The 123934-nt window shown below is 29.3% G+C and overlaps 6 protein-coding genes and 1 non-coding gene across 7 annotated transcripts; 5 read left to right on the top strand and 2 right to left on the bottom strand.

Moving 5' to 3' along the window:
- Nucleotides 1-4155: 4155 nt before the first annotated feature.
- On the top strand, nucleotides 4156-6738 carry LOC107166187 (microsomal glutathione S-transferase 1-like). The gene is made up of 3 exons (XM_015514751.2): nucleotides 4156-4742; nucleotides 6283-6365; nucleotides 6448-6738. The coding sequence occupies exons 1-3, from the start codon at nucleotides 4623-4625 to the stop codon at nucleotides 6689-6691; spliced, it is 447 nt and encodes a 148-aa protein (XP_015370237.1). The 5' UTR covers nucleotides 4156-4622; the 3' UTR covers nucleotides 6692-6738.
- Nucleotides 6739-13335: 6597 nt separating this feature from the next.
- Pect (phosphoethanolamine cytidylyltransferase) lies at nucleotides 13336-19343 on the top strand. Its single transcript, XM_015514754.2, has 8 exons — nucleotides 13336-13770; nucleotides 13880-14017; nucleotides 15558-15670; nucleotides 15732-15798; nucleotides 15896-16121; nucleotides 16177-16377; nucleotides 16440-16660; nucleotides 18000-19343. The coding sequence occupies exons 1-8, from the start codon at nucleotides 13721-13723 to the stop codon at nucleotides 18100-18102; spliced, it is 1119 nt and encodes a 372-aa protein (XP_015370240.1). The 5' UTR covers nucleotides 13336-13720; the 3' UTR covers nucleotides 18103-19343.
- Nucleotides 19344-30107: 10764 nt separating this feature from the next.
- On the top strand, nucleotides 30108-53834 carry LOC107166193 (tubulin beta-1 chain-like). Its single transcript, XM_015514760.2, has 6 exons — nucleotides 30108-30290; nucleotides 46093-46201; nucleotides 50638-50882; nucleotides 52319-52878; nucleotides 53063-53387; nucleotides 53554-53834. Exons 1-6 carry the CDS (start codon nucleotides 30234-30236, stop codon nucleotides 53617-53619), a joined length of 1362 nt encoding a protein of 453 aa, XP_015370246.1. The 5' UTR covers nucleotides 30108-30233; the 3' UTR covers nucleotides 53620-53834.
- Nucleotides 53835-53882: 48 nt separating this feature from the next.
- LOC107166198 (uncharacterized) lies at nucleotides 53883-57885 on the bottom strand. The gene is made up of 6 exons (XM_015514766.2): nucleotides 57061-57885; nucleotides 56701-56992; nucleotides 56352-56606; nucleotides 55439-55711; nucleotides 54363-54886; nucleotides 53883-54287 (listed from the first exon to the last, which is right to left on the bottom strand). The coding sequence occupies exons 1-6, from the start codon at nucleotides 57360-57362 to the stop codon at nucleotides 53969-53971; spliced, it is 1965 nt and encodes a 654-aa protein (XP_015370252.2). The 5' UTR covers nucleotides 57363-57885; the 3' UTR covers nucleotides 53883-53968.
- Nucleotides 57886-61998: 4113 nt separating this feature from the next.
- Nucleotides 61999-65332, bottom strand: LOC107166189 (uncharacterized protein C3orf38 homolog). The gene is made up of 3 exons (XM_015514753.2): nucleotides 65094-65332; nucleotides 64219-64502; nucleotides 61999-62745 (listed from the first exon to the last, which is right to left on the bottom strand). Exons 1-3 carry the CDS (start codon nucleotides 65215-65217, stop codon nucleotides 62173-62175), a joined length of 981 nt encoding a protein of 326 aa, XP_015370239.1. The 5' UTR covers nucleotides 65218-65332; the 3' UTR covers nucleotides 61999-62172.
- Nucleotides 65333-109014: 43682 nt separating this feature from the next.
- On the top strand, nucleotides 109015-109395 carry LOC149057250 (protein ZBED8L-like). The gene has a single exon (XM_089223352.1). The coding sequence runs from the start codon at nucleotides 109015-109017 to the stop codon at nucleotides 109393-109395; it is 381 nt and encodes a 126-aa protein (XP_089079478.1).
- Nucleotides 109396-122285: 12890 nt separating this feature from the next.
- Nucleotides 122286-122358, top strand: TRNAT-UGU (transfer RNA threonine (anticodon UGU)). The gene has a single exon. It is a non-coding gene; the product is annotated as a tRNA-Thr (tRNA).
- The last annotated feature ends 1576 nt before the right edge of the window (nucleotides 122359-123934 follow it).

The following is a 123934-nucleotide window of genomic DNA, read 5'->3' as shown; positions in this document are numbered from 1 at the left end:
CACAGCTTCACAGGCATATTGTTATATCAGTTGATGATATAATCGACAAATTTTCTAAAATGAAGAAAAGGAAAACTGAATTTATTTCTTAGGTATTTGAGAATTTCAGTATTTGACTACCTACCAACCTTATTATGTTGGTATAATTGGTATATATTATATACATATATATATAAAATCAATATTTAATAATTAAATCTGGTAATCATATTTTTATTTATTTACATGAAAAAAGAAAAATTAGTTCCCCCATGGTCTTGACTCAAATACGCCCTTGCAGTAAAATAAAAGTTTTGGGGGATCTATCCCTCTCATCCCCCTTAATTACACCCCTGATGTATGCAATATAAATATATTATAACATAAATAACAATATCAATATGAACTATTTATGAGAATTCTTGTTATACATTTTCAATTCTTTACTATGATTATTGATTACATTATTAACTCTTTAAATTTTGAAAAATCCTTTCCTATAGGGCACGGTGAAATTATAGCATTAATCTAGACGAAAACTCTAATAAGTAATAGGTTCAGCTCTGCGTTGATTATGATTATTATGAATCAGGAAGACCATTTCGTAGTTTTGTTTATACCTATATAATAATTAATAATATAGATAATATTGTAGTATAGATATTCATTGATTATATATGTGTATTTAATATGTATGCATAGTAAGCTTACTTTTTTTTTAAATTAATTTTTATACTGGTATGAAATGAAAAAAATTATCAAAATAAATTTTTGGAACAGAACCTGTAGCTATAAAATGTTTGCATTTTTATCCGCTTTTAACCCTTTTAGTAGTTGAATGTTGAATTTTGAGATAAAGTTTATTGACAATGTTAATTTGTGTTATAGAATGCGTATACTTAATTTTTTTTTTAAATGGAACATAAAAAGCGTTTAAATTTTTACCCCTTTTAATACCCTTAAGGGTTAAATTTTCAAAAATACCTTAACGGATACCTTACCTTACCTAACGGATGCCTAAGTCATAATAGCTATCTGTATTCTGTATACCAAATTTCAGCCCGATCCGTCCTATGGTTTGAACTCTGAGTCGATGACATATAATATCATTAAGTTAGCAGTAAGTTGTATAATATTTATATCGTGATTATTGTATATTGTTTTATCCAACAAAATTCACTGGTAACAGCAACGCCATCTTGGGGTATCCTTATGTTTCCAAGAACCACATTGCACAGTCTACGCACACCACTTACAATAGATTTTCGTCGCTAGATGACACTGTCGTATACGAATCTAGTTTTTTATTTTCAGATAACCGACTTAAAAGTTCTGAACTAGCCGATGCCCGATACTGATGGTGCGATACCGTTATAGTCAATTAGTCAATAGTCATTACCTACTTCATTAGTTATTAACGAAATAAATATTAGTTTTAATAATTATTTATATTTTTAAATTATATTACATTATTCTTAAACCAATCATATTTTATTCAATAATGAATATATACATCATTAATATTAATACCTATTGGCTATTATCAATTTTAAATTATATATTTTATAGTTATTCATAAATAAAAATATTGTTTTATAAAATAAAAATAAAATCAAACTTTTCTTCCGTTTATTAGTTATGTGGTCAGACTTTTTTCTTGGATTTTTTTCCTACTCTCTTTGAATATACCTATAGGTACTTTTGAAAAGGAGCAGTTCATTAAAATTTTGCGTGAATGTATGATCCCACGATAAAAAACAAACATACTTATGTAGTTAAGGTAGTTAAAGTAGTTAAAGTAGAAAAAGGTTTTTGAAGCTTAACTTATTTTAAAAATAAATATAGAAACAAATTTAACGCTTATGATGATTTAAGAATGTATTTTACCAAGTTAGAACCCAATATTGATCAACTGTGTAAATAGAAACAAGCTCACCCTTTTCACCAATTTCTTTAAAAGTAGGGGCTTTTTGTTTTTAAAATTTTAAATACATTAGTTTTTAACGCAATATAAATGTATGTGAACAATATCTCTTTGCTTTTATTTAAATATGGCATGTAATTAAGTAAAAAAGGTAAAAACTTTAATAAAAAATAGAAGCTTTTAAGAACTTTTTATATGTTTTAATCAATGAACTAAATTTAGTTCAATGATTTTAATTCAACAACTGAGAAGAGGGATCTAAAAATTGTATTGGTAGAACGGGGTACAGTGTTTATAAAAGTTTGAGAACTCATGAACAAATTAACCCAACTTAACACAAATGTACTATATGTACATACCAATCAAATAATGTGCCAGTGAACAGTATTTTCTTAATTACATCGTATGATAATTATTATGTAATGATTTAATATTCATATTTCCTGCACCATGTGACATTAAGGCGGTTCAAAGTCTTATAATTGGAAATAAATACCTATTTCTACTTGTTGATTTTAATCAATGTTGTATCGAATTGTATACCATAAGCATAACTTATAATCATACATTTATAAATGTATGATTAATGTTATAAATTACACTAACACGAGGCGAGAAAAATCAATACGAATAATAGCTTTTAGCTATGTACCTAAACCTAATACCGGTCACTGTAAGTCTGTAACGGTCTTTAAATAAATCCCAATTATCAATTTTTTATATTTTCTGAATGATAGTCATATCTCAATAATAATAAAATAAAATAATATGATAGGTAATAATGTACCTATTATAATGTTCCTAGCTTTCGAGGTACTACTATTATTATTTATTTTATAATAAGTACCTATTATAACATATATTGTTTATTTGTATATATTTAAATTAATTTAACTTAGTGTTAAATATTAATGCCTGTCACGCTCACAAAAATATATTAAATATTGTGTTAGTAACAAATAACAATGTCTGTACATTTAATAATGCTGTGTTTGTAAATTTGTTACATTTTAAATTTAAAATATCAATACATATCCAAAAATTGGTTACATATTACATTTAGTCATAGAAAAGAGATTAATTAGTACAAAATAGTCTGTTGCATTCTAAGCATACCAACATAATAATTTTTACACTAGATATTTTTTTTAACCAGATTTTTTTCCGCAATAAATTCATCTGAACCTAACTACTATAATATTTTATATTGCCTATAGTAAATGCCCATAGCCGACTTTTGGGGATTCGTTAAAATGTAAATTTTTTATATATTAATATCACCACACACACACAGACAAAATTATGAAGATGTGTTGATCGAATGTTTTTTTAGGGTGTCAGAATCAACTATCATAGAACACAAATTCGGCTAATTTTTAAGTTGATAATTTGAGGTGGCTGAAAGCAGTGGCTAACTTAACCTAACATACGGAAAGAATAAAATCAAACCATTTTACACGATCAAAAATTACACTAGATACCGGAAAAACATTCACACCTCGTGGCTTGTAGAATGCTAGAATAGTCTAATTTCCGTGATTTTTTTTTAACTAGAAATAGTAAAACTTTATTCAAACTGTAATACCGTATTAATACATTTCAAAATCATATTCACAACAATTTGTTAATATTTAGAGTAGGCATTTTGCATTTATAACAACTTCTGAAAAAAAAAGAGTTTTTTAAATTAGAACGACGGAGTGAATGTGATCTGTATATAAAGTCATCATCTCTCAAAGAAAATATGATAAAAATCTGACTTATTTCACGATACGATTTTTTCATATGAAGCAATCTACTAAAGAGTAAAAACAAGACACTCCGACTGCCTGATAATTTTTTTTTACTGTGAATTTTATCTTGATTCGATGACTATGCAATAAAAATTAACCATAAATAAATTTATTATTCATGACTATATTTAGTTGTATGAATATTGAATACGAATGATCATAGTAGATTTGTAACTATTATTTTTCAATTCTATGTCATGAAATATTTCTGGATTGTTATTTGTTATTATTACTGATATACAGCCACTTTATCGATTTATGGATTTATCTATGATTTTAAAATATCGAACATCGAAGTCAAGTCTCCGAAACCTCGTAAATAACAAATAACAATACAACGGCGACTGACGTCGCACAGCGGTACGTATGAGTATCGACTATCGACGTCGAGTGTCGAGTGACATGTGGAATTGTGGAAGAGGGGATATTCACCGGTAGTTTAGTTGGTTTAGTCGCACACATAAAAAAAGAAAAGACATTACATAAAATCGTACTCAAAATTCGAACGCGCATTGGTCGAGGTAGTTCGTGTTTTCACGGAGAGGTCATGGAACAAGTATAAAAATAATATACTATTATCAAATATTTTTGTTTGCGCCGCCATCAAAATATTCTCAGCTAAACAGTAAACATTACAAACGACTCAAACGAGTAACCAACTAATTAACTATCTTAATAAATTACGTCATCATGACCAGTAAGTAAATTATTGTAAAAACGACTTACGATTAACACAAACCACAGTCAGACCAGCCGTCAAGCACTCAGTTACTTCTTCGTCATTCATATTTCAATTATTTCATCATCCGTACTCCATCAGTCCATCATCATTCTCCTTCAGTCGGCTAGAATCGTTCACGTCTCTCGCGTCCCATACGATTTATAAGTTATTACTTAGCTTTCCGTTCCCCGTAACAGTAAACACGATGGTTTCATTTGAAGTCGATGAAGTTTTGTTCAGAACGTACGTGTTTTACACGGCCGTATTAGTACTGAAAGTACTCGCAATGGCCCCGCTGACGGCCAAACAACGGTTTGCGAAAATGGTAATTGAAATTATATTATTTAAATAATAAACCATACTAGGTACACCGTACATAGCACAATATAGATGATTGGTATTTAATGTTAAATCAAAACGACACGAGTAGAATATTTCTACAAATTCACAATCTGTGTGCCGTTGTAGGTACTAGGTACTAACTTGCGATAGAGATGGACATACACAGCTCATCAGTTGTTTTGATTTTATATGATTTTACTTAATATTATCGGTTGATAGTATAGTAGTATAGTATCTAGTATAGTAGTGTGTGTCATTATGCTATATTTTTCTTGGACGTTTTAAAGATATTATTATACCAGTTGGTTGCTACACTAAACATTAACACTATACCTACATTATGTATAATTAACCGTGAATTGTATTAAGATTTAAGAGAAATAAATGCTTAGTGCGTATATCATTGTATGGGAAAACAATTAATAGACAAGTATATGTAATTCTTACTTTTCTTGTTACATAATATTGAAATTTATTGTTTCTAATTTATCAGTATAAATTACTTGATCTTTGTATGTAAATACATTAAGTATTACATATTGAGGAGTATTTTAATGTTTTTTACAAAACATAATGAAATGCTTTTGATAGAGAAACTTTTGTTGATATATAGTAATATATCGTTTAACTGTAATAGTTAGTACTAAAGTTCTAAAATAAGAAAAAAAAATAGGAGTATTTGAATTTATATATTATTTACTATTTGTTAAAAAATTTTTAATTTATCTCCTCGTTATAAATAACAAAATTTTTTGTTACTAACTAGTCTGTAAAATATTGAGTAAAATAATTATGAAGTCTAAAAAATAATTATTTTTCTTTAAAGAATGTATAGTAAATAATGCTGAATACATCAGTTACTGTATTATATAAAATCTAATTTAGGAACTTCGTAAAAGTACATTATTAGTTATTATATCTCATGCCCAGTCTATAATAACATTAGGATTCAAACTTAATTTAAATAGGTATAGTCGTTAGTTGATGAGAGTTATAATATTTAAATGTATAATGGACTGCGGAGTTAAAATGACACTACTATAGTGGCGATATAGTAAACATATCATACTTATCTCCTTCAAGTATTATGTAACTACTGCCTACCAATTACATTCTTGATGACGTGTTTCAAAATACTATTTAAGTTTGACCATTGTTTTTAAATAATTTTAGGTACTATGATAACATTAAAACAGACTTAGATCCATATATAATTGTATTTTATAATTTGTCCATTTAAACGTACAAAAGATAATGTATGATTTTCATGATCAAATGAATGTGGATAATATATTATAATCCATTCATTAACAATCATCAGTTTACAAAGTACCATTCACAATAATATTCTAACTTATATAATAGTTTAATACATAACTGTGTAGCTATGTTTAGTTCAAACACAAACTGTTGATATAGGTTTACTGTGTAGTCTGATAAAAATATTTAAAATCGGTGTTCCTTATAAAATAGTTAGAATTAACTCAACTAACTATGAATACTTCTAATTATTTTATTTGTAGGTATTTGCTAACCCTGAAGATACAAAATTGAATTCAAAGTCAAAAGTGAAGTATGATGATGCTGATGTTGAAAGAGTCAGAAGGTATATTATTAGAAATTGTATATACATATTAGTATGTTACTTATATATAGTTATTAAACATTTAAAATCATTTTTTTTTCAGAGCTCATCTCAATGATTTAGAAAATATTCCACTATTTATAATTATATGTTTTGGATATTTATTAACCAACCCAAATATATATATTGCTACCAATTTGATAAGATTGTATGTAGCAAGTAGAATAATTCATACAATAGTTTACACTGTGGTCGTTTTACCACAACCGGCTAGAGGTTTATCATGGTTTGCTGGATTCGCAACAACCATATATATGGCTGTTCAAGTTATTTTAAGTTTTGTTTAATATCATTGTGGAAAAATATATAAAAGCTCAATATTTTATTATTAATATTCTAGTGTTTTGGTTTATATAATATCCCACATCCCTACAACTATCAAGCATACAAATTACAATTCATTTAGTAAATCTACTATTTTTACTGTGGTATTTAATTTAGTTATAGTAATACCTTGATAATGTATTTAATTGTAGATTTTTAATAAAAATCAAACTAATGTTATACTTTTAGTCTGTATTTCGTTGCTCAGTTGTGTGTGATTAATTATCTTATAAGTGCTTTTATAATATTAGTTATTACTTATAATCAATCTAAAAAATGATAAAAAAGTTGATTTTAATAAATTTTGGCTAATGCCACCTACCTGCTCGATAGAATTTCAAACGGTATGTTCAAAAAAATTCTAAAAAAACAAACTGCTTAATTGCATCCATATAAAATAGACTTGGTTCAAAATATACGTCCCGTAGATATGAATGTGTAGTCTGATTTAATTTTTGGTTTCAAAATAATACTTTAATTATTATTAGTCTCATTCTTCGGATTGATGAATCAAAATTATCCAACAGTGGTATTACGATCAAACAAAATCATTGATACTGGAAGAAACAAACTTACATTGGTAATACAAAACTAATTTTCAGGCAGTACTTTTATGATGGAATTGGATAATAGTAATTGGTAGATAATATTTAATGTAGTAGGTAATATAAACACAGAAATGTGGTGTTTAAATATTTAACATTTTTATTAATAATTCAGTCCATAAATTATGTATAAAAATTAAAAATGTAGTTGTCCTACAAAAAGTGAAGAGTTTTGCATCAAAAATCTTCATTTATCGGTAAGGTGCTGTTTTTTTCATACAAAATAATAAGGTAAGATTCCTTACAAGTTTTTCAATCTTTATCACAAAAAAAATATCCACCGGAAATTCAAATTAAATTTTTATGAGCATTTGAAATTTAAATTTTTACAACATTGGATTTTCACTGGATTTCACATTTAGCGATTTTCTTATTTTGGTATAACTCTAAAACAAATGACCAAAGATATTTGAAATTTTCACTGAATGTTTATATAGGCATTTTCAAATTATTTTGATTTGTTTTGAGCTGTTTACTGACATTTTAATTTTTCAACTTTTTTAGTTTTTTTTTTTTCTATAAATATCTATAAAAATGTATTTGATGGGTAGAAAAGTTTGAAAATTTAATACAAGGCTTCTAACACATTGTAACAATAGCAGTTGAAAAATATTAAAAATACATATAGGCACGATTTTTTTTTTATAAGCATTTAAAGTTCAAATTTTGACTAAATACGTAAAAATTACGGCAATGTTCAAATTATCTTATAGATAGAAATTCATATAAGTTTTTCTTTTTAAATCTAAGATTTTAAAATTTAATACAAGGCTTCTAACATATTTTTACAATAGCAGTTGAAAAATAAAATAAATACAGTCACAATTTTTTTTACAAGCATTCAAATTTTAATTTTGACAACATACGTAAAAATAACGAAAATTCGCAAATTATTTTAAGCTAGAAATTCATAAAAAAATTTCTTTTTAAATCTAAGATTTGAAAATTTTTAATAATCTATAATATATCCTAGACAGATAAACCGTCTCCGCTCACAATCGTTTTTCGTATACAATGATATAATATCATTGGATTTAAATTGAATTCCATCCATAACAGTAACCCACTTGTAACCTACTGTACAGCAGAGCGACATCCACGACTTACTCGCTTTTTAAAATTATACAGGTCATTAGGTCAAGTTCATCTAAAAAAGAACTTAATGATAACGTATGATAATATGTCATTAATATCCAAATTATGTGTTGATGAACATTCGACTAACAAAGTTGTATAAGAATCTGTGTGTAAATCAATTGAAGACGCAACTTATCGGTCTTGTACTGCAGTATGGCACATATTCAACTAAAAAGTAAAAATGATTTAAACAAAGTAAATCAGTGTTATGAAAAGTATTGGGCAGCAATATTTTCATTTGCACTTTGTGCTGTACTATTTACTGAATATTAAGCAGCCATGTTTGAATCATTTATAAGATAAATGTAGATGTAATTATTAACTTCCTGTGTATTTTATTTTAAAAATATTGTTAGTTTGTTATTATTCCTACCATGAACTTCATTAAAGTAAAAATAAATAAATACTTTATGTTTTGTTTTATTTTTTATATGTATAGGTCTATAATAAAATGCTTTATATTGCCCGTTTTAATATTATCAAGCTTAAACTAGGTTTATAGGTATTTATTGTTTATCATTATTGTTCTACTGTTCTGCTGTTTATTGTAGAAAATATAGTGCTGTCTTTATTTATTTCCGTATAAATATGAAGAAATGATTTCTCTTGAATTGTGTACCTACAACCTAACACTTAATGAAGCCTTAATGAGTTAATCATGTGATTTTTTGAAAGATTTTATAAGTTTAATTTTGATTTTCATTCAACTTATGATTTGTTTGATATACCTCTGTAACTTTAAATATACATTTTCGACGGGAAATTCTGAGCTTATAGTTATATCCATAAAATTGAAGATCCTAATAATCTGGAATAAAACACGCACTAACTCTATAATTTAAATCAAAATAAAATACTTCGTTATTAAATGTGTGTTATTTAAACATATTATATAGTATTTTGATTCAAAACTGGTCACTGGACCACTGTAGAACGATCGAATTTCAAACAAAAAGATACCAGTTATTTAAGTGCGACCGTACAAAATTAAATTACCGAAATAGTTGTGTGGAAAATTAACAGATAGGTACCTTACAAAAAAAATGTTCACCGAGATAAACAATGAGGATTGTATTACCTACGATTTTCTGTAATGAAACCAGATGTTTATGCCGTTTCCAAAATATTACTTACAACTTTCCCTGTGAGCTAGATATATAAATTTAAATAACAAACTACAAGAAGATTTTTTATAGTTTATTTCAGCTAATAATTACTGCTTTATTAAAAAGTTTAGACATTAGGCTATTAGGCTTGGTTAAAAGTAATTTAGTTGGACAAGGATATGACAGTTCAGGGGACATGAGTGTAACACAGTTCAGTCTAAAACACCTACAGTAAAATTATCCAAATGCAATGTTTATACATTGTACACTGCGCGGCTCATGGATAAAATTAAGAGGAAGTTATCGAACTTATTTGTTTTCTCTCTCTGACCCACTTGTAACACAGCATATTATCGCTTAGAAGAACCAAACCGCAGTGTTAATAGTAGAGTGAATTCAACTATTATCAAACTTAAATCTATGAACATTATAGCTAGCTGTGTCCCTCTATGTTGGCTGTTTTATAATATTTTAATTTGTACATAAGTTATTAGGTAGACTTTATAAATAACTTTAAAAAAATAAAAATAAAAATATTTTGAAAATTATAAAATGATCATTAACATTACTTGGTGAAAATTTGAAGTACCTATGATCTAATAAGATTATGTGGTAGTTTTTGAATAACTATTACACTGGAAAAAAAGGTTTTGCGTAAAATTTAAATTTTTATTCATGCCTTTATGTATCAGTTTTTAAATTAAAATAATATCTTAATGTTTTGTAATTAGGTACATGTTTTATTTTACTCTAATTTAAACTTTTCTGTACAAAATGAAGGTATAATACGATTATAATACGTGTCACTTGACACTGGTGCTTTTTATTTTTCCATTATTTCGCATCATTTGAGAGCTCATCGCCCCCTAACCAAAATACTCACTGGGGGGGGGGGGGGTACCCCTCACATTAAGAATTACTGTTTTAAGTATCAACTAGATTTGTTTTTTTTTTGTTTGTCATCAATTCGTCACATTCTGGAGCAGAATAAAAGATTTTAAAAGCGTCAGTGAAAACAAGCAATAAATTAAGGAAAAATCTTACTACTACTAAATACTTTGAATCGTTTTGAGTTATTTATAGACATTTGAAAATTTAAAATTGTTTGGTTTTTTATTCGATAAATGTCAATAAGATTGTATTCTTTCATCTTTGGATAAAAAAGGAAATTGAATAAAAGGTTCATTATACGTAATTCAGTTGATAATTATTAAAGATTTACGTTAGATAAATTTTCTTATATAGCATCTCAAAATTTATAATTACATTTAAATAAAATAGAATATTGGTCCAAAAATTGGAAAATTTAAAATCAATGATGAAAAATCAGCACCTCCCTCGTATCTCCCACCCGTAACCTTTTTTTTAAGACTGGTTATCTACATTCACCTATGTTCTTCTTTATCTAATAATATTATTATTATTATTTTTTTTTATATATATGTATTGAAATCAAATACCTCGGCGAATTAATATTATTATAAATAGTCTATATTTTATACTTCATAGAAATAATACAAAAATAACAAATCCTTTATGCTAGTTGTACATAAATACTTCGTACCTAAACCTAGTTCGTTTTAAATGCAGCCACGCAAGTTTATAAAGATCACTATTGCAATATGTTTTGTGTATGTTTTGAGTTTGTTTATGCATTGTGTAGTGCCGTAGTGGTACAAAAATAAACCCCGTAAAGTATTATTTTATCGTGGATCGACGACGCTCGACGATTATCAGATTATTTTATCTAGATTAAAGACTATTGTCATATCTATCCTATCTTATCCTATCCTACTATTTTTCCGTAGTCCTATTGAACTAAAATGTTAAAACATTTTATCCCCCCCCCCCACAAACATAGTCAAATTACGCCACTGAATACTTATTGTATTTTATTGTAAACAGATTGAATATATTTAATAATTTAAATAAAAAAAAATAAAAATATATATTAAAGATCCATAGGTATGTGAATTTTTTTGCTTGTATTAGTTTAAATTTTGATAACATTTTTTAAAATCTCAAAAAATTTTATATTATTTTGTAGTTATAAAATAACAAAATGTTCAATTTTAAAGCCATAATGACGCTCATTTATAATTCATTCTTATACCAACAAAACTCTCTATTCTTTTCTTTCGTCTTCTCTCCCAACTATTTGGGGTCGGGCCACCCTGCAGGTCCTTAATTTCCACTTACGGGATCCTTAGCATCCTCCTCACAAATACCAGTTATCTCATATCGCACTCTATGACTTCAAATCATCTCTTTTTCGGTCTTCTTCCTCTTTTTCCATCCACACTCATTCTTTGTCACTGAAACTGTCTCAGTTTTTCTCTTTTTAAAACATGTCCATCTCGACCTATACTCGGGAAATTTGTCAACTATTAGAGCCATTCCTATATTACTCTTATATACTTATTTCTTATTCTGTCCTCTCTCGTCATTCCACTCATCCACCTTAACATTCTCACCTCCGCAACACCCATTTTCCTCTCCATTGTTTTATCTATGGCCCAACATTCCGATCCATATACAATATACATTATCGCCAGCCTTACTAATTACTACTGTCACTTAAACTAACAAAATTACAAAACTACAAAAAACATAGAAACGCAGTTATTTTTTAAAAGCATTTTAAGTTTAAATTTAGACGAAATTACATATTAAAACCGTATAACAATAACGGCTTTAGTTATTTTGCTATATTTCAAAAATATTATTCATCCGTAAATTAAAATTTATAGAATATGTAGATAGTATATTATTATATTTTGTACACACAATGACATTTTCAAAGTTTTTGTTTAGAAAAAAATTAATTTAGCCTATTGTGTAGTATAGCCAACGTAGGCGCAACTAGAGGCTGGGGGTGCTAAAATTATGTAGATGAAACAGCCCCGTGGGGGCTAGCCCCCACACCCCAAGTACCTACTTCAATTTTATAATTACTATAACCAATCTTAAATGCATTATAAAAACATATTAAGCACACTATAATATTTACCTCATAAATACATTAGGTATATTACCTATATTATTATTTAGGTGATTCAAATAATGACCTAGTATAAACAGATAAATAATATATTTTTTTTAATAACTGATGTCAAAATAATTATACAATTTACATTTTTAGCAGTCACTTACATGAGGCACAATCATCTCAAATGTTAGGTAATAATACTATTTTTCTTTTATTAGTGGAATTGGAATATATTTCAAATATTTCTGAAGAAGTAATTTTATTAACAACATCTCTTTCAATATTTAAACAACCTTACGTAAAACAAAAAAAAACTTTTTCATATCATTTTTCCATTTTTGGTGTTTTTGATTTGAGGGTGCTTCAGCACAATTTAAATTCAAGTTTAACACGTCATCCATTACAGTGACTTTCCAGACATTTTTATTAATAATGTACTGCAGAGTGTTGCCATACTTGCCCTTTTTTAAATTTTTTTAGTGGATTGACTAGGGTATAAAACTATAAAAGAAGAAACACTTAAACGCTCTTGTGAGAGCTAAGCCCTCCACACCGATTCTCGCCAATGCAGCTGTATTATACGTTTTATTGTGCGAATTGTAGGTACAGATTTTTTGTATGAAAGTTTTAAATAAAGGGGGAAAAAAAATCTTTATTTTTATCTATGATGATAAAAAAGTACCGGGCGGTGGCGGTGTGATTACGAAATACGGCGTTTTGTTTGAGTTATCATTTTGGACTTTGGCTGTTATGTGTTTATGATAAACGTTACAAAAACCGTACAAATCGCAACGAAATGAGAACATTTCTGATAGCAACGGTATAATAATTTACGTAGAGTTTCGCATCGATTTCTCTCGCGCCACCTAATACGACTCACGAGTTACTTGTCTTACCAGCAGTAAGTTTAGTATTTGCCGCGGCGGAACGGTGAACGAATGAAATGCCGTCCTGCGCCGCGTACTGAAATCCGGTATTACCGTTGCGAGTTTGCGACAGTCTGTCGTCAGTCGTGGTTACTCGTTAGCATTCCGACGCGCAAATAAAACGTCGACGCGGCCACAGGCGTCGCACTCAGTCGCAGTCGATCCGCGGTGCACACGTCTCATTAGCCGTCAGCGAGTCCGTCTCCCGGTCCCCGTACCCGAGAAGAGAATGAGCGAACAAGTAGAAAATAAGCCCGTGAGGGTCTGGTGCGACGGGTGGTGAGTACTACATTTTAGACTTTTCCAGTGTTTCGTTTTGATTTTCCAGAATCCGACTATAATAAATGTCGATAATGATTTTGTTTTCGGTTGCTCTGCCGTCACACAGTTTTGACATGGTGCACTTTGGTCATGCTAACTCGCTGCGACAAGCCAAAGCGTTGGGACATTATCTGGTTGTAGGCATACACACCGATGAAGAAATCACCAAGCACAAAGGTCCACCTGTTTTCACAGAACAAGAGAGGTACCTATCTAGCTAATCAGTCATGTGTCTATTATATTATGTCACTGTTTAATTTGTAAAAGTAATGATTGCCAAGTAGGTCGTGTCAATTTCAAAATGTTATTGCCTACGACTTCTGTTTGTTGAGTTGTTAATTTCATTATAATCTAATAAATTATTTTTATTAAATATGTGAATATGTGATGAATATTAGTAACTAATCTAAACAGTGCATTAAGCCTAAATAACATAGTTTTTATGATGTTTTATGGGATTATTTTTATTGGCACTTGGCAGGTACTAGTTATTTTTTAATGTTACTTATTGAATGACTCATATTAATAACTTAACTAATATATTTTATAATAATTTAGTCAACATTTATTGAGTAGTTTTACTGTAGACCCAGCTTATCTTTTATACCTATCAAATTTAAATTATCTTTACTCCTTTAAATGCAAAACAACATATATCAAACATTAAGGCATACAAAAAAATAAATCACAGACTTAAATCACAAATCAAATAGTAATATTTATGTTATACCTTAAGTGGTAAAAAAGAGAACACTACCTATCTAAAATTGAATAGATAATTTTTAAAAATATGATTTTTGCTTGAATTTAATTAAAAATGCAAAACTAATACCTGTTGGTACCTATTGTATATTTATGTGTTTTTGTGGTAAGAGTTAAGCATACATTTTTGTTTTATTAACAATAACAAAAAACATTTTGAGTATTGCTTATTGTCTTATGTAATATACATCATAAATATATTTATGAAATGCATGTATTTTAATGTTATATTGTCAAAAGAATAAATAAATAATTTTAAATAACTTTTAGTCTTAGATATTCACTAATGACTAAAATCTAACCGATGTCATTTATCAATATTTAAAAATAATATTGTAATTTTTATATCTATTTTATAGTATAATTACTATACCCAATATTTTGATAAACTAATCGTAACTTAATTTGTTGATATTGTTATAATGATATAGGTAGCTATTGTTATTCAACTTATTAACATTGAATAAACAATTAGTCACTGGAAATAATTGTATAATGCCAAAAATAATATGTACTATGAGGTTACAGAATTGTTATTAAAATATGAGTCTCTGAATGGTTTAATATATTAAATAAATTCATCCAATACATGATTATCATTAAATATACTTTTAATTGATCATTTTGTCAGAAATGTACGAAATCATTTAAAATTTGGACTAAAGCCTAGTTTAATCTACAATTAATATTAAAAACTTCTTATTTATGATTAAGATAATCAATCATATAGGTACTTGGCTTACAACAAAAATAAATCTCTATTTTTATTATTCTCTGGTGTCTGGTATAAAAACATTGAAACTTATTAAAATATCATGATTCTTAAAATTATAAGTTTAAATTGCAATATTACCTCCATAGCCAATATTTAAAATAAGAATAAAAACTTTTACTCTTTACAAATATTTATAAATATTATCTTTCTATTAATGATTAATAATCTTTCAAAATAAATTATTAATGTATGGTTAAATTATGTTCAGATGTAAAATGGTGAGAGCGATTAAATGGGTTGATGAAGTAGTAGAAGGTGCTCCCTACGTTACAAATCTTGAAACTTTGGACCAACATAATTGTGACTTTTGTGTTCATGGAGGTAAAAATTTTATTTTATTTTGAAATTATAACTCTTAAATTATTTTGTATGTGTTTTATAGATGATATAACAGTTACAGCAGATGGAGTTGATACTTATCATCTTGTTAAAAAAGCGAACAGATATAAGTATGCCAAATAAATAATATATGTTTAGATAAGTGATTAACACAAAATATGTTTTTTAAAGACTTTAAATAAAAAATAAATGGTAAAATGTTTCTAGGGAAGTAAAACGAACTGAAGGAATTTCAACTACAGATGTAGTTAGCCGTATGTTGTTAATGACAAGACAACATTTTTACAAGGGTGATAAAGAATATGAAGTGGAAAAAGAGCATTCCTCAGTGATGGGTCAAGACAAAGCTGCCAGAAGTCCGTGGACCGGATGTTCACAATTTTTACCTACTACCAATAAAATAATTCAATTCAGTGAAGGCATTGAACCTAAGGTAAAAAAAATTTCCATTACAATAAATACTAATTTATCACTGTTATACATTTCAGCCCACTGATAGAGTAGTATATGTTGCTGGTGCTTTCGATATATTTCATGTTGGTCACTTAGATTTCTTAGAAAAAGCCCATCAGCATGGTAATTTTCTTATCGTGGGCTTACACACTGATCCAGTGGTTAACCAATACAAAGGCTTGAATTATCCAATTATGAATTTACACGAACGAGTCTTAAGTGTTCTTGCCTGCAAAGTAATATTTATCCTTAACTATTTATTAAAACTAGTCTTGTTTTTTAACTTTTAATTTTTCAGTATGTATCTGAAGTTGTTATTGGTGCGCCGTACAGTGTAACGGCTGATTTAATGAAACATTTTCATGTTGATGTTGTATGCCATGGCAAAACACCAGTAAAAATGGACATAAATGGTGAAGACCCATATGCGCTTCCAAAATCTATGAATAAATTTGTGATTGTTGATTCAGAAAATAACATGACAACCGAAAAAATTGTCGAGCGTATTATAATTCATAGGTAAAAAAAAAATAATTACAAATAATACTACGATATTTTACAATATTTTTGAGGCCATACAAGTTTTATATGGTGAAATTAAATTTCTCTGATAATTTCAATAGTGATTAAAAATTTAGTTTTGATTGAGTAGTTAATTATTGTCTCTATATACATAAGGAATTTGGAAAAACGTGGAAACACACAATTACAAAATGTGTTGGTTTACTACTCCTCATTTAAGATTTAACTACATATAAAATAATAACTAATTAATTACACATTTGAGAGTTGATGTATTGCAATACTCAGGAAAATATTCTACCTAAAAATTTTAATTAGACATTCAAAAAACTAAATGATGCTGTTATTTAATGATTAAAAAATAAAAATAAAAATTTTAAAACTTTCCAAGGAAGTTATATTAGAAAGAGCCTTTTATGGTATATTTAACATTATTTAGAAAAAAATATTGCCGACAGAAAACACTATATTAAAAATATGCAAAATAGATTTAATCTTTAACCTATAACCAATTTTTGCATTTTTATATTTATATATTTATGTTGCGAGTTATTGAACCATGTTGCTGCATAAAAACCATATTTTGTTATATATTGTAGATGATGGGTTGAAGACTTCTTATGTTTTTTAGGTCATTACAAATATATTTTAAATGTGATAAATTACTATACTAAATTGTGCAAACAACTATGTTTTAGAAATTTTAGTACACTTCTACTATTTTTTTATGAAAGTTACATTTTTTCCTTAGATATTCAATACAAATATAATATTCTAATATTTGTATTTATCCAATTATTTCATATTCATTTAAAAAATCAAAATAAATAATTAATTGAAATATGATAATTTCTTATACTCGATATTTTCTACTTTAAATTACACTTGATATTATATGGAATCATAATTATTATTTTAAAATTGAAACTAAATTAGCAAGCTTGATCCAATAATATTTATGAAACCAAACTAACTGTGTCCTTGCTCCTGCAAAAAAAAAAACCAGTAAATAATCATGCAATTGAACATTAAAAAAATGTATAATTTATGATGAATTTGATGATTTATTTAGATTGTTTGTTGCCTCAAAATTAAATTTTATAAATATTTATTTTCATTGTGTTAAATTGGGTGTTTATAATTATTAATAATTATTTTACTCGTAGTTTACAGTTAGTGTATATTTTTAATAAAAATAAATATTATAATTGTACTTGTACAATACATCTGTGTGAAATTATGTTTGTTTTCAAGTGATGTGTTCTAATTCATAAGGTTCCAATATTATACATGCATTGATTTTTGTTAATGATTAAACATTGTTTTACTGTTGTAGACTTGAGTTTGAAGCCAGGAATTTCAAAAAAGAAGCTAAGGAATTGGCAATTATCAAACAAATGGAAGACCAATTAGAAAAAATTAAAGTGGGATCATGCTAGTATTTGTTTCAGCTTAGTTATTTATGGATTGTAAAATGTGCTGATAATCACATAATTGATTATTCATCTAAATAATTTTAATATCATGTTACCAATCAATAGATTGATCATTTTCTTCTTTGTGTATCTTTATTTGTTGTTTGATTTTTATTTATTTATTATTATTATTAATGTTAGTGAATTATACAATACTACATATTACAATACCATTAAACTAATTAATGTTTTTATTTTGTAAAGTATTAAGTACGTAAGAACTATTAATTATTATCCATATGAACCTACCTAGTATTTTTACTATATCCACTGGATAAATTTAATTTATTCTTTGCTACATCAATTATTTGATATTATATGGACGGTGATGGACAAAGTTTGGTTAATTTTTTATATTTTTATTAATTTTGTAAATATTTGTTATAAAATGTAGTGCCAAAAATAATAAACAAAAACATTTTGTCAAAAATCACATTACTTGTAGAAACATATCTGTTATTTTAGTTACAATTAAAAATAATTATTATTTGTGTCTTAACTATAAAAAACTACTTAAAAAAATACTTCACAACTAATTACATTTTTAATTACTAGAATGTCTGTAATGGATGATAGTTGCATTTTATTTATGCCCGAAATGTATATAGAGCATAAATATGTTTGTAATTAAATGAACCTATTGTAGTTAACATAAACATTCTTAAGACGTAATTAATAGTTTTCAAATCTTTGTTGTCTATTCTTTTTAACATCGAATTTGATTTCATTTAGAACCATAAATGTTAAGTTTTTATTATTTTCAGTTATTTTAAAGAAGTGTTTATTTATACACTAGAAAAAATTGTTTAGAATTATTTCTGTGTCTCATATTTGTCTTTAAAATGTAATTACATTTCTATTATATAGCTGATTATTTATAGACTTGTTAAAATATTGTACTTAGATTCCATGATTTAATTTTTATATTTTTAAATTGATTAAACCCTACCTTTTTCATACATGATACATGAATCTATTTATTTAATTTTAATATTGATATAATTCAAGTATAAAGCTTCATCAAAGATATACAATTCGAAAATTTATTTTTAAAATTAATCATAATATGTTATGTACAAACAAAATCAGTGTAATAACTAATCTATGTCATTGTTAATTGTTAAACGTCAGCCAGTGGCCTTAGCTACCGAGGCTTATTCTAATAAAAAAAAATAAAAAATTCAACTATAAAATGTTTAGTAAAACTGTCTACAGTTTTTTTTTTAATTTCATGTCATTTCATTTATTTGATAACTATTGTATTTAAAACAATGACAACTGACAATTTATCAACTATTATTTATTTTGAATTACATAATATTTATGTATATTTTAATAATATACAACTTATCAAAAATTACAATGTACTTGGTATATTTTAATTTGTGGTGTCTATCATTATTGACTTATCTTATATTTTTAATTGAAAAATTTGATTGTATAATGTAACTGATCGGGTGCTGATCCAGGTAATTATTTTAAGAAGTAGTCGTAAATATAGGTAATAAAAACAATCTACTTAGTATTTGCATGTATATATTATTTTTTGTTGTGCACTTTCCAACTGCATAAATTCAAGTTTTATATCCTATGTAAAATTAAATTAACAAATAGAGATAATTTTTTTCAAATTATTATGAATTATTTTCCAAACTTGAAATTTTAGTTGATATAATATGCATTACAAAAAATAATGATTAATAATAATGTTTGATTTTTATAAAATATATGTATGGACGTTTCATATAGGTACCTTACCATTGAAAGTCGTCTCTTTTAATATATTAACTTTTTTTTTTATATATATATCGTGGTTTGTGGATAAGTCGATTATAAATTATAATTGAGTAGATGCATAGGCGTACATAGGGGGGTGCTTGGGGGTGCTTAGCACTCCCAGGTTTAAAATTAGCACCGCATAAACTATTTAAAATATTTATTACATAGTCATATCTTTTAAAATATTATTATATAAATCTGTTTATGTATATCAGGATATTTTGAAAATATCAACAGTTAGTTTATCAGCAGAAATGATGGTTTTAATGAATAGTCTACCAGCCAGCTTTATATATGAAGGCATGAAAAATCAATGTTATAAAAGTTCGTTTCCAAATGTCTGTAAGCTATTGGGAATAACAATTCCAATTTCTTCGTCAACGTGTGAACGCTCCTTCTCAGCTATGCGTAGATTGAAAAACTGGTTACGCACCAAAATGGGCCAAGAAAGATAGAAAGATTTACCAAGCTATCTACGCTTAGCATTGAGAGAGATCTTACCAGTAAAATAGAGGGGGAAATTATAATGCAAACATTTGCAATATCAAACAGAAAATTAAATTTTGTCTAACATTAATAATTAATGATTACATGTTATTATAACTTTTAATATAATTACAAAATATTTATTTTTATTTTTAATAAAATTTATAATTATTGCAATGCAATTATTATAGTATTAGGGTGGTGTAGTGGGGGGGCTTCGCTCCCCACGGGTCTGTGTACTATAAATTATTTCAGCACCCCCTAAATTCACACCCTATGTGCGCCGATGAGTAGATGACCTATAGGCTATATAATATTTATATCTCCAAGACTGACAATCTGTATTTACAATTCGATAAATGTTTCATAGTTTCATTATTAGACCATCCGCTATAATGGTTCGTAAATATTAATGAGTTGTATTCCTGTTTGTTTTTCGATATTTTGTATGGTTATGGGTGATGCCTGCTTTTAAACCTTATTATTAGTTTTTAAATTTTTTTTTATTATAAATTAAGTATTTTTATCTAATCATTATGATATATGAAATTATAGACATCTAAATCTGGTATCAATTAATATACAGTGGCTAGTCAGTTAAGTAGGACCAGTATGGCGTAGGTACCTACCATAGGTATCTATACCGAATTACCGGAAGTGAGGTGCCAGATAAAATGTTACGCAAAATAATTAGTAATTATGTAGGTAAATTGCATCATTTAGCAAAATAATTGCATATGTATATACAGAGGCAGCTAAACTTTTTTTATTAAAAACTACCTACTACCTAGGTGCTGAGAATAATATATTTATCCTTTGACGATCGATTTACGTAAAAAAAAAATTATTTTTACTTTTAAGATTTACATTATTATTAGTCATAAATGTTAATCATAAACATACTTATATAAATAATACAATTTAAGTGTAAATTTAGGTACCTAAAAATTATGTTTCACATTAAATTTCAAAATGAATTAACATACGGTTGACGTGAATAAAATAAAATAAACATGTCATTGCACATCGTTGACCAGTAAATTATCATCTTGGGAATAGTCACTAATTACTAAACGAAGGCGCTGCTTTAATTAATCATCATTAGAAATAAGTGTAGCTCACACTTCACCAGCTCGGAATAATCAGTTTTTAAAACTCACGCGACCATGTAAAAAAACGTAATTTCACACAAACCGGTTAATCCAAAATATGTATCTATCAGTACCTACCTAACTGTATTTTACTATAACTAAATGCATAACTATAAGCTTTAACTATAGGGAGATCGACGTTGAAATCGTCCGAGATCGACTCTTTGGCCGCCACACGTGTGCATGTAGTTGTTCAGTCGTAGGTAGGTAATTGGTTAGTTGTTAGGTGTACACGGAAACAACAGACATGCACTCATCAAGCGCTGTATCAAAGGTTAGGTTAGGCACACACAAAACCAGTGTTTGTTATATTATAAATAAATTCTATCGTGCGTACACTTGCACAATCAACCATGTCATTATAACCTCGTTCTGCCATGGTCCACGGATATGTGTGCTATTATATTGATATCGAACACGAAGTTACTCGTCGCGTTGCGTTTATTTAGTATTGATTACCCATCGTCAATGTTATAGATATAATATTTAGACGACGGTGTAATCGTAACGTATGGTCAGCCCCTATTTTTCATTGAACGCTGACACAAAATGTTTAGTCCGAAATCGGCGAAATCGGAAGTGTGCACAGTGCACTATAGGTACGTATTCGTTAAGTGTGTGTACCTACTAAATAACAATAAATTAGACTACAGGCTAGATATTAGGTATATGTATATATAGTAGTATAATAATAGTATACTTAAAGCTATATACCAATTTACCAGCGAATCGCAAACTCTTGTTTGAAGTGACCCGGTTATCAATATTTTTCACCTTTGTAAAATAAAATTTAAACCAAAATATTTTACATTTATTACTGTACAAAAAAAAAAAAAAAAGGCAATATATTAAACACATTAATTGTATGTCCACATACAATTTAAATAATAAAATTGAAGCGTTAATTTGTAACAAGAATGTAATGATTATAAATAAACAGGTATACAAAATAGAAATTCAATGATAATTTAACAAATAAGTGCAACTACGTTGAGTGTAGACAGTGATGTATTCATAAAAAATAGTAAATTTTTTAAATTATTCGTTGCAACTTGCAAACTAGCTGCAGTTATAGCGGAACAGTAAAAACTTGTTTGAGGTTCAGATATGGCCCGCGGGTCGTAGTTTGTGGACTACTGAGTTTGTTTGTGTGCTTACGCTCAAATTATTGACGTAAAATTATTATGATTACAAATATCTACTAGTTACACGTACCTACCGATTATCAATTATATAATATAGTGCGTACCTCTATATCTGACACTATATAATACGATTAAAACCCTATAACCTATTATAGGCAATAGGTAGTACCTAAATAAATAACATTAATTAAAATAACTAGCAAGTGGAAGTATAAACAGTGGCGTGCCCAGGAAATTTCAATGGGGAGGGATATACGTTATACATTTTTTAGCAAAAGTAGGTACATTTAAATTAATCATGGTTATCCAAACACAAAAATTGCTTAACATCTGTACATTCATGCATATTGAGTATCATTCTATAATTAGAATTAATTTAAATAGCCATACACTATAGGTACACTATTATTGTTTATAAAATGACAACATTAAACTAAAAACATTTATAACCTTTATTAAAATAATTAATATACAAAAGAAAATTAATTCTTAAAAACAACTTAATTATTCGTTATTCCAAACGAAAATTTATATTTATACTTTTAGTCTACGTGATAAGCATGATCCATCATTCTATCTTATATCTTACCATAAACATAATTAATTATTAATTATTACTTATTGCTCATGAACATGAATACATAATCACTGATCTATAATCAGTATAATCCGTATAGGTACATAGTGAATGTTTATATTAGCCAATGGGAAATAATTTATAAGCAATAACTTATTACTGATAGTTTTAAAAGTGATATCCATTTCCATATATAAATGTTTATATATGTCTATGGTAATATCTAATAAGTTGAAGTTAACAAAAAAAAGCCAATGGGGGGATATAACCCCTAACCCCCCCCCCCTTGGGCACGCCACTGTTTATAAATATGTCCACTGTCCAGCTAGGAATTTAAGTAAAGGTATGCATGTATGACGTGCGATGTAGGAATAAGTACAAATACCTAGGAATGTGATAATATATGTATAATAACATTAATAACACGCGCTTAGTTTAGTGGGGCAGTGGGGCGGGTGTCTGCGTATTTGAGAGCAATGATAAATTAGGCATATCTGTTGCATTCGAAAACGATTCTTAGAAGATCCGTTAACTGTAGTTAGCACGAAATATTTATTTTACTTTCATTTTTTGCCGCCGTTTGTTAACATAACTCTATAGGTATTAGGTACCTATACTTTATTTACTTCAAACTATGGAGAAATCTATCCCGAAAATCTTATCAAAAAAAGAGACTATTTGGATTGGCGCCAGCTAAGCACTAAAGGTAGCTTTTATAATAATACTAACTCAATTACTCAAATAGATTAGTATTGTAAATTCAGTATTTATTTTTCGAATAGGTACTAGGTACTAGAAATTTGGTGTTTAAAAATAGTGCCTGGATTTTTGAATTCATAATATTAATAAAGAATTTACAATAAAAATGGATCCAAATTAAATTTATTTGTGAGAATCGTGAAACATAAATCATAATCCTCCAAAGCGGCAAGATGTGTTTAGGTATAAATGCTCCCGAGGATATAACATGCCACTAATAAGATGGTTAGATGGTAAGCTGATAAGGGGTCGTTACTTACTTGTTATCGATCAAAATCTTTGTTTTTTTTAATATAATATTATTATAATTTTTTAATATAACTAACCTACAGATTTTCTCATTTTAAAATCATAATATCTATGAATATAAAATATAATATTCCTATATATCATAAAATTGTTTTTAATTGGTAGTTTAAAACATTAACACCATAGATATTAATTGTTTAAGTTTAATTTACGTAAGTAAAGTTTTTAATCTTTATCAGTTAAATAGTTTATTACTAACTAGATAACATATTTATTACTTATTTTCAAAAGATTTTGACGTACACCACAACCGATAAAATACATTATTTGTTTCCAGAAATGTGTGTTTAATTTTTTCGTTATTAATTTTCGTGATAAAATTCCATTCAAACTTTTTATAATCTGATATCGTCAGACCGACCTTTCATTTTTTCATGAAAACATGCTTTTATTTTATGATTATTTTTTTAAGTGTTAAATATTACTGTCGTATAATATGCCACAGACCAAAATTGGTCAGCTAAAAAAATTGCGGCCCTTGAAAATATAATCCCTTTTTATGATTCTTCCAATGGCAACAGTATACAAAAGTAGGATTTATACGATAGTTTTCGATCTGGGTAATGGGCTTACTGATATTATAATATATAAAATTATTTATTGTTTTGTTTTACAATCGTTATTTTTCTTCCACTGCAGTCGACGCAATTAAAATTAAAAAGGTGTTCGTGATTTCTGGAACGCTAATTAAATAACATTTCGCAGTGCGTGTTTATTGTTTGAGGACGTATTGCAGCGGTCTTAAATAGTAATAATTCCTATCGCGTGCGTTTAAAATAACGGAAGACGGAAGAAACGGTTCCGGGCTCCGGCGGAAGGATCATATGATTACGATTTGTATTCCTGACAATAGATCAATGGTGCATATCGCGCCGAAAACGGACTTTCAAACGACGACTTGTCGTCGCAATAATAAATGGTTTGACGCATCGTCAGGACCCGAGATCCGACGAAAAGTAGCACGCGTGAAAAATTTGATCTATTCGATTTTGACACGTCTGTAAATTGCTTGTGCGCTACACACGTATACGTATCTATTTAACATACCGCCTAAGTAAAATAAATTATTATAATACGTTGTATAACTATATAAGTATAGAAAGTAGAGACATAGATACTCGTATTTCTTATTACGTGTCATATATATTATATATATATATATATATATCCGATATACAGAATGATGCGTTTGACTGGTTGCATCAATGTATTTAGTTTGATGCATTAAATAAAACTATAGTTACATTTAAAAAAATAAAAATAAATGTTAATTTTATAATAATCACTAGGTTTTCTTTTCAGATTTGTGTTGATGATTTCTAAGTCCCAAATCCTTAAAGATAATGTGATGTAATAAGGTTCCTCATAATATATTTCTTCCGAGATATATGTGGTACATCGTACATTAAACATTTATATTATATTATATATATTATATAGGTATTATTAGGTATACTTATGTTTATTTCTAAATTAGAAATTCTAATTTAAACCCAATATTTATATAAATAATGACAATAATTGGTAATAGTTTTAATTTCTTTTCGCAATGGACATAATTTAAGCTTACGATATAGATATAATACGTTTTATTATTATTGATTTTAAATACACTATGGTACATATATACTATTATAATCAATTGTGACAGGTTCAAAGTATAAAAATACTGTTTGCTGCAGTGCACTTGCAACCCCGGGTCACCGCAATTTTTTTATCCACATCCTGTATTCACGCGTATCCGCCTGCAGACCATTATTGCTCCGACATCGTTGGGTCTTCTTTCCAATAATATCGTGTCATCGGCTGGAGCAATGTGCTCGTATAAACAGTATAACGTATAACGTGAAGGTGTATCGCATGTGTGGTAACCGAATAACGCTGACGTGTCGTCTGTATGTACATACTAAATAATAAAAGTAAAACGATATAACAGTATAACACGTGCATGATCAAATAATATATATATATATATATAGTATTATAATATAGTAACTATATAATTTATCTGATTAAGAGCGATGTTATACGAACTACGAACCTGCAGTGCCATCATGTGCCATGTGCCATCAATGCAATTTTTGACAAGCATACATTGTCTTTCGGGTAGTTATATAATAGTGGTTCATGTGAAATTCGCTATAGACGATTTTTTGTCACGTTTGACGATGTCATATCTGCAGTTGCAGTTGTGCTGACATCATTCGTCATTACTGTGATTGAAATTTGTCTGCAGTCGTGAGTTGTCACCCACCGGTGCAACACTCATAGACTGTTTTCTATAATCACGCCACCATAACCTCATAACGATGTCAACAACACAATACGAGATAGTTATAATTTACAAATGTCACAATGATCAAATTAAATATACCAATAGGGCTTTGAAATTACCTAATATAACACAAATTGAAATAATATTCTAATTATAAAAATACCACTTCAATAAGAAAAATGGAATTTCGTGTACGCAATACGTACTGCGTATAATATTATGTCTGTAAATAGTGGTAGGTTATATACGTAATGCGTTAATGCGTAGGTATATAACAATTTTGATTAAATCCCAATGTAAATCACAACATAATTCTAAACAAGCAAAATGAAAAATAATAATAGGTATTAAATTCACAGGCCATCGTACAAAAATGGTTCAAATTTGAAATTATTTTAGATTCAATACTAATACATAATAAATTTACAATGAAAAAAATTTGTCTAATTCAGAGGTCGATTCGAAATCTCTCGTGGCCAGGTATTCTCGAATGACTTGACTAAATTTTAAATTACTAAATTTCCTATATATAGTGCACTTAAATAATAATACACAGCTGTTGCAGCAGCAGCAGTGCAACGTAAACGTAACTCTATACGGGTAAGATAATTATTATTATTTTAAAAACGACACCGTTGGCCGACGCGTGACATGTACCGTATTTCTAGTGGAGTAGAAAAAAGTATCAACGGGTAGTCATTGTTTAATTATTATCTTCTGCAGCGTACTAAACAGACATCTGTCTGACAGACAGATAACTTCAGACATATATAACTTTAGATAGCTATGCTTAACAATAATAATAATAATAAAAACGTATTCCAATTATACAAATCGTTGAAATCAGAAAACTAGAAAGTTGATGTTTCCCTTACTGTTACCGGCGCGGTCGACTGGATAAGTAGTGCGACCATTATATTTTATACATTATATTTTTATGCTCGGATATGCGTTCACCCGCATTTATATTATACGTGTAGATTTTGGTATGGTACCTACTACCTAGTACCTACCTATCTATCCAATCGTTTTTTATTCCTGAAACAGGATATAATTTGGTCGAATGACCCTGCTATGATGACGGTTTCCTCGTTTTGTTGACAATTTCTGTTTTCATATTAAATCTCTCCCTCTCATTCTCTCTCTCTCTCTCACTATATCACTATATATATAATATGCGCATTAATCATCCGGTCACAATATATAACAACGTTCTGTATCACTGCGTAACAAATATTTTTTCTCAGCCACAGCCTTCGGGACACCACGACCGCACGTCTAAACTCGGGGCCAAATCTCCAAACGCACACTATTATACACAATATTGTATAATATATATAGTAGATACCCATTATAGTGGGTGACTAGTGCTATCATTTTTTTTTTTTTTTATTATGATACATGTCCGTAGAACCACGTCGTATAGATCATCTTCACCATGAACCAACGAAACTTCGAGTTGGATGTTTTCTTGCACGATGTTCGTGTTATTACTTATCATATAGCACGCGGATGGTGCAGGAGGTATAACTCCATTGTGCGGCTGTAGAATATACCGCGCGTGAGGTCGTACCTAACCTAACCAACCGCGCGGTAATCGAAAAAGAATTTTTTTTTATAATTTTTTAACGACTCTCGAACTATAGGTAGTCATTCCTCATTAAAAGCTTTATAAGCAAATTATACACATCAAAAGCTGCATGCAGACGTTGTTAGTGTTTCAATTGCAGACGTAGCTGATAACTGATTGTACTTTAGAAAAGTTTTACTCACGCACTGTGGTTCACTCTTCACTCGGCGGTACCTATATAATATTTCTTACAGTCGATGACGCACGTTTCACGTTCCAGCGAACAATGAAATCCAAACCTGAGGCGGTTTGGTTATTTGTTTTCGTAAGTCCATTCACACGGTGAATCGGAACGCCTTGTCGTCTTTGCATGCACGTTGCAGCTGCTGCAGTTTACATATATATGTATTGTTATATTGTTATGTACCTATATTATAATATCATCATAGCCGACGAAATCCGCCAAGAAGGTTGTGGTCGATAACGTGTCGTTCATACATAAATATTCCCATAATAATTCGACGATAAAAACCCTCGTTCATGACTGACTGAGTATAATACAACTAATCTAACTACTGATTGGGGGGGGGAGGTGGCTTTGATGTCGAATAATATAGGTCTATGCCATTCATTTGTTTACTCTCTTTCAGCCCTAGAAAAAAATGGATTGTAAGAAAATGTTTTATGCGCGTGATATACCCATAACAAGTGCCATTAATGACATTAATAGTATATAGTATATAAGTATATAGGTACAAAAAAATAATTTTCCTATAGAATAATATAACAGTCATTCGTTGTTAGAAGTCTTGAAAAAAATTTGTTTTATCATCACATTTTATCAATTAAAATTTATTTTAACTTTGAAGCTATTTAAGATTTAACCAACAATAAATCTTTTAAAGATAATAAACGCAATATTATAGTAAATATCACAATGTCAACTTCAACATGTACAATTATATTCTAGTATAGATTTAAGACAATTAACTAACGAAAGATTAATCATTTTTACATTTGATTGCTTATCGGTAAACGAAGAAAAATTTTTCTCATTAATATATGAAATTCGCATTTTTAGAAGCAAAAATCATAATCAAATTAATTATAATACATTCAATTTAATTGTAGGGACTTTCTTTGTGTATTCTGCCTTTCCGAATCGTTAAAACAAAGTGATAAACACAAGACACGTCTTACATTTTGGTCGTTGTAGGAGCAATTAAGTATTATAGTTTGACCTTTGTGTCGATGGATTAATATACTTAACTATTCACTGCGCTTGATAATAAGTAATTATTACATTTACATGTGTTATCAGTTTATCACGAATAAATAAACCTATGCGCCGATTTCATCTGAAAACGTCTGACTGTCTGATGAAGCTAGCATATCAATATATAACATGTATATTATTATGACAATAATTGCATAGCCTTAAATCGCTGCCACAGCATACACATATATTGCGTGGATATACTATACCTATATATGTAAATCAAGCGGACGAGAAGCCACGTGCACGGTGCATCACTGCAGCACTGCAGTAGACATAATATAATATGTATTTATTAGTACCTATATATAATCTATATATAATATATACATACAATGATATGGGTAAGGAGAGATGGGTTCCTTCGTTCCTTGACGTATATTCTCTATTATACAACGAGCGATTTCTATTATCATCATAATATATATGTACACTATATCACGATATATATATAGCCATATAGGTATATATATATATATATATATATATATGTTTCATGGGTGTTTATTATTATTATATATATTATTTAGATAGTATTTACATACAAAAAATGTATAATGTTACTATAGACTATAGGCCGCGCGCGCACTCGGTGGTAGGGGAAACCATCTAAGCGCCCGGACGATGGAGTAGCGTTACGCGGTCCGAGGGCTCCATTCTTCGGTGCACTCCTCGTCTCGTCGGAAGTCCAAAAGAAGTTAGCAAACACATAGCAGTCTTCACTCTTTACAAATAAGTTTGAAAACTTGAACAGCACTTATTATCAACATGAGGGAAATCGTACACTTGCAAGCCGGACAATGCGGAAACCAGATCGGCGCCAAGGTAAGTCCTAAATTTATCTTCGTCGTCCCTGTAAACGTGTATAATACGCGGAATGTTACATTTAAGTGTATACACTCATTATTTCAGAAAGTTTTATCTTTTTTGAAATTATTTTTTTTTATCTACACAATTTAATGTCACTGAAAAACGTTTTTGGAAAAAAAGAGAAAATATTCAAATATACTTATGCTTATCTTAACATTGAATATTCATTCAAAATTCGATTTTAAATATTATGTTTCGGGACATTAAATTAAAAATGTATATTGTTATTCACAACACAGAATAAAACTTGAACACTTATTATACTAATGAAAATTTAATTTTTTTTTTCAAAAATTATGTTTTATATGGCATCAAATTATGTAAAAATAATATTTTCTAAAAATTGTATATGTTTTTAGATATGGTAGGTAATTTTGTAGATTCTTTTTCTATATAATTGTTCGGTTTTGAAGAACTGAAATTTGAAAAGCATCGTCGTCTTATTTTAGTGAAAAATTTGTTATTTTCTGATTTGACGGTTCAGTGTTTTCTTTGGAAATAGGTGTTGCCTATTTCCTTGTAACACAATTTTTTGATCGTTCGGACAAAATATACAATTTTTTATATCCCGATATTCCACCACGTCTAAAGAATACATAACATATTGTATGCCATAAACTCAATTTTATTTTTTACGCAATAGTCGACGAATTTTTTACCAAGACTAGTTTATGTTTTTGAATCGACAAATATTTTCAAATAGATAGTTTTTCAAATCAATAGTCCCCCCTTTAATATCCACAACGTTTCCTCGCAATAATAAAATATCCGGTTTCAGCGATGATTTACCGGTTTTGCGTGTCGAAATTATTGAAAGAAACGGCTCCTGTGACGCGTTGGGTTAATGTTGTTCATCTCACAATAATAATTATTAACTATACCTAGGTATATAAACTTATAATTAGGAGTTTAGGGTTGTAAATTTAATTTGATATAAAACCTTAAAAATGCAATAAAAAAAGGAAATATGACATAAAAAGTTAGCAAAACATCAAAAACATTAAACACGTTTCAAAATTAAATTCGTTGTTGTAAATAATTCAACTGTTTTTTTTTTAAATATTCATTATTCAATAAGCTAAATTAAATTAACAATGATTCCTATAATACAATATAATTAAATAATATATAATATGATCATTCGTCACCCGGACCAATTCGCTTCGGAATTTCACCTCTTGTTCAGTTTTATGTTTTATTCTTTCCTTGACTTAAATGCTGATTTATTTTTACACTTTTATATCATATGTTCGTATTTTAAATGTTTTTGAAACTTTTTTATAGAAAGTTTTTATAATTGTTGGTGGGGCTTTAAGCTTCCAAGCTCTACTTCCCCTATTAGTACGTTTGATTTTATACAAATATAACCTCATTATATACTGTATAGTAGTATGCAAATAATGTCAATACATTTAGTGACTCAAAAATCACTTAGAGCATAGTCATCAGTCATCACCAACAAAGTCTCAAGTGACTCAAACGCTCTGATATACTTTTGATTTGAGTATTTTTATTTCTTTGTCAAATGTTTATTTAGACAGTATTTATAACTGTTGGAGAGGGGACTTAAGCCTCTAAAGCTCCACTTCCCCTATTTACTCATATGATTTAATACAAATATAACCTTATCATATTTTGTTTATACTGCATATACCTACTAAAGTGTACAAATAATGGTCATATATTTGTGACTCATAAATCGCCTAGCTACTCGTAGATAAAATAATAATATAATAATCGCCAGTCGCCACAGCGATAAGGCGGTGACGGCGGCGGCCTAATTCGTTTTTAAACGATTCAGTTATAAGCTCATTTTTATTATAATTTTATGCGTATAATATTACGGTTTTATAGGTATTTTGATTTTACAAACTCGGTCTGCCGGAATCTATCGCCGTTAGTCACTATATATACATATTGAACACGATAAGACGACATTCCTGCTGCAGAACATACATATTAAATTATATACTTAGATCGTTTACTTTTCCAGTGTTTCCACTCCTTGCTTTTGATAAACAAATTCATATTATTTATAATTTATTATCACCTATTCTATGATCGTTCGAAACGGTCGGTGTACACAAAACCACAACCTTTGTGTGCCCTGCACGACAAACAAAACACCGTCTTGTCACATTGTGTTGATAGGTAGTATATATATATATATATATATATAATTATATGCATGTACTTAGTATAATATATACATAAATGTAAAACAGATAACGACGGCGCCACGACGATCGGTCGGCTAATATTTATATTATAACGTCCGCACACGCATCACTATATAATATTTGTATAAAATATTATCATTACAATTAGAGCTTGAACTTTATAGGTAGTATCTACCTAGTACAGTATTGGGCATAAGTACCAACGAGGCTACGACCAACGCCCAAAAACGTTGGAAAAACGCTTGGAAGTAATTTAAGAACGTCTACATAATAGAATATGATATGCAAATATATGCAATGAAAACCTTTTGATATTTTCATCAGGTGAAGTCATGAAATTAATTTATAGCTTACCTATAAATATATTGAATACTATATGAGTACCCAATAACCAAAACAATGCAACAAAGTTCGATCCCCAATAATCATGTAATAATTTATAACAGAATCTATGTAGGTATCTGGTATAACAAACGGCATCAAAGTCGTGATCTGAAGTGGTTAGGTTTTGTGTGAAAATTCGATCGCAATTGTATCTGCAGCGTAATTGGTATATATTACCTATTATTATATTGTTATACATATTGTTCACGGCGTGGTTTGCATTCATCGGCGTCGTCGTGTTCGGGGAGAGTCGAGTTATTTTGTTTTTGTAAATTATTATATATTATCGTAATACATTTCCGACAGATCATCGTGGCGTAGCGCACGCGTATGTACACCTACAGTCGTAATTTTTTAACGACAACCGCAGCATAAATCTATAATGTATATGTATATATATAACTACCGCACGTCCGCACGGGCTCAAAGATTCTATGTACCTACATATTATTATGCATACGCATCTTAACACAACGACAAGAAGACGCTACAGCGTATACGTATATATTGCATGTATAATGTATATACAATAAATTGTAATAATATATAGGGCACCGGGAAAAGTAATAAAAGTTCACTGGGGATAATTGTACCTTTTCGGACACGCGCGATCTGGATTTCCGGAATTCGAACGGAAACCGGTCTGGCATCGTCTATATAATAATATTAATATAGGTAATATATTATAATATCGTTGTTATTATTATTATCATACGGTTACTGTTAATTTATATTACAATCGCGTTTCGCAGTGCAGCATTAGCGTCATCATAGCAATCGTATTTGCGGCTACAGCGAGCGTCCGCCTGTTGTGATCGCAACAAGAACATAATATTATAAATATATATTATGTAGGTATTTGATATTCTCCCTCGACTTGTCGACCTAAACCGAAATATAATTTAAAGAATATCGTATACACATGATTATTCCTCCGACCCCGTTTTTCGGAATTATTTAAAATAATTTATATTAAATATATTCCTCGCGACGACAAACGGCGACGGCCAGACCGAATAAAAAAAATAAATAAATAAATAAAAAAAAATTGCATTTTTGCGTTTTATACCGTTACGCGACGCATACAATATATAATATATTATTACTATTATTTTGTTTACGGCGGCGGCGATTCACACACGCACACTGTATAATATATAATAATATTATCGTCATTGTATGCACGACAGAATAAGAAGAAGCAGCAGCAGTAGCAACAGCAGTGCAAGACGAGAAGACCCTGACAAATCGGTAGAATATTATTTTAACAATACCATGCTCCCATCGTATAAAATATATTATACTTCATTTTATATTATATCGAGCACAATAGTCTCCGATCGGAGCAGACTCGGTACACGCATTATAATACTACACGTATAAACATAGACATAATATTATACAGCCATACAGGTACCTATATATTTCGTGTACGCATCGCCGTCCAGAATAAGATAAGTTCAACGTTCTGCGCACGTATTTCACGATGATATTAATATATTATGACGTACGTCGTCGCGCGTCGTCGTCGTCATCGTCTTTCGTTATTATAACAATCACACACACATTATATTATAGGTACTATATATTATATATTATATTTATTTATATATTATAAGTAGTAAATAGTAAGTACGGCGATGAGTGTGCGCGAGTATTGTATATGCCTAGGAATTTTATCATTATTGTTATACACGTCGCCCCGGTGCGGTCCAATATATTATACGCGAACATAGGTACTCGTTAAAAGCCGAAAAGAACAAATTCGTTTTTTTTCAATTTAAAAAAATCGAATACGACCGTCAGTGTATTTACAGGTAGGTATATTATAGAGCTGCACGCCGTCCGCGGTTTTATGTGATAATATACGTTGCACCACGCTCTTTGTGTAGGTATACTTCGTCTATATGTGTACATAATGCACACAATGTTATTATGCAGTGTATTGCTCGCAGTCTAATCGTTTTCTATATAATACGAAATTATAGTTATTATATTATGAGGCGTGATTTACCGACCATGCTCACCCCCTTTTTCCTTTAATAATGATGCATTTATTCAAAATCTGACTCAGAATTTATAAATAATATATTTAAAGATCATTTTTTCAATTATTTAGATTTTTACACCAGCAGTGTCCCGTGGCAATATACGAATTTTTTTCAGGACTCACCTTTTCAAAAGAAATTTATGTAAATGTTGATATATTTAAATCGAAATCTAAACGAGTTGTTATTGAATTATTTAACTTTATGTAATATGTAAGTACCTAATATAGCTACTAAGTACTAAGGATATAATAGGTTCATGATAGTAAAAGTAATAAATAGAAAAAAATTGGCAATTCATTATCACGATAATTTGAAAAAAAAATTATGGTAGTTTTAATATTATTAATCGGTATTTTATGATTTGTAAAATTTGTTCAAATATGATGAATATACTTGGTGATTCAATATTAAATCTATTTTGTTTTTTAGACCTTAACTATCGGAAATAACTAATTTGAATTTGAATTTAAATCATCAAGGTCATCAAAAAAATCATTTGCTTGACAGTTTACATAAAACAGGTTGCATGAAAAAAAAGATGTTTGTTAGTTTGTATAGGTACCCACGGGACACTCATCACGATTATTGCACGCAGGAAACATTCGTCTTTTGTTGCGGTGATGAACGATAATCGATTATAATCTTCTAGGCCGGTGTATTATAATTATTTTCCCATTAAATATGATATTGTCATCATATTATGACAAGTTATCATTGATAACCATTCTATCATAAATTATTACCCACATATTACGCTCTCGAAAACGATTCAAAACCGATATAATAACATTGTCACAATAGCAACGTGCTTGCCGATTAATCCATAGCATCATAATATTATACGTTTTTAGGTACCTACATACTACATACAATATACTTAACCAGCGATTACACCGTGATTTTTGGTAGAATGCATATTGCACATCATGTCATATACTCGAGTGTCATTTCAGTGAACATTTTTTTTTCATCATCATTATATAATATTATAGCCGACTAATATTTTGTTGCCACGAAATACAACGACTATAACATTATAGTAGTGCCCGTGACTGAGCGACTTCAACGTTTTTCGTGTATTTTTTACTATGATGTATACATACAATAACTAGGTAATATAGTTGTAAATTTATAATAATGCATTGAAATTTAAAAAAAAAAGGATATTATACGAATATTTTATGCCATATTTCATGTTTAAACGGTTTGGCAAAGCTTTCTTTAAAAAAATATACTAAATTTATAAGTTCAGATTAATTAAAAATTGACATTTTGCGACGTTGGAAATTTTACGCATTACCACAAACAATTATAGATAATATATCAAACTAAAAAAAATGTAATTAAAACTTTTTATACGGAAAAAAATCCAATTTATAAATTATAATTAACAGCAGTAAAATAAGTACAATATTAGATAATGATATAAAAATATATACAACTTGGCTAAAATAATTAAAGATAATAATAATAATACATATGAAAATATAAATTTTAATTAATTATAGGTATGCCGTTATCTATTCTATAATCATAAAAACATATACTTATATTGAATTTTATTATACATATAATATATAGTATATACTGCACAGTATTTTAAAATGTATAGACGTTTATTAAGCAAAGGAAATTTGCTATTAAGTCGAAAAATTACGTGTAGGTAGGTGCAGCCTAAAAAATTTACAAACAGTGTCATAGCTAGGCATTGTGGGCTAGATCCGGCCGTTTCTCCAGAAAAAAAACCGTGATCATGGTCAACGACACTGTTTGCAATTGATATAGAAAAATTCAAAATTCATGTTTAAAAGTTTTATTTTATTACAGTCAGGATTTTTTCTAAGAAAACTTTACACGTTTTCGGGTTCACAATACGTTTGCTACCGACTTAAAGACCTATATTAGAAGTAGGTAAAAAGTGTACTACTACAATTTCAAGCTTGTTCACTCAGAGCCTCGGACGAGTACAACGACCGTAATTATTGTATATTATATATATATCTGCTTTATCGGGAATCACAACAGTGTGTATACCTATATATTATTTTTGTAATTTATATTATTAACGTGCATTTGCTGCACGCAGTATACTTGGATCGGAAAGATCTAATCTAAAAATCTGATCAGAAAACGTTCCGGACCGAAGGGCGAAGATTCGTTACAAGCTGCAGTTTTATATTATATATTAACGCAGTGTATCTATATACATACGCACCGGCACCATAAATATTTTAAGTTGTTATATAGATAGACGATTCAACTGCGGCTACAGAGACTATATTAGTTCCGTAATATTTACTTTAAAAAAGTTTATTATTTTATGTATTTAGCCATAATATGTATAGGAACCTATTTTATAATCATATATATATATTTTAATTTAACTGGTAGAATTTGTTTGTATGTTTTGCTATTAAAATCTTATTTAATCCACATTTTGCTGATAACCAGGCCCGTGGAGCACGGATTTCGAGTCTCGAGAAATGTTGTGTTCAATCCGGCGTGCAGGAGTTATTTCTGGCATTCTATTGTACGCGTTTGTAGCGATGTATATACCACGAAGATTAAGGATATCTTCACTTTTCGTATAAATGTTAGTCGTATATAGACATCAACGAAAAATGTATCACAGGGACGTAGCTTATTTCAACCTATGGCAGATTTTCATCGTAGCTCGTGCAACACCACTATCGTATAAATAACACCTCACCGTGCGGGACGGTAACTGCGTGTTGGCGAAAGACTATTATTGAGACCCTAGTAGAGTTTAGAGAAAAAAAACACCGACCGCGTGCGTCGAATAGATAAATCGTCCCACAGTTTCCAAGTGCGACGACGTATAAGTATATACATTTTAATAATATTATACACACACAAATCCATCGTCGGACCAGGTCGGTCTGGAGTACGTCAAAAGAACAAAAATAAACATTGCGTGCACACACTCACATAATACACGAAAAGTCTTTCCTGACAGCGTTCCAGACGAGTCCCCTGGAATGTTTATTTTTGGTCGTTCCTCTGGAACGCGAGTGCACAGAACCTATACGAGATAGATATAATTATATGTGACTCGTCGTCACCGCCGCTGCCAATTATTTTATTTTTATATCTAAAAAAGGACCAAGAGACACTTCCGCCGCCACACACGGCACGCACGTAGACCTCTTCCTAATAATAATTGTTACATTACACGTGTTTGAACAATTTAAATACGGCCGCGGCGTCAGGGACTCTTCCTTCGGCGCCAGATACAACGTTTAAACTGTTTCAAGTACCTATAATATATTATAGTTTACCTAAAACAATTTCATGTTTTACCGACCTGGTGTAGAGATCGGTTTCATACGGGTCTTAAAAAATTCGATGCTTTAGTAGTTTCAAATGTTTCAATATATCTATTATATTTTATAGAGACCCAACAGTCAACACTACTAGTATAGCCGTATAGGTATATTATAGTGTAGGCGAAAATATCGTACATATGTTAATTTTAAATCGAAATCGATAGATACAGTATATAATAAATAAGAAAAAACCGATTAATCACATCAACAATAGATTTTCCCTTAGATATTTGACAAACTCTGGTATGTTCTATTCTATAATTGAATTATATATATATTATATATGTAAGGCATGCTTATCAGTTCTCAATAACATAAATAAGTATAAGCTGTAATGAAATAGGTAAGCATAGTATCTTATTTTAAATCGAACCATTAATATTTTGCAATCGTAAACGCAAACGTCTTCTTACCTCAGTAGAACCATATATATAATATATTATATATATAATACATACTAATATACTATTATTATTTACAATTATTTGTATAGGATTTTTGTAAAACATTTGAAGATTTCAACACTAGATCATAATAAATTATACTAACAATTTTATTTGGCCATTGTTTAATTGTTGATCTACATGATCTTATTTAACTTAAGTTGAAACAGTAACTCATCATCATAAATTCGATATCAGCATGTCTATAGTTTATATTCATTGGTGGGATACAACTATACAAGTCAGGGCACGCTAATTATAAATTATAATATTAAGGGTAGTGTAGTACTAGTGTCTGCAGGGAATAGGTAATATTTTTCTAATATTATACTAAGGCAGATTGTAGTTTCAACGATAAAAATAATATTTATTCATTTATTTGTTGTGCCATAAATTAGGTACTAATATACATTTGAAAGACATTATAGTGATATATTGGCAATTATTTACGGCAGTCGTGGCAATAATTAGAGTAATTTTTTTTTCTTAAACAAGAAATTAACGCGGAATATAATATGTATTACATATAGCACACTATCAGACCTATATACCCAGGTACCCTCTGTGGTTCTGCCACTGATTTATGATTATTATACAGCCGTCACTGATTAGTGATTATTATACATTGCGTACCGGCACGAAATTTTTTTTATTGCCTCCCACGCGTGCGTTCGTCACTACGTCGTTTATCGCGATGTAATGTTCGGAAGAAAAAATAATGTAGGTAAACCGTACGGTTTACAGTAACCACTTGTTGGCGCTTATTATACGCGTACGTTTTCCATCTCGCCGCGTCCAAAACCCGATCTTATCCTCGGATGTAAATAACAATATAATGTATGTATAATTGTACACGTATATAGAGAATACTGCTGTCGAGTGAATACAGTATATATACGTAACATAATATAATACCCGGTAAATTGTGGAGACGTATATGTATTATGTACAACGAGCGCGTTTACTTAAATGCGTTAGGATTTTTTTTTTTATTACCGATTCTGCTGCGATTTTTGCAGTTTGCGAGCAATTTGAATTTTTAATTTTTCGCGCGTCGCTGATGCTGCGTCGACAGTCCGGTTACTTTCAAATATAAAATAATATATATATATATATATGTAGGTACATTCGCTGTTATTAAAAAATAATAATAATAATAATAAGTCGACGAGTGTGTTTTTTGTATAAGAAAAAAAATGTATAATTGTACACGCTTCGGTTCTATAATCCGTTAGTCGTTACAATAAAGCGGTGCAGACCGGCAAACCGTTTCATATAATATATTATTTATACAATAAACCATAATAATTGCGTATGAACTTCTAACTCTAGTTTATATTATATACGCGCATCGGATAATATTATCAAAATTTACACAGGATATACACACACGTACACCGCACACGTGGAGGATAACACAAATAAAATTCCTGTGTGGGACTACTACAGTAGTCTTTATATACCATATACATAATATGTGCACGCGTTATCGAGTTATTGATTCGTCATTTCCTCAGTGAGATAATGGCGTGACAACAGTCGAGTGACCAGCACGCGTTATCGTCGCTGTCAGCCTGTCGCAGTATTTGGGATTACGAATTCTCGTTGACTATTATGGTGAAATAATTTAAAAAAAAACAGATATTTTTATATTTATGGGTAGGTATATATTTTAAATTTCTATATGAATTAACAATTTGTTAGCACTCTCTGACCGATGGAACATAATTATAGGAGGTAACTATATATATTATATATAAATACATAAATAAATAAATGTATATGTTATATGCATTTATCACGATATATATTATGATTTATTAGGTATATAAAAACCACGATGGAAAAAAAAACGTCTGTGTTCGTACGTTTGGCAGTGAAAAACAAACTTATAGAAATACCAATTAATATACTATATACTCTTATCGTGTCGCGATACTTATCGCACAAGCACACAATATATTCACTGTTGGCACAACCACTTATTCTCATATAGTTTTATACATCTGTATCTAAGTATAATATAGTATGTACTATGTATTATGTACCTGCGTCGTTTTGCACGTGTGATTATCGTAGATTTTCGAAAAAAATCGTTCACCAAGTGCGCATTAATCTATCGCTTATAACATTGTAAATCTTATTCGTTTTTGGAGACGCATAATATTATGTGTCACCACACGTATCAATGTATCATTATTGTGAACAACTAATCGGAATGCATAGGAACTATAATAGAGAGAACGGAATACACAAAAAAAGTATACCTTTTTAGTTTTTAAGTATGGCTACGTAAGTAGCCGATGACTAACATGATAATAATACAATGGTATATACGACGATGCGTACAAAATATTACAACACTTTTCACTTACACGTTCTTATTCACAGCCAATCCCTTAAAACGATTTGATTTTCAATTTCTTGGACATTATACGCTACATATAGCTAAAGTATTACAAAAATTAATGGCGACGCGTGTAAAGTATATGTAAACATTTCTTGGTTTTTTTTTTCAGTTTTTATGCGTTCTACCAAATGTACTTCCCACCAATCTATTTAAGTGTGTGTGGACTAAAATCTATAGCAGTTTGTCAAAATTAAATAAATTCAAACGGTCTCGGGTCTGGTATTCGAAACTTAGGGCGTCTCGTCAGTTCCATATAAATCCACACTTAAACGGCACCTATATACTAAAGTATCTTGCTCTAAAATAATAATAATAACAAAAACCAATATTAAACATAATAAATGCCTTTCTTTGAGTGGTCGTAAATAATAAATACCTACTTGTCCGTGCCCTAGCTAGCTGTGGTATGTATAAAATATATAAACAAAAATATATTATGTCGGGTAAAATGTTTCATTATTATTTTTATGTACAAAAAATAGTTTAATATAAAATAGATACTGTAGTGAATATATATTATTAATATATACATTCGAGGTTGGTTTCATATGAGAATTAAGAAGTCATAAATTAATATATCCACTAGGCCTTAAAATTGAAATATGAATAAATGTAAAAATGTGCCACCGTTGAATAATTTTGTAAGTTAAATTTCGAAACTATATTATGTCTTTTATAATAGTTATTTTTATCATAATAGATTATTGCTATTTCCCTGTCTAAAATTGTAGGTATACGAGTATGTATAGATACGTTAGATTATATTCTATCGTCTAACACCATTCACCGTGTTATTAAATATACTTATTATATCTTACAGATTAAATGAGTATAAGTGTTCATAGAAATGCTCATAAATATTTATTGCTATCTGAAACTGTCATCAGATGTTTAAATCACGCATTTCTAAATTTTAGTGATTTTCCATACATATATACAGCTAACAACTACAAAAATATTATTGTTAAATTTTAAATATGTATGGTCATCGATTTAAATTGTAAACAATTTAAACCGGATTCGAATATCCGCAAAACGGTTAGGAATGAATATAGAAAGGAAAATACGATTTAAAAAATACATTAAAAAAGAGCAAAAATATTTAATATAGCCATTATAACCTTTCGTTTACCGTCACATATATTATATTCTATATATAGTTACAGTTTAGGTGTCTCCACGAGTATCATCTATACACGTTTATACATTTAATGTTAATATCGGACTCGTTTAGCACACGCAGGTCATCATTGTGTGTATGTAAACGAATAAATGCAGTCCTGTCAAAACGGCGACGGCGGCGGCATCGCGGCAGTCGGGTTTAGGTAGATTGTTAAAATAAAAATCATATAATTATACTAGCCGCCAAAACGTTTACGTTTTTTTTCCTGCAAATAATATTAATAATAAAAACCATACTCTACGCGTGCCTTGTACGATCACCCCAGTCCGTATAATTGTGTTTTTGCATGTGAAGTAGAATATTTCCACAAATTGAATAACAACTATAAAAATGTGCGCACAAATTATACCATGAAACTGCACGCGTCAAAAACACTGTACGAAACACCTATGTCATTGTATACATTTACTTAATGTATATTGTATATATAGTAGCCTGTACATCGGACGGGCATATGCATTACAATTTAGTATTTACAATAATATATTATATAGAGTGATCCGTTAAATTGGTCACACTATAATTTCTCGCATGTCAGAAAACGAAGATGAAGCGGAAAATTGTCGAAACTCACTTAATTCGTTGTTCTGTTATAAATAATATTTAAGTACATATCGTGTGCTTACAGTTGTACACGAAACGTTGCACTGTTATACAAGTTATACTAAAAATCCAATGGCACATGGCACACGGTAAACCGAAAACTTTTAACACAAATGAAAAGTCAAAACTTCAAAAGGACGACGATAAGTGCAACTTATGCAAGCCGCAATCGTAAAATGCGAGTAGGTAAAAAGGCAATGAGCTGTCGGCGTTAATTTAGAGTTCGCAAGACAATATTGTAAATCGTATTATAGTTATATAATACGTTTCATCAATATTATGACATTATTGTTATATTAACATTTAACAAAATGTATGATCATTCTGTGATTCTTTCAATTCTTTGTATCGACAATGTTTCTTGTCAAATTGATAAAACTTAAAATTATCTTAACGACTTAACGTGGCACATTGTTTATCTAACAAAAAATATTTCTAGCAACAAGATACTCATTGTTGGCATTTAACAATATTGTATTGTTGATATTACCACCGATATTTTTTTCAGTTACTAGCTTTTTATTTATATTCGTCATAACATTTTATAATAGAATTATTATATATATATGTATATATTATGATAATCTGACCTACCATCAACTACACAATAAGGTGATAGGTGATATAAATACAATATTTTAAGTCAAATTGCTTGTCGATGAGTTGTTTATTATACAATATTTTTTTTATTGTATAAACTATACATTTTTTGCAACTCTTATAGATCGTGATGAAATAAACCCAAATTCTCGTATATTAAAGGGTTAAGCTCGTGTAAATTACAAATAAATAAATACCTGTTTGGCGCAGTACGCGCGTGTGTAATTTATTAATGAACTTATACGCCGCGCGCCGTCGGAATTAAAATAATAATAATAGTTAAGACTCGCGCAGTCAACGCTGCGTATCGGAGACGCCACCGACCACCGTACGTTATTATATATTATCACGGTCTGATGTTTACGACTGCACTCGGGTTTAGATTTAATGATTTACGCCCAAAAATTGCTGGTATCTATATCCGATTATAGGAGCGATTGTAAATCTACCAGTAGGTACAATATTGTTTTACGAGGAAATAAAACAAGTTTTTGACCTAAAACTAAAAATAAACGTAACCAAATAATTATTAGGTATCTATTCAAAATAATGTTTCATTTTAAATTTTAAATTTAGTTAGATACATTTTCCTTATCACTTTAATGTCAAAATGAATAACACAATCATAATGTCATTGACTTACCATTGCGTTTACTCCCGAAAATTATTCGATTTTTGTTTATTATCGTTTAAGTTATCATGATGATAATGTATTTAATATTTTTTTGAAAATTTAGCTTAAAATTTCGTAAACAATATTATTTATCTACTCCAATGACCACTGCGTATAATCGAGGACGTTTCTTTGTGTATAAAAACAAAATTGTTTTTTTTTTTTTTTTAAAACGATAACGGCGGTGAGCGTACTGTGATGAATCACCCTTTATGCACATAATATATACCTGTGTATACCTACTACCTATGTGTATAGTGTATTGTGTACTTGAAATGATTTTCGACGGAAATACTCACTCGTTACTTGCGTAGTCCCGTGGCATATTATTATGTTTAATGATTTCTCTGCTGTTATTCGAAAACGAAAAAAAAAACAAAATGTATATATATATATTAGTAATAACAACAATAATAATAAAATAGGTGTATGTAGGTAGTAGGTACCTATGGTTTTTATGCGTTTCTCGCATTAGTCGTTGCAGCGGCATCGAATCCATTCCGCCGAAATCACTCGAAATTACGTCGTGCCGCGACGGTTAGTTTAGGTATTATGTTTATAGCTGGTATATAGTGGTTTAGTGCGGTATTCGCATCATCCGGTAACGGGCGTTATTAAAAAGTCGTTTAACGGACGCTTAAAGTCATTTCCGAAGGGGGTGGTCGTCGTTCATGGGAATCGGAACCGGTTACCGCGGTCGTCGGTAAACGGTATACTATACGAACTTTCCTCTATAATAATAATACAATATTATACGGTAAGAGCGATTTTTAGCCCTCGAAACTTCGTCATTATAGCGTTTAATCATTCATTATATATTATTATAGCTGCTAGCGAATAAAAATCCTAATTATTTATAAAATGTTTTTTTATGCTGTGAATTATTATTTTGTTTTCACCGTGAAGTGTTCGACCTCCCTCCGAAGTCTATATCAATTGTTGTCAGACTTTAGAAATTTCGCATTGCCAATACCATTACGCATTGTCGTACAATCGACGTGTTCATTGTATACAATGACACACGCGTTAAACGTTTGTCTTTGGTTTTATAAACAAATGAATAATGATATATATATCAATGTGCATGTGCGTTGGTGCGTATCATAATATGGTATATAGCGCGAATATTAAATAACGATTAATGCAGAATAACCTTCTTAATATAATGTGTTTAGCTTATTTATATGGTTTATGATTTTTTTTTTAGGGTAGGTATATACTAAAAATATAATTTTAAAAACCATTAGCACAAAATTACAGTCTTAATGTGTTAATTCGAATTCGTTTCTGTACATAATGTATTATGTTTCGTATATGAGTCGTGAGAACACATTTTGTTTTATATAGGTAGTGAAATGTTATGGAAAAATATATTATTTTAAAATCAAATTGGCTCTCTAGAGTCTAGACATTAATTTATTTTCCTAAAATAATTATAATTTTCTAGTCAATCTGCAGTCCTGGTTCTATCTGTATGAAAATTCTACCTACAACAATATATACATATAATTAATTATTATATTAGTGATTCCAGTCCTGCTATGTATATAAGCGGCTATAAAGAGAGATTTCATGCTGGACGTGTTATTTTGAGGAAAATACACGTTTTTACTTTTTGCGGTTTTCAATAGCACCCATATTACACTTACTATCATTTTAAATATAATAGCTACACGAATACACGATTTTCAATTTTTTTTTTTTATATAGTGTTAATGAAAACATATTATTAGGTATTTTTATAGAATTTAGGATTTGATGATTTTTTCGTCAAGACGACGGGTTTACCGTTTACCGATGTATAATATTATAATGTAATATATTTTATCGCACGAGTGTCAAGACGTGGTACTAATGGCCATGTATGTGTTTTTTTCTTACAGTTCTGGCAAGTCATATCCGAAGAGCACGGAATCGACTACACGGGATTCTACAAGGGCACGTCCGATCTACAGCTGGAACGCATTAACGTTTACTACAACGAAGGGTCTGGTAAGGCGCTCTACGATATTACATCTTAACCTATATAGACGTACATTATAAAAATATAAAGACATCGTGGAATATAATATACATTTGGTGTGTAAAGCCTCATGTGTGCAATATCGCATTTAATGTAATATTATACGAGTATAGGACGTACATATTTATTATTATTGCCCGGTCGTTCGGGGTTATTCAACGACGAGGCCAATCGACGATAATTGTTATATCGTCGTGCATCGTTATACACTGCACATGATAATTTACGACGGCTACATCAATGTGTGTAGAGACTATATTATGCTATGCAGTATTATAGTATGTATTAAACGTGCATCATAGTTAATATGATATTGTATAATATTATTTTTACGACGGTGGTCAATAATTATTACTACCGCGTTTATATAGGCGGAGAACGATGATGCGGGAGGATCGTGACATCTTGTACCGACCAAGTTTAGTACTCGTGATGTATAATAATATATTAATATATAAATATTATATTATAACGCAGCGCGGGTGCACCATAATTCATAAGTGGTTTGGGAAAATTAATGTTTAAGACTTCTTCTAGGATGTCTCTATTAAACGCCTTGTATTATATTCACATGTGCTGTACCGTTCGTGTTTTGGCGACCGCCCATGATATTATGTTCTGGCGGTGAATATATTATACGTTGTTATATAATGTTAATATTTAGGTAGGTATCCATATTATAATCTAACAAGCTCAGAAATCGATTAAAATTATCGATCGGCCCGTCGAAGACGAAGGCCCAGAAATAACACGTGCTACATCATGTTTTATAGCGACTTGCATCACATGAACTGTATACCTATAGTAAATTCATAACAATCACAAAATATAGTAAGCTTGGAACCGATTATTCGGTTATTTGGATAACATAAATCTAAAAATGAACAGTTAATCGGGATGAGATTTAAAAAAAATATATTTAGATGCATAGACGTATTTATAGGTACATAATAATACATTAGATCTTTTTGTTTAAATAGCCGCGTTTTGCAAATCATTAAATTGTTTGATTAAACACTATCCAGGAGACACCACTACGATGATCAGATGATGATAATATTCGTTAGATAGGTAGTTAATTCGTAATTTTTCAAAAACCCTTTTCTTTCGTTTCAATTTCGTTATTTAAGTAATAGGTACAGCCTATGAAAATTCGTTATCTATCAAATGAACCCTGCATCAGTTTTACGTGAAATTACAAGAATATATTGAGGATATAGTTTGATTACCATCCAGATACCATAAGTCGCATGATGGCTTTTTTAATTAAAACCAATCTTATAAATAGTATATATAATCTGTTCTTGTTTATGTAATATGTAAATACTGTATCCTTGAAAATTGTCAACCTTAAACTCCTTGTATGCCAATGGCCATAGACACCGAGCCGCCGAGGCTTATTTATATTTAAATAAAAAACTAGTTTGATTATTTCTCTAAAAATCTACCATTAGTATGCTTTCACTATTATTAATATTTGATATTATTATGTAGTGATAATCTAGTCTGTATTTAAATGCACTTAAAATTTAATATAATATATAAACCTGCAAAATATACGCACTGCGTATTATTATAGACTATTGCATACCATAACAAAAGCAAGCACGTATCCAGGATAAATTTCGGGGGGGGTTAAAATATTTTAAGTCCGTCTTCCGACAAGATTGCGATAACATATTATAAATATATAACTAATTTAAAAATTACGGGGGGGTTGAACCCCCCCCCCCACACACACACACACACTGTATACGGGCCTGAACAAAAGTCTTATTTTTATACATACATGCAGATATAGATGAGTCGTAGAGAATAAATTCGATTTATATGCCTATACCTAAATGATATCAATATCAAATTATATCAAATGTTTATACTACGATTATAACGATATTATAGCTGCGGTGCGTATATATAGGCGATAGATATATGGTATATATACATATTAGTGCTTGCTATATAGCTTTTTCCTATGTAAAAAATTTAGTGGGTATGCTGAAAGTATTCGGAAAATGTGAGTTTTTGTTGAATAAGATAAAAATTGATCACATAATAAACGATTAAAAACATCAAACAGTGCACTAACAAAAATCACATATATATATATATATAAGACTAAACTATATCTATATAACTATAAATATAAAAAAAATCACTTCGGCCATAGTTATATTTGTATACATAAATATTATATATGATATACAAAAATGTACTCTCATAAAATATATTAACTAACCACAAGACAATATTGTATTAAATATATTTTACCGAAATCAATGACTTTACTTAGCTATAAAACCAATGTTATTATAGTATATAGACGTGTGAATGTGTGTGTGACGGTAGACAAAGGGGAAAAAATGGATGCGATGCAGTCTGACTGCGGTTTAGTTATAGACTTATAGTGCTGCTAGTTTCATGTTATTTTTTGATTTATAATTTTTTAAACTCGTATACACGCGTTAAGCCGAGAAGCGAGAACAATGTAAAGAGATAAGTGTACACAGTAAACTGTAAGCATATTATACGAATATATATTTGAACACGTAGCTACGATTATTATTATGTATTTCATACTGTAATATATTTGTATATATATATATATGTATACGCAGAATGGAAACAATTTTTTGAAAGATATTTAGCTTAATATGCGGTTAGTGTAAATTTTCACTGCAACTTGTCTTTTCCTATTTATGTTTTCATCAACCACCGTATTAACACGTTAGCAAAATACCGCATATTTTATGCACTTCTGTCTTGTCAGTAATAATAATAATAAAAATAATAAATAATACTGTTTAAATGCGATTCAACCATGTGTAATTAAGTAATATTTATGACATAAAAAAAATAAAAAATGTATTTTGTAAACGGAAGAATGTATTTATTTAACTATTCATTTTTTTTTTATTGTACGAATTTGTACCTATACTTACCTAAATAAAAACATCTATACAGTCAAATTCCTATACAGTGATTCATTATATTATTTATATTTTATCGAAAATGAATACTAATATTATGTAAGGATTTAAGATACAATTGACACTATTAAAGAGCTTAATTGCTAACAATTTATCAACAATTTTTGTGATCGTGTATTCTAAAACGTACACAAACAATAAAACAATTATAATATGACATTTATAGGTACATAGTAGGTACATACATATCGATGATTAGATGATGAATAATTAATACGTACTACTAATTTATAACAAAATCTATAACTGTAAATAAATGTGTTACTAAGTGTTAGGTATGTTATCGTTATGCATAATATTTGTTTGGCCTGCAGTAATTTGTCAATATTAGAGATTAAATGTTTATAAATTATTACAAGTCGACAAACCATATTAAGTATAATAGATAGATAGCACAAGTAACAATCTAGGACAAATGGACGTAGCCGTTTGGACGTGGCTGTTTGGACGTGGGGACAATTGGACGTCAAAAAAAAATATATATATAAATCATATTTACATTTTTAAATAAATTAAATTAATGAGCTATTTATATTTATACGTACAAATAATTCATAATATCTAAAAAGTTATTGAATGTCAAACATAGTTTTTATATTAATTATATTATCTACCTATCTTATTCTGTTATAATATATGCTGTACACTACTACACAATTTGTATACAACTAACAAGATTATAAGTGTGTATTGTCGTGTATTACAAAGTGCGATATAAATGGTTTTAATAACCAATAAGTTTAAAGTTATATATTATACCTATTTTTATTATAGGTGTACCTATTGCCAAAACGATAAAATTCAATCTACCTATAGGTAATAGGCACGTGATAATCAATAATAATCGATAATGTTCGATATGATACGATGCCATTAGTTATATTACAAACAAATATAATATTAATGGTTTTAAAATTTCTAAATAGGTAAACACCTATAAAATATAAACAAGAACAATTAGTTTTTAATTTTTAGTTTTTTTTTTTTTTTAATTGTATAAATTTTAAATTTTAAATTTAATTTATAATTAATTTTTTTTTTGACGTCCAATTGTCTCCACGTCCAAACAGCCACGTCCAAACGGCTACGTCCATTTGTCCCTATTCGCACAAGTAACTAGTACCTACAATCGACTAATCGAGCACATTACGCCAAAAATATAATTTATTTTACGGAGTGTTTTGCAGTATAATTTGGTTTTGTGAATAAAAATAAAATTCGCTAAGTATCTATATAATATACTCTTTAAACGACTTATGTAACATATAATTTATTACTTAACTGATTAACCAGTATGCCTAATATATACCATTAATTTTTATACTGTTTTATTATTTACTGTAATATATGTTGTTAATCTCTACAAAAACAAAACTTGAGATAATTCATGATTCACATTTTGCTGGACTTTCTAGCCGCCAACCGCTCGGAAGGAGGAAAATATGTGCCGCGAGCCGTCTTACTCGACCTGGAACCCGGTACCATGGAGTCCATCCGTTCCGGACCTTACGGTGCGCTCTTCCGGCCGGACAATTTCGTGTTCGGTCAATCGGGTGCCGGAAACAACTGGGCCAAGGGCCATTACACGGAGGGCGCCGAACTCGTGGACGCTGTGTTGGATGTGGTGCGCAAAGAGAGCGAGAACTGTGACTGTCTGCAGGTATTGTTTCAAACAATTTTTAAAATATTTTTTAATCATCTATATTAATTCTATATCCTATAGGTAATAGGTATAGTAATATTATTATTTATTATTAACTTTATTACCTATAAATATTTTCTTGTCCAAAAACCACCAGAGATGCTCACATAGTATTTCGCGTATGAGCAACCCACGATGACAAACAATTAGAATTTTTATTTTCTAATATATTCGCGCAATTATCACATATTTATGATGATTTTATAACTAATAATCATAAAACGTGAACAATATCATCATATAAATTATTTATATTGTATATTATATAGATAGGTAGGTAGATGTAACACGACGCGACGGGGACCAAAATTTGGAAATCGTCCAAACATACATTATAATATTATTTTATAGGTAGATACATCGTACAGATTGTAAAATTATAGGTACATTTATACATATTAAATATTTACGATATTTAACACTCAATCAAAAATAATATCATGGCCGAGTGTTACTCGCGTACTACGAAACAAGGGACAAAGGGACCGCAACCAACTAGGTATCTGAAAACATATTTGAAAGCCTTGGACCTAACTTGCAGCCAGTCCCCAACATATCATTTTTCCAGGAAACTGGATTGGACAAGTTAATTTAATCAGAATACTTAACCATGTATCTTTTGTTTGTTTACTGTTAGTCAAACGTTAATGTAATATATAAATGTAAATATGTAATATTGCGTCCAATGGCCACAGTTGCCACAGACTGTTTTTGCTTGAAATAAAAAAAAAATGTATATTCATTTAGCACGAGTTACGCGACGGTCTCCCGTGCTCAACCAATTATAATAGTGATACGAGTGTCCCATGTACGATTTCTAGTTAAGAGGATGCTACACTCGCGCATGTGTTGTCTTCGTCTTACATAAAAAAAATTGTATATTGTTTGTATGTCTTAAAACACTCATAACAAAAAGTCTACGAGAAGCCCTCAAAAACAATGTCATCACCTTTAATTTTTATAAGAAGTAAATTCACTCTTAATTTTAAACTAACGGAGCTAAACCTAAAATTTGCTGTTACGCTGCACTAGACAACACATGCGGGTGTAGCGTCCTCAATAAAATACTATAAGCATTATAACGAATATAACGTACCTGCCTATACATTTTATATCATAATTAAATATTATTTAATAGAAGATACCTAAGTATTTCTATCAAAACATCAAAAATTACTAATTCTTATGACCGGGTCTCTAAAATAGCAGGGTTTCTGTACTTCACTCTTATCAAGCGTTCACGGAACGCTGAAAACATTTTTTAATTTTCTCAAAATGTGTGGGGAGGATTGAAGTCTCTCCAGTATCCTTTTCCGATCGACATTGCAAATAATCTATTTAACGATGAACACAATATTAATAACAACGAATACGATTAATGATCGATTGTGCAGGGATTCCAATTGGCCCACTCGCTGGGCGGCGGCACTGGTTCCGGTCTGGGCACGCTTCTGATATCGAAGATCCGCGAGGAGTACCCCGATCGGATAATGAACACGTACTCGGTGATGCCATCGCCGAAGGTGTCGGACACGGTGGTGGAACCGTACAACGCGACGCTGTCCGTGCATCAGCTGGTGGAGAACACCGACGAGTCGTACCTGATCGACAACGAGGCGCTGTACGACATATGCTTCCGGACGCTAAAGCTGACCAACCCGACGTACGGCGACCTCAACCACCTGGTGTCGCTGACCATGTCCGGAGTGACCACGTGCCTCCGGTTCCCCGGTCAGCTGAACGCCGACCTCCGCAAGCTGGCGGTCAACATGGTCCCGTTCCCCCGGCTCCACTTCTTCATGCCGGGATTCGCACCGCTCACGGCCCGCGGCAGCCAATCGTACCGGGCCATGAGCGTGCCCGAGCTCACTCAGCAAATGTTCGACGCCAAGAACATGATGGTCGCTTGCGACCCGCGACACGGCCGATACCTCACCGTCGCCGCCATATTCAGGTATACCTACCGACGATAATATGCGTTATACACTGCAGGTGCTCGTGGGCGTAAAGAGCAAAAATGTTTATTTTTCCCGGGGGAGGGGCTCAAGTCCCCATAATATTGATTGAAAAATATAAACGTTGGCTCCAAGCGACAATGATCTTTTCTTGGATTAATATTTTATGCATTCAACTCGTAGGGGCCGCATGTCCATGAAAGAGGTGGACGAGCAGATGTTGAACGTGCAGAACAAGAACTCCAGCTACTTTGTCGATTGGATCCCAAACAACGTGAAGACGGCCGTTTGCGATATTCCGCCGTGCGGTCTCAAGATGAGCTCCACGTTCATCGGAAACACCACGGCCATCCAAGAGCTGTTCAAGCGCATATCCGAACAGTTTTCGGCCATGTTCAGAAGGAAGGCGTTCTTGCATTGGTACACCGGCGAAGGTATGGACGAAATGGAATTCACCGAAGCTGAATCAAACATGAACGATTTGATATCCGAATATCAACAGTATCAGGTACAGTCCTAATTGTATTTTTGACTAAATATATTATCTTGAACCACTTGTTGTCACTATTGCACCTATCAAGGTGTATTAATAAATACATATAATTAAAAAAAAAAAAAAAAATACACCTGTCACTTTTTTAAAATAATATACCTATTGTTATCTTGTATTACAGGAGGCATCCGTGGACGAGGAGTACATAGAAGAAGAAGAGACAGAAGAGACAGATATGTGTGATTAAAATTATTTCTGTAAGTTTCATTGTTCTAATGTAATCTTAATTTATGTATTTTTTTTTTATAGAAACATATTATGTATAATTTTTCTCAATTAAATTATTTAAACATTATGTATTTGATTTTAATAATTAAGTTTTGTATTTTAATAGTTTATGATTTTTATATAAATATTATATATTATACATTTTAATCAATAAACTATAATCAGTGTTTTAAATGCAAGTTATAATTAAATATAATAATAATAACATCGTACAAAACAATATTTACAAAATATTTCATGTATTTTATTAAACCTAATAAAAAAGGTAAAAAAAACATTCATTTCACTTAATTTTTAATTAACAAGACTTATAGTTTGGTTTCGTGTCGAGTGGTGAGAGCATTACGATCAGGAAGCCGCAAGGGCCGTGGTGATAATTTTGGCTGCGAGGTGTCTGACTCATCATCACCAGAGTCTACATCTCCATCACTTGAATTTGTAGATGCAACAAAGTGATCGGTGCGTATAGTTTTTCTGGGTCTTACTTTTCTGTAAAATTTAAACTCCCTGGGTAGTGTGTATGAACGAGGCAGTGATATCTGGGAGTCTAAATCTGATGGCGATTTGTACGATTTGTACATCAATGTGAACACTTGATCGTTTGATTGAGCATTGTTATCTTGAGCACTGAAAAGTTGATGTCAGTTAATACTCTGAAATTTACCTAACACTCGAGTGCAATTTATAGGAGATTAAACTTACCTATAAGGTGGAGCAATCCAATGTTGTTGCTGTAGGTATCCCTGAGGAGATAACAGTACTTCTCCATTCTCTGCTGGTTCCTTTAACTTGCCTTGCCTGATTTCCTCTTCAATAGCTCGGAGTTCAGCTAGTTGGTTTTGTCTTTTTTCCTGTAATTTCTGCCGGATATCCACGTGAGAACTGGCACTCTCATTTTCACTGGAACCCTGTTGACTATGGTTGGACGGCGGCGGCTTGCACCAAAATGCAACACTATCTCTGCCACTTGTACCAGATGGTGGTGGCACAAACGTGGTAGGTTTCTTTTTTTTGCGCTTTTGCATGGCTGCCACATATGGGTTGGTGAAACGACAGTTGAAAACGCCAGGAATACCATTGTGTACACTTGCTGGCAATGCGCTATAATACCTCTGATTTCTTTGCAAGGTTGGAGGTGGTTCGCTAGCAATGGCTTGATTGTGGTAACCACCTGGTGGTATGTTCTCATACACACTGCTAAAGCTGTGTCTCCTAATAAGGTCAGTCTGTTGAATTGATAAAAAATAATAATGCTATTAATAGAGATAAGCATGGAGTATAAGTGAAATATATTATATTATATTATTATATCAACAATACTTTCAAATATCAGTAAACTAGTAAGGTAAATTAATTATAAATTCAGTAAAAATTGTAAATAATTAATTTATTATAAATTTTAATTAAAAAGACAATAATTTCAACATTTACAGTGTGATACTTATAGATAATAACAAATAAATCTATTTTTAATTTTTCCAACACACTAAGATTTTATAACACTTAAATTTCTACTCTTTAAATCTAGTCTCAGTTGTAGTAAATGTTACCTCTTGATGAATATAAAAATTTAATGTTGTACCCAACATTGATAAAAAAATATTATAGACCCAATATTATAAACATAAACAAAAGTAGATAAATGAAACGTCAATACTGAATACATGAATATCTAACAATAGGCATATAAATTCAATTTCCTATTTATTTTTTAGTATTGGTTAAGTATGCAACATCTCTAAATATAACAAAAATACTGTAATTAAATGTAGTATTACCTTTCCATTAGGCACATTTAGTTGATCTTTATACTTTGCTTCTAATGCTAGCTTTGCTGTCGAGTTGTTACTATTTGTAGCATTGCTCAGTCTGCCTCCAGATTCATACTTCAATCTTCTCACATGGAAAAACTGATAATAAACTGCCATGAACACAAGACCACAACAGAACAGCCCAAGAACGATAAATGGTTTGACTGCATCGCCACTGCCAATGCTCCAAACAAACATGAGAAGAGCGTTTTCTAACGCCATCACCACATAAAACATAAACTAGAAAAATATTTATTTAAATTAATAAGCAATTTACATAATTATTTTTTTACAGTTAATGAAATAATATTTCAAAGTATGTAGATGTAAAAATTATAAACCAATTAAAAATGGATGTGTTTTAGAAAGCAAAATTTAAATTTAATTAAAATAAAAAAAAATATCAATATATAGTTTATACAAATATGTTTTACTACAGTAGATAGACGCTAGTTACTGATCAATAACTTAATTTAAAATTATAACAATTGGTTCATAGTGTGGCCAAATAAAGCAAACAGATATTATCAAAAATATCAAAGTTATAGACAGAAAAGGATATTAAGATAAAAAGTCATAATACTATTTAAAACACAGAAACAGTAAATATAATTTAGAAAATGCAACAAAAATAAAATGTACATTGTTAAAAAAAACCAAATAATTAATCTGACAAATTCAAACAATAAAACCTAACTAGGAAAACAATGGTTTTCCATTTAAAAATGTGTACCAAGCACAATATTTAACAAACTTGATAACAAGTAGGTAGATAGACTAATATTAATATAAAAACTTTCAACATATAATAAAAATTTAAGAATACTATGAATTTCAATAGATTTTTCACTAAATGTTAAACAATTCTTTAGGTACTCACCATTTTTTCTCTATGATTGTTCTCCAGTAGGTTAACATATTCAAATGTGAACACAAAAGCTAGAAGAGCAAACAAAAAAGCTTTACGTTTAGGAGACATCCGTTCACCGTGAAACACATTCTTGGGCGAATGTAACCACAGTAGCATAGACAACCAATGTAAACCGAGTACCAACAGCACCCAATATTTGTACATAGCTGCGTAGGCGGTCAATGAAATGACTCTGGCTCCGACGGTGCCCAAACGCCACAGGAACTGCACAATAGTACAATAACAGCCATCATTACAAATATTGTAAACATAATATATTATATTATACTGTTAGATTAATCTAGCGAGAGACGCATACCTGAAATATGACCCCGAGCCACGTGAGAACTAGCCTGTGTACGTTCTGCATGCGCACATTCTTGCCGAATGACGCCAGAGCCCAGCACACGCTGACGGTGGACAGAGTGACGGCCACCTTGTTGAGGTCGCGCAGGTGTTTGCGGTCGCCGCCGTCCGTCCACAGCAGGTAGGACTGCAACAGCAGCAGTGGCATTGACTCACAGAATGCGTGTAACAGGCGCAGCATGCACAGGTCGCGCACCTCGAACTTGACATACCGCAGGTCGACGGGCAGGAACAGCTTGAAATACCTGAAACGAGACACGGCGGACGTTAGGTTAAACCGTTGGTGGTGAGTACAAAAATGATGGGTGCGAACCTCCACAGGACGCCCAGCTGGACGAAGTGCAACGCCTGCACGGCCGACCGCTTCAGCCGGTCGGCCAGCGTGGACTTGTCGCTGACGGCTCGCGCGGCCAAGTACCAGCGCAGCGACATGGTCTGCTCGATGGTGGCCGACGCCCCGACGAACAACATGGTCAGGACGAACGGCACGTAGCGACCGTGTGAGTAGAGCGCGTAGCCCATGACCACGTCGAACACGATGTCGCAGAAGTATGCGGCCAGCGAGATGATGTTGAACAGGACGTCGCACAGCGGCAGGAACTCATACTGGGCCATGGGACGATGGTCGCGTGATCATGTTTCGGCCCGTCGTCGTCGCGGTCGTGACGACGACCGGAGACTTTAACGGACGTCGCGTGCCTAAGTCATGACACCACGTCGCCGAAGCGTATCGTCGCGGGACACGACACACAGACAGGGTGGAAAAACTCGCACCGATTCCGACGCAATGTCAACAGTGTTTTGATAATATTCGTTATCGTCGCGGAGACGTCGACGGAAGACGCGTTGACGTGATGGTCGACGACCGGCTGCGCCACTTACCTCTGTTGTACGCGCGAAAATACGAACGGTAAAAACAAAGACCGCAATGATGATGATGATAATAATATTACGCTCTATACCGCACAGACTCGCGCCGGTCGTTTTATCGTCGTACGTTTTTATCAACCGAACGGCTCAGAGAATGTAGTAATAATTATTATTGTACGCGATCCGTTTCTCGATTGTCCGCGGCCGTGCGCGAGAACGATGCTGCGGAGATGTGACGACGGACACACGCACACACACGAACGCGTGCACCCGCGAGCATTCTCGGCGGGACGCGCATATTTGCCAACAGGTGGCGGGTCCGGCGATTTGAGAACCCCTGCGACAGTGCGACGTGGGTATGGAACGCGCCACCGTCCGAACTCCGACGACCGGCGGCACTTCACTGGTCCGCTCGTGACTAGTCGCTACTCCGGTACTTTTCTGTTCTGTGATATAGTCTTCGGTAGTCCAACGACGAGCTATACCGCTCTCTGCAGCAGAAAACGGCGCCACTTTGACTATAAATTTTATAGTCGGACAACACCACCGCCACCGCCATTGTCCGTTTCTGAGTCCGGATTAAAATAAATTAAGAGGTCCAAAAGGTTAAAAGACGTGTATAAAAATTATCACATTAAATTGTCTTCCTCGGTTATAATTTTGTAAAACTTGGCAAAGTTCAAAAACTAACAACTATTGTGATATAGGTGGCTTAATAGAACATAATTGACTTTTTTTAGTATTTTAAATTCGGAGTGGAGCGATGAATGTATTGAACTTACAAAGATTAGTGTGTTTCTTTGTGTCTGTCATCACCACCTTTTGAGTTTTGGACTTTTGGTGCGGTAAAAATGCTTAAAGTTTCAACTTTGAGGATGGTTTCAGGTAATTAATTGGATCATATGGTTTCAAAAGTAAAAAAGTACTTTTCAAAACAACCATAAAAAACAAATTAAATACGGAATATTTACGCGAAATTGATTTTGTTTTTTTTTTTTTGCTAAATTTCAACTTAAAAGACATTAGTCTTTAATATCTACAGATACTTGAAATTTTCATCATATATATGATTATTGGGCGGAGTGTGGAGTGCGAAGCTTTCCCTTAGTTCATCGTAATTTGCTATTGTTTTCTTCTCCGAAACAACTGGACGTCATCTGGACCAATTTTCATGAAACTTGAAGTACTCAAATGCCTCTTTAGTATACTATACATTCATTATTATCTGAAAGGAGCATAAACTGAGTTTGGTGTTTCTGGTACAGTCGTTAAGTAATTATGATTAATAATAACTCATCTACACAGGGCCGGATTTAGGGGAGGGTCCAGGGGGCCCCACAAAATGAGGGCCTCATCTCAGTTGGATTTGTTTACATATAAAACACGATAATATAATATTTTCAAAACAGATTTAAATCATAATTTCAATAAAAATGTTTAATCGTTAATACTGTCATAAATATATAAATAAATCTTATTATTAATATACTTATATAGATATTATAAATTCACAAAAACAAGTTGCGAGTTTACAAATATAAATTTAAAATCTATTATTATGGACATGTAGAGCATAGGATAATTCCGATTGAATAATATTCGTAATTTGGTATAGTTAAGTAAATTTTAATAGATTAATAAACTAAATTCACTCAAAAAATATATTAAAAATATGTAGATAATCGAAAAATAGTATATACTTCTGTAAGGGTGGGCCGAGGGCCCCCACATTTCTAAATCCGGCCCTGCATCTACACAATAACAAAAAAAGATATCCTTACCATAGACATATAATATAAACAATTTAAATATGTCTATGGTCCTTACCGACTATGATAGCTAGAGAATTTTAATGTCCATGAGTTTTTCGTGGCTCCTTATTATGTATCACGATCTATAAGGGGGCAATATGTAATAAGTATTTATTGAACGTTTTCAACTTTAAGACGGGCTTGCTGTAGGTACTCACTTAATGGTTTAGTTTTAACAAATGAATCAATTATTTGGAAAATCAACAATAGTAAAGCTAAGTCGCTGATATGAGCTGTAACGCTTGTGGAATTTACATAGGAAATACATTTTTTTGTTTTTAAATAATGTAAAAAAACTAATAAAATTGAAAATGTCAAATTACCTTTATATTAGGTAACTATATAAATTTCATATTATAAGGTTGATACAATTAAGTCATTACAAAATGCTGACGTATGAAATATTGCAAGTGGTTAAAAAAGAAAGGTGGGGTCCGTATTGGCAGAACGTACTCAATGGGACATGAAAAGTCACCAAATATTGGAATTTTAAAATGTGTTAAGGAGAGTAAGTTTTGTACCATCGTTTTGTCTGCGCTCCGCTAATGAAGCTGAACGAAGTTCATGGACAACGGGAGTGTAGTCATGTATCGTGTGGTACTGTGGCGCAAATTTGATATCCAACAATAGTAAATAGTTAGCGAATTGTGAGAATCTTCGATGAACCCTTTTAACTCGCTATTTAAGCATTGTCGACAATGTGAAGATTCCATATCGTAGAACCATATTTAAGTATTGGCCTGACTAAAGGGCAGTAGCGCTATAAGACTTTTAATAAAAAATTATGTTTGAAATCCATTGATGACCTCATTATTTTTGTTATAATGTCCAAAACTCTTAGGTGTACATAAAACCATCTCAACAAGGATACCAGGGTCAAGGACTCGAGGTTAGTCTAAAGTTTGAAACCAAGATCCATTGCAACGTGAAATTTTAGAAACACAAATATAATAATAAGTGAACAATATAGGAAAATATAAAAATTTAATCATGGGTCAAACCCTGATTTTCTAAATCAAACCCAAACCAAACCTACAATCGGTTTAAGTCGAACTCGAACTCAAAATATTTACTATTAATTTTCAAAATATATATAAAATATTATCATTAATTAATAATTATATAGTAAGTAGTAGTAATTATTTCTAAATAATCACTATTAATTTTTGTTTTTAAAAAATAACTTTTGAATTGTACAAATATTTGGTCTTTGAATTATTGTGTACCTATAGCATATAATTAATAATTAATTTAAATTGTTCCGATGAGTATTTACTTACATTTATTCTATTGATTGTTTTTAATTCTAAATTGCTAAAAGTAAAGTCTAAATTACATTCATATTTTTTAAATTTTACCTAAAAACACTCATTTAATATAGTTATAATAGAATACATTATGATTTATAATTTCATTCAAAATTAGCAAGGCCTCCTTAAAGTTTAAAATCTCAGTATTCAAGGTAATTGTCAGTTTGTCTATATTATTATATTTTATACACACAGTGATTTAAATGCAATGTTTTTGGCAGATATTAAGTACCTACTTATAAATATAAATAATACACTTTGTAATATAGGCAGACGTCTGAAAGACTTTTTTGGTCAGAATCATTTTTCATATTCAGTAACCAATGATGTATCACTGAATTCAAATTTAACTCATACACTACAGTATCTATTTAAGAGGTTGTTATACCCGCAAGTGTTGACTCTATCTTACAAAAGTGTAACATAACATATTTTACGCTCAGCAGATCACGTTTGGCTTTGTTAATTTAAAATTTAGAGTGATTAAAGAGAATTTACCTCTTATAAAAATGAAAGGTAACAATATTTTCGAGGGCTTCTCATAGACATTTTATTATATTTTAGTTTTAAAGCGAGTTATGAGAGTTTTAAGATATACAAACAATTTACAATTTTAAAATACTCATTGTGTTATGCACTTGTAAGATGGAGAAATCACATGCAGGTATAACAACCTCTGAATCATGATTAACGAGGTACACTTGAACCTACCTACTACACAGTAGAGAGTTTTTTCTACTACCCAAGGATAATTTATTTTTAAATGTACAATTGGTCCTGTTTAAACTAATGGGTGTCAAAACATACCATGCATATCGCAGTGGCATACTCAGGGAGGTATTGATACAACCCCATTGGCAAAATTTAAGCAAAAAATATAATATGTGCTATATGGTTCTATTCTGTATTATCAATATGAAGATTGATGACTACAATGGCATATATTGTTAATAATTATTCTATTTAGATTACCAAGACACCAGCTTATGACATGTCTGAAGATAAAAAAGGATCCACTCGCAAAATACCACATTTTTCATTTGTGGAATCTATCATTTTATGTTGTAAGCTTTAATATTAGAATAAATTGACCTATAAAATTACTTTAATTTAAAAATATTATCTGGGGCATTTTATAATAGGCTTTTATTGAAGTGTTGTATCCGTGTAAAATATTACAATTTTAAAATGCTCTGAACTTACTATTTTGCACTTGGATCAGAATGAAGAAAAAAAGTGTAGTGACATCCTCATAAAGAATTTCTAAACATAAATATCACTCTATTAGATAATTAATGATTAACATTTTTAAACAATATTACATAATATTTTTAAGTAATTGAATTCAAATTTTAATTATACAAGTCAAATAAGTAAATACTAAATACAATTAAAGTTTGACATTCCAAGTCGTTTAACATACTGACAGCACAATTATACATAATCGATTGGTAAATTGTTTGTTTGGCGAGATCCTTCTATGCTTAAAGTAGGTCCAGCTGTTATTAAATCCATACTTTTCATCATAAAATTTGTGTTCAGAATTTTCCATGTGTTTTCGGCTTGAGGATCTTCTCTAAGTATGAATTGCTGTTCAAACATTCCAACCATTCTTCCAACACCTTGATGAAGTGTACCACCAATATGCACTTTTACTAAACCATGTGATTCTTTTTTCCATTTAACATCAGCTAAATGTGGTGAAAAAAAAACCATGTGTTCTTTCTTGATACTTAATAAACACTGCAATGTAGAGGTAGAATCTTCACAAGTCTCACAAATTTCACTGCTGCCACCAAGAATTTTCAATGACATTGTACAATTGTCATAAAAATGACGACAGTCTAGTTGATTTTTTCCAGGAGTACCAAGATCATTTAATAAATCATAAAAATGTTTAGCAAACATTTCAATAAATTCTTCTAGTAATTCATTATCACGATCTTTTCGAGATTTTTTATTGGGTTCTAGTGTAGAAGTAGTTGGTGTAGGCACTGGCATAGGCATCTAAAAAAATATTTAAATTAATATTATAGTGAGTGTCATTGATGGATGGCTTCTCAAAACTCTTGTATTCATGTAAATATATGTTTAAGTTATCATTTTGATAATGTTAACTGTATATGTATGTATCTCTCATCTCATGTACTCATTGTGCCTCATAGGTACAGATTGTATATTTCAAATAAAGGAAAAAAAATAAATTAATATTATAATGGTAAATTTTGCTGTTTTATTTTATAGAAAGACATTCAAAATTTTAACAAAAATAACTGTATAATATTCTCACAGTAAATATTATAGTAAAATTCTGGATTCTCTTAAAAGGACGTTAAACCCACAAGTGTGTTTCAGTTTTACAAATTGATGATATTATCAGATGTACACTCAAATTGTAAATTGTAAATTCAATCTAGTTTTTAAACTAACAGAGCTAAACGTGAATTGCTGAGCGTAAAATTTGTTATGTTAAGCAATTGTAAGACGGAGACAACATAATATGTGGGTGTGGCGTCATCTAAAGTATTGTTTTTATTAATTATATAATTGATTTTATAAGATTAATAACATCCAGTGTTAGGTAAATTACTTTTGAAAAGTAATAAAATAATATTACTCGTTAAATTAAATATTTTTATTAAGATTACATTTGCATTACCAAACATTATTTTTATTATATTATGTTACTTTTTTATACAAAAAGTAGGGAGTTGCAAATAAAGTTACTTTCTTAAAAATGGATTACATTAGTAATATTATATCAGTTTTAATTCAGACAATTAATAAGTACCAAGTAGGTTGATATACAATTAATCATCATGTAAAGTATAGATTTAACATTGGTGACGTAGGTACATAATTAATGACTTAATATTATACATGAACAAAATATGGAAGTATTAATTTCTGGAATATTTAATATGAACCTACAACTTTTTGAGTTGTAAATAAATTGTATTGGTTTTTAATTTTTCTCAATTATTCTAGCTCTTAGTTTTTGTTATAATGCTCTGCAATCATAACTTATTTTAATAACATGGAAATTAACATGTGACTTCAAAGAAATATGTTTGAAAAGTAATTTGGTTACAATTGAATTAATTTAAATAAAAAACAATGAAATTACTACAATAATACAGCAAATGTAAGTTACAGTGATTTGTAATTTGCGTTATGTTAGTGCCCAACACTGATACCATAATAATATTAGTTTTAATAATGTGATATTATTTTAATCTAATTTGAGATTTAGAGATCTACAGTTTATAAAATTACATAATTCAAATTGTAAAATAATACATAGCGATTTATACTTTTATCTAGTAATTTTTTAGTAACAATTAAAAACATCAGTCAGGCTAATGGAAAAATACCATTTTTTTTTACATGAGGATCATAAAAATAGATGTATGGTTAGATACTATAAAATAACTTGCATTTTTAATTTTTTTAACATAATTAATTGCAACACATAAATACCTGCTGAACAGCTTGGTATGGATAAGTATGCATCATGTTGTTATTCTGTGATATTGCCAGCATATTATTAGGGCCAGACATTTGGATAGGCTGTGCTGGTGGTCTGATGTAGTCTGGTTGACTTTCTACTAATGACTTAAAAGCCAAACACATATCTGCTTTCGTCAAATCAGTGGTAGGTACTAAGCCTTTTGAAATTAAAAACTTCAACAAAGTTGTTATTTGAACTTTTTTATTGGACAATACTCGTGCAGAAGGTTGAGACATCAGTAACAATTCAGCATCTAAAACAAGTTACAAATTGAAACCACAAATTTCAACACATGGAATATAAATATGTTTACTATAAATCTATATTCATCTATATATACAGAAGTTGTGAACATCAATTGTCTTTGATTACAGTTGCAGATTTCAGCTGAGTAGCACTGTATTTTAGTGGACTATGTTCAGAGCCGGATTGGTTAGGCGAGCTACGGAGAAAATCTCGGTGGGCCGCTTAAAGTTAGGGCCGGTAGTGGCAGAGTGTGGGTGAAAATAAATACATGTTAGAATAAGTAAATAAGTTTGTATCGATTTAGACGTAATAAACCAATAAAAAATAATAGAGACCCAAAATTTGGGACAGTGAATATGTAAATAGGCCGCTTAGAAGGGAAAATCTCGATGAGCTGATATATACCAATCCGGCCCTGACTAGTGACTATGTCATTCGATTCAAACAAATAATTGTATTTACATTCATAAAGTTTTAATATTTTATTATAATTTAATTAAATTGTCCCATAATACTTAGTGCTTTAACAATGATAAATGTTATAATTTCAATATTGCAAATACTACATAGAATTTAAAACAGTATTGATTTGATTTACCTTGTCGAGTATTCGCAGAGATTCCTCCGCCATGGTAGATAGATCGGACGATTTTGCATAGTTCATTTGTTTCGATTCCGTCCAGAAATTCTTTCATTAGCCTTTTCTCGCAATCGGTATCCATTAGAGATGTGTCATTTGCGAACACCGATATAGATAATAAACTAGATTGCTAACTTGTATAAATTGACAAGCAATCCGGGAGACGCCGATTTTCCGCCATGTTGCTTGTGGGTTATGGTATTTTATCAATTCTTATCGTTGTGATAATATCACAGATTATATAAAACCAGATGGTGCACTCCCTATTCGGCCCATGTAATTCTCAAAAATGCGAAAAATCAAAACCTACCTCAAATCAGTGTCACCACGGATAGGGAAAATAAGGCTTCATAAGAAATTATTGTTTATTAACTACACATCACTGACTTTTTTGACACTGTTAGCCCACGATTTAAGATATACATATATATATATATTTAAGATATATATCTTAAATCGTGGTTCAGCCGTTGTACCACAGATTATATAAATATATAGTAGTATATATTTAAATATATAGTAATATAATATATATTTAAATATATTATAGTACCGAATTACTGTTATTGTTTTGCTGCTCATTGCTCAACGTACGCGGTATGCTGAGTGTGATTTTTTTTATTTATTAAACTTTTTTATTTAATCTTCATAATTTATTTTTGCACCAATTATTTTATATTTATTTAATAATAAAGAAAATATTTTTCATATCTGATTCTGTAAGATGCCCGATTTTTGATATCTGTAAAACTTAGTATAATATTTCACGTTAAACCATGGCCGTTTAGTTAGCTTTTCGAATTATTTTTTGGACGTAAAATTTAAAAATTAAAAATCGGGCTTCTTTTACGGAATCTGATTTTAATCTTCTCTACCTATATATTTTTTTATTTATTTATCTTTTGTGTATTGGACTTGTGAAGAACATTATAATAAATGAGCTAACACTCCTGCCACAGACCAAAATTTGTTTTTATTTTAAAAATAATGTATTTCAGAAAATTCATAAGATGTTGACATGGATAATATGTCATTGGTAGTATAAAATTGATTTAAAAATTACAAAGTTCACATGCTCATTCGATTCAATAGTATACACAGTAATGATTAGTGCTCAGATTTATATGTATTTATATAACCAAAGTATATATTTATAAAAAAAATAAAATTAAAAAAAATGTGATTAAGAAAAAAAATATAAATAAAATGTAATAAACTAATAAACATAAAGATAAGCTTTCTTGATTGGAATTTCGTAACAACATGCATTGTTAATTTTTCAAATTAAAAAGATAGCCGATCCTATTGTAAAATTACCTTATATTTTATGCATTACCTATTACCTATAGGATATAGGTTTTATATTGCATCTAAATGACAACCTACAAACACTTGTCAAACTCACGAAACACGCACTACCGTCTACTGCTGGCTGCTGTTCATTGTGTTATAAAATTTGTTAATATTAATATACTAAAATAAGATATTTAATATTTGAGCCAGTAAAATTGTGTCTAGAAATAATTGAAAAATATGATGGTAATAATATGTACTATAGTAGAACACGCAGAGTACCACGATCGTTTGCGTTGAACAAGTATAGCCACGTCAAAAATATGTCAAGTCGACTCCACCGTCCCAATATTATTTTACTACAAAAGTTGTAAACTATTGATGTACTTATATGATAAGCTTTCAATCACTCTAAACAGTCTAAACTCTGAATAAAACACTTTAAAACAGTGAAATTGCTTAAATATGTGAGTAAAAATAAAATATCTGTGAAATATGTAAAATTAAATATTGCTCATTTTATCAAAAATTTTGTGAAACAAATTCTGATAATATAAATCACGTCATGATAAAAATATGTTTTTAAATATAAATTCAAGCTTTAATAATGACTTTATATAAAAAACAATATGTATCTATATTTTTTTCTATAATATTGTACAATTACAGACTATTGTATGAAAAATGAACTAATCCTTAAATTATTTCATTTTAAATACTAGCCACTAGGTATGTAAATAATATGTAATTCATGTAGATATGTTGAAAATTAAAAAAAGGTGACTAAAATAACCCAGACAATATATCGTCAAAACTAACATTCATCTAAATATAATATAATATAATATCATTAATATCTATAATATATATATTTTTATTTAGCAATCAACTGGAAATAGAGTTTCGTTTACTTATCTAGTAGAATATACAAAAAAATGCAATATACTTCGATAATAATACTAATAATCATACTAAATAAAAATGAAATTTAGTTTGTATAAAATTATGTTTTGTTTTGTGTAAATTTATTTCATTATATATACATATAATAAAAATAACAAAAGAAGTTGTGTAAATAATAACAGTTTTTGTTTAGTATTTTTAAAAACTGCGCTTTATTTATATATTTTAAATAAGAACAAAACTTTTTATTTCCGTTTTAATCTGAATTTAAAAAGTATATAAGAATATCAAGTGTAAAATAAAAAATATAAAATTAGAAATTGTGAATATAAAAAAATGTTTTTTCGAACCTATTGATTTTTGTGTTCTTTTTTGTGGCAATAAAAACTTTTTATACAGTAGAAGAAATCCTTCAATGTTCAACTTTCAGCGTTTTTTTTCTAGTTTTTTTTTAATAAAGTTCAGTAGATGTTCGAAGCGTCGGCCCGTCTATCAGATACAGTTTGAGGACGCACATAATAGTTGGAAGTTCTTCGGGCTTCCGGCAAATGATTAAATCACGCTAATTTACATACGAGTAATTTTGTTTTGTTTTTTGGTAGTTACTATGTATATTGTATACGATTTTTGTCACATTTTGAAAAGGGCCTACTGCTGTGTTTGGATTGGAAGGACGACTGAAGCAAAGAACAATTTATTAATTAATCATTACCTATAGTTTTGAGTACTCAATTTCAGCAGTGTGATCAAACTACAAAACTATTGATTTAATGGAAATAAACTAAATAGTATTATGCATTTATAATTGTTTAATGTTTTCAGTATTTCCATATACATATGATGTATATAGAGTGAATACTGAAAGTCGATTATTTTATAAATAAATAATTATATACATATATAATATTATCACCCATATTCGAGGATATGATTGAGTTTTGAACGTGACGAGGTCGAGAAAAAGGAACGTACGTACACGATTAATAATATTATGATAAGTACCTACTAATAAAATAATATGGTTACAGTTGTTGGTACACTTTAAATGATTGTATTCTAAACATAATTTCATGAAGTCTAATAAAATCATTATTATAAATTATAATAAGTGTACCTATAATCATCATTACTCCATATGACTAGATGATTAATTATTATTTATTAGTTTAACCAATATAGGTATATAGGTATTAAGTTAAACGTACGAACTATAGTAAGTCACTTAAAACCGCACAAGAATTAAACGGTGGGTAACTATTAGTTACTTATCAATCACATATTGATTACAACGGTACGATATGGCCATCATATGGGGATGATAAAAATAAGGTACCTACACTTATCGATTATTGATGATTACAAATATATATCATCGGCAAACATACTAAAAAATGTACCATAATATATAGGAACATCGTTAACGCTTATAGGGCATAATATATTATTATTGCGCGCACGCACTCGTAATTTGAAGCGGACAAGAGCTAAAAGGCGAGTCAACGTAATAGTGCTTGGATCGTCGTGTGAGTGGGACGTCTATGTGTGTTAGTAAAACTAAATATCCACTCCAAAGTCTTTCATTCCCTCTGGCCTTTACCCATTTTTGTTTATCAGTGGTATGTATAATGTATAATATATTACAAAATGTTATTTGTACAGAAAACTTTGAGTAGGCGTATAGGTACGATAGAACTTTTTTAATTATTATTTTTTTGTCAAGTGTGTGCAACGCTGTTTCGACGTGAATCGAACCAACGACCGTCAAAATTAATGAGAGATCCGTCTCTCGCCATCAATCAGATAGTCTCTATTGAAAAGAGATAGATAACCTGCGCCGTTAACATCACTCTTATTGAATTTTTTCTATCATAAAAATAATTACAACAAATAGGTACCCATTAATATACACTAGGTATTAGGTATTGAGAAATTATTATAATATTCGTATTTTATATATTCGTTCACTGGTGACGTTTTATGGAGTACCATTTTTGAGTACAGACGCACATGATGTTCTACGCACACCGTTTGAATTAAAAACAAGATAATTATTTTCGTGTTTATAATTATATATAAGTAATAATAATTGTATGCATTTTATATTGCTGCACATAAAAATCATGGTTTTGATCAATTATAAATAAGAAACACATTTAATATTCTGAATTTATTTCAGTAAAATATAGTTATTAATTTACAGTGTGTATTTAATGATAGGTATAGCGTTGACAATTTTTTATTGTTTCCACTATGAATGTTAAAAAATCACATCAACATTTATTTATAAGATATTACATGTTTTACAAATACAGTTTTCAATTAATATCATATTTTATGTAAACAATATTATATTTTATATTTTGATAAAAACTAACAATTATTAGGTACCAATATACAACAGTGTCTCAGCTTTTTTTTATTATTGAGTTAAGGCCTGTCTCGGGTTTTTATTTTAAAATAAATATGTTTTTGGGCTGGAGACACATTTTTTGTTTCATACTGATTTTTCGTAAAGTTTTATTTTCGTGGTTAATTATTAACAAAAAACATATTTATGATAAATAGACTTTCTTTGTAAAGGTAAAATATCGAGTACTGAGTAGCGTGCTATGGTTTTATATTTAAGTTTTAACAAGTCATTTATGATATATATCACTATAAATATAGGTGTATAATGAGTAACGACTTACAATAAATATATACATATATTTTTTTATGAATATTTGTTCAAAGAAAACAATCGTTACAATATTTTAAACTTGTTTGATAACACTTCGAACAAAACTTTTCTCATAAGAAAAATGAATCGATTTTTATGGATAATTGGAGTTTGTAGTTTGTATACTCACCTATACTAAATTATACTCGCTTACTATACCCAAGCTATTTTTAAAAATAGAGTTTGTTGATTTACAATTGTCGTATATTGTATAGACAGTCGTCAAAATAATAATAGTTCATATATATTTATATGTAATTTGAATTGTAAATTATTAACATAGGTCAGTGAAGCTAGCTATGCTGAGGTGACATAAATATTTCTTATATAACGCCGTCAGACACACAGGCGCGGGGACTCCCGTTGTCGCTGAGTGAGTCGACGAGAACGTAGGTACGACGATTGTATATGTGTGTAACGGCGATCGTAATACGCAGGCACGTAGTCAGGATTTTTTTTGTGGGAGGGGGGGGAGAAATAAATGTTAATACAATTTTCAAACATGATTAATATTCAAAATCTTTTATTATTTTTATAAACTTATAAATTAAAACCTTTATAATACAAAACAGTCTATAATATAGTTATTAAATATTTTCAACTAATGTATATAATATAAGTTTTCTATTTTTTCGAGCCATTATATCCAATATTTCATCTGTTGAGATGGATACTTCTCCCAATGTAATGATAGAAGATTAAGTCCCATTAAACGCTAATTTCTAGTTTTATTACGAAGCAGTGTTATTAAGCGCTTTAGTGTTGAAAATGAACGTTCAACTGCTGTTGTAGAAAATCTGAAAGACACTTTTTAATTTAATATAAGTGTTTCCAACTTGAAAACCCGAGTCGAATATTATTATTTCAAATTTTCTTCGTTCATACCTTTATATTGGAACAGTGCTCAAACACACAGAACAGACCTATAGTCAATGAAGTTTATTTTAAACTGAATAGCGTTACGATCGTGGGTCCTGTTAGTCATTTAGAATTTTAGGAAATGGATGTAGAAAAGACAAACGCACACCATCTTACCTAAATAAGTTACAAGTGTTAATTTGAATTTATTTTAGAGAGAGTCACTAGCTTGGAGTGTACGAATGTGAGGTGCATAGTTGTTGGTTTGCCGCGTATTAGCTAAATTAGCTAAGCTAATACGGGTGATATCACACAGTCTAAACTGAAAGTCTGAAAAATCTTCATAATACGAGTACATACCATTTGGATGATGGATGACAAAATTTAGAATTAATTATGATTTTTTTATAAACTTCTCTTTGACACCAGTAATTCAGCACCCATTCTCGATTTGCAGTATGTACTTACAAACCTGTTTGGACGCCACTGATTCTTGAGTAATGGCTGAAAATAATGTAGGCAGGTGCTGCAACAAGCAAAAAACAAAATCTTATTTAGTAATCTAAAATATGCTCATTTTCAAATTTTTTTTTCAAAATGTTTTCTGAATGCATGAAAACATATTCAAGCTTTTTCTATTGGAAGTTATATACTAAGCTAATATAAAATATATTTTTCTGACATAAGAATATTTACAGAAAAACGTTTTTCTCTCTTTTAATTAGTGTAAAAACACTGCATGATGATATCGACATGAAATTTACTCCAGGAAATTAATAGCAGTAGGAATTAGTGTAATTTAAACGTACTGTCTATACATATAAGTAAACTCTATTAAATAGTTATACTATGTATTATTATTATTATGTGTACACCTATGCATATTTGCGGTGAAATAAAGTTTCTCATTAACCAATATAGGTAAATAACCACTTAGGTATACTAGGTATAGAGTATAAAATGTATTATGTATAATATAATGTCTTTATGTCATGCAAAGGATTCTTGTATGTTATATAAAAATATAAGTATAGCTTCATCATTTTATTTTTGATATTTATATAAAAGGTAGGTAGTATAATGTTATTAATTTTTACAATAATGGACATGTTTTTTTTGTTTTATCAATTTTTCTACAATCTACAATCTACCTGATATACAGGGTGTCCCACGAGGATTTACCCATTGTAATATCTCACTAAATAATAGAGATATCAAAATTTTGGTTTTATAATAAGATTTACAGGGATAAGAACTACAATTATTTCATTTTTTAATTTATTTTAATGTTTTTGTAAAAAGTTTAAAAAATATATTTTTTTATTTGATTATTTCCAAGAAAATTAAAGACAGTCATGTTGTAGAGTTTATTTTTCTGAAAATATTGACGTTTAAAAATTGTATTTTCATCAATTTCCTATTTTTTTAAATTTTTTCTAGTTTTGAAGAAATAAAATATAATTATAACTTATAACTATTAGGAACACGGAAATTATTCGGCCGGCCGTATGGGAATGCGCGCGGCGCGGCGAGTCACATGTTTGATAACATAACGATATGTTAAATAATTCGCAATTTTTCTCGAAACTAAAAGAAATATTAAAAATCAGGAAATTAATGAAAATAAAATTTTTAAACGTCAATATTTTTAGAAAAATAAACTCTTCAAAATTGCTATGGTCAAATGTTTTTGGAAATAATTAAATAAAAAATATATTTTTAACTTTTTTACCAAAACATTAAAATAAATATTATAATATGAAATAATAATAGTTCTTATCCCTGTCTTATTACAAAACCAGAATTTCGATATCAACATTATTTCGGAGATACCGCAATGGGTAAATCCTCACCCTGTATATACATCGAACATAATTATTATTTACATATTATGCTGTTTGCGTTAAAAATATTTCGTGAGGTTAGGTAGGTTACAGTCTGAGTTAATTAATCGAAATATTTTATTAAAATTAATAATATAGCATGTTATTAAAACTACAGCGTATAGTGTGAAAAGTTATACCGATACAATATAATTAATTTAGACGCCTACTATAAATTGACGCCTTTATGCTTACATAATATAAAGATATCTAGCAAGGAGTTGATAATTGTCAGATTGTTTCTTCAAACATTACAATTTACAGTAGAAACATTCAGTGCTAAAAACTCAAACAATTTATTTTTTTGGTTTACAAGTTACAACAGTCAATTTGAATAAAATAAAAAAATATATTATTGGAAAAGCCCGCCTTGTCGGTGATTATATTTTCTCTTACAAAAAAAAAAAAAAAAAACTGTACTAGTTAATTAAATATAATAATATTTAGGTGTTGTACATGTATATTTGTACTTTGTACCATTTTATGTGGAGTATGAAAAACGGAACACATCATACTATACTATCATATGATATTATATAATATTGATGTATTATTATGAGTTATGACTATAAACAAATTTAATAAAATGGTAAATTTGGAGAAACAATCAAATTCATTTTTTTTTATTGAATAATCTGCTTGTATGATAATATTTACCGATCGAATTCACTTAAATGTTATACATTTGAAAATAATAACGATAAGTGACAAAAAGGAAAGTATCGGTTAATGCAGACGAGATAGGTCGATTTTGTCATTCCAGAATGATACAGGGACGGTTTTGTCTCAATCTATAGTTTCCGCTGTGAGTGTGACAGCTATCCAAAGTACTCGTTAACTTGTTAACTGATAACATGGAATAGCTTAATTTATTAATAATTTGTATCAGCTATTTTACTTACCTAAACCTACAAAACGGGTAAGTACATGTTGGCATAACATAATAAAAGTACCTACGTTTTGGAATAATTTATTTCCGGAAATAGTTTGTTTTGGTATGTGCCTATTATTTTAACAAGGGCATTTGTACGTTTTGTTTTAAGTTTGTAACATGGGAAAAAGTACGTGTTGAATATCTAAATATCATTTTTATATGTATGGAAAAGGTTATTGTTTCGGATTAACCATCAGTCATTTTGAATAGTGGATTTGACCAGAAATTAGTTTGTTTTGATCTATTCTGATGGCGTCAATCGATTTATCGGTATTTTTTTTATGAGAATCGATTCCTACTTGATTTTGTTAATTCTGGAAATTGAACGTTTTGGATTCTACCCTTAAAATATAGATAGTTATAGATATATCTGTATAAATATATATGGAACTTCTAAAATTTCTGCACCCCCTTCCGAAATCCATCAGGACAGCACTGTTCTTTTACATGCGAACGTTTTATATACATTGTATGAAAAAAAAAAATAGTGAATACTTACAGCATAACACTTATAATTGGCGATTTCATGGAAACAAATTATTTGCTAAACAGAATATTAATGTCGTCGTAAATATTATACTCAAAACATGCGTTATGGAAAACCGATTTAACACGGGCAATTTTTGTCATTTTGCGTTATCGCGGAATAAAAAAAAAACGATATACATATTTTGTTGACTACAGATAGCAGTGGTTTTTTTTTGTCTCAGATTCCACTGCGGAGGCATTAAATAATAATATGTGCGCTTATTCTTGCCGAGGTTTTAGGTCAACTTGGCGGGAAATGGGATAGCCGAGGCCGTTAAAAGGTCACAGGGCGGTGAATTCCCTCGGGGGCGTGTGAGAGAATCGTTTTCCGGCAGCGGCGAGTCTCGCGCCTATACAATCTTATTACGTAACCTCAAAAATATATGCTGTTCAATTTATAATATTATTTAGGTACAATAGCAGGTACATGTCGTGTCTGCCAACAGTTTAGAAACGGTTTATTTGAAACGTGATTATCTACTTTATTATAGGTAGTATAGATTTCAAGCATAGGAACAAAATCTGCGGATTACTTTACACCGATGAGGTTATGCGCGTTTTCACTCAAACTATCATTAAATAACATTTGCCCCAAAACTCGTAACGGCACCCACGCCCATAGTTTTGTTAATGATTGATAGTTTTATAATTTCCTTATAATATTATATACTATTACAATCAGATAAAATATATGTTATAATTTATAGTAACTCGAGTTTTATGTCCACCTGGCACTATAATAATTAATAGTGTTGGATGGACTGGCGTAAATATATAAAATAGTTTAATACATAGGAATATACTAAAATCACAAATAAATATTAAAAAAAAATTTATTCTAATTTAAAAATTGATCACTTGTTATTGTGATTTTTCCTAGTTGTTCGCTAGCTTTCTGTTTTAATAAATAGGTTAGGTTAGGTTAGGTCTTCACTGACAATTCTCTCATTCTATCTTGTTTAGAATGTACGTAAACTAAATGTTTGTAAACTTCTCATAGTCAAACTTAGTTATGTAGGTACCAAAAATGAAATAATTTTGACCATTATTGTGTTATTAATTAATGAATGGTATATTTTATTATACCTTATAAGCAAATAATGTAAAACAATTTGGGAAACCGAATTTATGTTTTTTGGTTGGTGCTAAATCTGTTATAGTGTTATGCACTACTAATTTTACGATACTGGGTATTTGAAATACTTTAATATAAAATCAAATCCAGAAAATGGAAGAAATGTTTTTAGAATTACTAATCATAGTTTAGAATAAGGTTAGCATAAAACACAAATATCTATGACATAAACGGCCTTAATTCTGTTAATTTATTGTTGCAAATAAATGTTTCTAAAATTGAGTTTAGTTTTAACGCGGATCGTTGACAAACTGCAGTTTAGGTATTTCTGACGAGGTCGATCTTTAAAAATTCACAATATAAAAACTCCACGGATGTATTTTACTTTTTCCGAGCGCGCGGCCGTGGGTTCAATTAATAAATATTTTTCGTTTTTCGAGCGAGGTACTCGATCGGTATATATTTTTCGTTTATATCGGTCGGGACTCAATAATAATTAGTGTAGTTAATATGTTTTCCACCGTTCTGGCATGCGACTCTATTAATATGCACAGGTATAAATTATTATCTTATCGCTTTCTGGTCTCGGTACAGAAAATAATTTCTTCCGAGACCGTTCGTTTTTTTTTTTTGGCCCCTGAAATATATTATAATACATCTCGCGTACCTCGTGGTTTAATGGTCACGTACCTATACCTATACCGTACATATATATTATTATGTTCCATACACGATACTATACCGGACAAGAGAAATTGTGTAAAATGACAAATGATATTTGAGCTTATCTTTTGGGGCCTCGCCACGAGGGTATCTGAACAAAAACGCACGGTGGCGGGATGAATAGCAACGTTCCACAATATAATTTATAAATGTTATGCAATAAACACTGTTACTACAGACAGTTTATATGGCCCTAATATGTCACTATTTGTTATGTATGAACTGAGTGATTCTTTTAATAGGTAATTGTAAACTCAGATTATCTAGAAAAGTATGAATAACGTTTTTGAACATTTTTTTTTATCGTTTTATCATTTCCCAATTGTTTAACTATTCTTCTTTTTCTATGACAGCATACATTAGTTTTAGATTCTGAGCGGACCGAGGAATGTATTGGTTTTACAATATGATGTTTATTTCTTTTTCTTTTTTATTCTGTAAACATTTTTTTCCCCCTAAACTTACTCGAAAGTATCAAGTGTAGCATCTTTTCTGAAAGATAATGTTCTTGAGCTAGTACTTTAGAGTGGTCATTTTTCGATTTCCGAAACGGTACTCGAAATAAAAGGGGTTAAAGGAGAAAACACGTAAGATTTCATGATTTCACGATTTCACGATTTCACGATTTTATAATATTAAATAATTATGGACGACGTTTCCTACTAGAAATATTGTTTCAAATGAAAAATGACAACAGATCTTGTTTGTTTTATTTTAGATTTTGTTCCTTACGGTTTAAAGTTCAGAAAATTTTAGCTATTTTTGAGCTATTTAAAGACATTTTAATTTTTGGAGTTTTTTTGTTTTAATTCAGTTAAAAATATTTGTACAAATTTGAAATTTGGGTTGTTTACTTATATTAGCCTTACCTAGACACGGTAAAATTTTCAAAACATTTTAGCGACTTTTTAAATCTAGGATTTGAAATTTTTAATAATCTATAATATATCCTAGATAGATAAACCGCCTCCGCTCAGAATTGTTTTTCGTATACAATGATATAATATCATTGGATTTAAATTTAATCCCATCCATTACAGTAACCCACTTGTAACCTACTGTACAGCAGAGCAACATCCACGATTTATTCGCTTTTTTAATTTCATATTAGGTTGCGGAATATTTTTCTGATAACCTCAATGTAGTTACCTATAAATTATACTTAATCTAAAAGTCAAGTATCAAGGTGGTGTATTAGTTGTAATTTATATGTTATAACTTATAAGTTATAGGCCTCTGCGTAGATACTTACAGTTTAGATAAGCTAAGTGATGAAAGTGATGTGTCGTACTACAGTGTACCTACCCCACAAAATACACTATGAAATTCGCTCATACAATTTTAAAACTAGTAATAGAAACAAAGTAAGCATAACTAGTATCTTTTTTTTATGACTATAAGTCTTTAAATTACACCATGACACTATAACCGGTACTATTTACATGGATTCTACTGTTTGTAAAAATGTATTTTCAAAAACGTCAAGATTTTTTTCGAAACAAATTTAAATGCATATTTTGTAATATTATGAAGATATTATATATTATTATTTCTTGTAGAAAATTTAGTATGCAAAACGTTCGTGAAATATAGCTCCCCAAGTTATAAAAATATGAATTTAAGTTTTTCCAAAAAATATTTTTGAAAATCATTCGTAAAATGTATTTTCAAATACATTGATAGTTTATAAGTTTAGCTGTTTTAACTTAACCACAAAAGTTGATGACGTGGAAAACTTTTTCAAAAGATGGTTGTTTTGTCACCCCCAAGTTTTTGACCACACCGACATTTTGTGTACAGTTTGTAAGTATTTGTCTTTTTATGTATTTATGTCTAAATCAATCTTGTCTTTATCTACCCCTAAAATATGAAATTAGCCATGCTTATAATATTATAGGTACTTTGGTATGCGTTTAAAAATTACTGCAATTTTAGAATGAAATACATGCTAGTTAAGAAATGTTTACAATACGTTTTTAGCGTCAACATCACTCGTCGTACTCTTATATAGTATTAATATCATTTATTTTTGTATATCATAATGGTGTTGTGGATGATAACCATTTTACCATACCATATTTTATAGGGAAAACGTTGATATACGTGTACGTTTGTGTACGTTGTAGTATGAACATTGGATCCATAATCATAATCATAATATACGAGTATATGATAATACACAATATAATGATTATAATTATACAAATATCTATTCAGATATTAAACTACAGTATGGTCTATGCGGATAATGCATAACAGATTTATTACCCGAAAAAGGTTGAAAACCGTTGGACAAGACAATAATAATTATAAATAATATGGACCTATTATTATAGTGCTGATGTCAATTTTGTATTATTTAGTATATACATCTATACAAAAACCGAAATCGAGGTATATCCTTCTGAGGGTTAAAATTGTGTATAGTGATAGATCGTAACCGCAATACGACCCTCGTCGTCTGACGGACGTATGTTGACTGACCGTTTTCTCTCCAATTAAGAGGTCTGTACAACCGTTTCTATGCCAATTACCGTGTTCGTGGGTCGACGACAATTTCACACGATCCGGACACAGTGACAGTTCGAATAATATATGTGACCGATGTAAATGCGTTACTTGAAATTCGACATTGGTGGTATTTAATAATGTAGTCCACAAAAACTCGGTGAATTCGAAAACTTCAAGTAAATTGACAGTTTTTAAATCCATCATTTGCAAAAAAATGAAAATTGTATTTCCACAGTGAATTACTTCAATGGTATCTAACACTAAAAAATATACATATTTATTAGAAAATATTAGATAACATCAAATTATATTAAATTTAGATAAAAAAAATTTAATCTTTATAATGTTTATACAATTGTATAATTTATAATATAATATTTATAATTTATTCATTATTATATAATTATCATGATTAATAAGTTTTATTAAATAATGTACCAAATAAATACCTAGAACAATATTGAAATAAATAATTTTATATTAATTATTAATGTTTTTTTAAACTTTGACTAAATTTAAGATTTATCATTTATCAAACAATTACAATGGTGATATTGGAAGTAGGTATTAAGTTATACAATTCTAAAAGTTGAGCTATATATTAAAGTACCTGAAAAGTTCATAAATTTCTACTTAAATATTAAAAGAAACATTTTTATGGATTTCCAAATACACATAATTTGCAAATTTTAGTGATTTTCGTGATTTTGACGAATTTTTTCAAAATTCTAACTTAAGACACTCAACTTTTTTTTAAATCTCACTAATAACAACTTTATGAGACATAATATTAAAATTTCAAATTTATTGACTCAACCAAAAATTATGTATCGATGATAATTAAAAAAAAGACGATAAATCGAAAATAATCGAAAGATTCACGTGCCAATAAATAGCCTAAAAATATTTTTTCAAATCATCTATTTTAGTATCTAAATTTATTAGTTTTTGAGTTCGATTAGGCTGTATTAATTTCTTCTACCAAGTATAAAATACCTACTTTGTACCTATACATTAAAGTTTAAAAAACCACGCAAACGTATTATATTCACAGCCAAAATGCAAAACTATTAACCCGGTTTCCTAGCTGGGCTTACTGTTATCGGAATAATATAAAATTATAATAACACATACTTACCACGATTTTGTTTCAGCAGCAACTACAGAAGTAAATTATTGAGTACCACTACGATATCTCGCATGGTTAATTTTTATAATATGATATCAGTTACTGATTAATCGAAACGACAACAAGACAAATACATCAACGACGGGCCCATTCGATATTATTTCGTTTTTATTTTGTTCTTGACCAATCGGACGTGTGCTGCGATTTATGCGATTTTAACGTCCGTTTAACTTTTGGTCTAAACACACACGCACACACACACGTCATATATCAATATCACTACCAACATTGTACCAATATTATACGCGTCAAATGATCCAAAAACATTGCTGCGTAAACTGATTAAACTAGCGCATTACCGAGCTGGTTAAAGTGTGCCATTATTGAAATTGTGTTCCGTGACAACCGATTTATCAAATATTCGCGTATCGTCCGTTTACAAACACTACAGATTTTTTGATTGTATAATAATACATGTTAGGTGGGAGTACGAATTTGTACACACTAAAAAGTATCCCAATATACCTACAATAATAAAGTGTAATGTAGTACCTAACAAATGTGAAAATTTATTTAAAAATGTCAATAGAAAATAAAAGTACATAGTTAATTAAATAGTTTATTCGATAAATATTAATTTACCATACTTGTAGATCCTGCACGGCATTACAAATGGATTTACCTCTTTTTAACTTGCGTAAATGTAAACTGCACAGATTTTTAATACGGTTATTTGGGTTGTTTTTACCAAATTAAAAATTTTCTCATTATTACCTTGTGAATAATTTATACAAAGCACATCGAACATAATTTAAAAAGAAAAAACTTATAATTGCGTAAAATTTCAATCTCAAGTAATAATATTAATAACAATTGGTGCAAAACTGTAACTGCACTAGGGGATAATTACTGCTACCTACAGTTATGTACGTCATGAAGGTATATTATCGAGAGCAATGAACGACGAAAATATTGTAATAAATCGTATCGTATCAAAAATAATAATATGGCATTAATTTACGTACGACATAAATTATTATATAATTTATTATATTTTATACTTTTGATTATACTAGAGAGCATTTGAGCTCTTTAAGTGTTGATTTCGTGTTTTTAAATAAAATATTTATTTTTTTTAAAAAAATTAATAAGGAAATATCGTAATTATAATGATTCTCGGTCAAAATATTAAGTGTTGGATGGGTTTAATATTTTGACTATACGTATCATTGTATCAGAATTATTGAAAATTATGGCGTTGCCTCATTTACTATTCTGCTTGATTTCATTAAAACAAAAACGATTAAATTTAGTAGTCACTCAAGAGAACGCTGACCAGTCATTCGCATGCGTTGTCTTCGTCTTACAAACTCATAACAAATTCATAATACATATAGCAAACTGTTCGTTTTGAATAATCCATTAATCTTTGTTATGTTTTCTATTATAGTGTAAATTGATCTATTATAAAATTTAAAAGTAATAAGAGTATTATCTAGCAAATGTTATAAAATGTTTATGTTTTATGTTCAAACCGTTTTATAAGCATATCAAAGTTGCAAATCCTTTTTACATCACAACAATTATTTTATTGACGAGAAATGTATTAACTCACAATCAATACTTTGAATTTGAATTATTACTTAAACTTTTACATGTTTCTAAAGACAACATCTGAAAAAAAAGTGTTAATTAGTTTAACACTGTATGTTACGCTCGACCTATAACATAATATAAATAAAGGTAAGCATGTGGTTACTGCTCTGTTGTATAGTGGGTGTTGAGTGAATCACTGCAGAAATGGATGTGTTAAATAATAATCCAATAATAAAACATAGAGTACTAAAAACGATTCTGATCGAGTACAGTATTTCAGCCTATATAACTGAGTATATTTTTTGATAAGTATATTATTGCTATTAAAACTATTTATTTTTCAACCAATTATATACATTAGGTCGAATTTATTTTTTTGCCAAAAATATTGCATTTAAAAAATGTCTTAATGATGAGTTTGTGTGTATAAACTATAAAATATAATATAGTTTTTTAAAAGATACAAATACTTACCTATGAGCAGTTAATATTTATTACTTTATTAGGAACTTTGTATTAAATTTTCAAGATTTTTAACCAATTAAAAATGTTTATCGATATTTATAACAAAAAAATTAGAAAAATTCAAATTTCAAATGTCTATAAACAGCTCAAAACGAGTAAAAATAATTTATAAATTTTATTTTGTATTAAAAATTGTCATATAAACATTTGGTGAACATTTTAATTATTCACAGTTATTTGTTTTTGAGTTAATACATAAAAAAAAAATTCAGTTGATTGAAAGGTAGGGCTAAAATGTATGTAATGAGCAACAAAAAAAAAAATAACTTAGAAAAGAATTAAGAAATTAACAATCTAAAAACTATATTGAAATAAAAAAAGGAAAACAATTTTAGTATATCAGTAGGTATACATACATAGTCACATAGATACGTTAATGGTATCGTTTTTTTTGTTGCTAGTTTTAACCACCAAAGTACTAACTAGATTCACTTTCCTATAGAAGATGCAGCTGCGCCAAATGGTGACGAAAGACACAAAAAAATAAACATCATTGTAAAATCGCTTAATATCGCTAATATTGCTTTGCTCAACATTTAAAAAAATTACAATTTATAATTGAAAAATTTTGTAGATACATGAACAAATGTGCGTAGTAGGTTTGGCCTTTGTTTAAAAAAAGTGTAATTTTCCATAACTTGTCATAACTAAAAAAAAGTGGAATTTTCTATAACTGGTCATAACTAAAAAAGTTACACCCACTCTTTTTTCTTAACTGTCATATCTTCATGGATAATATTATTGTGCTAACGATTTTTACACGTATTTATTGTTCTATTGTTTAATATCATTTCAACTTTATATTTTCACTATTTAAATATTAAAAATTAATGAAACTATTTATGAATATAGGTTATACTTATTTCATTATTGATATATAAAAAGTATAATTAAATTGTTCACATTAAAAAAAATATATATAATGTCATTATTTGATAAATATCAACAAGACTATTTATTTTAATGATGTACTATAGTAACGGGGTTTGGGAAACTGCTATATTTAGATAATTCAGTGAGGGTTTTCAGAGTCATATACCATTACAGTGAAACCTCCTTTAACGAACACCTCTTAATAGCGGACACCTCCAAATAACGGACGGAATTTTGGGAACGGTGAAATGTGTACTCATTATATTTCCCCTCTTAATAGCGGACACCTCCAAATAGCGTACGACGTTTAAGCGACCGAGAGTGTTCAGTATTTAGAGGTTTCACTGTATACCGTATACAGTATACGGAATTGGTCATGTCACAGAAAAAAAGGTTTTTATAATATTTGTATACGTTTTAACGCTATTTTTAAAAGAAAATGTCTACTCTTTTTCAATACTTGTATATTAAGTTCATATATTAATACATAACTTACCCAGCTATGATACTCTTGTCCATGAAAATTCGTCACACCTCATCTAGCATCTGTTTTTGATGTTGTAATACAAAGTTTATAGTTATATTTTTACACTTAGAAATATGTATGGAGTTACATCCGTTATTATTATAAAATAAAATATTTAAATACAAAAATAATAATAAATGAATACTTGGTTATCTATTATTATCTAAAAAATAATAATATTAGCATGATATCGTGCTACATCTAGTGTAAACATGTTTAATGATTAAACAATCAATTGAACAGTACATATAAAATTATAGATTTTAAGAAAGTGATACAAATATGTATTAATTCAATTTTAAATCTATTTTTGGATTTCAGATAAATCGAATGAGTCTTTCTTACGTCCATGAAAAAATTAGACGTGAGGTAAAATGTATTTATTAAAACAGAGATATTAGATAAATTACATATTAAATTTAATAATTTACTCTCTTAAAAGAACTGTTTCATTTTATTTTATTTTTTGTTTTTCATTACAATTTGGATTAAATTTTTCAATCTACGAAGATTGTATGAACACTATCATTTGAGGTAAATGGAATATGTCGAATTTATCAGAGTGAATTATTTATTTTATTGTACAAAGCAATTGATTAATTAATACGTAATACAAATTTCGTTGAAATTGAATATAAATTAAGAAGAGATAATTATTTTATAAATAGATTTTTTATTAGTCATGTGAACTTGATATTTTAATTGCTAAAATTTAATTTAAAATAACAATAGATATTAAAAGCTATATTTTTTATACTTAAAAATATTCATTATTATAAATTACTAGCTGAACCCGCGCACTTCGTAGCCCGTAAAAAATCCTACCTCTTATATGGTTCATACTGTGTGTTAAATTAATTTCATGTGATGAAGCTTGCAGAATATTTTTATACATATAATGGTAGATAGTGGTTAAAATATATTATAATCTTACAGTGATATTTAATTTCGTTTATCATTATGTAATTTTCTTCGTTTTATCAATATAATTTTAACAACTTAAATATTAAATTGAATAATATTTAGGCATAAGCATCACTTACTAACTTAACCTATCTTCTGCCCATATGTCTAATAAAATTATGTACCAAATGTTGTCACAATAGGTCCAGCTGTTTAAGAATGTATATAGGACAAACAGATATATATATATATATAGCTAATAGCTATCTATCTATATAGCTGTATCTCTATATCTATTATGTCTGTTTATCCTTTAGGCATTTAAATGCTTTATAATATATGCTTAATTTATACGTTTTTCCAATAATCACGCTTTGATAAATACTGCAAATTATAACTATATCAAATTTCGTCGCAATCGATCCATCAATTGGAATTGGAATGCATAAAGGATACAAAGACAGTAAGAAAAGAATAGCATAAATATATATTTTTTTTTTTTATTAAACGAAATATACCCTCGGCGACATAGGCCATTGGGTTATAAAATTTTTATTTCATTGGGTTATGATTACATTATTGACAACTATATTATTTACAATTTTCATATTTTATTTTGTAGTTCTGCCTCTGTGATGAACTTGATGGTAGCTGAAAGTGAAGAACTGTTTTGACTGAGTGACTCCGATAAATGTTCTTGAAGGAAAATCGAAAAATTTAAAACATTAAATAAAATATTATCATTTATTATAATAACAATATTCGTTCGTTGTTCTCGTATAAATCTTGTATGATATTAGTTTTTAATATGCTTTACAGACTCCGATGATAGTATTGATTGAACTTTACACTGAATTAATTATTTTCAATACGTAAAAAAAAAAAAATTCTAAACATGACAGTTTAGATCCACCAGGGATATAACTAGCATACAGGTATTTTCTCGATAGTTTTAGTGTGCATTTTTTAACATTTTGTAGTTTGATATATACTTTTGGATAACTGTGTAATTGGCGTTGGTGGTATCATTGGTATCTGAACAGTGTGATTACAGCATAGATTTTAAATAATTATTTAATATCTCTGGATGACAGCTACTGGAAAAATGATAATTGACTCCCGAAAGGCGTAGTGTAGCTGTTTTGCCTATCTACATCGCCGTGTGATCAAAGATATAATCGAAACGCCAAATGATAATAATAATAATAATAATAATAATAATAATAATAATCATAATAATAATAATATTTTATGTTTTATATTCATCTACGAAAGTAATAAATTCCAAGAAGAGAAAAATTGTTTCGTTTTTCAACATAGAGATGGTTTTAGCCTTTCTGGTATAAAAATGTCCCTTATTGGTACTTGTATAATTGAATTAGGTTTAAAGTAGGTCATTTTCAATAGGAAATGTTCTTAAGAATTGAGAAAAGCTAACAAAAACGATAACATTAATGTAAAACCAGTTATCTACAAAATCTGTGTTTTTAAGCTTGCAATAGTTCAAAAAATATTATGTAGAGAAACTGTCCAATATTAAAAAAGTTAATTAAAAAAAATATTTTGACTTATAATAATTACTAACTTAAGCTCAAATTTATTTACACGGTTCAGCTACTGTATCGGCATTATTGATTGATTGTAACAATTATTATAAAATATTAAAGTAGTATAATTATGGAATGTTTTTTTTATTGTAAAAGGGCTCATGCCCGTTGATTTAAATAAATAATAAAATAATAATATGCTTTAATTTTTGAAGAAAAAAAAAATAGTTTAATCTGCCGTATAATTAATAAAAAAATAAATCAATGAAATATTCTTGGAAATAAAGACTGACACTGTCTTCTCTTAGAATTAAGAAAAAATCTCAATTCTTTTACAATAACTTATCATCGTTTAATTAAAAATGTAATACATCAATTAAAGTGACCTATTTTATACTCAATGACGAGTTACAATTCACATCTACTCTATTGTAGATGTATACTTAAAGTTACTTTTATTTATATTTATCTAGTTCTTATTTTATAAAATGTAGAGAAGAGTCCTGGCCATTAAAAAATCCAATTAAAAATTAAAAATCCATTAAAAAATGATTTTTCAAATTGTAATTAACCTTTTGTACTGCAATTTGTTAGGAAATTGTGCTTTTTAATTTTAAAACATTGTCCTTAAATATCTGTAAATATTTAAAAAAATATTAATTTGAATAAATGTATTATTAAAAAAAAAATGAGGGTACGCATGATTGGTAAATCACCTTGTATAGTATAATAAAAATTAAGTTAAATACACCCAGCATAAAAAGTTTATTTTTAATAGTTAAACTGTTATATTTTGCATGTGGTCTCTAATGTTGACGAACAAAAAATCAATATTATGGTGGATTTTATAGACTAATATCGAAATCTAAGCTTGAAATATTATGCCGACAGCTCTATAGCGGGATAGCTATGCAGTGTGTATCCTTTGGTCAAACAAAGAGAAGCCGTTTTCGTTTTCATGGTTCGTTCCATAAGTCATAGACGATATGGGCCCTGTATATTCATTATAATTCTGTACTGCTTGGGATAGGGACTCGGGGTCAAAAGATGAAATCACAGGGTCATATTAAGGTGAAGCAGGGTATTGGAATTCTGTAAAGCTCACTTAATCCCTGACAATGCTGGCCAAAAAGGATTACTACTAAAACGCTCGCGTGCTTTCTATTCTCTTGTTCCCCTCTCTCTCTCTCACACACTTATTTTCATCGTTCGGCATGTTATTTTCCTATTTCCTGAGAAATGTTTTTTACGCTATACATCACTATACACTATAGAACCACAAAACGCTACGTGGTTTTTCTACGTGGTTTTTCTACCGGTTTTAGTTGGCTGAATCACAAAAAAAAATAAAAAAAGTACAGTAATAATAAGACCATTATTCTTTCAACCCTGTTGTGCTAAAAAGCATTGTTTTGATAGGATGTAAGATGTACGATTTTATTTGGGCGCATTAAATTTCATATTATTTTTACATGATTTAGAATATTTCTGATCGTAAAATATCATAATTACGTAAATTTAAATTTTTATGAGTACAATTAAGTATAAGTTACACGCTCTGGTGGTTAAGTTGATAAAAAATGCGATGTTCATAAAATATATCATACTCTAGTTTTCACCGTCCAGAAAGTTTTGAATTTAATAAAAAAAAACGGATTAATACGTTTATTAACAGAGTATAAAAATAATAAATAACGAATAATAAAAGTTCAAATGTAACATTTTATCAACATATTACGTTTTGGGCTGTACCGGGTTCAACTGTATAGTATATATTTTCGTCTGAAACTTTTGAAAGTTATGTCATGTTATAGACTTTTGTTTATAAACTATTCTAGTCCACGTTGGTTTTTTATACATAGCACTTAAAAAATGTCTTCTTATCAGTTTTTTTTCTTTGTTTTCACTGCAATTCATCGTTTCTCGTATTCGAAAACAATATAGTTTGTTGCGCAGCTGTAGCTCAGGTTTCCAACGTCTCTTCTCACCAAAACAGTAAACACACAATTATTTAGATGTTTTCATTCAACGAATGAATTTATTATATAGGAGTATACATTAACATAGACAGATCATCACTCTCAAGTTCTAACACGCTGTGTATGTTTATTTTAGACGAAAATATTGTTGCGAAATAATGAAAAAATAAAGACACTACAATGAGACGAATTATTTTCGTACGCTTAAATTTTCGATGAAACATGACCATATTTAAAAAAGTAAACTGACGAATATATAGTGATTTAAAAAAGAATAATATTGGTGTTCTTAAAATTGTTGTCGTACAATTGGTTCCGTGTTTTTTCAATTCAGGCCGACCCATGTAAGCGGTTAAATTAATTATTTTGAAAACGATTCTTTTTTTGAATTTTTTAACTTTAAGATTTATGTTTTTCTAAAACCGTTTAATATTTTAATTTTTTCACGCTTATATTTATTGGTGAAACCACTATCAACTTTGATTTTCAAATGGAAACATAATTTAAAATATCATGAATTGATAAGACCATTTTTTTCATGAATTTACGTGTTACCGTTTTTATTTCCAGTGATTGGTGTATGACGTTGTTGTGTCAAACAAATAAATGTCTTGTCATTTCACGACCACATAAACTTATTTATTTATTAATAAATCATAATCATCAGTTTTTTGATTCGTTTTATTAAATATAAGAAATTTGTTTCATAAATATTTTTTAAACGTTTAATAAAAAAATTTACTTTCAACTAAAAAGTAGTAAATAAAAAAAAAATTTTTTTTTAAAAAACACTTCTATAAAAACATAACTAAAAAATATTTTAAAAATTGCACTAAAAATACAAAAATAATTTTCTGTACTTAAAAATAATGAAAAATTTACTGATGAAAAATTTAAAAGTGTGTGGTGCATCATACAAACATTAAAAGCCGAGCTAAGTCTCACATACACTTCTTTGTTCAAACCTGTTTATAAGATAGTGACTGGGAGTATATGTCAAGTGTAAGAGCACCACACACTTTTAAATTTTTCATCAGTAAATTTTTCATTATTTTTAAGTACAGAAAATTATTTTTGTATTTTTAGTGCAATTTTTAAAATATTTTTTAGTTATGTTTTTATAGGAAAGTGTGTTTTAAAAAAAATGTATTTTACATTACAATCATTATATACTATATTCTTAGAATACAAAAAACATTATGAATATTTTTATTTTTTTTACGACAAATATAAATTAAAGTACTACAGTTTATACTGGAAATACGTAATATTGTGATGTAGTATGTAATAATTAATAATGAATAATTATAAAAATTAGTTTGTAAAAAAACCACACACCATTAAATTGAAGAGGATATGAACATTTCTTGAAAAAAATAACTAAGATATTTATTTAAATGAAAGTTGAACAAACAACTGCTATATATCCATTTCCTGAAAAAAAGGAAAATATAAAGATACAGCTTTACAGGTTAAAAATGTTGTATTACAATTTGTAATTGAAAATCAATCTATTATTGACAGATATTTAAGGGGTAATACTGAAAATTTTCGACTTCGAACATGTTTATAGAATATTGCATAATTTTATTTAATAACAACTTCAAATGATAATTTATATATTTGTACATTAATATTAACTTTGTGCACTTATAATCTGTGCTACTTTTTTACATAGGTATATAAACTATTCTATTTTTTAATTATTTAATTTTTAGGTTTATGTTTTTCTAAAAACGTATAATATTTTAATTTTTTCACGCTTATATTTATTGGTGAAACCACTATCAACTTTGATTTTCAAATGGAAACATAATTTAAAATATCATGAATTGATGAAATCATTTTTTTCATGAATTTACGTTTTACCATTTTTATTTCCACTGATTGGTGTATGACGTACATCTCCTCAAAGTATTAGTGGTTTTTACTATTTTTCCAATAATTGTAAAGAACAGGAAACTAGTGATACCTAAATTTGATATCACTGAATTCAAGGTAACAAAATAAATTAATAAATTAGTCAAATTAGTGGAGAAGATAATAAATGATTAGGGTTCAAAGTACAATATTAATCTTTAATTAATCGTTATTTATTTTGTTACCTTGAATTCATGGATATCGAATTCCAACTAGCTCTTGGTCTTTATAATCATTATAAAAATAATAAAAATCACTATTACATTGAGGAGCTGTATCTCATAAACCAATCAACACAAAATAAAAAATGTTAATGAAAAAAAATGGTTTTATTAATTTATGATATTTTATTATATTTCACCATTTGAAAATGAAAAGTCGATAGTGATTTCAAAAATAAATATAAGGGTGAACAAATTAAAATAATACTATACGGTTTTAGAAAAACATAAACCTTAAATTTCAAAAATTCAAAATTCATAAAAAGTTAATGCCCTTCGAGATAATTAGTGTACCCATATAAATTGATCACCTTGTACAAGTCGTATTTTATTCATGACGTTATAAAATCACGCTGTCTGTATTTAAAATAAATGCGTGGTATTTATTTATCACGACTTAAATAATTATAGGGAAAATTTGTTTTTTTTTTACATTAAAATATATTTCTCATACACACTGACTTAGAGTCTCAATGACTAAGTTATCACTTAATGCCTATATTAACATTTCATCTTATAGCCCAATATTTTTGTATATATATATATTATTATTATATTTTCAAATTGTATACACTATACATAATTGATATATGGGAAATATATGTTTTAATTATTTGTTTACATTTGAATGTTTATTATTGCTACTTTAAAGAATATGAATAAAATAAAATAAGCACTACATAAAAATTATATATATTAACGCCCTTGACGCCCAGTATCTATTTTCGCTTACAAAAATTTGTAATTGAATTCAAATTCATTACATTCATCACTCTATCTCAATAGTTTAGAAACTGAATGACCAATTTCACTCAACAGCTATTAACATTACATACATTACAAAAATTCGACTTAAATTGATATTGACTGAAACTTGTCGTTCAGCTCACTACTAAAAAATATTGAACTATATGTATAGTGTACCCATACAAATTTATCACCTTGTTCAAGTTTTGAGATGCTCATTTCATTTTTATAGAATTAAAATTTGACGACAAAAATATATAAAATATAATTTAATTATTTATGTTTGCTATTTTATATATTTTTGTCGTCAAATTTTAATTCTATAAAAATGAAATGAGCATCTCAAAAAATGTATAACCTTTTTATAAATGCACTTAAATTACTTAAACCTTAAATTAATTTTTTCCTATAATTATTTTAGTCGTGATAAATAAATACCACGCATTTATTTTAGATACGGACGACGTGATTTTATAATGTCACGAGTAAAACGCGACTTGTACAAGGTGATAAATTTGTATGGGTACACTATACATATAGTTCAATATTTTTTAGTAGTGAGCTGAACGACAAGTTTCAGTCAATATCAATTTAAGTCGAATTTTTGTAATGAATGTAATGTTAATAGCTGTTGAGGGAAATTGGTCAATCAGTTCCTAAACTATTGAGATAGAGTGATGAATGTAATGAATTTGAATTCAATTACAAATTTTTGTAAGCGAAAATAGATACTGGGCGTCAAGAGCGTTAATATATAACTTTTTATGTAGTGCTTATTTTATTTTATTCATATTCTTTAAAGTAGCAATAATAAACATTCAAATGTAAACAAATAATTAAAACATATATTTCCCATATATCAATTATGTATAGTGTATACAATTTGAAAATATAATAATAATATATATATATACAAAAATATTGGGCTATAAGATGAAATGTTAATATAGGCATTAAGTGATAACTTAGTCATTGAGACTCTAAGTCAGTGTGTATGAGAAATATATTTTAATGTAAAAAAAAACAATGCGATTGGTGAATTGGATATTTGGTTTGTGTACTTATCGGATTCTTTTAAAAGATTTTAGTGGAGGATTCCATCCATTTGCTGCACAAATTACATGATTATATCTGAAATTAAATAATTTTATGTAGGTATTTATTAATGAAAAAGTTAGATATGTAAAGAATAATATCGTGAATAATCATACCCGTAAAAATAATATAGAGCCATAATACTGATTAGCTTTTTCGCATGTTGTTTTGTTGGTCCTATAAAATATAAATTAATGCCAACCATAAGTGATTATTGTATAAAACAATTTGTCCGAGTTAACAGTACATGAAATATATTACAATGTAATGAAAAACTCTAGTTAAAAATATCAGCTGTTAATAGAGTATGTTACAATAGAAAAAAAATACCTTGTGCATAAAAAGGTTTTCCATCTATTGTTGTTTCTACCCTAATAATTGGAGGTAACTGACCCCGCGTAATAATTGTATGTTCATATTTAATCTGTGATGGTATAAGTTGATGTAGGAGTGCGACCGGGTTTATTGATTGTTTTTCTAATTCCATTTTTGTCGTCGGGGAATGAGGCTGAAATTAATGTGTGTAAGTTAAAAATTTTAATATTTTTATAGTAAAAAAATATATATGAAGTAAGTTCTAAATATTTAAATAAAGTGTTACCTCAGGTGGATATATTTCATTACTCGGTAAATTCGGAATTGTCAACTCAGTGCTTGAACATTGCATAATCTGAAAAAATCACATAATTTAAATTCTTAATTATGTATGCAATGCATTTTAACATTTATAAAAATAAATACATAGGAGATTAATAAGTTTTTCTCAAAAACGTTTTTAAATTTAAAAAACATTAATCAATTATGTTCTTCTTACCGTATCGGTTATTTGTTTTTCATTGTCTACATTTGATTCATCAGCCGAAGTACTCAGTTCATATAATCGATCTTGTTCTCTCTAAAATTTTAAGTAGCAATATTTTATATAACCTGATTACGTCCATAAATAGATGTAACTTTAACTTTTAAAGTTTAACTCTCTATAATTATTAAATGTCGTAATATTTGATGAAGGGTCTTAAAATTTTTAACTCTTATAAAACAAAACTAAGTCAAATACCACACGTGAACATATTTTACATAGTTATAATTATAAATTATTTACCTTCAAATCAGCTCTTGTTTTTTTATATAAATATTTTCTTCCCATCCAAATTAATCCAATCCCCGCAGCGGCACTCAAAGCTATCAAGGATTTCGTCATCATCTTGAAATACAACAAATGTTTTCAATCCACAACAATAAATAGTACTTACACAATATTTTGTGAATAACAATATTCAAGAAATAAATGCTTGATAAATACGTAACGGTTTGTCCACGAAAGCGTCAAATTGTCAAATGAATATATCCGGAGACTTTTAAATACTATATTTTTGGTTACTTAGTGATGTATTTATAAATGTTATGTTGTTTATATTTTCATTTAAGCTAGATATGATATAACGAAAAAATATCAAAGACTATTGAAAACTACTCGACCAATTCTGATGAGATTATATATTTTTTGTTCTACTTAAATTAAAAGATACTTTTAAAAGTTTTTGTTGTGTCTGTCATCACGTTTTGGGGCAGTAAAAATGCTTCGATTTTCGACTGTAGTACCTTTTTAGATCAGAAAGTTGGTACTTTGTGGGGGTGGGGGTGGGGGTCAAAAGTAAATTTTTTTGAATAATCGGCATAAACAAATTAAAAATTAAGGAATAAACGGGAAGTTTTGTGCACATTCAGTTTTCGACAGAATCGATTGTGGTTTTTGATGTAACTTTAAAAAAATGACCATAGATATATAAAATTTTCACCGAATGTTTATAGGTATAAGTATATTATATCCAGTAATCAAAAAATGTCGACTTAATTTAACTATTTATAGGTATATGGAATTTCCTATTGTAATTAGTTTTTTTTAAATTAATTATATTTTATTTATTGGGCAGAAAAGCTTTAAAATTAAATACAAGGCTCTAAACATAATGTTACAATAGCAGTTGAAAAATAAAATAAATTCATAGTTTAACTTTAAGCATTCAAAGTTTGAATTTAAGCAAAACACGTAAAAATCACGAAAATTTGCATATTATTTTAAGCTTGAAATTCATAAAAAAATTTCTTTTTAAATCTGTGGTTTGAAAATTAATACAAGAATTCTTACAAGTTTGTCAATCTTTCATAAAAAAAAAAAAAATGTTCTCCAGAAATTTATATTAAATTTTTATGAGCGTTTAAATTTCACTAGATTTCTCATTTATTGATTTTCGTTGGTATAACTCTAAAACAAATGACCGCAGATACTTTAAATTTTCACTGAAATTTATGCAGGCATTTTTTATATTTGATAAAATTTAAAAAATATTTTGATTTGTTTTGAGCTGTTTACTGAAATTTTAATTTTTCAACTTTTTTAGTATTAATAATAACCATTAATCTGCTCAGAATTTTTTTTCATATATAATGGTATTATATCATTGGGTTCAAATCTAATTCCATCCATTACAGTAAACCACTTGTAATCTACTGTACAGCAAAGCGATATCCACTTTTCCGCTTTTTTTATTGAACACCTAATAATTATGGATTTTAATCTACTGAGGTATAGATCGATGTTTTTAATTCAAATTTAGTATACCAGGCATTTTTAAAACTTTTCAGTTTCATAACAATTAATATTCATTAGGATAGATACCAATAAGTACTTTTTATGTATCATATCAATATAACAATTCATAATGAAACATCATCTAACAGTCTTGGAAGTTCTTTGGTTAAAAAATTAAGATATCATCTGTTATCAAGCGTACCATCACAAAAGAGGAGTCATATTAGGTTATACCCACCAACCCACACCATATATTAACTACCTACTTCGACTGTGTTAGGTTATTTCACATTTGTTTTTTAATTTCAGTGGTTATAAATTAAAATACCAATAAATACGAATTATATATAAATCGAATTTTTGACTCACTTTAACTCGGTCAGTTTTGAAAACAGAAAACTTTTTTGTAAAATAAGTATAAAAAAAAAATACTTTACCCGAATCTGCGGAAAAATGTTTAGGTTGCCATTTGAAGAAAAAAAGTAAGTTGTATTGGTGCATTCGCGTACCGAGATACCTAAGAATTTGAAATTAGTCTTTAAATATGAACTTAAGTAGTTCTCATCACCTCCCGAAAACCCTATTTCCATGCAAGGTTGCCCAGCTGAGATATTCAGTGGTACTTAATATGGCGACAGCACTGTATGTATTGGATCCTATTGGACGTGGGTGGCTCGTTTTATTATTGGTGTATAGTACCGTCAATCGGACAAAATCTAATGACCCGCCCGACGACGGCTGTAGACACTTAACACGCTCAAAACCACCGCACAACATTCATTAATAATAACACACACACTAACCTAAATACAAAACTACCTATCTATAAATCCCTAATCAAGCCTGTATGGACATATGGCATCCAGCTATTGAGTAATGCTAAAAAATCTAACCTTAATAAAATCCAAACCTTCCAAAACTTAGCCTTCAGGAAACTACTCAATGCTCCACCTTACGTCTCGAACAGTACCTACTATCCACTCTGACTTAAAAATGAAAACTGTCCAGGAAGAAGCTAAAGCGCATTAAAAGCGTTTTCATAACCGTCCGTCTACCAACAGTAATCCACTAATCCGCGATCTCGCAGTCCCGACCATTCCTGGCAATCTTCTTAGGTGTCTAAAACGCAATTGGTGTCGTGACCTTCTCATCCCCTCCAACCAAATTTGAAAAAAAAAAATAGGTAATAAATACCCATAGTGAGTGTCATTGATGGATGGTTTCTCACAACCGGTGTATTCATGTAAATATATGCTTAGGTTAGTATTGTGTATTAATGTTGATTGTATATGAATGTATCTCTCATCTCATGCACTCATTGTGCACTCATAAGTAAAGATTGTATATTTCAAATAAAAAAAAAAAACCACCGCACAGTTCGCGACTAGCGTGCGTCGGACAATCGATCGTATTCCGTACTGAAAAGTTTCACACACGTTATATTATTATTACTGCGTGATGGTTACATAATTGTTACGACTTACGTTTTCCGCGTATCGCTAATGATGGCACGGGTAAGTGGCTGGAAAACTCTCTTCGGACTCGTCTGATCCGATTGCGGAAACCAAACAATATTATTATACATACTTGCAACCTTCCTAGAGTCCAAAAAAAAAAAAAAAAAAATTCGTCCGCGTATAAAATTAGTATTTTGGCAGGACTTCTTGCCCACCTGTTGTGGCGAAAATTTTATAGGTACCACCTTTACTTTGGTATATGGTTTTGTTTGGATTAAGCTACGCCGATTCGCGACAAAGTATCCCGATAACAGCGGCCAACGATTAACGAATTCTTAATGATTATATAAAATCAGTTGCGTCGGTGTGTCTGTGTGTGACACATACGGCCGAACCGCGTATCGTCATTTTTCTTTTTACGTATTACGCGTTACGTGCGAACAGTGCATTATTATTGACGATTGTGTGCGTTATCCATATCGCGAGTACCGGCGGCGAAAGTGCCTGGGCCGACGGCATATTACTAATATATTTTGGTCATCGTGGATGCTGTGGTCGAATGTATACCCTCGTCGTGGATTATGCGCCTCATCTACACTTCACACAATCGCACGAGCGCGGGCCACCCGATTCCTTTTTTTTAACGTATTAGAATTAATTGTATTAGTGTATTACCAGGTCTCGGCTCGGTCGCGTGGGTAGAACCAATTTGTGTGGAGAGCAGGTGAAAAGGTAACGGACTGACGAGTTCTTATATTAATATCGTATATTATTTGTGTATTATTGGTTTTATACCACCTAGTATTATATTATACTATTCGTATACTATTGGTTTATACCGCCTGTCTTTGTATTAATATATTATACGTGTATCGGTGGTCTTTGTACCACGCACTATTTATTATGTTGTTTGTATGTTGTTGGTCTTTACACCACATGTAATCTATTATATTATCTATATGTATACCGTTGGTTTTTATACCACATATTATTTATACTTTATTTATGGTATTGCAAAATTATACTATTGAAAAATGATATAATCCTATATTGTGTATGTGAAGGCGTCATGATTATTGTAAACCATCTAACTGTAGATTTCGTGAGCGTAATAGTGGTAACTGATATATCAACTCATTATAAGATCTGATATCATTACCAAACAGGTTTGATGGGTATATTATAATGTACCATCACATCCACACGACTGTACCTACTTACACGGAATACGGCACTTTGTTTAGAAACCATTATTTCAACAAAAATGTTTTACACGAAACTTTTCAAAACGTAAATCAGCTGTTATCTTCACTGCCTCGTGTTTATCGTGACGATTTATAGACGCAAAGATTTCAGAGGTTGAACGAACGATAATGCGATACAATAGTACTGAAATATACCAACGTTGGTTGTTTTTGGTTGTATTGTTGGTTTATTTACAATATATAATAATATGCATATTGTATATGTATATGGTGCGCGTTGACACACTGTATAACTGAAATTAGATCCATTCAAATTGTGATTTTATTTTTGTATATTTCGTTTTTTTTTTTTTTAAAAGCCGTTTTTTATATGACTATAGTTAGTTTTTATAGTTTAGAGTATTTATTTACTGTATGTTAAAAAAAAAAAATTATAGTAAACATAATAAATATAATACATTTTTTTTCAATTTTTTGTCAGTTGTAGTTTTTTTAAATTGTTTTTGTTTAAATTCGCGATAGATATGAGAATATAGATAGGTACTTATATTTTACCACTAATAAATTATTACAATTTTTTAGCCAAATATTTTAATTTTATTAGATAAACAAAGTACAAAGTACTAAAATATCTTTATGATTAAATATGGCAAAAATATTTAGCTGTATAGATAAATATAAATTGACTTAGAAAATTTATGTTAACCGATTTTTCACAACGCTATTTCTGCAGTTAATATAAAAATCGTTATTTTACGGGCACGCAACATAATATATTATAATTTCTTACGTACTCTTGTCTCTTAAAAAGATTTCGTACTTACGGTCGCATATCATGCCACATAGGTACACATATATTCCACACATGGATAATATATGTTTTTATTTATCAGGTATACATGTACAATGTACATAGTAAGATATTGGTACCCACCTATAGATATTAGTTTTACGTTTAAACTGTGTGAATGTTGTTTATTGGCCCATATAAAATCGAATGATAAAGTTTAATTAAAATAACGTTTCTATTAAACATAATAATTTATATTATTTTTTTGAAAAATTAGAAAAAAATACAATTGCCAAGTGATATGATATCTGAAAATGTGCAGTATTTTCTTTCCTTTATATAATAGCCAAATTACGCCTTTGTACATCTATCTTGCATATTAAAATTAGATTTATCATTGAATTTCAAACAACGATTTGCACAGATCATATTATATATATATATAGGTTTTCCATTCGCTGGACCCTATATGGTTTTATTTAAGCACGATAGAGGGTGACGCGTAAAAGAGGTCAGTTCATACTGTGGTATTTGATATAGGAGAAACAGTCCACGTTGTTGTACTCTCTCTTTCTTAACTCCACAAAACGATGTATTTTATTTTATTCTATAAATTAACTTCCTTTGGATTGTTGACGTATTGAACTAATGCGATTTGCATTCGATTCAGAATAACAACGGACGGGCCTTTGTGTTCGGTACACGCCACATGGATATACAATTAGCATGAAAAGGCGCACACAACTGCTTGTGGTTTTGCACTGATGAGATATCTTTAACTCCGAATAACCACCACTTTATGATTATGATAAATCGTGTGGTTTTTAACAAACATCACCACAAAAATAGTTCATCTTCCTTATCGTTATGATTAATTCTTTACGTTATCACTTTATCGTGATGGTGGGCGCCGAACCAATGAGGGGATTTATTTTTAATTCATTGATTTTAAACACAGCATATATTTATCTATTATCATTATTATTGTTAACTACCTATGGGAAAATAGGAATAGGTAGACCGAAGAAACAGAATGGAGAATGATATGACGCATGAAAATAGCTAGCGTGTGTAAAATATATATGAGGAAGGAGGATATAGTTCAATGGAGGCGCAGGAAAAACGTGGTCGATCCCCATATTGTAGTCGAGATCGAAGAAAATTAATATAAATTAAAAGGTTAAGATAAATTTATCAATGATAAACTGATAGGTAAATAAATAACAGTTTTTTTCGAAATGTTGCTCGAATTGTATTCTTTACTTTCCCCGGAGATTATTTAAAATTTAAATTATAGAGTAAATTGAGTACTAAAATGTTATAAATAACAATATGTTTCAAAAATGTTTTAACCCTAAATAACTGTTTCAACTCATTCTTCAATTAAACAGCGATCACAGAAATTTGCAGTAAAATCGTGTATTCTTACTTAACTTACTTCAATAACCAAGGTCTATGACAATCATGTTGTTTCGGTGAAAATAATTAAAATAATATTTTAATATATAATTGGTGGGATAGAGAAAGTCGAAACTTTCTTTAGGTCATTTTATTTTCATTCATACGCTCATCCCAACTAGAAAATCTCGTGTACGCTCGTGTGTCGTATAGTAATAATCGATTCCGAGATCCGAACTATTCAAATGACCCATCGAAAAACCACTCTATTATAGGTATATTTTACCCGTCTACGTTTCAGGACATAAATATGCTGTAGCTATATAATTATGTGAATATCATAATGTAATATTTGTTAGCCAGTAGTATGTTTTGGTATGTTCTGTATCCCCCGCAAATCCGACGAATCCGGCTACCCCGCCCAGCCTATAGTTATATCCGCACGCCTGCTATCGCGTACGTGCGCGACCATGCATATCATGCAAAGGTGTCTAACCTAACCTAACCTCCCCCTCTTATCCTTTCCCCTCCCCATCCCATCGATGTCTATCACGTACGTACCCGACCTTACCCCCTGCCCTACCATCAATGCATATCACTCGCACCCTTGCATACCCCGCCCAGCCTATAGTTATATGCTATGCTCGACCTTACCCCCTCCCCTCTCATACATCACATGCCATGCTCGGCCCTTCCCCCTCCCATCAATACCTATCACATACATACATATTTTTTTGTGAATGCGAAGTGTTTTGAGGTATAAATGGATATTCACACAATTCCCACGACCTGAATGCGCATTTCAGAGGTTTCTGATGGTTTACTACTTTCGACAGTTGTATTTTTTCTTTATCACTAACCTTGACTATGGGCATTCTCCATAATATTTTAGTGATATTTATTTTAACGTCTTTTAGTTTAGGTGCTATTTAATATTAGTTGTTGATTACAGTTTATTAAAATACATTCGTTTATACGTTTTTAACCTGCTACAGCATAGCCCAGGGGCGGGTTAAGGAAAGTTAGTAAGGTATTATAGACTGACCGTAAACAGCAAACATACAATTATTTGGATGTTTTCATTCAACGAATGCATTTATTTTATGGAAGCATTCATTAACATAGACAGATCATCACTCTCAAGTTCTAACACGCTGTGTATGTTTATTTTAGACGAAAATATTGTTGCGAAATAATGAAAAAATAAAGACACTACAATGAGATGAATTATTTTCGTACGCTTAAATTTTCGATGAAACATGACCATATTTAAAAAAGTAAACTGACGAATATATAGTGATTTAAAAAAGAATAATATTGGTGTTCTTAAAATTGTTGTCGTACAATTGGTTCCGTGTTTTTTCAATTCAGGGCGACCCATGTAAGCGGTTAAATTAATTATTTTGAAAACTATTCTTTTTTTGAATTTTTTAACTTTAAGATTTATGTTTTTCTAAAACCGTTTAATATTTTAATTTTTTCACGCTTATATTTATTGGTGAAACCACTATCAACTTTGATTTTCAAATGGAAACATAATTTAAAATATCATGAATTGATAAGACCATTTTTTTCATGAATTTACGTGTTACCGTTTTTATTTCCAGTGATTGGTGTATGACGTTGTTGTGTCAAACAAATAAATGTCTTGTCATTTCACGACCACATAAACTTATTTATTTCTTAATAAATCATAATCATCAGTTTTTTGATTCGTTTTATTAAATATAAGAAATTTGTTTCATAAATATTTTTTAAACGTTTAATAAAAAAATTTACTTTCAACTAAAAAGTAGTAAATAAAAAAAATTTTTTTTTTAAAACACTTCTATAAAAACATAACTAAAAAATATTTTAAAAATTGCACTAAAAATACAAAAATAATTTTCTGTACTTAAAAATAATGAAAAATTTAAAAGTGTGTGGTGCATCATACAAACATTAAAAGCCGAGCTAAGTCTCACATTCACTTCTTTGTTCAAACCTGTTTATAAGATAGTGACTGGGAGTATATGTCAAGTGTAAGAGCATCACACACTTTTAAATTTTTCATCAGTAAATTTTTCATTATTTTTAAGTACAGAAAATTATTTTTGTATTTTTAGTGCAATTTTTAAAATATTTTTTAGTTATGTTTTTATAGGAAAGTGTGTTTTAAAAAAAATGTATTTTACATTACAATCATTATATACTATATTCTTAGAATACAAAAAACATTATGAATATTTTTATTTTTTTTACGACAAATATAAATTAAAGTACTACAGTTTATACTGGAAATACGTAATATTGTGATGTAATATGTAATAATTAATAATGAATAATTATAAAAATTAGTTTGTAAAAAAACCACACACCATTAAATTGAAGAGGATATGAACATTTCATGAAAAAAATAACTAAGATATTTATTTAAATGAAAGTTGAACAAACAACTGCTATATATCCATTTCCTGAAAAAAAGGAAAATATAAAGATACAGCTTTACAGGTTAAAAATGTTGTATTACAATTTGTAATTGAAAATCAATCTATTATTGACAGATATTTAAGGGGTAATACTGAAAATTTTCGACTTCGAACATGTTTATAGAATATTGCATAATTTTATTTAATAACAACTTCAAATGATAATTTATATATTTGTACATTAATATTAACTTTGTGCACTTATAATCTGTGCTACTTTTTTACATAGGTATATAAACTATTCTATTTTTTAATTATTTAATTTTTAGGTTTATGTTTTTCTAAAAACGTATAATATTTTAATTTTTTCACGCTTATATTTATTGGTGAAACCACTATCAACTTTGATTTTCAAATGGAAACATAATTTAAAATATCATGAATTGATGAAATCATTTTTTTCATGAATTTACGTTTTACCATTTTTATTTCCACTGATTGGTGTATGACGTACATCTCCTCAAAGTATTAGTGGTTTTTACTATTTTTCCAATAATTGTAAAGAACAGGAAACTAGTGATACCTAAATTTGATATCACTGAATTCAAGGTAACAAAATAAATTAATAAATTAGTCAAATTAGTGGAGAAGATAATAAATGATTAGGGTTCAAAGTACAATATTAATCTTTAATTAATCGTTATTTATTTTGTTACCTTGAATTCATGGATATCGAATTCCAACTAGCTCTTGGTCTTTATAATCATTATAAAAATAATAAAAATCACTATTACATTGAGGAGCTGTATCTCATAAACCAATCAACACAAAATAAAAAATGTTAATGAAAAAAAATGGTTTTATTAATTTATGATATTTTATTATATTTCACCATTTGAAAATGAAAAGTCGATAGTGATTTCAAAAATAAATATAAGGGTGAACAAATTAAAATAATACTATACGGTTTTAGAAAAACATAAACCTTAAATTTCAAAAATTCAAAATTCATAAGAAGTTAATGCCCTTCGAGATAATTAGTGTACCCATATAAATTGATCACCTTGTACAAGTCGTATTTTATTCATGACGTTATAAAATCACGCTGTCTGTATTTAAAATAAATGCGTGGTATTTATTTATCACGACTTAAATAATTATAGGGAAAATTTGTTTTTTTTTACATTAAAATATATTTCTCATACACACTGACTTAGAGTCTCAATGACTAAGTTATCACTTAATGCCTATATTAACATTTCATCTTATAGCCCAATATTTTTGTATATATATATTATTATATTTTCAAATTGTATACACTATACATAATTGATATATGGGAAATATATGTTTTAATTATTTGTTTACATTTGAATGTTTATTATTGCTACTTTAAAGAATATGAATAAAATAAAATAAGCACTACATAAAAGTTATATATATTAACGCCCTTGACGCCCAGTATCTATTTTCGCTTACAAAAATTTGTAATTGAATTCAAATTCATTACATTCATCACTCTATCTCAATAGTTTAGAAACTGAATGACCAATTTCACTCAACAGCTATTAACATTACATACATTACAAAAATTCGACTTAAATTGATATTGACTGAAACTTGTCGTTCAGCTCACTACTAAAAAATATTGAACTATATGTATAGTGTACCCATACAAATTTATCACCTTGTTCAAGTTTTGAGATGCTCATTTCATTTTTATAGAATTAAAATTTGACGACAAAAATATATAAAATATAATTTAATTATTTATGTTTGCTATTTTATATATTTTTGTCGTCAAATTTTAATTCTATAAAAATGAAATGAGCATCTCAAAAAATGTATAACCTTTTTATAAATCCACTTAAATTACTTAAACCTTAAATTAATTTTTTCCTATAATTATTTTAGTCGTGATAAATAAATACCACGCATTTATTTTAGATACGGACGACGTGATTTTATAATGTCACGAGTAAAACGCGACTTGTACAAGGTGATAAATTTGTATGGGTACACTATACATATAGTTCAATATTTTTTAGTAGTGAGCTGAACGACAAGTTTCAGTCAATATCAATTTAAGTCGAATTTTTGTAATGAATGTAATGTTAATAGCTGTTGAGGGAAATTGGTCAATCAGTTCCTAAACTATTGAGATAGAGTGATGAATGTAATGAATTTGAATTCAATTACAAATTTTTGTAAGCGAAAATAGATACTGGGCGTCAAGAGCGTTAATATATAACTTTTTATGTAGTGCTTATTTTATTTTATTCATATTCTTTAAAGTAGCAATAATAAACATTCAAATGTAAACAAATAATTAAAACATATATTTCCCATATATCAATTATGTATAGTGTATACAATTTGAAAATATAATAATAATATATATATATACAAAAATATTGGGCTATAAGATGAAATGTTAATATAGGCATTAAGTGATAACTTAGTCATTGAGACTCTAAGTCAGTGTGTATGAGAAATATATTTTAATGTAAAAAAAAACAATGCGATTGGTGAATTGGATATTTGGTTTGTGTACTTATCGGATTCTTTTAAAAGATTTTAGTGGAGGATTCCATCCATTTGCTGCACAAATTACATGATTATATCTGAAATTAAATAATTTTATGTAGGTATTTATTAATGAAAAAGTTAGATATGTAAAGAATAATATCGTGAATAATCATACCCGTAAAAATAATATAGAGCCATAATACTGATTAGCTTTTTCGCATGTTGTTTTGTTGGTCCTATAAAATATAAATTAATGCCAACCATAAGTGATTATTGTATAAAACAATTTGTCCGAGTTAACAGTACATGAAATATTTTACAATGTAATGAAAAACTCTAGTTAAAAATATCAGCTGTTAATAGAGTATGTTACAATAGAAAAAAAATACCTTGTGCATAAAAAGGTTTTCCATCTATTGTTGTTTCTACCCTAATAATTGGAGGTAACTGACCCCGCGTAATAATTGTATGTTCATATTTAATCTGTGATGGTATAAGTTGATGTAGGAGTGCGACCGGGTTTATTGATTGTTTTTCTAATTCCATTTTTGTCGTCTGGGAATGAGGCTGAAATTAATGTGTGTAAGTTTAAAATTTTAATATTTTTATAGTAAAAAAATATATATGAAGTAAGTTCTAAATATTTAAATAAAGTGTTACCTCAGGTGGATATATTTCATTACTCGGTAAATTCGGAATTGTCAACTCAGTGCTTGAACATTGCATAATCTGAAAAAATCACATAATTTAAATTCTTAATTATGTATGCAATGCATTTTAACATTTATAAAAATAAATACATAGGAGATTAATAAGTTTTTCTCAAAAACGTTTTTAAATTTAAAAAACATTAATCAATTATGTTCTTCTTACCGTATCGGTTATTTGTTTTTCATTGTCTACATTTGATTCATCAGCCGAAGTACTCAGTTCATATAATCGATCTTGTTCTCTCTAAAATTTTAAGTAGCAATATTTTATATAACCTGATTACGTCCATAAATAGATGTAACTTTAACTTTTAAAGTTTAACTCTCTATAATTATTAAATGTCGTAATATTTGATGAAGGGTCTTAAAATTTTTAACTCTTATAAAACAAAACTAAGTCAAATACCACACGTGAACATATTTTACATAGTTATAATTATAAATTATTTACCTTCAAATCAGCTCTTGTTTTTTTATATAAATATTTTCTTCCCATCCAAATTAATCCAATCCCCGCAGCGGCACTCAAAGCTATCAAGGATTTCGTCATCATCTTGAAATACAACAAATGTTTTCAATCCACAACAATAAATAGTACTTACACAATATTTTGTGAATTACAATATTCAAGAAATAAATGCTTGATAAATACGTAACGGTTTGTCCACGAAAGCGTCAAATTGTCAAATGAATATATCCGGAGACTTTTAAATACTATATTTTTGGTTACTTAGTGATGTATTTATAAATGTTATGTTGTTTATATTTTCATTTAAGCTAGATATGATATAACGAAAAAATATCAAAGACTATTGAAAACTACTCGACCAATTCTGATGAGATTATATATTTTTTTGTTCTACTTAAATTAAAAGATACTTTTAAAAGTTTTTGTTGTGTCTGTCATCACGTTTTGGGGCAGTAAAAATGCTTCGATTTTCGACTGTAGTACCTTTTTAGATCAGAATGTTGGTACTCTGTGGGGGTGGGGGTGGGGGTCAAAAGTAAATTTTTTTGAATAATCGGCATAAACAAATTAAAAATTAAGGAAAAAACGGGAAGTTTTGTGCACATTCAGTTTTCGACAGAATCGATTGTGGTTTTTGATGTAACTTTAAAAAAATGACCATAGATATATAAAATTTTCACCGAATGTTTATAGGTATAAGTATATTATATCCAGTAATCAAAAAATGTCGACTTAATTTAACTATTTATAGGTATATGGAATTTCCTATTGTAATTAGTTTTTTTTAAATTAATTAAATATATATATGCTAGTTATATGCTATGCTCGACCTTACTCCCTCCCCTCTCATCCATCACATGCCATGCTCGGCCTTTCCCCCTCCCATCAATACCTATCACATACATACATATTTTTTTGTGAATGCGAAGTGTTTTGAGGTATAAATGGATATTCACACAATTCCCACGACCTGAATGCGCATTTCAGAGGTTTCTGATGGTTTACTACTTTCGACAGTTGTATTTTTTCTTTATCACTAACCTTGACTATGGGCATTCTCCATAATATTTTAGTGATATTTATTTTAACGTCTTTTAGTTTAGGTGCTATTTAATATCAGTTGTTGATTACAGTTTATTAAAATACACTCGTTTATACGTTTTTAACCTGCTACAGCATAGCCCAGGGATGGGTTAAGGAAAGTTAGTAATGTATTATAGACTGACCGTCTTCGCTCAGAATCGTTTTTCCTATACAATGATATTTCATCATTGAATTCAAATTTAACACAATCCATTAGAGTGACTTAGACTTGTAACGTACTGTACAGCAGAGCGACACCCACTAACTCACCTTTTTTCTGTATACTTTTATCAATGTTATTGTTTACTGTGTGTAACGTCCTGTTTATATTGACGAGGTCTCCGGGACTTGACCTCGGTGTGTGCTATTATCGTTAGGAATCAAGGTTACCTTATATGTGAAGCAAGGAACTCAACGTATTTATATATGTGTAACTGTTATTAAATATTTATGTATTATTATTACTACATCATCGAGTCTTATAAATTATAATATATCAAACATCAATTAATAATAGGTATGTTAGGCATACCTATAAATTATAACTGAGAGTTACCGATCGGGCTATGGTGTGTCTTGGGTGTCGATATCCGATGTGGGTTGAGGTAGTCGTCCGCGGGCCATCTTCGGGTTGTTGTCCAACTATCGACTTCCGACTCTAGCCTGTCTCTCTATCCACCATCGACTCTACTAGTCAGGAGTCGCGGTCGGTCATTAACACGACGTGTGCTAAACGTCGCGTCAGCATAATATATATTGCATACATATGTACACCTTGGTATTATTAACTCAGCATATTAGCCATGCTCAGCGTACGAATTAATGTACGATGTTGATGACGACAATCGTTACATGTACCCCTTGTCCATTTAAATCTGGACCCCAGATTTGGGAAAACAAACAACGGTAGCTGTGTTGGTGGTAGTTTTGTAGTTTTTGACTTCATGTTCATCCAGTTGCAAAGAATAACGGTACTCCAACCTCCTCTGACTGTATTTCCTTGCTAGACTGCATATCATGAATTTGGTAGATATACACTACACTATAAGCCACCAAGGCAATGGACATGCGTATATAACAATATGTTATTTATGTATATTATAAATTATATCTTTATAACTTCTGGATAGTGACACGGATTTTAGTTGACTCTTCCGTCCTTGAATACCGACACCCACGGCTGTCTCCACTTACCCCTTTCAGTTTCCCTCAAGTTAATTATATTAAACATAACATGTATGTATTAAGACACATTCTTTATATATATATATTTCGACGAAAACAGTCCGTTGAATACAATTACCTAATATATAATTCATTTTTTAATAAGTAGCATTTTGTTTACACATTTTTTTTTTCTATATTTCGATGAATACAATATAAATTAATACAATTACATAAAACAAATTAATAATAATATTATATATATTTTATTAGATAAAGGTTTTAAAACTTTATATTTAAGTATATACTCGTATATAAATTTAATAGATGCTTATGAAGGTAATACATTATAATTAGATAAATTTAAACTGTAAACACACATTTTTTTTCACGTTAACATTCTGGTGATACAATATATTTTTATTAATTTCAATATAGGTACATATATATATATATATATATATATATATTTTTACTATAGTGTAAATTACATTCAGCTATCTTACCTTAAAATTTTATATTTGCATATGTTCGGTCACTACTCATTATATATATTATTATTATTATCGGTTGTACTGTTATCGGTGATTCGACCGAGACACCGGATCTATAAAATTATTGTTAAGTCAGTCGACATATTACCGCGCGACCGAGTGTGCGTCGTTCGACCCTCTAAGCTATTTTGTATTATTAATTGTAATATTTCAAGTTATGTTTGCATCAGCTAAATAAATTTATACCCAAAGTAAAAACCAAGTCGGGTAATTAGTTTCATGAGTACCTACCCAAACCACGTAACATGAGCTAAAAAAAAACAGCATAATTTCAAAATTACATAATCTTTGGTACGTTAATTATATTATATATTATTTTCGTGAAGCACTCTACCTCTGGCTCTCAACATTTGCCTTGGCTCTCTCTCTCCTCTACAATACAATTTTATTTTAGTCATAATAAATTCCTGATCCGCTTCCTTGGTAGTTGTAAACAATTGACTCCTCTATTTGAAACGTATCAATTATTATCATGCCTAATATTAGAATAATTGTAACTTTTGTGAACCTTTTAACAAGTTATTTAAATAACAGAATAAATTAAAACAAAACGATTAATAATTATATATATAGTATAAAAATGGTAGATTATTAAATATTATTTTATGTCACTGATTAAATTACAACTTTAATATAAGTGTTAAGCATTCTTCTTTGACTGTCGTAGTAATGCTCCGGTGTGTATATCATTCACTTATATGTATATATATAGTTATATATACTTACTATAATATTATGTGCCTATAAATGAAATAATGTCGAATAAGTGTTTTCGTTGTTTACTCATTGACCTAATTTTTTAACTAAAATGCAAAACTATTAAAAATACCTTCACTATTGTATTAAAATATAACGTTAAGCAATTTTTTAATTTTATCTATTTAAATTTTTTTTTATTTTTTTTGTGTTACAACCGACGAAACTTCATTAATATTGCTTAACTGTTAAGCTAGACCTATCCAGGGGGGCAATGGAAGTTACAAGCTTAATTGGGGGGCATTTCATTACAAAAAGGGGGCGATATTCTTAAAATGAACATACCCAAATGGGTTTTAGATCCATTTTCAAATACAGAAACCATAGATTCTGCAAAATTAGAAGAAGAATTGATAGAAGTAACTACAAATGAGGAATTAAAATTAAAGTTCAAGGAAGGTTACCAAGTATTCTGGCTACAAAAGCAGATACCTATACTTTATCCTGGATTGTGGGCTGTTGTACAAAAATTTCTGATCGCATTTCCATCATCTTACTTGGTTGAACGTGGATTTAGTGCAGTAACCAATCTACTCACTAAAAAAAGACAACGGTTTCAAATAACTAATCGTGGGGACTTAAGAATGCTGCTTACGAAAATCGAACCTAATATCAACGAACTTCTAGCAAAACACCAACCACATCCATCTCATTAAGATATTTTTTTTGATTTGTACCTATACATTATATATATATTTATAAACAATAAATATAATTTTTCATTGCATACTTTTTTAACAATATTTTTTTTAAGGGGGGCGTCTGTCGGATTTTTTTTTTTTGGAAGTGGGCGGTAAAGATAAAATGTTTGGGAAACACTGGCTTAACAATAACAAGAAATTAAGTGGTTGTGAAATAATTTATTATACGATGGTCTCTCGATTGTAATATTATTTACTACTTGGTAAATAATATGGAGTGAGATCCCCAAATTATCGTTACATGTTAATATTTTTAATTGTAATTCAATTTATTAATAATAATCAAAAAAATTATCCTAATTTTGTTGATTTTTTATTCAAATATTTTAAATACTTAATCTAATATAGTAATATGTCACTTATACACGTACGTTCAATTGATTACAATTTTTTTTTATATATACTTAAGTCTTAACTATAATAGTACACACTTTCTATTTGTGATCGATCTCTATATTTTTTTATTTGTTGAACATGTTTTTTTTCAGATTGTTTTTTGCCATTTTTATCAATTTCAATTAAATATGTGACTGGATTTATTTTTCTTAAAATTGTGTAGGGACCCTCATATCTATCCGAAAATTTATTACTTCTTACATTAATCTTTACTAAAACTTTTTCTCCTACAAAAAAATCTCGATCTCTTTTCCCTCTGTCTGCATACATTTTTTGTTTATCAAACGCTTTCTTTAATATACCAGGTAATTTTTCACGGATTGAGTTTAATTTTTGTATTTCTATAATAATTGTGGAGTGATTTAAATTTGATGGAATAATTGCGATATCAAAAATTGAAACAGGCTCGTAGCCGTGCACTAAATAAAATGGAGTATATCCCGTTGAATGGTGTATCGCAGTGTTATATGCATGCAATACAATTGGTAATACGTCAGTCCACTTTTCCCCTTCTGCAACGTATGGTGCTATCATGTCTATAATCACCTGATTTTGTCTTTCTACTTGCCCCTGATTAGTTGGCCTATAAGCTATTCCTTCCCTCTTTTGGATTCCTAAAGCTAATAATAGTTGCAAAATTACTTTTGCAGTAAAATGTGTGCCATTGTCTGATCTTACTACTCTAGGTGGGCCATATGTTAGTATTAATTCTTATAAGAATTTCGTCGTTGATTTAGCGTCGGCGTTTTTGTATGATCTTGCAAAGCAAAATTTTGTTGTTCGGCTTGTAGCAACTAATATGTATTTACAACCTCGTGACTCTAGCATAGGTCCTATATAATCAATATAAATCTCTTGGAAAGGTATACCATTTAAGATATTATTTGGTTGTAACATACCGGCCGCTGGCTGTTTATCTGGTTTACGTTTTTGACATTTTCTGCATGAAATTACATAATTTTTTATATCTTTTTGCATAGTAGGCCAATGGTATCGCGATCTCGTATTTTATTGAACACTTTATGAACACCTAAATGCGCACCAGACATTTTTTCATTATGAAAGTGCTCGATCACCTCTTTGATTAAGCTAGATGGCAATGCTATTACTAGTTTTGGCGTGCCTTTATAAATATCCCTATAATACATAAGTCTATCATCATCATTTATTACGTACGATTTCGCCTTCCTAACCCATTTTATTTCTGATGACTCAGGATTTTGAATTGCCCCAGTTATGTTTTGTAAAAAATCATCACGCGTTTGCAACAAATGTACATTAATAGGTTCTACCAATGATATGATATGCTGTGATGGCGTAAATATAGAAATTGTTATGTCGATTTCTGTGTCATAAAAAACGTATTTTATCATGTTTAAAATAATTAACCATTTTAATGTTTCTGAGTCGAAGGTAGTTTTGGGTATCGCTATTTTATTAATGTTATATGTACTACTAAATATTTTTAACAACTTTAACGAGTTGAATAATGATTTGTATGACGATTTTCCATAACATTTTGACTTTGTAATTAAATAGATTATAAACTGGCTCTTAAAATGTAAATAAGCAAGCTGACCGATTTTTTTGTTTTGTGCCTTTAATTCGCTTACGTGGCCATATTTATTTTTGAATTTAAGACTAATCCCATTATTCATTTCAAAATCTTGTGAAACACAATGCACCAAGTGAAATGTTTCATCAAAATAATCGCTAAACAAGTCTTGACGGATTTGTTTAATATCGAAATTAAATGTAACTCCCTTGTCATTATTATGCATAAAATCATCGTATGAAATAGAATTGTATAATTTTTCCGTAGAATTAACATTTACCATATTTATATCAGACAATTCTGATTCTGTGTCATATTTAATTTGTGCTGACTCATCAAAACCTGTAGGGTGTCTTGATAGAAAATTCACCGCCTTATTAAAAATACCTTGCTTATATATTACGTTAAATTCATATCCTATTAGTTTCGTTCTTATTCGATTTAATACATGTGAATCTGATTTTAATTTTTGAAGTCCTACCAAATTTTTGTGGTCTGTCCATACTGTGAATTTTTTTCCATACAGGTATTGTCTAAAATGGGTGCATCCAAAAAACAAGGCCGATGCCTCAAGTTCTAACGTTGAATAATTTTTTTGCGCTGGTAACAGTTTTTTTGCACCAAAAGACACCGGATGAATATTGCCATCATCATCCCTCTGCTGTAAGATTACCCCTAAACCAAATAAAGACGCATCCGTTACCAAAATAGTATCAGCATCTTCGTTATAATGCATTAGTACTGGTGGTGCTATTAATTTATTTTTTAATTCATTAAACGCATTTTCATGATTTTTTTCCCATTTTATGCTGTCTTTTTTTGTTTTAAAATTACCTTTCGTTAACTCAGTTAAAGGAAAAGTGATTTTACTAAAATTTGGAATATACCGTCGAAAATAATTTGCCAATCCCAAATAACTACGTAATTGATTCATGTTAGTCGGGGAGCTTACTTGTGTAATCGCTTTTAGCCCTTCGTCTGTTGAACAGATACCCTTTTTATCAATTATATTTCCTAGAATTTTTAACTCTGTGTACCCAAATTTACATTTTGACAATTTTAATTTTAAATTATATTGTTTAAATCTTTCCAGAGTTGATTCTAAAGAATATAAGTGATCATCAAATGTTTTTCCAAAACATGTGCAATCATCAATATAATTTACATTAATTTTATAATTTAGGTTTGTCATGATTTTATTCATAGCTTCCTGATATTTGCTCGGGCCATTGCAAATTCCCATCGGCATACGTTTAAATTGATATTTCCCGGATGTAGTACAAAACGCTGTTAGCTCTTTAGCCTTTTCACTTAATTTAAGTTGATGAAAACCCGATATAGCGTCCATGCAAGAAAAAAATGCATTTCCCGCTAGACAGTCGTAAATACTTTGAATAACTGGAAGTGGAAAAGATTCTTTAATAGTTATATCATTTAGTTTTCTATAATCTAATACCATTCTATATTGTGTTGATGACTTTTCTTTCTTCGAACCTTGTGGTTTGCCTTTTGGTACTAAAAAAATTGGAAATGAATATGGTGAATTCGATGGTTCAATTTTATTATTCCCGCTTTAAGCATTTCTTGTGTTTGTTCTTCAATTTCATCCCTCTCAAACTTACTTAATTTGAAATTCGGGAGATTAATTGGAATATTTTTGGTTAAAAAAATGTCTACTGGTTCAGTTTTTGAATCTCCCAAGTCCCACTTAGATTTCGAGAACACAGATTCGTATTTTTGTAGCAAGGATAATAATCTACTTTTCTGTGATTCATTCAGATTTGGATTAATATCAAATTTTATTTTATTATTTACGTGGCGATCGTCAGGTAGATTCCTGTCAACTTTTTTAAATGTAGTATATTTCCTATCTTGGCTATGAATATTTGGATTGTTTAAATTTAATGAAATGTGTTTTACTTCACGCAAATCGGTTAATGGACAATTAGCGAGTTTCAGGTCGTTCTCATCATTTATTATATCGGTTTCGGGTACCTTGTTAGTGGCTGCTAACATTTTCCTCTCCCTTAATAGGGTGCGAGAAGTATTAAGAGAACGAAAATTATGCGTAAATGTAACTTGTGTCACTTCTAGGTTCGGATTATCATTATTTTTATCATAACATCCCGGTGTCCAATGATTATTTTCAAAAAAAACTACTAGAAATTTTCTACCTGGTTTATAAAACCCTAAACCTGCTGTTTTATTAAAATTTTCGTAATTTGGACATATAATAATTAAATTAAAATTATAAAAATCAGCTATTGCTGATAAATCCTCGCCCTCTAACCAAATTGGTTTTTCATGCAAATTTAAGTCAAGCAAATGAGATATTGTTTCCACGGTTACATAAATATTTTCATGTGCGAGCATCACTGTCAACGCATAAATACCACAGAATCCATCTCCAGGGACCTCAATCAACTTACGGCTACACCTAACAATGCCACGTAACCTCGGCTGGATGATTAATAAATTTCTAAATTTTTCAGTTTCAATGTTATTATCCTTATCTTTATTTAATATAGGTTTATTAACTATTTTTTTAATTTTCAATTTAATATTTTCCGAAGTTATGCGGTTTTTATCGAACTCTAAAATAACTAAACCTTTATCACCTGTTAAAATTATCTGTTTATTAACAAAATTAATTTTCGCTTGATACAATTTTAAGAAATCCGTGCCTATTAAACTAGGTCCTACTAAATTTTCAACTACCATGCATTTTATAGGAAATTTAATATTTTCAAAAATAACAATGGTATTAATGATACCAAGTAGTTTTAAATTTGAGCCATTTGCCGTAATTAGCTTTACGCAATCTATTGCTTTTAGAGTTATTCCTATAGGTAAATTGTCAGCATTAATTATAGACGCGGTGGCTCCTGTGTCTATTACAAAATTATATTCTATGTCATTAATTTTTCCTACTACCTCAAGTCTCTGACCTGGTTCAAATGCAGCCGGAAGCGAAGTAGGATTACACGTTGTTATGTATTTGTTTATTGTGTCGCCATCATTTTGTTGCTGTTCAGCAGTTATTACATTTTTATTTTTGAAATTATTTTGAATATTATGGTCACTCAATTCTGGTATTATATTTTTATTGAAAAAACTACTTATATTATAATCGTCTATGTTGTTTTCTTTCGTATCGATTGTATTATGCTTATTGTTAAGTTTTAAGTATTTCACTTTCTGTGTGGTTTCATTATCTATATATTTCTTCGCAATTATTGATTCCAACACTTTTATATCGGAAATTATTTCGATTGTTTCGGTAGAATTTTTTTGTTGGCATAGAGGGAGTCTAACCACTCTCTCTCGACTTACTAGTTTTTTTGATTATTATGATATGTTTTATTTCGATTAAATGTGTTATTGTCAGGTATCTGACCAATAGCGTGCTGATTCATCACATTATTTACGTCTACATTTTGTCTGTTACCATTTGTATTATACGATGGAATTTGATAATTTTGGCCTACGTAATGTTCGTTAGAATTCGCCCCTTGATTATTATTATAAGCATTATTTTTATTATATTGCTGTGACTGACTTTTTTGGTTGGGCATATTCTTATATCTATTATTCCACTTTGGTTCCGTATAGCTGTTATTATTATTAAAATTGTTTGGAGGATTATAATTTTTTTTTTTTTTGATTAAAGTAATTATTATTATTCATATATTGGTTTGGCATAATTCCGTTGTTTGCACTAAAGTTATTATTTGGATAAAACGTATGATTTGGGTGATAACTCTGATTATTATAATAATTGTTCGGAATAAATGAATTATTTGCATTGTAATTTTGATTATTAAAATTATTGTTATTATTGTTTGGGCTGTAATTGCACATATTATCATTACTGAATGTATCGTTTGGATTATTTGTAAGACTCTGATATGAACTATTCCCATGTATGTAATTATTAAATTTGTTTTTCTGGTTAACATTTCTATCACCATTTTTAAAACTATTTAATTTAGATTTCAAAAATTCATTTTCTTTCTTTAAGCTGTCAATATCTACAGAATTTATATTTTGGAAATCTGTATTCATCAATTTTAAATTTTCTATTTTCTTTAAATTAGTTTCCAAGTTGTCTAATGTGTCATTATTCATAATAGTTACTGTGTTGTAGTATTCTGGTGTTAGTGCCTCTAATATTATGTCAATTTTCTCTGTCTCAGGAATGGTACAATTAGTTTGACTAATTAAATATAAAATATCCGCCAAGAATTCCGATATTGTTTCTATCGATTTTAATTTTTTATTTCGTAATTTGTTTCTTAACATACGATTCCTAGCTGGTGAAGCAAATTTTTCCTTAAATATTCGTTCTATTTCATCAAAAGTAGGATTTAAATTATCAATTGTTAAAGTTTTGTATAATTTATATGCTGAATTTTTTAAATACAGTGGCAAGTAAGTTAATTTTATTTGCGGAGACCAAACATTAGCAGTAGCTACCACGTTGAAGTACTCAAAAAATTCTAAAACGCATTCATCACCCGAACCGTTAAAAATATTTGGGACAAATTGTTGCGGTCTTGCCATTTTATTTTTTGACGTTAATGTATTTGTATATCAATCGTTTTAATGTTAGAAAATGTTTTGCTTTTGGTGTCTATTTTATCCTCTAATGACTGTAAACAATGGATATCCTGTGTATTGTTATTAATTATTTTTAAACCAGCATTCGAGTTAATACTTAGATTTACTTTTTCAGATTCAAGTTTTAAATTATCTGATTGCTCAATATTTTTAATTGGTGAAAGTGTGTTTGTTCTATGTTTATTAAAAGATCTTTTAACTGTTGGGCCACGTCCCCAGTTTCAACAGTATCGGTATTTTTGTTTTCTAATCCTAACCGCGGTGAATCTGGTTCACTATAATTTTTTTCGTAAAACTGTTTATGACTTCTATCTAACTCTAATGATTGCTTATTTTCAGTAAAGGTAAGATCTACACTACTATCGTTAAAATAATTGTTATCTTCAGTATCAAGAAGTCCACCTCTAAAAGTTTTTATAGCCGATTTTGCGAGTTCTCTTAATTGAACAAGTGTTGATGATTCTTCATAATGTATGTTACAAAATTTTAAAAAACCCACTACTTCCGATTTATCTAACAAAAGTATCCACGATACTGTTTTCTGAGATATTATGAATTCAAATTTTCTTTCTATTGGTGTTAGCGTATTAAATTCATCTTTACTTAAACATCTGACTTCGTATAATGTGCACAGAGTAAATTTTTTAACTAACTTAGCCGATAAAGGTAACCTTCCAAATTTCGAATTTGCAAAAAAATCTCCCAAATTCTTATCATCAATCTGTCGTAATATGATTATTAAATCCGCTGCATTTATTTCTGAATGAAATTGTTCGTTTAAAAATAATATATTTGATTTTGTTACCTTAGCAATCTGATTATTAATATTTCGTTTAATATAAAATTTGACATCCATTAAAAATTATTGGGCCAATAACTTCACATAAGATTCACATGACATCCAAAAATAATATCACAACACAAGGGGTGTATCTTAGAATCGAAATTTTTTCCGTAGAGAAAAATAAATTTTATTCCCCCCAAGAAAAAAATCGGGACTCCAGGGACGGGCGCCTCCACCAACTGTGACGTCCTGTTTATATTAACGAGGTCTCCGGGACTTGACCTCGGTGTGTGCTATTATCGTTAGGAATCAAGGTTACCTTATGTGAAGCAAGGAACTCAACGTATTTATATATGTGTAACTGTTATTAAATATTTATGTATTATTATTACTACAACATCGAGTCTTATAAATTATAATATATCAAACATCAATTAATAATATGTATGTTAGGCATACCTATAAATTATAACTGAGAGTTACCGATCGGGCCATGGTGTGTCTTGGGTGTCGATATCCGATGTGGGTTGAGGTAGTCGTCCGCGGGCCATCTTCGGGTTGTTGTCCAACTATCGACTTCCGACTCTAGCCTGTCTCTCTATCCACCATCGACTCTACTAGTCAGGAGTCCCGGTCGGTCATTAACACGACGTGTGCTAAACGTCGCGTCAGCATAATATATATTGCATACATATGTACACCTTGGTATTATTAACACTCAGCATATTAGCCATGCTCAGCGTACGAATTAATGTACGATGTCGATGACGACAATCGTTACATGTGCATGATGCGCAAAGTTGGGCAAGAACTAGTTAATAAGTTAAAACTTAAAAGTTAATTGATAGTTACTTTTTTTGATAATTTTTAACTTAACAACCTTGTTAAAAAAAATATAATATCAGAAAATATCACATCATATTTTATTATTTATTGTTTACAGCTATACAATACAATTTGTAATTTTTTATTTATAGGTAGGTAAAAATACCTATACCTACCTATAAACAATAAACGATAATACTTTTACCAATACACCGATTCACCGTAACAAGTGTTTGGTGCAATTGCAGTGAAAATTAATCGTGCTGTTGTTTATCACATGAATTGTATTATTCTTCCAATATGTTTGGTTTATATTCGAATTAGACGAATTGCTAACTTGTATCGAGTTAGGCGGTGGCAATCCCTTATCAAAGGTTAGGTTAGGTTAAGATTTCTCCAAAGCGGATACAACATTATAGTATCCACTCTTCAAGACCGACGCTGCATTTAAATTAACGTTGTGGGACCTTATATTATTCGAAAATATTAAATTTTCGAAGCTTTCGAGTTGATTTTTAATTTGCATGATATCTTCTTTTATTTCTTCTAAATTGGGTTCCTATGATAAAAAAAAAAAAAAATTATAATTTATAATAATTTTTATGCGTGTAAAGTAACTTGATGTTTATTGTTATTATTAAGTATTTTTCCCTTATAAATACTAAATTATTATAAAATCATGTAAGTTTCATTAATCAGTTGTTGAACTAATAATTGCAGTGGCGTATTTAGGTTTTTGTTGTCGTGGTGGGATATGATTGTATACAGTAGCTAGAGGTCTTCAAAATATTCCAAAAAATAAAAAGCATTTAAAAAAAAACAATTTTAAAATTTACTAGGGTCTTTAAAACAATTTCACGGTCTATCAGTTAAAGAATAAATACATCAAAACTAGATATAATTTATACCTACATTCTTAATAATGTATAAACTTAGTATACTTACTAAAGTTGGTTTTGCACTGGTTGGTTTGGTTCATTTATAACTTTTCCTGCACATAACACAATATCCAGTTATTATAAAGATGAAAAGAACAATTTTCATTTTAATATTGCTGTGATATGCCAAGTGTCGTTTTTTGATTGGTTGTATTATATTTTCGTCTTCAATCTAAAAAAAAAATACGTAACCAGTTATAAATTACTTATAAAACAAAATACATTTTACTTCGTTAATAATACAACAAAATTCTTTGTTTCTCATTTAATTTGAATACAATACGTAAAAAATTCAATGAGAAACAAAGAATTTTGTTGTATTATTAACGTAAGTAAAATGTATTTTGTTTTATAAGTAATTTATAACTGTTTACGTATTTTTTTTTTAGATTGAAGACGAAAATATAATACAACCAATCAAAAAACGACACTTGGCATATCACAGCAATATTAAAATGAAAATTGTTCTTTTCATCTTTATAATAACTGGATTATTATATTGTGTTATGTGCAGGAAAAGTTATAAATGGACCAAACCAACCAGTGCAAAACCAACTTTAGTAAGTATACTAAGTTAGAAGAAATAAAAGAAGATATCATGCAAATTAAAAATCAACTCGAAAGCTTCGAAAATTTAATATTTTGTTTCTCATTTAATTTGAATACAATACGTAAAAAATTCAATGAGTTCTATATTCAATGGCAAACTATCAAACGAAAATGATTGTTATTATAAATATTTGCAAGCCGAGAAGGTGTGGTTACTATATTGAAATATTTTTTGTTGTTAGCCAGTAATCAATAATTGGTATACAATAGTGGGTTACACTTATTAGAAAATAATAATAAAATGGAAGACATTTTTAAGTACTAATATTAAATTTATTTCACACACACACATCGATAAAATGATTGAGTATATATTTAAATATTATACGAATGTAATACTAAAAGCCCTCCCCCGTCTACCCTTATATACGAGTTTCAAATTTGTATCAACTCTACCGTTGAATTCTAATATTTCTTCATCCTTGAGATGTTTGGGCTTCGGGAGATATACCTCAAGGCGATTCCCCGCATCACCTTCGAGCGTGTTGATGACGGTCTGTCCGTACTGTGTGTCCTGATTGACCATCTTCAATACTAATAATCCTCTCGAAGTCCACTTGAAATATTCCTCGTCAGAGTGTCGGTGAAGCGAACAGTGGACGAGTGATATCGAATGCTTCACTTCCACATGTATTTAAACATTGAAAATTTCCTTCCTCAGAAATACCTCACCCCCTCATATGATACCCGTGAGACACTTTTAACCATTGGAAGTACGCGCTAACTTTCTATATTCAAAAACAACGAGAGCAACAACAATTAAGTCATTATCACCATAAGGTGTGAAACGGTTTAACATATCACTCAATTAACGTTAACGATCTGTTTTCAATGATATTTCATGCTATCTAAATATGGATCATATAACATATCTAAATATATTCTTCATTCCAATGTCATTACACACGCATAGCATATGTTAAAGATGAGCTCTATGTTATAGATATTTTAAAAGCGGTATTTTCAAACATTTATTATTTTCATTTACATCTATGTATAGAATTGCTTAGATATAATAATTTTTAAAATATTTTCGTAGGTAGTATTGTTGATCCGTTAGAATACTATCGAAGGCGCGTGTTAAGATTTTAAGACATTTTAATGGATTCGTTTTCGATCAGAAATTATTATACATACCTATTATTATACACTCGCGAGCGCGTCTGTGTGTGTGCGCGCGCCCGTGTTTACTCCACATAACGCTCGTTTACAATAAGGTGTTATAGTATTAGACCTTTACACTTTACATGTATACCTACCTTAATTTTCACTAAATGGTTAGTTTTCATGATGTTTTTAGAAATCATCAATATCATATTATTGTGATATGTTGTAATATTACCATCGTGAATACTTATAAAAATGTGATAAATAAATCGATGTAAAAATTGAATAATTGAAATAATCGATCAGGTCTATATTATGGTTATATTATGTATGCATGTAGGTATATTGTATGTATATATGTATATACATAGCTGTATAGTTAGATCGACCATAATGTATACTTCTTTATATGATTTTATTATTTCATGTAACTCAGAGAACTGTATATGACCTGATTGAATGAAATCAAAGCTCCTTTATACAATTTATCTATACTATCATCCATAAATGTGATATCCACGGCTTTCTCATTAGATGATTTTTATACATAGTATGAATAAACTTTCTCTTTTAACTGTAGTAGTTTGTGGATTATGGTATGACCACTCATGATATGATATGATTACTCATTGTTTATAGTATATAGCTACTTACGAAATGGTACACCAAATCATTATGGTATGGTGTTAACACTAACGGAATGGTACTACCACTCATGGAGGAGGATTAAGGTTGGTCTAATTCCACCCGAGTTAACTAGATACTAGAAGGATAGTCATGACGCTGATATATGTATACCATGGATGAAGGGTTGGAATGAAGTTAGATTAGTTAGGATTCTTAAGTTTGTGGGTAAATGGAGGCTGATATAGATCAAGTGAACTTGGGAGGGTTAGTTATGTGAATCATAGTGGTGGGTGAGAGCACTCACTTGACAATAATTTTTAATGGCGTTAAAAGTGGGTTATGTGGGTATTGAGGAGTAGGGAAAGGCTGGGAGTGGTGTGATGTGGTATGGTAAGGATAGGTGGTGGGGGATGGCATAGGCTCATATGGGTTTCTATTTTAAGGTGTTAATATAATATTAGGTAAAACATTCACTTACAATAAGGTGTGATGTGATTGGTTATGGAAAGAATATACATCTTAATTTCTACTAACAATAGTTATTTTAAAAATATTCCAGATATTATCGATATATATATATATATATATGTTATGAGATATAGTAGTTATAACTTAAATATACATACGCTTTCATAATTCACTCGATTTCAATATTTTAAGTGTGTATTAATATCACATTGAATATTAACAAATAACTCTTACGATAAGTATTTTAAGTATTGTTAGACATTTACTATCATTTTTATTTATTATTATTATTATTATTATTATAATAATATATTATCAATATTTTATTTAATGTAGTTATTTATGATATAGTTGTATGTTGAAGGGTTAATAAAAAGGTATATTTTTTAAAATTGTTCATAATCGAATTGATATCGAGTGTACTGAAAGGTTTATTTATAATATTTTCCACATCTAAATGTATTCTAATTAAGTATATAAGAATATAATTGAATATAATTTTTAAGTTAAATATAACTACTCCGTAATAGTCAGTGGCTAACAGCGATTCTGACTCCCTTAAAAGGTAATTAAAAGTGATACACTCTCTATTTTCATAGTAACGTTTTAAGAGTTTTAACCGTTTCCAACCGTATACGATATTTCAATATGTACATATTATGCTTGATAATTAAATATAATTTTTCCTAAAGAAAATATTATTTATAATTATTGTAAAAATTGATTAGGTTTGTATGTGACTGTGTATGAATGTATGTATATTTATATACATGTATGAATGTATGTATATAATACGTATGAAAGCATATGTAAGTATTTATGTATGAATGTATATTATATGTATGTAAGCAGTGGCATCAAAAAATGGTTGATACTGTCTGTAAATACCTCGCATTTAGTCTGTTTCGGATATATAGCCTCCATAGTTTAGTGGTTAGAGCACTGGTCTTGTAAACCAGGGGTCGGGAGTTCGATTTTCTCTGGAGGCATAACATTTTACTATGTAAGTATAGTAATTGTAGGGTATAATTTTCAATAGATTTGAATTATTGATATAGATGGAATACTGTAATGTATAAGTGATCGATTAATATTCGATTATCGGTGGTGATTTGTATAAAAATCACGAATGAACTAGCTAATCGATAAAAAATTTAATAATTATTGTAAAAATCGATCAGGTTTGTGTGTATAGCTATGTATGAATGTTACATTCAGAATGTATGCATATTTAGATAATTAGATGTATATATATCAGGTGTATTAATGTATAAGTATATACATTTATGGTATAGGTAGGTGATAAGTATCTTCATAAGTGTATGAGTGTATCGATCATAATCAACACTCCTTATCGATTTATTATTTCATATAAGTTAGAGAATCATATATTATGACCCGGTTAGACTAAATCAAAGTTCTATAATTTGATTTACTTATACCATCATCCATAAATATGATGTGAGCTATCGATTGGTTACTTATGGTATAGCTTGACTACTTATGATATGGTATGGTTTGTTCGTGGTTGGGATTATTGATACTATAAGGGAGGTGTAAAATTAATTATTAGAATATAGGTAGGCAAGTATCTAATTTATTTCCTATTCATAAAACAAAAAATATTATTCATTATTAATGAGAATACAAGCGTTTATGGGATACTGAGTATATGTATATAGTTATATTTTTCTTTCCTCAATGATGTGCTTACCCATAGAACTTTTCTATTGTTATATAAAATAATATATGATTAACTCTATGAATATTCAGTACTAAAATAATTGTAATAAATAATTGTTGAATATTAATTATACTTTTAAATAATATTTTATATTCCCTATTGTTATTACTCTGTAAATTAAACAATAATAAAATAATATACATATATCACATATGTATGTATAATTTCGCTGCATACCACCTAATGATGTTTTAGATAACTATGTATAGTTATCATAATGTTAAGAATTGTATAATGTTTATATTATATAACATATTAAATACAGTGTGATAATTTTATGTAGTGAAGTATAAGACTGGTGATGTACTAACTAGCTAGTGACACTTGTAGGACTAGGTGGTTATCGATTTGCGATATATTTTAGTATTGATAACATTTTAAGTCATATATTACTAAAATATCGTTTAATAATTTACAATGTGAAACGATTAATATATCAAAATAACAGCGTTAGGTATTCTAGTAATTTTATCGTAGGAATGGTATATGGTAGGTAATATAAAAAACAATATATACATATATATCTTAAGATAATAGTGTTTTAGTTATTAGCATACGATCTATATTATCCTGAAGGTGACAGTACTCGAAATATATTTATTAAATGAAACAGTTGAGTGTGATGAGGGTAAAACACTAGTAAACGAAGGTCAACTCAACCTTCTATAGTAAGAGGTTACCACCTCTGAATTTCTTAAGGGGTTTTGGGTTGAGGTATATAATTTATTTATTTATTATTTAATAATAAGTTACTGATAACTATAACCATCTGTTGTGAGTTAGGTATATACACTCATACGTATTACCATCAATATATTATT

The sequence above is a fragment of the Diuraphis noxia genome, unplaced genomic scaffold (assembly GCF_037042655.1).
Source record: "Diuraphis noxia isolate RWA-SAM2 unplaced genomic scaffold, SU_Dnox_SAM2 contig0003, whole genome shotgun sequence".
Classification (NCBI taxonomy): domain Eukaryota; kingdom Metazoa; phylum Arthropoda; class Insecta; order Hemiptera; family Aphididae; genus Diuraphis; species Diuraphis noxia.
The sequence above is the reverse complement of the archived record's forward strand: the minus strand, read 5'-3'. Positions and strand labels throughout refer to the sequence as shown.

Bases quoted from the DNA above. Each gene is read 5' to 3' on its own strand.
- LOC149057250 (XM_089223352.1), top strand. From the start codon at position 109,015: ATGAACATACCCAAATGGGTTTTAGATCCATTTTCAAATACAGAAACC.
- Pect (XM_015514754.2), top strand. From the start codon at position 13,721: ATGAGCGAACAAGTAGAAAATAAGCCCGTGAGGGTCTGGTGCGACGGG. The intron at 14,018-15,557 runs GTACCTATCTAG...AATTATGTTCAG, and splicing joins GTTTTCACAGAACAAGAGAG to ATGTAAAATGGTGAGAGCGA. The intron at 15,799-15,895 runs GTATGCCAAATA...AAATGTTTCTAG, and splicing joins AAAAAAGCGAACAGATATAA to GGAAGTAAAACGAACTGAAG.
- LOC107166193 (XM_015514760.2), top strand. From the start codon at position 30,234: ATGAGGGAAATCGTACACTTGCAAGCCGGACAATGCGGAAACCAGATC. The intron at 50,883-52,318 runs GTATTGTTTCAA...TCGATTGTGCAG, and splicing joins AGAACTGTGACTGTCTGCAG to GGATTCCAATTGGCCCACTC. The intron at 53,388-53,553 runs GTACAGTCCTAA...CTTGTATTACAG, and splicing joins CCGAATATCAACAGTATCAG to GAGGCATCCGTGGACGAGGA.
- LOC107166198 (XM_015514766.2), bottom strand. From the start codon at position 57,362: ATGGCCCAGTATGAGTTCCTGCCGCTGTGCGACGTCCTGTTCAACATC. The intron at 56,607-56,700 runs GTATGCGTCTCT...ACTATTGTGCAG, and splicing joins GGCTCGGGGTCATATTTCAG to TTCCTGTGGCGTTTGGGCAC. The intron at 54,887-55,438 runs GTAATACTACAT...TCAATTCAACAG, and splicing joins TAAATGTGCCTAATGGAAAG to ACTGACCTTATTAGGAGACA.
- LOC107166187 (XM_015514751.2), top strand. From the start codon at position 4,623: ATGGTTTCATTTGAAGTCGATGAAGTTTTGTTCAGAACGTACGTGTTT. The intron at 4,743-6,282 runs GTAATTGAAATT...TTTTATTTGTAG, and splicing joins AACAACGGTTTGCGAAAATG to GTATTTGCTAACCCTGAAGA. The intron at 6,366-6,447 runs GTATATTATTAG...TTTTTTTTTCAG, and splicing joins GATGTTGAAAGAGTCAGAAG to AGCTCATCTCAATGATTTAG.
- LOC107166189 (XM_015514753.2), bottom strand. From the start codon at position 65,217: ATGGATACCGATTGCGAGAAAAGGCTAATGAAAGAATTTCTGGACGGA. The intron at 64,503-65,093 runs GTAAATCAAATC...AACTTGTTTTAG, and splicing joins CTCTGCGAATACTCGACAAG to ATGCTGAATTGTTACTGATG. The intron at 62,746-64,218 runs GTATTTATGTGT...ATATTTTTTTAG, and splicing joins CATACCAAGCTGTTCAGCAG to ATGCCTATGCCAGTGCCTAC.